At 43.1% G+C, this 144179-nt stretch overlaps 3 protein-coding genes across 3 annotated transcripts; 1 reads left to right on the top strand and 2 right to left on the bottom strand.

Annotated features, from left to right (window-relative positions):
- Positions 1 to 42428: 42428 nt before the first annotated feature.
- LOC141924014 (tyrosine 3-monooxygenase-like) lies at positions 42429 to 75485 on the bottom strand. Its single transcript, XM_074825822.1, has 12 exons — positions 75288 to 75485; positions 74191 to 74365; positions 70669 to 70757; positions 67358 to 67425; positions 66160 to 66210; positions 62326 to 62471; positions 55426 to 55561; positions 54712 to 54781; positions 52971 to 53027; positions 49859 to 49954; positions 44190 to 44323; positions 42429 to 42588 (listed from the first exon to the last, which is right to left on the bottom strand). The coding sequence occupies exons 1-12, from the start codon at positions 75483 to 75485 to the stop codon at positions 42429 to 42431; spliced, it is 1380 nt and encodes a 459-aa protein (XP_074681923.1).
- A 2307-nt stretch (positions 75486 to 77792) lies between these two features.
- PAH (phenylalanine hydroxylase) lies at positions 77793 to 119234 on the bottom strand. The gene is made up of 14 exons (XM_074825935.1): positions 119135 to 119234; positions 118884 to 119010; positions 114630 to 114737; positions 104103 to 104286; positions 95315 to 95403; positions 93155 to 93222; positions 90170 to 90366; positions 89665 to 89800; positions 88295 to 88364; positions 86506 to 86562; positions 85397 to 85492; positions 84931 to 85064; positions 81804 to 81919; positions 77793 to 81196 (listed from the first exon to the last, which is right to left on the bottom strand). Exons 1-14 carry the CDS (start codon positions 119143 to 119145, stop codon positions 81153 to 81155), a joined length of 1437 nt encoding a protein of 478 aa, XP_074682036.1. The 5' UTR covers positions 119146 to 119234; the 3' UTR covers positions 77793 to 81152.
- Positions 119235 to 127754: 8520 nt separating this feature from the next.
- ASCL1 (achaete-scute family bHLH transcription factor 1) lies at positions 127755 to 130478 on the top strand. The gene is made up of 2 exons (XM_074825328.1): positions 127755 to 128880; positions 129113 to 130478. The coding sequence occupies exon 1, from the start codon at positions 128195 to 128197 to the stop codon at positions 128855 to 128857; it is 663 nt and encodes a 220-aa protein (XP_074681429.1). The 5' UTR covers positions 127755 to 128194; the 3' UTR covers positions 128858 to 128880; positions 129113 to 130478.
- Positions 130479 to 144179: the final 13701 nt, after the last annotated feature.

Raw genomic sequence — 144179 nt, 5'->3', positions numbered from 1 at the left:
GAACCTCCAGCAGTGCTTCCACTTTCAGAGTTGGTTAGGCAGCCTTATGAGCTTCAGAGTACATAGTGACACTGTGATGGTAAACCATGGAGAATCAGAGGTGATTATTGCTAACAGAGATCCAAAAGGCATCAGTACAGTCTGCTTATGGGTGTGGGGGATTCTGAGAGTTTACCCTGTCTTCTATAGCTACTGATTTGTGCTTTACTAATTGCTTGAATTCATCTGAGGTAGTTGTTGATTTTGGTTGAAACATTTGCTTATCTAATTTTCCAAGATTATAGAGTATCTGGAGGGCAAGGGGATATAATTTGGCTACTAAATCCAGTGGTTGGGTCTTTTATGACCCAAGCCATATCCTATGGTCAATGCCAGGAAATACCAGCACTCCTTTGTGTTACATTACAGTGTGTAATATGCTGAAAGAATATTGTTTCTCACTAATGAAACAATCTTTCAGCAGCTCCTCAAATAAGTCATATAACCAGTAATTCTTTTATTCTGCAGTGAAGGCTGAGAGGCTCACTTTGCGATTGAGAATCGTCACCCAGCTTCTAAGCCATAATAGTAGGGCTCTTTTTTTAATGGGTAATCTATTGTTGATCCAGTATTACTGGTGTCCACTGGCAGAGGACTACCAATGTCATGTAACCATAAGTGTTCACGTGAATGAACTCTAAATTGTTAGTAGCTACTCTGGCACCACACCCATTTTTAATGAAGCAATGTACCTATTTGGAAAAAAAAAACCCAACCAGTTTTAACTTATCAGTGGTTTTCTGTCTATGCTGCTTCTCCAGTTCAAGTAACTTTGCCTAGAAATATTTTCAAATATTTTTCAAGATGTATTAGGATGTAATTATGCTCAGATCATGTATTCCTGCATTACTGATCAGTATTTTTAATGTTATGAGACAGCTGAAGTCTTTTCTGATAAACTTATTCTTTATAGTGCATCTACATGGTCTATGCAGAACACTGAACTTCCATTCTTTCTGCATGTGTATGTATTCATCCTTGATGAAAACCTTTAATATTAAATAAAGTATAAGACCAACATTCTAGTAAAGAACAGTAGTAATTGTATTCCTAGGAAGAAAAAAAAAAAAAAAAGGAAAGAAAGTTCAGAAGGTATTTTCTGCTTGTAAATAAAAATAACAGAAACAGTTTCTCCTGTGCCAACATAGGAAAGAAAAGTAATTTCAGGTCCTGATGGATTCAGAAAGTTTTAAGTGCAGTAATTTACCTTTATGAACAATGTAGCAGTATCTATAACAATTAATGCTGAAAACAGTGTCTTTAACAGGGACAATAAGCTTTCTGAGGGAAGGTTAATTTAGTTTTTCCTATAAATGGGAAAGCAGTATAAATTAAACTAATATGTTGCATGCTACAGCAACATAGATTTCAGCCTTCACTCACCAATGGAAACTTTCTTATCCCAGTTAAGAAATAAAGGTAAACCAAAACACTCAGTTGTCTGCCAGTTCCGAGATTTTTAGGGAAATAGTGAAAATTCTGCATGCAATTTAAGAGATGAAGGATGTAAGTTATTTTGGGAGCTGGTGAGATAAACTGGGCAGTATTTTGCAAGTACTGTGTATGAGGTCAGATCTGTCCCAGTCTTCTGTCTCTGGCTGATGGCACATACTTAAGGAAAGAATGAAAAAGTAGCATACAGATACTTCCACTGCTATAATCCCCTGATATAGAAGCTCACAAGCCCAGACACTGCATCTCTGTATCTAATGGCATTTGATTTGCCTCTTATAAAAATATATCAAAACACTTCATGAGCTCATCTATGCAATTATTTTTTCCAGATCCTGCACCAAGGAGTTCCATAGTTAAATTACACCTTATTAATTAGAATACTTTTTTCATTTACTTCAGTTAGTTACATAACACTCTACTTTGATGACCCCTGGTTTTTTATTATGAACAGTGACAATCGTGACTTTATAGAAGGTCTTACCTGTCTTTACCTCTCATTTGTCTCTTGTTTTCCAGGCTGAAGAGCTCTAGACTGATTTCTTCTCAAACATAGACTGCCCCACACTTTTGATCCATCTTGTCATCCTTTTTTGTACTGTTTATAGTTCTGACATATTCTTTTTGAGAAGTTACCAGAACCACTCACATCGTGGCTTCATGATGTTTTCTGTTTCAGTTTTGACAGCAGATGCTTGGCAGAGTACATTAAAGAAGGTTATCATACAGAATCACTCTATTCTCCCAGTGCCTAGAGATTAGCTAGTAGCAGAATGGCTCTTTTTTCAGTTAGAAATGTCTCCACAGCAAAGACTAACCCCAGTTCTCCTATCTGATTTACTGTGTGGGCCTGCATTTTTCAGGGCAAAAATGGTTGGGTATAGAAAGGAAGAAAGGATCGGGAACCCCTTAATTTAGGTGGAGGAAGCAGTGTGACACTCTGGCCTAAGAAATACAGTCTGCATTAGAATTGTAGAATTTGTTGTGTTTCTTTTTTTAATAGTTACTTGGGGCTGGAGAGGGGGGGTTCAGTGGTTGAACCCAAAATAAATAAGTACTTGCGGTCAGCCCAAAATCAAATTTTTGTGTGAATTGAAACAAATAGTTATTGCCAGTAGGAATGTTCAAGCCCATATGGAGAAAATGCTGTTTCTAGGGTCTGATCTCAACAGTAGAGGTTCTCAACAAATATTCACCTTTTGCACCATATGCTTTCATGACCCATTGTAACCCCACATCCTGTTCCTGTGAAGAGGAATAAAAGCTTTCCTATACATGTTTTCACTTTTCCTGTTTCTGAAAGAAATGAGACGTTGTTTAACAGCAAATCTAATTTGGATGTGATTATTACTGTTGAGAGAATAAGTGCTGGCTGGCTGGGTAGGGAGCCAAGAAAGGTTTCTAGCCACAAGTGGAGAAAACAGCAAGATGGGACTTAGCAACTCCATGCCCTTGCCAAAAGGGTAACACCAAGTTTGAGGAAGGTTTCTCTCATAGACATAAAGGAAAGTCCTTTGCATATTGGGTACTGGAGTATGCCAATGATTAGTTACAGTCCCAAAAGATCTGTAAGCAAGTGAGAGGAGATCATAAACATTTGTAATGAGAAGATAGACAGGAAAGGCACAGGACTGTTGTTATTTCTTTAAACTTTTGTCTATCTGCAAAAGAAACAGGAATTCACAAATTTTGCTGAGGGGGAAGACTTGGATGCTTTGCTCTATTCACTAGTACCTTCCTGGCTGTGGTTGGTTTAAAGTAACTGGGAAGAAGGGTTGAGCCACTGTATTTCCCCCACCCCCAGTGGTATTACAGGGGTATCTAAATCTGGGCAAAGATATCCTAGTATGAGGAAAAGTCAATAATCATAGAATAACAGGAAGAGGGAAGAGAGTAAGGAAATCAGGATTTAGGTTTGCCTCCCTCCCTCCCGCCCCACCCCCTCCCCCCATCCTGATAGAGGATCACATCTATAAAAGCAGTCAGCAACCTATAAGATCTTAGGCCCTGATAAGTAAGATATTTAACTCCACCCTGAAATTCCTCAGATTGCACGCTGTCCCCAGATTCCCAGGTTCCTTGGGAATTTTCTTTGGCAAAAATTTTAATGACAGTGGAGAAAAAGTACAAGGCAAAGTGAACATGACAGAAGACTGCCAAAAATTAGTGCCTAGCATATGCAGTCAATAGGTTGTATAATCTGCATGATTCCAGAAGTTGTTTTATTTTAGATACAGTGGGCTTGCTCTGAGTTGGTTATAATCTCTTCTGTACTGCTTACACCTTCTTTGCATGCTTGTATCACTACAGTTGCAGAGAAACTACAGTTTGTGCTAAGCCAGTAGCTATTGCTCTACATGCCTGGAGTAATAGCATGACTGAGAACTGTCCCCCGGTTAAGTTGAAATGGAGACTGTTCAGTAGCTCACTGCAGGACTGTTACTTACAAAAATAGAAAGCATTACTTACAACAAAAATTGTGATTGCCTATACACATCCATTAACTTATAAAGGTTATGAAGAACTCACCATCAAAACTATTTAAATAGTTCAGTTGGAAATATTTTTCCTTTAGAAATTTCAGCCAGAAGTGAAAACTGGATGTATTTTTTTAATATTTTTAAGAAAATGTTAAAAAAAATCCCCTACAGAAAGCAAGTATCCTTGCAAAATGTTGTTGGTCTGGGGTGTTTTTTCTTGCCAAATCCCCAATTTTCTATCGCATAGTTTCAACAAAAATTTTTCAGGCAGCCCAAAGAACAAGAAAGATCAAATGAAATCTGTGAAGTGCTCTTAAAATTGAAAGGAGGGGTAAAATCCTGCAAAGAAAAAAAGTTAAGCTTTTTGGACCACAAAGGAATATTTGGGGAGTGTACTAAGACTTGTCTATGTCTTGATTTGCCCTGAAACTGCTGAACAGCTAATGAAGCAAAAGTTCAACTTGAACAATTTAATATAAAGCTGACTGAAAAATACTTGGAATAAAACATTTCAATATAAAATGGCTTTTTCCCAAAACCAGAACTTTCAGGAAAAGCTTTCAGTTCCTTCTAAATTTCCATTTTTTTATTGGAACCAAGTATTTTGGTTTTCTGTTCCTCTCTTCTTTTTCCTTCCTCTCTGCACCCTACTTTACTTTGCCACTGAATACAATGTAAAGACTAATGTCTAAGGACTATTCACCCCCAAAATTTAAGTTTTTTTTGTGGGGGGCTTTTTTGTTTCCTTCCAAAACACTTTCAACTTTGGGAATGTTGGGGAGTAACAAAATGGAGGAAAAAATATATATTTATTTGTAACCATGTAACATTTTCAAAGTAGAGAAAGCTTTGAAAAGTTGCAGAATGGCAATTGTTGAATAAAACTAATGACATTCACAGAAAAGGAATGGGCTCAAAATAGAAATTTAATTTAAAATTTGACTAAAACCTCATACTTCAATAGACATATGAAATAGCAATATCAATATCTTCTGTAAAAATGTTTTTTCCAGAGTGAGATCTCGGTGTCAGGAAGGACCATAAAATTATCCAGTTTTTGTGTAGATTGCAGGCCATAGCATATCAGCAGTTATTCCTGTTTGAGCTTAGTAACTGTACCCAATTAATGTGGGAATTATGGGATTGCTAGTGGACCTGCAATTTGTTCATAAGCTTTCCAAGGTTGGCAGGGGTTGTTGACCACCACTTGAAACTTGCCTAATAATCTTGCCATTGGCCAGCAAAGAGTGGAGAGCTATAGGCATGCTATATATTTCCCTCAAATCTTACAATGCATTCACAGTAATGGCTGAATTTCAGTGCCTGGTCTCCTTCAGAAACACCTAGTTTTGATACATGCAAAACAAATCCAAGGACCTGGATGAATGCTTGGGCATTTGGTATCCACTGAACTCCAGCCTTCTGCAGATGAACTCCTGCCTGAAATGCCTTGGGTCTTTCTGTACTGCCATTCTTACTGCTGAATAGAGGTATCTTAAATATTTTACTGAATCTAGACCTTAGTTAATGTAAAATGTCAGTCAGAGGAGTAGTTAGGATTCTGGGAAAACAATAAACTGGCATACTTTATGGACTGAATGCAAATGAAACATGGATGCTAATAGCAAGGTCACACTGATGGAAATGTCTGAAACAGACCCCCCAAAAAAGGACAGTAAATTATTGCTGGAGCTTCTGGAGTGAAAGCAGGTGTCAGGCTGTGAATGTTCCACACTCTCACTGAAGTCTCACTACAAATGTCAAGGTTTTACAAGTTTTCCAACCTGCCAGTTAGCAAGCAACAACTGTATGGCACCATTGCCATGGTCCCACCATGATGAAACCCCCTGACATTGATGGAAATACACTCTTCTACTTCACTTGGCTATGAACAACTTTGGTGTTCAACTTTACTCTTGTTTTTATTTGAGAATGGACAATGGAGAGTCTGGGAGAAGAGACAAGGGGCACAGAGACAAGAGGCAATGGAATGGGGTTATAGTTATGAAACAAACAGGAAAGATTTTTTTTGTCTAGAAGACAACAAGTAATTAAGACTAGGAAGAAGTCTGAGAATGATTATAGATTTTGAACAATATATGATCAAGATTAAAGGCTAAAGGAAGAAAACAATTCAAAGGAGTAAGAGAATCAAGCAGAAGAGCTTTTTGTAGTTATGAGGAAGGAGGAAAAATATGTAGGAGAGGAGAATTTGAAGTAGAGAAACATAACATAGGAAAGAAAAGTAATGATTTGAGAAATGTGTGTCAAAGTTGATTCAGAAATAATAGCTTTGAGTAGGTGTGAGGGAAGAAAAAAGATCACAGAGGAAGTGGCAAGGAATACAGAAAACACATGGGGATGAGAAAAGAGTCAGGAGCTCAGAGAAATATAACAAAGAATTGTGAGGAGGAATATTCTGGGGTAAAAGGCAGGCTGATGTAGGCATGTAAAGAAGCCTTCCCCCCCCTTCTTATTTTTTCCCTGCTGTTTGCTCTTATCTCACTGAGGACAGCGGGACCTTTCTATCTCTGTCAATGCTGTTGAAACCCTAGCTTTGCTAGTTTTAGCCATAACTATCACTGGAGAATTTGGTAGATTGCAGAAACTAGAAGAATATGACTGTACATACTGTCAACCATGTGTGCTTAGCTAACAGCACAGGAATCAAGCCTAGACTGACTAGCAAATTAAGCAATGCCAGGGAACATTTCTGAGAGCTGAAGACCACTTTTCTCTATTAAATTGTTAGCATGGATGCTGGCAACACTCTGACCCAGGTCAGATAGCACTCTCCTAGACAATTCCCAAGTAAGGCTCGGAGTTACTGCATGCCGAGGGCAGTTCCCAGTAGGCAGTTTGGATGCAATCACCCCAGTTTGGCGGGTAAAGGAAGTGAATGGGATTGAGGCAGCCTGTTCTGTGCCAGATGTGCTGTGGGCCAGGGAACATTCCTTAGCACAGTTAGTTTACTAGCATGGATGCAGCCAAAGAGTGCATTGTTTTCTCTCTTTAAATGAGAGGATGCAGTTACTCCTTAGCTTAGAACAAGGACAGCTTCCTTTAGATAGGAAAAGGTAGAGTTAGAAAGCTGCTGGAAGAACAGCCCTGAGCCTCTGAAGGGAAAGAGGCAAGATACACACAGAACAGCAGAAGCCCCTTCAGGCAATGGAAGAATGGTGGACTGTGAAATTAGAAGTGCCTGTATAAATCTGAGGGTGGGGGTGGGGTGGCAGCAGCAAACTAAACTGAAGATAGACCTGTATCTGGATAAGCTGAAACCATTGCCTGCCATGCTGAAAAGTATTAGTGCTGCATTTGTACAGGTGATTAGCATACGATTAACATTGTCCATGACCATGCTTATAGGCACTAGGGCAGAATATTATACATGGGAGTGGGCAGTGTTACTTGTTTAGTATCTTCTCTAATGGCTATGCTCATGAAAGTACATGTAGTGAATTGTGGTGCTGTAGGCAGGACATGCGGTCTAGAAGCATGTGAAATGTGCAAATGCTGAACCTGCAAATTGGCAGGTAATCTCATTTTGAGACCTAGAGGTTAGGTACAACTAGATCTGGAAGTGAATATACAGCTTTCAGGTCTCTCTTCACCTCCTGTTAGCATTAGTTAATGTCCACAACATACTGATGATGAAATATGATCTATAAACTTATAATAAATATATTTTTTAAATTATTTTGTTTTACTGGCTTATGTCATTTGTGCCTTTGTACCTAGATCCAACCAGTCAGCTGAAATAAAATATTGAGTAAAACCAACTTTTAATGTGAATACTGTGTCAATAAATACAGCCTTCTATAGTGCCAGAAGTGTTGCTCTTCTGTGTTAGCAAGCAGATTCTACAGGAAGATTCTGCACTTTTGCAGGACATTGGAGAGATTAACAATAGAGCGCAGTGCTGTGATCTTGTCAAATGAAAATCTCTGGACTTGTATTCTCCATCTGTTTCCATTCAGGTCAAGTGCACGTGCTTCTCATTTATTATTGTCTGTCATCTGCATGACAGGAACACCTAGAGGCCCCACCTGTGATCAGTTCCTGCTGATCCTAGATACTGTACAGAGACTTATACTAAGACACAGCCCTTAGCTCAGAGTTTATAGTCCAAATTACCATGACAAAAAAGAATGAAATAAAATTACTTCAGGAAGAAGATCAAGAGCTACAACGCAAGCAGATTAAGATGAAATCCTGGCCTCATGTCAATAAGAGTTTTGTCATTCATTTCCATGTGACCTGAATTTCTTCCCTGGCTGACTTGCCCAAAACTGTAGGGGAAGTCTGCATCAGAGACAGGAATTGAACTCTGAGTCCCTGTTTGGTGACATCATCTCTCCTGCCAAAAGGGTAGGATGATTTAGATGTGCTCCATGCATGGCGCTCTCAACAAAATTAATGGAAGTTGCGTACGTTGAGGGCCTACAAGCTTGGGCTATTCATCCCTTGTATGTCCTTCCCCTTCACCTCTTTGTAGAATCTCTTAGTTCTGATTGTGAGAGATGAGTAAATGCAGCAGGTTCACAAAGAAGGCACATATGAACCTTTTGCAGCCTGAGCGTGAGCTTAAGGTTGGAAGGAATCCAAAACCTCAGAAGGAAACTCAGCTGAAAAGACCAAGTTTTTGCCTGGTTTGGGGTCAAAACCTAGTGAAAACACTTCAGATAATTTCTATATAAAAAACCATGAAGCCACCCAGGTTTATAGAAAACCACCTCAAATTTTCTTACTGTGCAGCCAGGTTCGGAAAGAAGGTATGGAAAATTGAGTAATACTGCTCAAGTTCCAAGCTGATGGCAAAGATTCAAAATATTTTAAACCTGCTCCACTCTAGGTTCATTTCACTTCTAAAACTTGACATAAATCCAGCAGCTACCTAAAATGGTATAGTATCAAGATATTTACCAGACATTTGTAGTCTCCTCTACCAATCCACTTGCTAAGATTTTTTTTTTTTTTTTGGGGGGGGGGGGGCGGGGAGGGAATGCATTTACATTTAAAACTCCTTCCTCAGGGACTCATGTTGATCTTGTCAGAAAACTCATAATTTCCAGCGTTTCTTGGAATTTTATTTTCAAGAATTTTAATTCCAGACAGGTCTACCCCAGCAAAGGAGATAAAATACTAAGGTCTAAATCATATATAGTCTAAGAGTTCTTAATGACAGGCCACCAGCCTGTGCCTCTAAAAAGACAAGGATATAGAAATGCAGCAAACCAGTTTTTTTGGTAGAGCTAGAGCTCATGAAGTCTTGTTCCTGCAACAGTTGACAGCTGTCAGATTCAGTATTCTATGAGGCCGTTATTTTCTTGGTGGAATGTGAGACAGCAGTCCTTCCTGTGGACTAAAAATGTGTTTGCTGAAACTTCATGGTGTTAGCTAAAGATCTGCAAGCAATGATATATTGGCCATTTAAACACAGCAAGAGCCCTGGAAGAGAACAAACTTGCTTCTTAAGAGAAAACAGTCCTGGTTCAAATCTCACTGAAAACGTGTGTTGCTTTCTCCACAGAATGCGAGTACTCTGCTTAAGTCCGAACTAGACAGTCACTAGCTTGTAATCAAGTGAAAAAAATCACTATGATTTCTATAAAGTCTTTCTTCTTGCGAAACTCTACTAATGGTGGCACTCTAATGAAGCCTTCATAAAAGTAAGAATTTGAATTCGCTAACTGTGGTTAAAAACTCTTTTCTGAATGAAAGGTTTTCCTAGGAAAACCAACATTGTGTTTTCAGTTTTACTGAATTTAAAGCCTGCTAAAGTTAACAGTAGCAGTCATGTTACATGTATACCCTTCCTTATGTTAGCCTCTCTTATAATGATGGGAAACAAAATTAAGATGGAGGAGAAAGAAATAAGTAGGATATAAATTGCAAGTGATCTAAGTGACACCTAAGCCAAGAAAGAGGAGGTCCCATCTTAGACTGTATTATGTTTGCTGTCAGATAATACAGTAGCTGTTAAGATACAGGTCACCTAGGGAATTACCTGTAATTTGATCCTACAAATATTACAGAGGAAGAATTTTGTCCAACCTATGAGAGTGATAAGTGCTTTGATAAGAAAACTTCTGATTTCATTTCAGTGCTACCATCTGGTGGGCAAAATGCAGACAGCAAAAAATGACATTGTTATAACACTGGAACATTCTGATACAGTGAGTTTTTGTTTTATTTTGTGAAGGAAACATAAGATATTATTAAAACAACTTGAACATCTGGTTTGGGGATAAAGTCATTTTGCAGTGTTGCTGCCAAGCCTCAGGGCCAAGCGCAAAGAGAACAACCTTCCCTTCCAGCCTCTCCATAATGCATAACACCAAACTGTAAAATTTCATGTCCAACACAAATGAAGAACAAAATATACTGGAGCTATAGCTGTACACATCTAGAGAAATTCACCTGATAGCTTGAAAGCCAGGGAACTGTATGAAATTAAAGCTGCAGAATTTTAATAGCCAACAGCAGGGAAGGGGAATCGTGTTTATTTTAGTACGGGTAAGTTAAAGACAGTTACATCAAGCATTCTGAGGAAAAGTAGTGGAAAGGAAAATCACTAGGAAATCTTTGTAATTAGTTATTGAAAGGCTCTGTTAAGATGCCATAATGAAGAGCAGTGCTGTTTTCTTTGGTACACTTAGAACTTACAATGTGAAGGTGGAAACAAGGGTCAGATCTGATCTTCTCCAACTACTGCCTGAACTTTTGGGATCTGGAAGAAAAGGGACTAATTGTTCCAATTTTGTATTACTTACTTTCAAATGAAACTGGCCCCAAACCTCAAACATTTATGCAAACTTCTTGCCTGTTAAAATGTACGTAACTGTTATAACCACATGACTTTAATTTTTACAAAACCTTGGGAGATATTTTACTGAAAACACTTCTTCAGGGTTGAAGTTCTGGTGTCATTAACCTTAGTGTGGCTGAGATTTTACCTCTGGCATTCTTTATCTTTCTTATACTGTCATTTTCTCAGATGTAAATAAGAACGAGCCACTTATGTTTCACATGCTTCCAGTCTCTACTTGAATGCTCTCCTTGGCCATCTGCCTGCACCCAAAAATGAACTGTCTTTTTAAAAGTGATTGAAGTAGTATTATACCATCTGGGATCACTGTGACCTTTAACCTGGCATAAATCTATGAAAATGAAACCCAGCTTAGCAAAATTTAACCAATAATGGGTTTTTTGGAGCAGGTGTGAATACACCATTACTGGTCTCTGAGACTGATACACTAAATCCTTTGATTTAACTCAGCAGACTTTATATAATAATCTTCTGTGTTTAAGTGCTGATATTGGTATTTTTTGAGTCTTGGGTAATGTAAATCTACTACTCCAGAAGGTCAGCCAGTAGGTGACTTAATGTCTCTAAGAAATTCCACTAATGAGTACAACAGTAATTCATGATAATTTCAACCTTGGTAATAAGGTTCACAGAGATCTGGTCAAGCATTCCAAAACTCCAGCTTCATCAGGAAATTTATACTGCGGTTGAACGAGAATAAATAACCGTTTTCTGAGATTTGTCTCATATATTGCTCTTCTGAGTTCTTGCCAGCCTGTCGACTGGAACAAATATCCATTCTTCCAGTGTAGATTAAAGTGATTCTATTTTTCCTATTACAGTCTTGGCCCTTGACTTACAAGTGATAGTGATCAGATGCAAGAAAGACCAAGATGAGTTACTGTGTTATATGTAAAGAAATGGAAACCATTTTTTGACTCTTGATAAAATATGTTCCTGAGGTTTCTGAGGTTTGAGCCCCTCTACACATTTTATGTTGAAAAGGTGAACAGATATTAGAAATTCTCAGATTTTAATGCCAGAAGACCAGATAGAACGACTACTGTTCATTTAATCTGATTTCCTACAAGTAGTTCAAGGGCATATGGAAGTTTGGGGTGTGTTTTGGATTGTTTTGTTTTTCTTTAATGAAAATGTATTATTATTATTTGTAGAAAGATCTCTTTTTGCATTAGTCCAGAAATTCAGTGATTGCTCCTATTAAGACCTTCTATACAAAGGAAATGACACATGCTGGCTCAGAGATGCTGCTTCTCTCATATACAGTGTTCTGAATTTTTTGAGGGGTAATGATGATTGGAAAAACTTTTGCCAAATGCTGAGCTCGGAAGTACCTCACCATCTACCTGGGAGTTTGATACTGTGTGTTTTCCCTGGGCTTAAAAGGTTAACTAGGTATCTCTTGTCAGAGACAAGCTACTGGGCTAGTCAGAGCTTAGGTGTTCTTGTGTTTCTTAACATGCTTATGGGAGACCCAGTTACATAGGAGGCAATATTTTTCCTTTCCTTTATGGCAAAATCACTCCAAAACCCCTGAGACCCAAAGGGGAGCTGCTTCAAACTATTATGGCATGGTCCTCCCATTGTGGGAAGCAGTTGGCTGTCTCTCTGGACAGAGACCTAAGAGGAATCTGGGGGCCAGGAGCAGCTGCCTCATGCCAAAGGTCGTATCCTGATTCCATGGTATTGGCTATTGGTTCCAGCTGAATTCAAAGGTTATCATATGCCCTAACTCCCAGAGGGATGGAGTCTTGTCTGTGTGAGAGGCAAATGATTTGGCTCCCCCTTATACTGAACTATACTGAATTCCTATCTTTCCCCCTTTGTTTCAAGCCCTTCCTGCATAACAGCAGCCATAAACTATTCCCTAGAAATTCCTTTATTTAACATATTTCTTCTTTTTGATTACTATGGTATCTTTTAGAAGGAGATCCAGTTCTAATTTGAAGACTTGATCTGATAAATTTTTCTTCCCCTCCTCAACATTCAGTGACCCTACTACATGTGTGTGTATGCATTTATTTATTCCTTGGCTATGAGATAGGATATTACATGGCCAAGGAAAAGATGTAAAAAATATGCCCAAAAGAAAAGGATGAAAAGAAAACTGTAAGGATTCCTTACTTGGGTTTCAGTGCTTTTTGAAGAAAAATTGGTTTTGACATTTTTCACAATTTTTGGCTTGTTCTTTGTGGTAGTTTACAATCACCATTTTGAGCTAAGTATTCCTTATAGAGCAGGACTGGAAACAACATCTCTGTGTCAGGATAAGGTGCTGGTAGTGCTATAGGAACAATATTCCTTCGAGATGATCAGGACATCTGCTAGGTTTTCCCTTTCATCATAACATTTTTTCTGATGACCCACACAGATGGGTACATGAATGTTGTCTTGGGCTCTGGTCTTCCATAGGCAGCATGATTGTTACCATCGGAATGACCTGCTCGTTTATGAGGTTATTCTGACCTTCGTAATTTTCTTCATCACAGACCACAGCAATATCGTTCTTGCTGCTAGTGTCCGTGTCATTAAGCGTACTCACAGATATTCCAAAAATAAGCAAATAGAGTTGCTTGGTCCCTCCCCAGGGAGTCCAAGTTGATTTTTAAACTGAGAGTAGCAAAGATGGAGTCCTGTGAGGACTGTATATTTTTTGATATGTCTAGCAATACTAGATTTGAGAGAGGCAATTTCCTGTATTTAATGTTTTAGCATGCTGAGTGGTGAAGTAATGACTATTTTCAAAAAGAGCACTTTTTTTTCCAGTGGAAGCTCATTCTCTTTTCATACAGCAGCTGCTTCCTACAGGACGACTTTAAGGCTGCACACATTACAAAGAGGTATTGAAAGCGACAATGGCTGGACATGCTTCAAGTATGTTGGAAGAGAACACTACTGGCCCTCAAAGTGCCTGGGATGGGTGGCATGGGATCAGAAGGTGCAGAATGGAAGTCCTATTGGATCTGAAGCTGCAAGAGTCTATCTGCTCCAGGCTTTTGTTATTAATCTGTGCATTAGCAATAATTTCACATATATTCTGCCAATTCCCTAGGCTTGCCTGGTTGTAGGGTTCCTTCCGCCAGACTTTTCGGCCTGTCTTCTGGAGCCCTTCTCCGGGGGATCACTCCCACCTCCTTTATGTCAGAATGGATAACAAGGCACTTACCTCAGTAAGCCAGCAGAGTTTATACAACATTTCCCAGCAGGCTTCACTTTGGATAACAAGGACGGTTGTCTCTGGCAAGGACTAATGGCTTGTGATACAGTCCTTTCTAAAAGCTATGGTAAAATAAGGTTTACAGTGATACTGACTATTGAGAAATTGATTTCTCTGGTGCTTTTAATAGAGTTTTTTCTCCTTCAGCTTTTTGTCTCTTAGCAATAGTATCCATTCATTTTATGAACTTATGAATGCTCGTATGATCCTTTTGTGGCCAGCAATGATGTTTGGCACTAGAACATTTGATTATGGACAGCATAAGAGAAAGTGAAAATGTAACCTCCCTATAGAAATTCTAGAGATTTCAGGGGAGAAGGTGTATTGAATATACGTATTACAGAAGAACCTTCCTGTGTAACTGGCTGGCTTCCCAGGCTTTTGCTATTGGTGCAGTATATAATAAATGGCACTCTATCATGATTTATGTTCTTTCTGCTGATTTTTTTGAACAGTACCACAGCATGATGAGTGAAATTCTTGGATTCTTGCACTAGCTTTTTCAGGATCCAGTAGACTCTAATGAAATTACTTTTTTTTTTTTCTTTTCTATAGCATCAAGATATAGACACAATCATTTCACCAGACCTATGGAACACATTCCAATGACTTTCTTGAGTTTGCCATTACACTTCCAACTCTATAGATGAGGGGGAAAAAAGGGCATTTTTTAAAATACCGTGTCCACTAATCCCAGTTTTGGGGCAGAACTGCTTATGACTGTTGACACTTTCAACTGTGGCATTCCCCAGATTCTAACAGTTGCTCCCTGTCCTGCTATCTGTGATAGGATGAGGCAAAGAGTATCATACTCATTTCATTAAAACATCATTCCTATAAGTCTGTCAGTGGTATACAGCCTCAGTATATTTCTATGGAAATAGGTGATTATGTCTGCATGTTGTCAGTAGGAACCAAACCATGGCATTTTACAAGCTTCTAACTAGATACCCTTTTACAGCAAGAGGAAAAAGTTCAGGTTTTTGATTCGTGGGAAAGGTATTCAATAATTTGGGGCAAAGATTAAAAGAGTGCCCTGAGATTAAGCTAATCTTGTGCTTTGGAAGATTTAAAATCTAATCTCCACTGATCAAATCTGTGTTTAAGGGGTAGCATGATAACAAATTTTCCCAGTAACACTTCCTGATAATGATCAAGATTGGAGAAAATTTCCCATCTTTCTTAACTTATTTAGAAGTTGAAAAGATAAACCCAGTGAAATCAGAGGGTCTTCTGGCCTTCTTAACCATGTATGCAGGAGCAGGGCCTTGTGCATTAAAATCCAGTTGAAACACAGAAGATTACATTATGTAAAGGACTAAAGAAGACCAAATGATATCATGTCCAAAAAGAAAGTTATTTTCATGGACCTCTCAAAAAGTTTCACTGGCATTTAAGTCAACTCTTGCCACTCAAGGATCCTGAGAGAGAACACCCGCATGTTATATTTATATGGGCTTCTGTTAAAGACTAATAATTACACAGAAGACTCCTGGCACTGTATTTGCAATACATGTACCCTTCCCTGTGCCTCTGTGTTGAAACCAGTTAAAGTCTGAATCTGGGACAGAATCATTGCCTTTCTTTAAATGTCAACACAATAGTTTGATTATTCATTTTTCACTACTAATTTATTCAGAACAGTGGACATCTCATTTTTTTCATTAGAAGTTCCTAATCTGGAATAAAAAGAAGGAATTATGTTACATATGATCTTGTATATTTGGCAGTGTTTCCTCAGTTGCAGCACCATTCTTTGCTCCGTAGGTAGTGAGTGGCCTAAATGAAGCCTTCAAATCAGAACCCCTACAGACGAAAAACTTCTGGTCTGTGCTTCGTGCCTCAGGCTGATCTGTTTTAGAAGGCTTAATTAAAAATACAGTGGGTAGAAGCTGCTTCTGCCTTCACTGGACTTGGGATCAGAATGATGAGTATATAACATTTCCAGTGTAAATCCTTGCATATACCTATGTTTGTAGATAGTGTCTTCATTTGTGACATAGGAATGCTCAACAAGTCACAGACATCTAACAGAGACACCAGACAAAACTGCAAGCAAACAAGCAACTAAACTACAAAAAAAAAAAAAAAAAAAAAAGGCAACATAGACAATACATTTCTATAAAGGCAAGATAAAGTTCAAAGAGAAAGCTAGGCTCAGACATTCAGTTATAAGAGAGATTTATGACTGTACTGGAGAAATATTTAAATATGACAGTTCCCATGTTTATGAGCAAAATAGCAAGTTCCCATGCAGATAAATAAAATACGTTTCATTATTCTTATGCTAGTCTCTGTTTATATGAGTTTATGCCAGAATTCAGACTAACAATAAGCATTTGCTACTGCGAATAACTAAAGATTAATCCAGATGTTGGTGTTGGTTCTTAGGGGAGTAGAAAGCAGATGTATTGAAAGCAGTGAAGCTGCTGTTGATGGTTTCTTATCTTTAGTATTACATTTTGTAATGTGTGGTAGGGATGAAAGCAGTGTGCAGAATGGATGAATATTTCAGTAGCTGGTATGGAGCAGTTAGTGGAAAACAAATTTTGCACTGGGTAGTGGATAATCTTAAAGCATCCAGCCTGTCTTCAGTACTTATGTAGAATTCTATGTCTTTATTAAAAATCTGATTCTCCTTATGTCTTTTTTGTTGTTGTTATAGGGGAAAACAGTGGCTTTGCATTAAGACTTGCTTTTTTACCATATCTGGGGGAAAAAAAAAAGTGTTGTTTTGTTTTGTGAACCTAAATGTCTTGTTAGAGAATAGGGTGGAATGTGATCCCTTTGACTCTACTATGGATTACAGAATAGTGTAGGGCAAAAACTGCTCACTCCTAGTGCACAGAAGGACAGCTACTTCTCATGGAGTATAATTTCCTGGGAACCATGGAAGCTGGGGGCACCATGGGATAACCAGTTTGTGCTGCTGGATCAGATTTGTATGGGAGAAGTAACAATCGCAACTAGAGGAGACCATAATGGACAGAGAGTACGGAATGCAGGAAGAGGAGCATCAATTCTCCACCCATTCTTCTAGAAATTTGAAACCACCTAGTTATGAGCCTAAATTTAGTCCTAGTGAATTTACAACCACTGACACTGTTATTGTCTTTAGATTTTCAAATTTCTTCTCTGTACCTACTTTAATACTTTCCCTTATGTCTGCTGAACTTACAATCATTGGGACATCTGGCAGCTTTTGTTTTGCTATGTGGAACCACCTGTTGGTATAGGTCCTCTTCTATGAGTCAGGCTCTGATAAGCTGTGTGGCCATTCTCTGTACCTGCTTCATTTTCAATGTATCTTTGCTGCACATGGGTGGTCAGAATTGTATTGTATTCATAATGGAGGCTTGCCAAAGCTTTTTGCAATGACATTAATACTTCCCTTTCTTTAGCAAGACATGCTAGGGTCTTAGCTGTCGTCTTCTTTGTGGCTGCATCTTGTTAAGGACCAATCATCAACCCTTCCCCTCTTCTGTGCTGTTAGATCTGTCCTAATAAAATCTGTAGCTGTACACTGTAACTAATAAGATGGATTTTGTTGCAAAGTTATGCTTTGATATTGCCATAAAAGTTTCAAATTAGAAGTTTCTTCTGTTTGCATTTTTCAGGCAAAATTCACTGCTCACTCTGACCTCAGTAGCCAAAATATTATTTTAATAGGTGTGGTATTTACGGGTAAGGAGTCAAACAAGTGAGGTTGATTTTGTGGTGGTTTTTTCCCTCTTTTTTCATCCTTTTCTGTGATTATGACAAAAGATGCAGAGAGTAAGATGAGTAGAGTCAGCCTATGCCAGATGATTCCACTTCCACTTGATTTGGAGAGCAGAAAGGATTCACCAGCTGAGTAGCTGGACCACATTATTTAGGTGATCTACATCCTCATCACAATTACTTGACTCAGTCACCAGCAAACTACAGAATGCTCTGGTGGCAGGTCCTCACCGAGTGCCATGGTGCCACTTGTCAGCTGTGCACACAGTCATAGCTGGTGCCTGCTCAGCCCTACCTGCCTTCCCTTTCACCTACTTGCAGAAGCTGCCTGGGCCAGGCATCAGTGCTGTTCTTAAGGAATACATAAAACTCACAGACATGGTGGAATAGAAAAGCAGAACTACAGTGGGCATCTCCTCATTCTCTCACCAGCATGCACCTTGATGTCCCCTGCTATCCCAAATCACCATCTGCTCCCTAATGGGCCTTAATGCCCATCTCTCAATTTTACAGCTCTAGAATGCCTATGCAACTAGAGAGATCATAGAAGCACAGAATGGTTTGGATTGGAAGGGACCTTTAAAGGTCATCTAGTCCAACGCCTCTAATGTGGACCATGTGTTGATTCATCTCATATCTGGGAAACACATTTAAAACAGTCTATGTTGTTCTGTATGTTGCAGTCATGACTACCACCATAAGCTAGAATTTGGGACATTTGAGTAATTGCTGCAAACTTTTACCAATAGTGCCATTAAAATGGTGCCACCAGTATCTGGTTCCTGGTTGATATAATGCCCTGAGAATGTTTCCCTATATCTGCAGACAAGTGTCTATGTCTATGTTCCTTGCAAGGATTCTGGAGACACTGATCCTTCATAAGGAAAGCAGAGTCAGTGGAAAAACAGACTGGATCTTTTGTTAGTCTCTAAAAACACCCTCCTCTCTCCCTTAATCTCAGAACAACTGCAGGTGTTTCCAAAGTGCATCCCAGTCTGCTTGTGTGTATCCTTCTCTAATGAAAGTGGAAGAAAGCAAGAGGAAACATTAGGCCAGAATATCTAACAGCCCACTAAGCCAGCCCTGAGGATAGCAGAGGACAGACAACAACAGCACCTACTTCACCCTGCCTTTGCCTAACTCTTCACTGGTTAGAGGATTTTAAGAAACCTGGATAATCCTCCACCTCTACTTCCAGTGTTAGGAGCTTAAAATCCAGACAAAATAAACCCTAGTTAATGTCCTCAGAATGGATTAGGTGGAATCCATTAGGATTCACTAGAACTCCATTAGGAAATCATTAGGAATTGTGTTTATCTTTTCAGACCCTATTGATATATTAATGTTGCTACTATTACTACTATAAACACCAATAATTATAAATATCGCAGCTTATACAATATCTGAAGGATACCTAAGGCTGACATAAAATATCATGTATATTTTGGATAACACTTCAATATTTAATCTACTGCATGTCCACTTTTCTTGGGCATTTGTTGTTGACGTTGGTTATCTTGTCACTGTAGCCCAAGCTGTTCTTCGATACATGATTCTCTGCCTTTCTCTCACGGTTAATTTGTTTTGCTTTCCAGCTTTTTTTCCCTGTGGGTGGAAAATTCAGCCATCAGCAACAACTGACTCTTGTGTTTAAAACACAGGGCTCTCTTTTATGGTAAGACCACTGTGTTTGTTCAAAAGTAGTGTCACTGCTATGCTCGCACTCCCATGATCCTAAAACATTTGATCCGGTCCCTCAGTGGTTTCTCTGCCACCAGAAGGTCCCTGTATTACACTGCTCATGGCTCCCAAGGGGCCATTTCTCTAGCTGAGGAGCACTATGAATCTAAGGTCTTCCCAGTTACAATGTCATTATCTTACTACCCTACCCAAGGCAGGGAGGTGAGCAGAGTGCTACAATATTCCCAAATTGCCATTCTCTATATTGGAGAAATCTTCCCAAAGGCTATGAAGCCAGGTGTGAGGCGTGTTTATGTCACTGGCCTGCTGCACAGTAGTCTTGCTGGAGCTGGCAGGCTGGCCTGGACTGTAAATGTGTTCTGAGAGGCAGGCAATTCAGAAACTCAGGAGCCACTTCTCTGTGCTGGCCACAATTCGTGCTTCCCCTGCCAATATGCTTATGGTTTGGCATTTGTAGACACACCGCAGCTGTCCAGTTGATAAACTGACACACTCTGGGTGGCCCTCATCTCTTGAGATTTTACAACTGCTGTTTGCTCCACCAGGCATGAATTGAAGTCTTCCAAACTCTCCCACAGAGACTTTCCTGGTACTCTGATGTCAAGTTCAGAACAAGAATCCAGATCAGACATTTTATTCCTAGTAACACTGTTTTCCTAAACTGCTGCTCTCCTTCAGCTAACTGGTGCCTGTGATGAACCCACATTTTGTTCACTGGTTTGTCCTGCTCAGCAGTAGTCAGGAGTTATTTACAGTACCCTCCACTCAAGTAGCCCTCTGCCCTCAAAGGAAAAAGGACTGTGTATGTTCTACAGTAAAACCCAGAATTACAGATCAAATGTATTTTTGTGCATGCACATTTATATGATCCTTGGGCCTCTTCCTGGTGTTTCCTGCATGTTCATTGTCCAGGTTAAATAACCAGCTGTCACCCACTTATGTACAGTAAAACAATACTGAAAAATACAATGTCCCTAGCAGAGAGCTTGAGAAATACAACTGCTGGATTGTCTACATTTAAGGTAAATTTTGTAGTAGCTTACAGTGACTGATACATGTCTTGGATCTCTCGTGCAGTTCTTGCTTTACTCACACATTAGTCCTGGAATATGTAGCTACTTCATCTAGTAGAAAAGGAGAAAAAAAATTAACACCCATAGGAGGTGATGGTTTAAGCACAAGGAACTGAAATAGCTTCAGTCTTTAGTGGCCACCATCAAAATCTTGTCAGCATTGTTCTTTTCTAGCTCCCTTATCATGGCATTCAGGTAACAGTGAAAATAGATTTACAGATAACTCTAATTTCATGCCAAATTGATACCATAGTAGAGCAACTGTTGGATTCCGGACAGAAGAAGAGGTATTCATTTCCGTTTGCTTCTGCAGTAGATTCATTGAAATGTGTTAGCTCAGCTGTGTGCATATATGCTGATGTAATCAAGCCAGGTGCATGCACAGGATTTTCTAACAGGAGGTGGAGATGAGTCTGGATCACTTAAAGAGGAGATGGAGAGCTGTGCAGGATGTTTAAAGGTCACAAGGATGCTTAACATTTTGTACCAGACATGTGAGGAGGGAAAATAGCACAGGGGCATAGAGTGGTTAATACACTGAATGGCAAGAGGGGTACAAGTTAGGCAAGGAGAGGGGAGGGAACTCTGCCACTTTTGAGTTTAGAAAGAAAAGATTAGGGAACTGGGCTACTTGTAGGAAAGGCAGTAGAGTAGAGGTTAATAGAGTAAGGGTTAGCTAGGGAACATTTTACTATGACACTTGAACCCAAGCAGACTTTAGTAGGCAAATGTTTGTTTCCAGCAAAACAGACCCAGAAACAGTTTTCTTCAAATGTATGGTTTTTTTCAGTCATTCAAATACTGCATTCCAGTTCAGTCTGTCATTTTTCAAGGGAATGTGGTTTTTCTTTGCCTTCTAAGGAGCAGAGAAAGATGTGGAACAGGGGTGTTCAGGAGGACACACGGATAAACAAGGCTGAGCTTGTAGAGAAAACTCTCCAGCTTGATTCTTGCCACCAGAGACTTGTATACCGTTAAACTTCCTAGATAGCCTCTCAGATTGTATAAGTGAAAAAGACATTACATAAACTGCCAGCATTTTTCTCTTTTTTACTTTGAGAACCACCCTTGTGGGACAGTTGTAAGGAATTTAATAGGGTTGGCTCTAATAAGTTTCTGGGGATAGTACTCTAAAAATACAGACAAAAGAGGAAGCAGTTCTTTTTTTCTGTTTTTGTTTTTAAACAGTTATAGAATTCTAAAAAAGGGATAAAATTCTTTTAAATTTTTTATAGGATGCTGTGGGAAACCTTTCCATTTTCATTGTGTTCTATTACACTTTCAGTATAGAGGATGTGCCATCAGGTATTTTCATTGGAAGTGGGTATGTGCTTTCAGGTCTCACCAAAAGCTAGTTGGATTATGTTCTTAATTCCCAGACTTCCTGTGACCTGATAACTACAGGCTGTTTCAGTTTTGCATTCTTAACAACAGTCTACCACTTTGACAGGGACTGTTATTCAATCTCTAAAAAAATGACATATTGCTGCAGCCCCAGGAAGCCTGTTTGTCCAACTACAAGTTCACTGATAGAGTAGTTGAATGAGGAAGTCAGTCATGTGCCTCCATGCTAGTCACCAGCAGTGGCTGTCACAAATTAATATCACCTTTGACCACTCCAAGCAATAAGTCCCTATGTTCACCCTTTCTTCTAGATCACAACTGCAGTCTCTTAATATTGACATCTCATGAATGACTTCAGTCCGGATCCCAACGGCAATAGTCTGGGATAGCATAAATCCTTTTTTTCTAGTTTCAGTAAAAGTTTCATGACCCATGAATACTTGCATGAAATCCAAGTCCAGTTAATTTAGTTTTCAGGTTATATGGAGGTCTGAGATCAGTTTCTCCCAAAGAAGTGGAGTTTTAACATACTAAGCAATGGGCAAGAAAAACCACTTTCATTTGTTTCAGCCTAGAAGCTGCAACACTAGTGCCTGCCACTGACTTCCATGGAGGATGCGGAGCAATGCATGGCCTCCCACAGAGCTCTTCCACCAGGTCACATAGGAAAACCCTGGCTCTTACCTGTCTAACATCAGCTGTCTCTCTTGTTCTCCCATGGGGTTGCTCAAAATCAACTGAATTATGCAATGAAACTTGATCCAGATCTCTACTGGTAAATCCAGTGTTACAGGCCTTTGCATAATAATTCCAGGACCAGTGTTTCTCTCCATCTTCCAAGAAATTTGATAGCTGGAGATTATGACACCTCTGCAGAGTGACGTTTCCAGATCAGTGACCATTCCTCCTGAAGGTTTCATCTGTCACTGAATGTTTGCAGTAACTTCAGAAACAACTTCTTCTGTCCCTTTTTATTTACACCAGTTTAGTATTACCAATGTGGTTTCCAAGGTCAAATCTATACCAGCGTTCATTTTCATGAGAATCACTAGTAACCTCTTAAACAAAATGACCTCATAAATTACAATCTTTGTAAAAGGCGTTTAGAGGCGAACAGTACCATAGACATATACACACACACTGCAGCTGGGGAAAAAAGGCTCTTCTCAGCACTCTTCTTCGTGTATGTTTTTTGTAGCCAAAAACTAGAGTGGGAAAGGAAAAGATAACATCTGAGTTGAGATGACCAAAGTACATAGAGAGAACAATTTAGTCTCTTAAAACAATGCAAGAAGTTAGATTCCAGTAGTAATTCAAGAGAAGGCAGGGGGTTGGGCCACATCCAAACATCTATGCAGTCCCAGTGACCCAAGCTATCATATGTGATATACCTCACTTCTTTATTTGCTTGTTTGTTCTGAATGACTACAAGGGAACTTGATGTGATAAAACATGGACAATGTCCTGAGTTCAGCTGGAGAGAGTTAGGATATTATCTTTCTGGAGCTTCTCCCTGCAGTAATGATGATACCCGTTTTGGGGTTAATTTTCTGTTGAATAAGCACGTCAGGTTTTAAGGCACTGGTCCAGACTGTAAACAAGTCAGTCTCTTTGGAGCCTGCTTTGGCAGCTCAGCTGAGGTTACTATTTGTATTAAAATATTTGCTAACCTATTCTTCATAAAGCCAGGTATGTTTCTGTGAAGAGGAGAGACAATGTTGACATCTGTCATCTTGCCAGCAGCAGCAATCACTACCTTGCTATCTCAGCTAGCCCTCCCCCATGCTGATGCACTAAATAAGGGACTGCCGGCCTGGGGTTGATTACATTTCTGCTCTACACACGACTCTGAGTATCTGTGCAAATGACAGGAGCAGCTCGGTCCCATCGTTCCAGTGGCACTGAGATCAGAAGAAACCTTACTGCTGAAAGAAATCAGTGATAGAAGGCTCTGGAATGTAAATTTTACATGAGGTAGAGATTTTTCACATGTGGCTGACAAGCAATTTAAAGCACTAAGGAGAGTTCAAGAGGGAGTTAAGTGGTCCACGTAGATATACAGATACTAGAATAATTTGGATGAATTTAGGATGCCGGATAGACAAAGAATTCATCTCATCCCCAAGCTGTTTGGAGCTGTGACTACATTTTGGTTCTCAGCTTGTACAGGGTTTTCTATAGTGAGACTAGCCCCAACTATAATAGATCATTGTAATAGCTCTGTTCATATTACAAGGCTGGGGAGTGGAAAGCAAGCAATCTAAACAATGTAAGACCGCCACAATTACTTCAATTGTTTTTATAGGTTACCCATAAAATTGTGGGCACTTTCCAGGCATAGAAAAAGGCATAGACTTGGACTTAGATCTTATAGCCCAAGGCTCTAGCCCAGTGCATGCTCCTTGCACTTTCAAAACTCTCATTGACTGAAGTAGTAGATCTAGGATAAAATGCAGGAAGTTCAGGATTATTATTTATGCTCAAAGATTAATGAGGTGTTTGAATGAAAAAAAAAAAAAAAAAAGCCTAGCTTCTGGGGGACAGAAGGTTACTGTCCCTTTTGTACAAATGTGCAATCTGAAGGCATAGGAGGTTTTATCTGGTTGGGGTTTTTTGCCTTTTGATCCTTCCATTTGCCACTGGTAGAGTACTTAGTGATAACTTTACTGTGCTTAGAGTTCCTGTTCTCCATTTCTTTGCATCTGATATGCAGTTCAAAGTCTAATGAAGAAATATTAGAAATAATCAATGTGGTACCCACAAACAAGGAGTTAAATCAGGCACTCTATTTTCTGATTTTTAAATGATGGGACATTTACACCTATAAGGCAGAGAATTTTTTCTTTGAAATGCTTCAAAGCACCTGGGGCTGGCCTTATCCTGCTCCCACCAAAGTGAAAGGTTAATGCTTCCACTCACTTCAATAAGAACAAAGGTAGATAAATGATGAGCACATTTGAGAGCATTCCCTGTCAAGCAATTAGGACTAAATATGCTGCTGGCCAGATCCTGAAGTCATTTGTCAGCTAATGAAAATTGATATGCATTCACTTTACTCAGTGTAGCTGGATCAATTTATATCTGATCCTCTGTTCTGGAAATTCCTAGTGACGGTATTGATATAGCTATGATGAGCTAAGTACACAGGCAAAATCAGTTTCATGGGAAGAGGTGATATGTTTGTTACTCTAGCTTATATTTTTGGAAAATCAGACAACCTTCAGGGCATACAAAACCCTTTTTCCTTTTCATACCTGAAGCTTGGCCCATATTTCTGAAGGCATGATTGTTTTTTTCTAATGTATTAGTTGGACTGATGGGAGATACTCTGCCAACTTAGATATGGACATTTCTGACATGACTGTCTGTTTCAGTTCTTTTTCAGGTATCTGTCTAGCACAAGCCAGACTTTTTTTTTTCACTCACTATTCACTGCTGTTAATTTCTGCCCTTTTTCTTCTCTTCTTCCCACTTCTGCCCATTCCCATCCATTATGGTTCCCTTCTTGTAATCATCATGCTGAACTCCTATTTAACTTTTTCCCTTATTTGGTGGTATGGATGGGCTTGCTCCACAAAAGACAAAGCACTCCACAGTATCTTTATTATTGTGTTTTGACATTTTTTGATTCTCATGTAATTATAGGCTGAGTTACTTTGATATGGATCTGATCCAACATCTGAATATTTTATTGGTTTGCATACTGTCAGTGTTAACAAATACTTTTTTCTTTTAAAGTGACAAACTTTTCTTATTTTTCCCATCTTGTTTTCATTAGCTTTTCTTGATGGTAGGTCAGGTTAGGTGCTTTGCCATCTCTGCTGCTTCTGTCATCTCCTAATGTCGAAACTGACTTTTACAGAGGCTGTTGCTCTTATCTTTGAGCTTTCAGAGAAATGTTTGTATGTGGGGTAGATTTTTTTTTTCTCTCTCTCTCTGTCTTCTTTGCTGTCTCTGCTTCTTGTCTTTTTGGTTTGTCTTTGGCTTTTGTCTTTCTGTTTTTTTGGCTCGGCTGTTCAGTAGCAGAGGCAAAGTTATTGTTAGCTCTGGCTGAGAGAAAATACAAGATGGAGAGATGCTTCTTCCTTGCACAGCTTAGTTTGATGCAAGATCTTCCATTATGAGCCTGATTTTGAATCCCACCCTGACTTTTTCAAGCTGAAATTAATCTACGTGAAATTGTACAGGCAAATATCTATGTCAGACTACAATTTTTTCAGGAAAACTTGACTGATACTAGGCAAAACATTGGGAGATAGGAAGATATTTTTAAAAGTGGGGTGATCTCACTTTTTGGATAATTTCCTAATGTTTATTTTAAAGAAATGTCATGACTCAAAGCTATCTTGACTGAGAAACTCCAAATTTGGGTTACTTTGTTGTCCCTGACAAGGATAGGTGCTTTGGACTGAGTTTGGAAGGTATAGGGGGGTTATAATTTAGATGTTAACAACAATGTCTACATACATTACAAACGCATCAGTTTTCTGAATACCACATTCTGGCTTGTGCATTGTTTATAAACCACATACCAAAAGCCTTTGTGCTCTTTAAGCAGTATGCAGTACTATACACTCTTTAGGAAGCACATAGCCAAAGGCTACCAGATGCCTGAGCAGTTGCTATTATATCCATCAGGCAGGATGTAAGAAGCACTCAGTTTGAAGCATCTTCTGATCTCCACAGGAGTTTCTACAGAGTCTGTCAACTTCATGGGCATTCTCAGGATTGTGCTGGCTGAGAAGACCCCTCAGTGCCTCTGTGGGCATATCCCAAAAGTGAGGTCTCAATGCACCCTGCTCGTAGCCTACTGCTTGACTGTGAGTAGCTCCCTGCATTAACTATGGCTTTTAGGGAAGCACTTACACATTTCTCTTAAGCCCCAGAATGCTGAAATGTGGAAGTTCCCTAATCTCGAATTAAGTCCAAGGAAAAAACAGTAGTTAAAAGGGCAGGTGGGGATGTGGAAGTGCTTGTGGATAAAAGGGTAATCGTAAAATGTCATTACCTGAACTCCTCAGTTACTGGCAACTAAACATACAGAAAGTACAGAATTAGGGTAAACTGCCCCTAAGCCTCTTGGTAGAGAAAATTACTTCATTATACCTGAATCTTAGTACATTCAAAGTCAACTTGGTCTGCTGTGTAAATTCTGCACAGCCTCTAGATATTGTGGTCTGTAATTCCAAGTCTGGTTTTTTGGGGTATTCTGCTCTATGTAGGTCAGGCAGGTATTTTATTAACTGATATTACTGGTATTACTATGGCACTTACTAACAGATTTTAAGAGTGAGTTTTGAGTGAGCTTTGATTCCACCGAAATGTCAAGGCGGCAAACTTGGCCTTCAGCTGCAGATGAGTGCCAGCAGGGAAAGTCTGGTTATGGGAGTAGGGAGTTCAGCAGAGGCTGCAAAACTCTCCCAAGATGGGCAAAGTAGCCCTTACTAAGCTCCTTGCTGTCACAGTAAGACAGCTACCAGTGCTTAAGCAAGGCAGCTTAGGTTAGGTAGGTTTACATTACAAAATCATTCTGTCTGCCACGTAGACAAATGATGAAACATTTGAAATTCCTCTAATAGCAGTACCTTTATTCATAATGAGTCTGGGATATTGTACCACCTAGTAAAACCATAGTGAAAACATATTCAGAGTTTAAATATTCACAGTAATTAAATCAAATTAGTGAAATCAAATCCACTTTCAAAAAAGGAGACCAACACACCTCCAAGATACCACTTTGAATGCTTCTCTTTTGAACATTCCAGTTGTCATGGGGAAAGTAGTGAAACTGGATATGAAATGGTGTTTCTTAAATCTTCTGCAGAGCAGTGAACTGTTGAGGAAGATAAGTCTTCTTATTGTGAAATGCTATTTTCAATATGCGTATTGTGAATTTTGCTATTTTAGACTCGAGACTTCTGTTCCACTCTAGAGGAATGAGAAACAAATTTATTAGACTAATGAAATGGGCAATGGGTACCTCTTCAGCAGAGATCTTGTGTTCTTCAGATTTGGGATAAGTTGTCCAGGCAAAAGGTAAATGAAACTAATAAATTTAAGTGCATCTTCTGAGAAACACTAACTACCTTTTACCTTTGGAAGGGTGAATTTTTTGACAGGTTAAGATTTTCTAGAAGACAGAATATATCCTTCTTCCAAAATCACTCAGCTATGTTTGCTGTCTCTTTCAAGTAACATCAGAAGCACTTTGGGGATAAGGGATCATTTTCTAGAGAATACTTTGGTAAGATGAGGTGTCTCTAGCCAAATATGACAATAGTCAACATAGTTCCTTGTGTACTTCACAGTTAAGAAATCTTATTGAAAGTTCAAAGGATTGGATTAAATTCCTCTTGGATTTCCTGTGATAATCTCAGTTGGATCATCTGTTCTTACATGTTAGAGCTCAACAATGTCTGACTCTGTAAAGGAAAAATGACATTTATTAGACACAACTTTCCTTTAAAACCTTCCTCATCTGACTGGGACAACACATGGTATTTAAAGGGCTGTCTTGCAGCTAATGAGAATTTCGTATAGAGAACCAAAAAATAATATCAGATGGGAAAGAATGAACTGCATTAACCCTTTACCTTAAAAAACATGGTGATTTTGGACCTAGCTTCTCTCTCTCTCCATATGTTAAGTCTGTTTAATGTATACTGCAATTTCAGTTTTTGCTAACAAAGGTTAAATTCATCCTGCTTTGCATTGCTGCAGGACCTGGTTTGAAACACTCATACATTATCCAAATTCTTTACCAGCATGCTCACAAGTAGTTGCACAGAACTATAATTTTCAGCACCTGTGTGTCAGTCTGAAGGTCCAAAAGGAGGTTCATGACAAATAATTTGGTGAAGATTAAGGGTCGGAGTCCTTGGCTATAGACTCGTATTTCAGGAGATTTTGGTTTATGGGTATTGAAGGATAGAACATCAATCAAATAGGCTGATACTTCTTTTGGATAGAAGAGCTATTCTTTGCATTTTCTCTTCATATCTTTATTGGCATCCCCCATTAGATATTTTTAAGGGCATCTATTTGGGAAGGATGCTTATATGTTTGTTGTGTTAAAATCTAAGTAGGCAAGTACTAAATGTTCAGCTAATAGAAGTCCTCCTAGCACCACTGGTATTAAATTTACTCAGCTAAGCATCTGTTCTGATCTATGTGAACTCATTGGAAGTTTTGCTGTTGACTTTAGGGGACCAGATTTCACTCATTCTTTTAAATATTTGAACAATTATATTTAGGAATCGTGACTCTGGTGGGTGCTTTGAATAAACCTGATAAAGGAAATAAGTTTGTGATGTGTTATACCATGTGGTAAGAATGCATACATTGTTATTTTGCTTGGTTTAGTCTATTTTTATAGAGTACTTGAGAAGAAATCCATACATTTGAGTAGTTTAGTCTAGTGGTTAAGCAAGTGCAGTAATCTCTTGTGGGCCAGAGCTTCTCATTTCCTCTATTTCTAATGCAGAAGTTCTCTTGTAAAGATTTACCTGTATGACAGAGGCAAGGTTGTTAATTCTGTCTATTAGTGGATGTGGATTTTTCTTGAGCAAGTTTAAGTGACTGATAGTGATCTATGTCATGACTCAAATGCAAGTATGGAAGAAAGTTTGTGCTGGCTTCCCTGAAAGAATGCTTTGCTGATTTTTATAGGCTTCATCCAAAACCCAATAAGAGAACTCTTCAGTGCCATTAGAGAGGCAGAAGCATTTCCAAGAAAAAGGAAAATTTGAAAATCCGCATTTTCAGCAGTGACTAGTATTGGTTATTCTTCAGTTTCAAAGTTCACAAGCAGAGAATTCAAAGGAAAATTTGGAAGGAAATCCAAATGAAAAGGGGCCCCAGTTTCAGGTTGTTGGTACTTTCTGCTTTTAAGACTCTTTTTCTGAAGTGTCTCCAGTCAGGCAACTGAATCGTTAATCATTTTAGAACTCTCAGGCTCATTCTTTTCTTTTTTCCTCATCTTTTTCTCTTTTCCTCTTCTCTTTTCTATTAAGGTCAAATCCTGCTTCTCCTGATGCCAATAATAAAACTCCCATTGATTTCAACATGAGCAGGAAATATGCAGTTTGCTATTTACCACAACCACCACAATGAATCTCTGGGAAGAATTCATTTATATTCAATCCAACGATGCCATGAAAAATGGGCTCTTGCTATTTTATCACATCCAAACTGTTGCTCTAACTCTAACATCCTAGCTGTTGCTAACAAGTCAGTGATGATTTGTAAACCAACAATTTATGGTAACCACATTCCATCCCCATTATGATGTGTGGTTTGGAAATGGAAAAGTAATCAAGACCTCCTGTTAAGAGACTTTATTTCAGTTGAACGTTTCTGTAAATAAAAGCATTTTGAAAGGATCATTGCTATATGTTTCTAACTCCAAATTGTTTATTTGATCTAGGCCCCATCTATGCTCCAAATTCCTGCCAGGCTCTATCTGTCAGGAGTATGAGGTCCCCAACAGTGGCATGAGCATACTGGCAAAACTGTTTCCATCAGTATAAGTGTTTTCACTCCACTGGATAGTTTCACTAGACTGGAACAGCAGTTCCATTTCTTGGAGACAGCTATGTCTATTCCTTGGAATACTTCATAATACTTTATCAGCACACTATAAGGGTACTGTGACATAAATAAAGGCCTCCTACTACAGTTACAGTAACAGATGAAGAATTATAGTCAGACCCATGGTATGTAGTAATGCCCCCGGGAACTAAGAGCCTGCATAGTTTGTGCAACACTTTGCCTTGGTTGTAAGGATTGTGGCCAGTCACTATGACACTAAGGAGGACTTTCCAGCCCTTTGATGGGAGACCACCTAGAATTACTGGTAAATAGACTCAAACAAGGGAATTTTGTTCCAGTACTAGGTTCTGATACCAACTAGGTTGAAAATCCTATTTTGATCTCTTTGACGCTAATACACTCTGTCCTTTCAACCCTGTGTAAGAAGCCTAGCAGTCTGGGTTTGAGGTTAGAGCCACTTTGTTTGGTAACCTGCTAAAGGAGATATCAAATTAGGCAGTCTAGAGAGTGCCCTAGTTAATCAGCACCAACTATGATGTGATATGAAGATAGAGGCCACACTAATTAAGTGATAAAGCTCTCTTCCTACCCCTTCCTCTCCAGCAAAAATCACTACTTGATTAGTTTACATACCCCAGGATTCAGCACAATTCACTGCGGGTAGGATGTCAGCTCAAAGGGTATATATGAATGTTCTGATTTTCTGTTGAACAAAAACTGACTACTAAAAATCACTCAAACTGACTTTTATTTTATGACCTAAGAGTATGAAGAGGTTTTGACCATGTATGAATCTTCATGAGGTGTTCATTAACTTGGCTATACTGTAATAATGGTAGGAAAAAAAACCTAGATATTTTGTTATTAAGTAACTTTCTATGTTGCTTCCATAACATTAATGTGAAATACATATTTGAAAGGACATTTTACCTCATTTGGTACAATAGACTGAAAAATAAGACACAAATCCTGGCAAGAGACATCATTCACTATGGGGTGACAGATGCATGATAAAAAGTGTTCATGGGCTTAACTCCAGTTTAATGTGTTCCTTCCCACTCCTGACCCTCTGCTGCAAGGCACAATGCCTTCTCGTTAACGTCAGCACAACCGTTCATGAACGTGTGTTGTGAACCAGAGCTCTGAAATTTGTTTGAAAAAAGCAGTATGTGTAAGAGAGAGAACAATAATGTTGGAGTAGTTTCCTGATCCGTCATAGTCATGTTACCAGGTGTGACAGACAGCAATGAGCAGTGGAAAGTGGGAGGAGGTTGCAGATTGGACCATCTGAAGCCAGTAGTAGTGTTGCCAAAGGCAAAATTGCAACCTAAACTAGCTTTAGAAAAGAGCCTAAATATTTCACTAAAGAGATGACCAACATACAGTCCTGCAAACTGCTAGATATGGGTTCTAGTGGGCCTTGAAAGGACAAGTTCTACCACACCGCACTCTGCAGCCAGAGCCTCTCAGGTGTGATGTTAGGGGCCACTGCAGCCCAGCCAGCTTCGTCCCCCTTGAGCAGCATTTGATAATATGTGGCCTCACCAGTTCTGGAAACAAGTCAAAATCTCAAAGCTGGGTTACATGATTTTATCCCTACCACTCATTCTTTCCAATTATTTCCCCTTTTGGACATGGAACAGATTTCTGGATCTCTTCTTTATTTCCACAAATATTTACCATCCTAGTGTATATGTCTTTGGCCTAACATGTCACGCTGTTCTTTAATTAGAAAGTTAACAAAAGGAAGAAGATTGTCAACATTTGTCCAGTAGTGGGAGTCTGTCAGGTAACTGGGCAAAAGTTAAGCGAGCCACCATGTTTACATTAATGCTAATACTGCGCTACCACCTTGTGGACAAAAGGTAAATAACACCGAGCTGTTCGACACGCAGGTACACTTGTCCGTATGAAATAGATACAGCACTGGCTGGGGAGGTGACTGTGGGCAGTCTAGCTGACAAGGACAGTATAGTCTCAATCCTCCATATTGAGCCAGTTCAGAATCTGAGCAGTCAACAGAAGCCAAACAGATTGTGAAAATCTGCTGGAGCTCTGAAGTGTGATTGCAGGTGAAGGGTACCCCTCGAAGGGATATGACAGCCTGATTCTCCTCTAAGATATAGAAAGAAGCAAGCAGGAATTAAATCATGTTCCTATGATACTAGAGTCCTAATGCCTTTATATAGGCAGCTCCTCTGATCTGCCTGCCCTCAACCGCAATCCTCAGAGCTACTCGCAGCTTCCTTGACTGTCTTCTACCTGCTAGCTCAACTGACAAGTCCTTTGGCAGGGACTCCTTTACCTTGGAGTCCCAACTCCTCCATGGTCTTCTCTCCATATGCTGGGGTTACAACAGTTCTCTTGCATTTCAATGCTGTGCTTCAGGGAAGAATAGAAATCAGAATACCATCTAAAAGTTCAGTTACTGAACATGATATTAATAAGAATATTATTGGTAGCCTTTTCATCCCATCAGTATGCAGTGCCCTATGGCACTTCATGGATTTCAAGAGAAGAAAGTGTAGTCAAAACCTTATCTTTCTTTTCCCTAAAACTGAAGAAATCCCCCTGCAGGTCTGAAACTCTGCACGATCAGGAGGAGATTTGCTCTCTGAGGTGCCTCCTCACACATGAACTACAGAGGGATTTGAAAACAAGCATTACTCAGACATCTCAATTACATGTCAAAGATGATTGGCATGGTCTGATTTGGGTCTTATATGGCTGAAGACAAAAGCTTTTGGGGGACTGAGCCTCCTGTTAGTCAATAGGCTAGAGATCCAGATTTATATTGATGCTAAGTTCTCTCTGTGGTCTGATGTGACACAAAATCAAACTGATGCATTCCACATCCAGAGAACATGTCCAAAAAAACCCATTTTATTTGATATAGAACAAGCCTTCCTCAATTGCTCTTCTATTAGTTTTCTTAGTGTTAAATTAGGTGTCCACCAGAGCAAGCACATGAACTTGAGTCTCTAACACGTCTACAGATTACCTTAATGGTAGGCAGTAGAATTCTTTCTGCTTTCCTTCCATCTGACCTCCCCTATCCTTTACATTTTCATAAAACAGTTTGAGCATTTTTAGCATGATCTTCCAAGCTCAAGAATTGGCCATCCTGACACAGGAAGCCAAGGAAAGACAACAAGGAGGCCTGCATAGATGAAACAAGGGGCTCCAGACAAACCTCAAACATAAAAAACAAATGTGCAAGAGGTGAATTCAGTTCAGATCTCCCATAAGGAATATAGACACATTATATCATGCAGGGATGAGATTAGGAAAACTAAAACCCAGCTGAAGTTGAATATGGTGAGGGATGTAAAGGGCAACAGGAAGGGCTTCTACAAGTATATCTGTGGGAAAAAAAATGGGGGAAATGTAGGCATGCTGATGAATGGGGTCATGGAAAAGGCTGAGGAACTCACTGACTTTTTGGATGAAGAAATGGGACAATAGGAATCTCAGCAAACTGCAAAATCCTGTACCTGAGGATGATTAGTCCTATGCACCAGTGCAGGCTGAGGGGATCCACCAACTGAAAAGCATCTTGGCAGAAAAGGTCTGCTGGTGGACAAGTTGACTATAAGCCAGGAATCTGCCCTTGAGGCAAAGGTGGCTAAAAGCATCCTGGGCTGCATTAAGAAGACCATTGCAGGCTCATCACTGATGAAACCACATTTGGAGTGCTACAGCCAGCGCTGGGCTCCCCAGTAAAGGGACATGGACATACCTGAGCAAAGTTTAATGATGGACCATGAATATGATTTAGGGATTGAAGCATGTGACATATAGGAAGATGATGAGCAAGCTGGGACTGTTCAGTCTGGAAAAGAAAAGGCTCAGTGGGATCTTATCAATGTGTATAAATACCTGATGGTGAGAGTAAAGAACGTAGAGACAGACTTCTCAGCAGTATCTTGTGAAAGGACAAGTGACAATGAGCACAAATTCAAATACAAGAAATTCCATTTAAAAGTAAAAAGCTTTTTTTACTGTGAGAGTGGTCAAACACTAGAACAGGCTGCTCAGAGAGTTTGTGGAGTCTCTGTCCTTGAAGATATTCAAAGCCTGACTGGACACAATACTAAGCAACCTGCTCTAGTTGACTCTGCTCTGAGTAGGGTGTTGGACTAGACAATCTCCAGAGGTCCCTTCCAAATCTGTGGTTCTGCTCAGTAACATGTTCATTATTCCAGACACAGTTCTGATAAGTGCAATGCTCCTGTGTACAACTTCTTGTTTCATTTTTGGCAGTGAGAGGAAAAACATTTCTATCTTTTGATTCTGCTCTCAGGATAACATTCATTCCACAGGTACTGAGGGACATGAGTGAGCCCTTGTGCTTTCTTCAGCACTTTTCCCGGCTCTTATCCTGTAGCCCAAAGAAACTTATTGAAGCACCATACCTCCCTTCTGGCCCCACATTCTGTCTTACAAGGAGATGGGAAAGACCAAAATGTATGTATTATTTTCAGGTGTGGCAGAAGCACAGGATAAGCTTAGGGCAGAAGGGGCAATAAACGCACTGCAGATACTCTTCCACTCCAGCTCTATGGAAGAGGCATCCTTTAACTCAGGATTAGATCCCTCACCCCTTCCTCTGCCTCAAGCACAGCAAAACTGCTACACAGGACTACCATGAATCAAGGACTTTCTCCCATTTATGCTCACCTACTGTCCTTTTACTCCTCTCTTCTACTGGCTAATACTGTGAAAGAGCAAATGTGCCATGGAGAAATGGGTTGTGCACCAAAGACCTTAATCTTAAAGATGTGTTAATTTCATCTACTGAGATCTTGCTGGTGAAAGATTTTCTTGTCATGCCAAAAATAACAACTTCTTTAGTGAGGGTGGAAGTCTGGTAATGTGTCAAACGCTGAATCTGTTTCTCTGGAGAGAAATTGCTAGCAGAAGACTCTGTGATGGTTTTGTAGGAGGAATTCAGAGCAAAACAGTTCTTGCTAGGTTTTGTTGGTACCCTCAGCTATGGGAGTAATTTCTTCCTGACTTCTATGAGTTGGGTTCCTTATGTAAAAAATTATTTCTTATTGCTCCATGTTTCCTAAATAACAAAACTGATCTTCCTCTGTCTTGCACACAAATATAAACAGGATTCCATAATCTCAAAACTGATGTATTAGAAAGTGAAAAACATTAACTTCCTTTCCTGAATTCTCAGGCAACATTGTGAGACATGTAGCATAGCCTAAGACCGCTCTTCTGAAACTGGTGATGTAATAGCATTTTATATCATCTTAGGATACAGAACTAAGACATCAGTGAGAATCACAATGGGCCCAGCAGTCCTCTGTAATAACATTATTTTCTTCAGCTGTTAGTCAGCACCTAAAGGCTTTAGCAAACTGCTGGAATGTGAAGAGCAATTTGCAGAAATTAATCAGGAAAGTTTTTGTACAGTCCATCTTTGTCATTTAAGTAGTAAAGAGTGAGGTGGTCTCTAGTTTTCTGCATAATTACATCATTGCTTCTTTGCTTCATGTTTTCAGTCTGGTTCCTGGACAAATAGAGATGTCAAGGCAATAGGAAAGTCAATTTTCTTCACCCAAATTTGGGTTTTTATTTCTCTTCAACTTCATTTAACCAAGTAAGATAGCAATGCAGAAACTAATAATGTATCACAAAGTACTGAGAAAATGTGCTTGAATGGTTTGCCCACAACTCAGGCAATATCATCATAAAGTCATTACCACATTAATGATCGGGTAGAATTATTACCAAACTGTGTATGCACTTGATAGCACTATTGGATAATACATTTGTAATAGAAAGCCCATTCTGGTAACATTTGACTTGTTTCCTGCCGAGGGATAAAGATCGGTAGTTGGAAGAAAGTTACAACAAGCAACAGTGACTAGCAAGTTTCATTTACAAAACTCCTTCCTCCTCAAGCTCTCTGTAGCTAACACAGTGTTTCAGAAAGAGGTCTAAAATTCAGATTCAGTTACAAAGCCTGCCTTTGTAGGACACTAGAGACACAAGAATTGAGTGAAATAATTTTGTTTACTCAGATTTAAACCAAGAAATATGAACTAATGCAAGAGTGAGAACCAAATTGAAATGTCTGAAGTACAAAACTTAAACACTGTATGAAATTCATATCATCATCCAACACACATTCCATTTCTAACCCATCAGTTTTGGGATTTATTCAGGAAATACTTAAAACCAGGCCTTTTTTTCTTTTTTTTATGGCTTCTATTGAGAATGTTTCTAACACTCTTGTACAAAACATAATGACGATCATCTGTGTCATCTTGTGAGATGTTCTTGAAAGACAGCATTTGTTAATTAACAAATTAATAGATATTTTCCTTCTACGAGTTCATTTTAATTGTCTATTTATGTCAGAGTATTTAAAGTGTGCCAGTCTACCACTTCAAGGAATATTTCTATAATACTGATAGTTGGGGTTTTTTTCTCTGTCAGTAAATATAAAAGTACTAAATGCTGCACAGTGATATGACTGTAAATGGTTTTAGCTATTAGCCTGCTCAACAGAAATTTTGCTGTTGATTCAGAGCCTGTAAGTGGGATCAGTCAAACTGGCTTCTCTAAAGTCAACAGTGTATCCTGCTTTATTGCATGCCATGCTCAAAGTCCACAACTTCGGTGACAGCTGAAATAAGTCACACAATTGTAAACGGTATCCAAAATTGTTGCAAAGCAGCCAGTTCAGATATTGAACCTCCAAACTGGAGGATTTTTCTAGTTACTGTACCTGACAGGTGTTACGTGCTATGTTGTATATTTAATAGTTTATACTTAAATCTCTTATGGGTAATTTTGTGAAAGACATACCTTGAAGACTAACACTACTGGTTGTGAATGGGAGTAGAGATTTGGTTTGGATACATCAAGTGATAGCTGTCACATCTATTATCCAAACGTACCCATTTTCCCAGGTCTCAATTACCTTTGGCAAGGGCCAGCTTTAAGTTTAACAAGGTTGATTTGTTGCTCAAGTTCCACTCAAAACCCTGGGAAAATAATATTGAACTTTCTCATGTTCAGTGAGCTAACTTTCCCCAGTTGCAAACACAAGTCGGAGGGATCAAAAAATAACATTTTAAGTAAAGAGAAAAAAGAAAACTCTTGACAAAATAGTTAAGCAGGGTAAAAGACAACACCTAGCATACAGCTATAGCAATAACAATTTTACAGTCTTCTGCTGGAGGGGCAGTGCTTGGCCAGCTGCTCGCTTTCCTCTGCTAAGGTAGCCTTCACTCAAAATTTAGGAGTCTTGGGTCCTGCAGGGCAGCAAGGCCTGGTCAGCTTCAGCTTTCCCACATACCATGTAAAAAGCTCTTTCTCAAAGACCCCTTTTCTACTTTCTAACATTTGAACCCCATGCTGAAAGTAAATGCCTTAGATAAGGCTAACACTCCTCAGGCACAGTTAAAATGTCTTAACTGACCTCAATTCCTCTACACTCTTACAGGTATGACATTTCCACCTTTATGCTAAAAATCTCCCTTTCAAACAGAAATGTTTCTCAAATATAAAGTGAAACAGCTTATGCAAAACAAACATGTTGTAGGCCTATCTACCAGTCCTTTCCATTCCTTGTCACTTCGCTTTGCCAGTTGTCAGCCAGACTCCTTTTCTAGTCTGACTTTCTTTCCCCTGAGGAATTCTTGTGGTAGGAGAGAGTGCCAGAGATTTGCTTTCACTTTGGGCCTCAGCCACCAGTGTTACCCAAAGTTAATGTATATTTAATATGATACAGCCAGTAACCCTTTCTGCCAACCTCTGATCATGCGCCAGCTGAAGAACACTGCAAAGTAATGTCCTCTAACCAAATCTCAAAGCCCACGTATAAACTCCTGATTAGTGGTGGTGAGATTACTAGGGATGTATGTATATACCCCTCTGTTTCTTTGCCAGCTGGAATTTCTCCATGCTGTAGGATATCAACGGAAGCAGGCTACAGAGAACCTTCTGTTTTTGCAGCACATGCATAAGTCAAAGCTACTGGAGGGTTTTTCCTGGTAGCTTCATTTCCTGCCTCAAGCAGTCATGTAACACTTCTGTGTGTGGTTAACTGATGGTCATGATTTACTGGGTAAGTTATGGCATTTCGGTGATGGGTGTAAGGTGATCTTCATGTGTGTAGTTGTACATGAAACAATTTCATGGTTTAGGTTTCTTCAGGAATGCACTATCATTTCCATGGAAGTTTACTTTTTTGTTGTTGTTTGCTTCATGGATCAACAGAGACAAGGAAGACCGAGTGTAATGAAGTTGCCTTTCTTGGAAGGTCTTTTTTTGTATTTTTTTTTTCCCTGTCTGGTATTTCTTTAATTAGTTAAGTAAGGTTTACGTTCACCAGGTAGTATAAAGATTGAAATGTAAAGGGAACCGGAGGGAAGTGATTGAGAAAGTCTTTCTGAGGATGACAGCTCTGCCTTGTAATACAATACTATTTCTCATGGGAGTGGGTGGGAGGCCTGCCTAAATTTCCTCTTCCTGTCCTGCCAAATTCCCCAAATTGCATAACTGTGTATTCTCCTTACACAGTGGTACCCTTGGCATCCCTAGTAAATCTGCAGGGAAGCAGTGAAGCAGCTGGAGGCTTGAAGGTGGACCAAAATTGGTAGAAGACAGACTTGGTTAGCCAAAAAACAAAACAAACCCAAACCCACGAACTGAATTTACTAACTCTCCCATGTATAACAGAACAACACAATACAGATTTAATAACATACACTATTTTGTTCTAAATGCACTCCATCTAGGAAAAATAAGTTTATCGGGATAAGCAAAGGACCCATGGGGAGTTCATCAGTTCAGTTTCAAGTCACAAGATGTGTTTTACTTGGCTTTGGAGCCTTCTTGTGCAAGATTAATGTGAAACTGCTGAAATGCAAACTGACAAAAAGACATATTTTTACTGGTTGGTGCTTTTTCCTCTGTGCCATTATTTTCATCAGGAGGCCCCATCACTGCCTTCTCCGTCACCCCTGCCCTAGACTGACAGGAATATGAGGTACTTCTTGGCTTCTGTGAGGATATGAAAGAATAAATATTGGAAGAGCAATATGACCAGTGTACCTCATAAGGATGTAACCCTGAAGGCTTTTGCTTTGTCATTAAACTGAATCAGGAGTGAAGAATTTGGACGTCCTCAGAGGGGAGTGTCAGACATGGCTATCCTGAGGTAGGTTTTGCCTGAGTAAGGAGGGAAAGATTTGCCTCTTTGGAAAAATATTTATCCTTCTTAAAAGTTCAAGTAGCCAAATTCATTACTTTTGAAGCTTTGCTAAACTTCACTGGAGCCTACCCTAACCATGTATGTTGGCTGATTGTCACTAAGACAATAAAAATGCAAGTATACCCACAGAGATTTTGATACTCCTGCTCTTATTGTCTGCGTACAGCACCTTAAATAGGCTCAATACTGTGGCTGGGATTGCTTGAGAGATCAGGTACTACTCAGCGTGTGTAAGGGTGGGAGAATCTGGCTCCAAATGGTTTCTTTTTCTCTCCTTGCTACAGGAACTGGAAAAGACAAGGGTGTGTGGGCGAGCCTGGAGTTCCTCCAAGGAAAGTGTGAGGCCTTGGGCAAAACAAATCCATCAGGTCTCTCATTTCTTCCAAATATAGGTCTGTTCTGAGCGATAGCCAAACTCAAGTCTAAACTCCACATTCAACTGTTTCAGAGGGAATACATGAAAAAGACCCTATGGCCTACAGAGTCCATCTATAGAAAATATTTTGATAGCTCTTCCGCTCTGGCATTATCTTCCACTTAAAAAGAAAGAAAAAGAAATCACACAAAACTGGAGCACATGGTCCAATTTTCACTGTAAAACAACTGATTGATGAAAATAATACTTCTGAAAACAATCTGTTGTGAGCTATCAAGCATTTTTGCCTATGCACCAATTGGCAGGAAGTAGACAGATAAATTATTACAATATGTAACAAAACAAATTACTCTGAAGAGAAATGGGGGGTGGGGTGGGGGGTGTATGAGCAGGGTAGTAGAATTAAATCCATAAAAGTATGCTGAGAGATCATCCTCCATCACAGCAGAGATACTGGAAGTGAAGGAACTCACTTTAGCTCTGTCCCTGTCTGAATCTCTAGTAAACAGGGTTTATGAGATACAAATATTCTCCTGGAGTAGAATAGAAGAATCCTGAACTTCAATGAAAAAAAAAAAAAAATATAGAACTTGGGATGTTCCTGCTGTTGAGATGAAGGGATCTCATAGCTATTTTTGCCAAGATACTTCCAAATTTTTCAGGCATCACCACATTTTAATAAAATGGAGCACTTGCAGCAGCTCCCAGATCTTATATACTCTATTACTGCCCATGGGAAAATTTTCTGAAGTGCTTATAGACATGAAGATTTAAGAGACAAAATCCCATTAACTCTCAAGAAGACAGTTTCTTTAGAGCCTGGCACATGGACAAATTACAGTGAGATAAGCTCTGTATGAACAGCACATCAGTTGCTCTGTTATGGTTTTCTGTGTACATGCTCCTATCCCACAGTGACCAGTTAAGGCAGAGATGATGAGTCTTTTTCCATCAAAAGCCAAACTACCTCACATTTACCTCAGAGTTGAGACCACGTACACTGGAAGTTAGTGGATAGCAGTGAATGAGCTTGATGTCTGCCACGTGCTAAATATACTTTTGAAAAAAAAATAAGTAGAGCTTCTAAGCTGTGCAGGATAAATCTACCTTGACATTTGTAGATCGCTGTCCCTCAACTTGAGCCATGAGATCCACATTGCCTCTGCTATGCCATACCTGTACCTTACATCAACCTTGTCTCTTTGCACTGCTGCTAAGAGAAGAGAGAATCCTTCTAGGCATAAGTCTCATCTTTTTTTCCTGAACTAGTCTCTACTTGTAGATAGTAAATGAAGGGGGTACAATGAGCATGACATTCTGAAAAAGGAAATTATGGGATTGATTCTGGGAAACATGACCTGCAGAGTATAGATAAATTTCAAACACATCTCAGAGAGGGATGGGAGAGGGAGGCAAGATGATTTGGAACACATACCTGATATTGTTCCCATAGCAAGGCTATATGGCTGCTAGTGGTTGATCTCAGGTTTTACACTAGATGTTCTGTAGATTTGGTCTTTCGGTTATTACTACAATTACTAAAATTACTATGATTACTACAATAAGAAACAAACATTTTAAAAAGTCTCCAGGAGTATCTGAATCCCATGAAAAACCAATGGGAGTCTATTTCTTAAAGGCTTCTTTGAAAATCCTTTCTTACACCCAAATTTCCTTCCCAGAATCCAAATTTCCCTTTCAAATCCTTGTGTGTGACAGAGCCAGAGTCTCATGGGCCTATTATTTTCTGCTTTTTTTTAGCCAAGGGACAAATATTCTGCAATCTCAAATATGACAGGAAATTATTTTGCCATATTTGAAGGCTACTGAATGAGATGAGTGTCTAAAAATTAAATAGTGAGCAGAAGTAAAGGGTTCCTCTTACGAACTCTTGCATTTGCACATTGTGAGGGAACCATTCATAGTTTGTGAGCACAATAGCTAATAGTAATTGCTAGCAGAAATGAGCTGGCTGCAAGGACTTCTAACTGTAGGCATGTAGCCAACCTAAAAGATTGTGATCATGTCACTTAAGCAGCAAGTAAAAGACTGTGTGGCTGAAGAGTTACTGTGCTGTTTTGTGACAGATAACTTGAAAAGGTAGCAGGTGAATAAAAAAAGCCTGTAAGAGTCCAATAATAACAGATAAATACACTCCAAACAGCTGTAGCTCATATCACCTACCAAAAATTGGAGTAATTTGGTCTTGTTTGTCATTGAAACATACTCAATAGGAAGTCATTAATGTGGCTAAGTCATCAGCCTAAATTACAGTGATTAGCTTGACGGACCTGTTTTGTGGGTTAAAGATTTTTGCATGCAACTACAAGTTCATCACTAAATCTTTAAGTGCTGGAACCGTCTACAAGAATCTCAGTGCCAGGTAAGATGTACACTGTAGTTTTAAGAGAGGTTTTCAAGGGCCAAGCAGAGGTTTTTCAGCTCTTCTTCCATTTGACAGAGTGTCCTCTTGACTTTCTGAGGTGTGTTCATAACCTCTATGCTGCTGGTGAATGGGTCATAGTGCAGAGAAAAAGGCTTCTTGATCTTCATCGCATAATTTCTGTGGGGGAAGAAGACAGAGCTGCTAGTTCAGAAGCCTTTTCCTGAAGTGTAAAACCTCCAGGATCTGTTTTTTCATTATGTAGGCATGGACTTATTGAAGAGCAGAGGCTGCTGTGACACCTCCTCGCTGTTACTCCTTAACGTTGTCTGGTGCAGTACATCCTCCCCACGGCTGAACTACTTGTAGCCCAAAAGATCTGCAATGCCTCCTTTTCAGTGTGGTTGGCTCAGACCCGTCTGTGCTCTTACAGCTCTACGTTAACACAATTCAGAGTTATTACAACCACAAGCTGAGGAATGCAGGAACACAGCATGTCTGCCGCCTTCACTTCCAAGAAATAACCTGGAGTAGCTCTTTCTGCGTAAAATTCTAAAACCCTGTTGATACTAGGCATCGTGGGCTATTTTGCTGTCTCTATTAAAAGAAAAAACATGATTGCTTGCCATTTTGACAATGTTTCCATTAAGTACATGCTGGTAGGAACCCCCTGTACTGATGTTGCCTTAAGTTTTCCATTCTGACAGATTCTTCTGCCTTCAGTTATTTTGAGCAGCTTGGCTGCACAACTATCCTGAAAAAATGTATGAAAAACTTCAAGTCTGAGAATGGTGTATTCCTTGTCCTTCTAAATTCTTTTCAGGTTTGCCTGAGTCAAATGCTCTTGAAAGTCCTCTCTCTTCTGCCAGTGAGTTCTCAGCCACGTTTTTACACACATTAATAATTTAATGTGAACCTTCAGATTTAAGATGAGGGGCCTAATTTGCCATTGATATAAGCCCAGCAGACAGTGCTTCTGGGGAAGAGGTGAGGGGAGTAGGGAAGAAGTCTGGCCCAGGTTCTCTTTCTTTAACAAATTCCTCATTTCAGCTCCTACATGCTCCCCAGTAGCTCTACAACCAGCCTCCTGCCTCCAGCCAGAATTGGTCATGTTGTTCTAACTGTTAGAGATGAAGGTCAGAGTTTAAAGCCTGCTAACTTTAAAAAAAATATATATATATAAATCCTTACTGTATAACATACACAGTCAAAGAAATGCATTCAGAAACATCTCAGGCTAATTTGGAATAACGTTATTTAGGTTGCAGTCAGCTACTTTGTAGAAATTAGATTGCCTGTGACTGCTGATTCTGCATTCTTGTGCAGATATAATCAGAGGAGAAAGGCAATCTTGTTTTTAAGCCCCCTGCTGATCCATGTTAATTCCTGAGTCTGCTATAAAATTTCCATGTGACCTTGGGTAAATCAGTTCTTCACAACCTTCTGTTTGTATGGACTAGAACAGAGGCACCCCAACTGTGGGATTGCACTCTAATCTCACTATTCAGTTACAGAATTTACTTCAGAAGTTGCTAAAACGAGGCATTGCTAAAATGAAACATGGGACAGGGAGTAACAATATACAGTTATGATTTTGTATTAAGTTTTTCTGAGATAAACAATCTCATGTTTACCTTTGTTGTAAAAAAAAGCACTGTGCAGATGAAGCACGTACTGAGATAGCCTGGCATGGTTATTGAACTAGTGGTAGGTGTATCTGAGATTACTATTCAAGCTGGTGTGCCCCCCTCAATGAAAATACCCACAAACATTTTACTTACTGAAGTTTGGCCTTGGCATCTTCCAAATTTTCTGCTATGAAATAGACAGGCTGGAAGGCTTGATCCTGATAGGGGTGAACTGCAGTCACTTCTGGATCAAAAGGCTTGTACTCTGGCTTGTTTGATAAAGCGTACTTTGTAACAGGAACAACACAGGTTAGAGCAGGTGAATGAACATAGCAAGAATTAGTGCCTACTGGGCTGTGAAATGCTCTTTGTGGAATAGTTAAAGGTAATATCAAATCTTGTTCTTTCACAGGTTAAAGCTGCTTTTCATAATTAGCAGTTAATAAACCCACTAATAATTAATTTTTCAAAAGAAAAATGACCAAAAGAAAAAGAAATATATATTTCCTGTACTACAGTGATGTATGATTGGATGCCATGGCCACATTTGCAGACAGGGAGTGGAGAGTCTGTGCCACCCCCCAAAATCTGAATATCTAGAAGAAAAAATAATATCATGCTGCTTTTTTCAACTAACATCACAGAACATTCACAGTCCTGTGCAGCACTATTTCAAAGGCCCCAGCCTGTGTCACAAATCTCACATTTCCTGCTGCACTGAAGAAGAGACAGAATGCTCCTGGTGTTTTCTGCACAGCTCCCATGCCAGTTAAGCAGCCTAAAAGCTTCCCTGAAACCCAAGATACAAATATGCACTATACTCTGTGTGTGCGTGTTTGTGTTTTGGGCCTGCAGAGGTTCTTCTGTATGTTCTTCTCAGGTTCTCCTACATTGTCCCCTAGGCAGACAGGAGGATTATGGAAGTCACTTATGTCCACACTGCAGTCCATAAAGCATATTTATCATTTGTTTACACATACTGGAGATACCTTTAAACCATCCAGCAGCAGAGTTGGTGAGTGTGATCGCATACATACTGGTATTCGTTGTTTAGTACTTTCACAGGGTCCTGGGAAAGCAGCGCAGCTCAGGCTTAAAGTGAGTTCCTGCACAGTTTGTCTGCCCCTGAAACCCAGGTGAGATAGTTTATAGCTAGCTCAGCTCCAGCGACATTCGAACAGCACCGTAGATGTGCCTGAAAGCTGTTCTGGCCTCAAACTGGCCAGATTGGTGAGTGCCATGGCCAGTTTGGTGAAGTGTCCTGGGTACTAACAAAAAGGAAAAAGGCAACTCATCCCAGTCAATGTCAAGACCTTTCTTTCCACCTTCAGCCTGGATAGTGGGCCCCATCTACCTAGGGAAACTTTTTTAGTACCCACCCCTTCTTTGAGATCGGCCTTTCTTGCTTCTTCCCTGACCCTCAGAAGGCTCCCTTCACTATTTTATGATCCAAACATCAACTCCCATGGTACTTGTAAATAACTGGTAAGAGTGAGTGACACTGCACAAGACTTTCAGCTTAATCTGTTAACGGGAAAAATTCAGACAGTACCCTTAAGCACATTTTTAGATATTTCACTGAACTGAGCCTGAACTCTCCCTCACTAGAGGCCTGCCTTAACCAGTAGGCCAATTTGCTGCAGAACTGGTGCAGAAAGTAATACATGGGGGTTTTTTTAAAAAAAGAACAAGAATATAAAATGCTAAAAGATGGTGTTTTTCCTGTTCTTCATTTGCAGTGTGTAATTGAAGAATAAACCTTGGAGAGCACTCATACAATCTAAGATGGATGGTATACACAAACATGAGGCTGCTCTTATAATCTTAGAAGCTCTGGGGACTAATGGGAAAAGATTTCAGAAACTCAAAACCTGACAGGGGTCCCGCTATGTTGTCAGTGTTGAAGCAGAACTGAAATCCCATTGATTTCAGTGGAAGTTCAGCTTGAAACCGGATGGCCTTAAAGGCCTCTACAAGTTAAGTACTTGTTGTGCTGCAAGAAAAGCATATGTAGCACTGAGTGCTGCCAGAAGTGTGGTATGAGCCATAAGATTTTACAGTATGTAGGACAGAGTCCAGCTGAGTGTTAACAGGAGAAGCATTTTGGATAATGTAGAACAGCTGACAGAACATAGTGAAATAAACAGTGCAATACTGAGAGCTGTTGGGGAGGAATTCTTACAGTTCAGAGGAGGCAAGGTTGGCCAGCAGTCAGACCCATTACAACTGTTCAGTTTAGACTTGGGTATGGTTATCCTGTCCCTTCTGATACCTGGCTGCTGTCACTAAATGATTTGTTAGATAACATGGATTCAAGTACAAGTCTCATGCAGAGGGCGTCTAGCTCTACCTCTCATCCTCTGCCTTTCTCTCAAGTTATGCCCTGAGTTTGGGCAGGATCAGCTCATCCACAGAAAATAACTACCTGAAGCTGAGTTTAAACTGGTCAGAGTGGGTGCTGTGGAGAAGAGGAAAACATTTTGAAGATTTCACGGTCAGGATGTGGTTCCCCAGGTTAGAGACACATCCACAGAGAGTCAGTCCAGGCTGCGGTTCAGGGATGTTCCCAGGCTCCTTGCTGATGCTAAGTTCTCACATAACATTAGCTGGACATACTGTTGCTCACCCTCTGCAGCTGGTTAGATGTTGTCTTCTTGTAGCTAACCACCTAGCCTTAGTAACTCATGCCTTTATTGCCTCCTCAGTGATGAAATCATCCTGCCATTCCTGGTTCAGAAGCCTTCAGTGATGAGGAAACCCCTCCTTTGCGCAGGTTGCGGTAGTGTGTCTCCTCCATCACATGAGCTGCAGTGAGTCCACCTGTGCTAAATATGTGAATCAGCTAAATGATACGGAATCGAGTTTGGGGCCTCCATGCAAAAGCCCACGTCTGGGCCCATACTGAGAAGACTGTCAAATAATTATCAGGATGGACAATGGCTTTCTCCAAGCAGCAGCAAAACTTATCTAGAGATTTCTCAAGAGCCAGTCTAAGACTGCAAAATAAGCTTTGCAAGAAACTGAAGGCTATCTTCCTTACTATCTTCCAGTCTTCATCTTCTCTAACAAAGCTACCTAGCCACTGCTGTATTTCTAAACAAAATCTATGAAATAGACACGGCATTACACATATTTCCTCTCTTCAGTTGTAAAAGAAACAGTATACATTTTCAAGTTGCTAGCAGGTGCTTAGGCATAGGACCTCAGCACTTTACTCACACTGCCACTGTCTATACTGAAGTTAAAATCAGATGCTTATGCAGACTGGAATGATTAAATGGAAATATTTTTGTATTTCAGTTTTGTTCCAAATAAAAATCTGTGAAATGAATCAGTCAGCAGTAAAAGGAAACTTCAGCACTTAAAGCCATGGATATAATTAATTTGTGTACAGGAAGTTTCAGATGCTGAAGGTGAAGTCCACAGAACCCATTAAGCTGCTGTCCCAAAAATTACACAGTGATGAGCTTGCAGAGCTCATATAGGGGTTGCACAGGGCACATAGCAGCATTGCTGGTGAACTACTTGTCCATCTTCAGACTGTCTTAGGTGTTACATGCAAGATGGACACACTCTTGGAAGCATGGTAATCCTTCTTCATTAACTGTTGAATATAAATGCTATCACATCTGTATGTAGCATTTCAGTAATATAATGGATGAAGACCTAGGTGGATCCAGCTGTATCAAAATTTTATCCAGCAGCGTTACCCTACAAGCACTGATGATAATAGCATTGACAAGAATCTGCCATTTATCCGCTCAAGGACAGTTACTACTTCCATTGTCAACCTCAGAGGCAGGGAATTTGAGATGCAGTTATACGCACAGTTTTGTGAACGAGCAATTCTTGTCTACTACTTTGATCAGAAGCAGAAGAGTTTGTTGGTGTCTGGTGAAGAAAAGCATAGAAAGAGAGGAGAGAGAGCACAAGTCTGGTACATTCAAATCCAGCCACCAAAAGTGACCATTTCTGATGCGACCTTTACCTTCATCTGTGTCAAAATTAAACAGAAAAAGGAAGTAACATCATGCAGATAGATTCTGTGATGAATATTACTATGAAAGGTACATAAGTATTGGAGACATGATTACCTCTTCCCTTTAGCACCTTGTTTAACATGTAAATGCATCTGATTTAAAACTATAAAGCATTGAGGCAGTCACAGTAGAATAAATGTTGCCTTGAACTGTGCTTTGATATTAGACCTTTTTGAATTTACCAGGTGAATCAAAGCAAGCCTAGGTTTCCTGTTTGCTGGCTGTGAATAGAGCAAGTACTGAAGGATTCTCAGAAAAACAGTAACTTCAGCTACAGATAGACATGTAAACCAAATGCATTGTGCTGGAGACTAATTTGTAAGGGAGCTCATTGATCTGTTGTTTCGAAACAATATGTTTCACTGTTCTACAGATGAGCACTAACACACTTCTCCTCACGTTCATGAGCACAAGATCAGGTTGCTATGTAGAAAGAAAGGCACGTTTCTTTCTCTAGAAGGCTAATGAGCATGCAGATCTCTCAGCTTATCAAAGAGACAAAGCTCTACAAATCATATATCACAGAGTTTGCTCACAAAAGTCTCCAAATCACAAGTGTTGGGAGAAAACCAGTGCTAAACGCGGCAGGTGGTAAAATGAAGGCTGATGTCTGGGAGGGCTCCCCTTTCTATATGTTAACTTTTGACTGCCCCTTTGTTGGGATTCCTATTATAAATGTCTTGAGATACATTAACATGTTGTTTCTTCCTTCTGTCAATTGACTGGGAATCAGGTTGACCTGTATACCATTATGAGAGTTTTGTAATACGTTTATTGTCGTAACAATCCAACTACCTCCAGTTACAGGAGTCCAAGCAGTGTTTCTCCAGCTATGGTTCCACAAGAATGCATTATGTAGCTGGCTGTTAGGCTGTTGTGTCTACGTGTTAAGCTTAAAATATATCTCCCATGAAAAAAACTGATTTCTGGTTTATAAAAATGCTTGAAAAGTGTGCTTTTTATTTTCCTTTGGCTCTTACTAATTCCAAAAAATCATTTAGTATCTGTACAACATGAAGCAATTGAGACCTACTGACACTAGTTTACAGCTTTTGCACTCAGAAACCGATCATCTGCTTCAGTGCTCTGCGAAACTGAGAAGAAACTAATATCTCCCCTATTAGCTCTTTGTCTAAAGGAGGGGAAGCCCATAAGCTTTCTGCAACAGTGTACAGTCATCCCTCTTTCCACAGTTAATCTGTCCAGGCAGGGCAGTATCAAATCCGTGTACGCAAATTTTCCCCTACATAAAACTCCAGCTGGGATTAGTTTTGAAATGTATTTAGGAGCGTAAAATGCTAAAGCATTTTCTTTTTGTCAGTGTCCATGCTATTTACAGTTGCTTCACACTTTATACGGTCCAGTCAGTCAATGCCTTTATGATTCATATGCACATGACTGTCAATGGTATGGACAAAGTAGCAGAGTTCATAATAGGCATAATATTGCCCTCTAGCGAGTAATTCAGAAAGGTACATGAGTTTTATGTTAAAAGTCAACTGTATTACTACTGGCTAGGAGCAGTAAGAAGCAAATCTAATATTTTATAGGATGGTTGCTTTCGTTGCATTTCATCTCTGTAGGTGGAAGACAGGTACAATCCTATAGTAGTTTTTCCCTTACTCAGTAACTTCTGGGAAGGGAGAATTAATTTCTTTGCAAAACAAAAACCAGTATTTTAAATCATATTGTTTTATGTGAAGAAACAATGATTTGCTTTTACCAGAGAGTTCAGAAAACTGAATTATAGAAATCTTACAATACCATATGTCTGACACATACCATAAGCTCCCCATAAGATGAAAGCAGTCCTGCCCCGTAAGCTTTGATTGATCCATTTTGCTTGCAGAGACCAAACTCCACAGTGAACCAATAAAGCTGGTAATAAGAACAACTTGTGAAGAACAGTATCAACAGGCAATTCATTTTTAAGCTTCTCATTTTTCCTTTAATTTTCTTTTATCCTCATTCCTTAATGTCTTTATCTCTTCAAATTTTATAGTTGTATATTTTAAGAAAATTATTTTTTCTCTCAACATATATATCACACACAAATTATAACACATATTTTTTCAAAACTTGCCATCCTTTCCAACCTCACTCCCAAAAAAAAAGGAAAAAAAATTACTAATGATAATTACATGGGTAAATAAATTCATGAATTCCTATCCCCTTCTTTCTTTGGAATATGTTACAAATTAACCTGCAACCTCTTAGCCCTGAGCTTCATTATAGTCAGTGGAAGCTGACAGATTTCAACCCATATTCCCCAGAAGGACAGGTAGACACACACAGAGGGTTCAAGACCCTGGGAAAGGTACTTGAAAGAACAGTTTCCCTCCTCCTTTGTCTGTGTAACAGAATTCAGAAGAATTGAAGAATGGCATATCCCTTAGCAGCAATGTATCCCTTAAGATTACACCAATTACAACTTTATCATGCTCCAGTAGAAAACAAAGATACATCTCTCCGGGTTTTTCTTTCCATAAAATGTGCTGAGGACTATACTTTACCTGCTGGACAGTAGTGGGATAAAAGCAACTCTTGGCTCTGCCAACCTGTTAGCCCTTCCTTTATCATAGCATCTAAGGAAATGGACAGTGGAGGACCAGTTCTGGACACAGCCTGGCCCCTGAGCAGCCAGATAGGTGTTGTGTAAAAGAAAAACATGGAAAACATGAGGCATTTCAAGAATATGGCTTTGTGTCACAACTCTACCAGGTGCCTTTAGGGACATGTATCTCTCTGCTGCCTTATACACAGGACTGGACCTTGGCTTCAGTTTAGCCCTAAGTATTGCATTCTCAGCACCCTTCCCAAAGAACTGCAGGCAGTATGTAAAATAATGTGAATCTCTATGTTATTCTGTCTACTTTGCCTCTTTCTTTCTTTTTTTCTTTCTTTCTCCCACCTTCTTTCACATGTCTTACAATTTAGATGACTTGGTTTTAGCCTGCAAATTTACCACTAAAGAAACAGCATGCCAGGATCTTTCTTTCTTCAGAATCCTAAACTGCTTTCTCTTACAGTTCAGCTAATAATTCTGCATTCTTATTGTGTTAATAATCTTGATTCTTATTATTTCACAGTGAAAAGTCTTTCGAGTATCTCCTCATTTTGCAGAAGGTCTGTTTGATGAGAATGAGACATGGGAGGAGGAGGAATTCTTTTTAGTGTTTCCTTAGATATCCTGTATTTGGCTTTTGTTAGTGAAGTTCTTTTGGCTCTCACTTTTAACAGGGTACAAGACATGGCACTAGTGGCACTCTGTGGATGACATGAACACTGACAATTTGCCATCTCTTGTGCATGGATCCACCTGCTTAGAGAAGTCCAGGACCTGAATGAAATAATGGCATTTCAAAGTTTGTCTTACAAATGTAAGCCATAGTAACAAGCAAAGTTGAGGTTCTGTAAATAAACTTCTAGTTAGCTTAAATGTTGTCATATCATCTAAACTAGTTACCTACATTCTCTTTATAATTAACAGAGAATGACAGGGACTTCCAGAGAGAAAAAAGTGTTTATGTTAGACATCTGTGTCAGGGGAGCTAATATGTTACAGGTTCTTCTCTGTCTTCACTTTCTAGTGAAGGAACTTAAACAATAAACCTAGATTAGAAGTCTAACTTTCAATCAGTTGAAGATTGAGGTGTTAATCCAGAATGTTTACTGTTCAGAATACTTGGATGGTGCTTACAAAATTGTATTTTCACAGATCCTGAACTGCAGGTAGCCCTTTCAAAAAGGTGCCCTTATTCTACCTATCCAAACCTTAGCTGATACTGTGACAATTTCAAATATGGGACCTATCATTCTTCTAACCTTAACCCTATCTCTAATCTAGTTCTAGACAGTCCAAGGACAGGGAGGGGTGCTTGCAGAGGAAGCCACTGGCCACTGGCCTTCACCCAATCTTACCAAGACCTAGGTAACGATGCAAAATGGCTCTCTGGGACTCATAGTTCTTTTAACCCTAGCAAAGACATGGATCTTAATCTTACTCTAGTCTCTCTAGACCCTGAGAAGGGAAACTGTAGAGGAAATGTGGACATGTCACTGCCTCTTCCCACATAGTCTCCCCATATCACCAGCCCAGGACCTGGATGATGCTACAAAAAATTCAACACTTGTACCTGTTGCTCTCCAGACTCTAAAAATACTGCTAGTTTTACCTAGTCCTGACACAAGGATGGATACGCACAGATAGATTTTAGCTGAGCCATAATCTCCTTCACACAGTGCCTCATTCTACTTCACCATGAGTAGGGCTGTGGGCTGGGTGAGGAATTTTAGGAGTGACAATTTCCTCCCTTTCCTGAATGAACTCCTCTCTTCCCCAGAAAAAATCATCAGGACTGGGAAACGGCTGCCATTCAGAACAAGTTAAGATGGAAGCAAGGGGCTGAATGAGTTGTTTTGTCAAATGTATACAGCCTAGTGACTCAGAATGAAATGATAGTACCTACTCTCAAATTGCTTTTAAGTGCTCACCTATTTTGTGAGATTAATGAATACAGGGTGAATCAAATTCTGATGGCTCCCTGCACCTCACATTGCATATCCAGACTATTAAGCAAATCTGTAAAGCGAGCTGGGACCCTCCTGTGGCTGAAATTGTAGAAACTCAGCTTCATCAATACATTCTTATAGAAGCAAAAAATATAAGCATTTCCTCAGGTGGAATCACATGCTTCTGGACTCCCCCAGAGGGACCCCAGCCCCTGCTCCAGCACCTGCCTAACCTGCGGATGAGGAGAAGAGACAATCCTGTTGATGCTCCCATATTTGTAGCTAATCGTAGCACTGGTGAGGAGCCTTCCCTGCGCAGTAAGGGATATGCAGTGAATCACTTGGGTTTTGCCTCTGATATTAAACTGCCATCTGTACTTACTGTGGCCAGTTTCTCAATCTCCGCTTCAGATGATCCAAGAGAAGCCAGTCCAATATCCTAAAGCAAGTAAGCAAGCAGGCAGTGTTACACTAGTGTGATTATTCAGCCCAAGGGAGAGAAAGAGGGGAAGGGGGAGGACCACATCATTTCTAGCATGAATAGCATGAACTATTCATTGTTTTTGTCACCCAAAATGACCTTCCATGGCTTCCAGGATGCCTACCTCTCCCTGGCCCCCAGCTACATACCACTGGGAGCCACATTAGATAAGTGTTTAATCCTCAGCGTTCTCTGTGTAAAGTTAACCATCTCTTGACTTAATGCTGGACTATCCCTGGCAAAGATTTATAGGGAGGCATGAGAAGGAAGGACAGCAAGGTGGGGTTTATCTTTGTTGTTACCTTTCTGTCTTTCTGACAGCCCTTATGAGTGGGTCAGATCCTTGCAGGGAGGATTCTGTTTACTCTCATTTGCACTCCCTGTTAAGTATTATTCTCACAACAGGAGGAATCTGTAGATGTCTCTTCTCAGCTATCCCAGGAGCCATATCATGCAGCAAACAAACAAAATTAGGGCATTTTCACCATTCATCTCATGATGAATGGAACAAAAAAGAATTTTCATAGGGTGAATTTTAACTGTGAAAATACTTTGTGAAAAAAAAAAAAGTAAATGTGAAAATTCATTTAATGTGATCCCATGTTGTATAGGCTATGTTATAGATGGGAAAAGAGGAAATATGAAACTTTTGAAATTGCTATAATCTCTTATTTTTATTGTGTCTTCAATTCTGGTATTGAACTGAACTGAAGAGATTTCTTCCAGAATAAATTATAGACCACTATGATATTTTAAGTACTGCTCATCTGAATCTGATAATAACCAATATTTATGACCAAAATAGAAACTGACATGCATCCAAGTCGATACAACTAGAAACCACATTAAATGAGGTGAACTGGCTTTCTCTTCAAGATATTCTGACAGGGACCTACATCATGTAACCCCTCTGCTCTCATTGCCAGGTTCCACACTGGCCACTGGTTGATAATACTAGAATATGAGTTATCTTCTTCCCTCTGCTATGGTTTTGAGGCACATTTACAGTTCTGAAGTCTTTAATTATATGAGGTCATTGAGTTCACTTGGGTCTGACACTGACTGCTCATACTAAATAGCCCCTTATTCTACAAAGAAGCCCTGTTTTCTTCTTGGAGCCTCCTCACTACTGTGAGCAATGCTGTGAGAATCTGGTGAGTTGTAAAAGGAAAAACAACTCTAATGAATGACATGGTGATGGACACAATTAAAGTATCATGTGAGATAAAAATGTACATCCAGAGACAGAACCAGCCTGGGGGCTCAATGGCTGTTGCTGGTTAGGTTCATGTGGTGTAGGACAGGGAGCCAGGGGAACAGCATAGTCAGTACAACTCAAACACACAGCACCGCAGAGGCTCCACTGGCATCCTTCTGCAGACTGACACAGCCCTCCCACAGAGAAGTCCCACAAACACTGCCTGCCCTTCCTTTTACACGATGTCCACAGGGAGCAGTGCTACCACTCCCTTGGAGTAAATGTCTCCCTGGGCATTGCTAGCCCACCACCCATGGAGGTTGTGACTTGGGCACAATCGTCTTAAAATAGCATTTCAAGCACCATGAGCTGCATGCCTTTGAGGCATGTCTGGCCTGCTATCCAGAGCAATTGGTTTAACAACCAGCAGAACAAGCTTCTTACCTGTGAGAACTGGGCGAACTCCTTGTCAGCTAACATGGGAACATGACCCAACAACTCATGGCAGCAGTCTCTGGAAAACAAGTGACCTTAATAAAGTTTTCTTTTCCTGCCCTACATGAACTTCCCATGAAGGACTTTAGCCAATAGACTCCCAAAGGGAGCTAGTGTGAGGGCTGCTCTGCAGCAGCTGCCTCCATACCTGGCCTGGCTCTGCAGGGAGTGTGACAGAGCATTCCTATCTGCCATGGGGAGCCAGCTGCCCCCCACTACCTTGGCTATTGCCTCACTTGGCATGGCATGGGCACTAGTCTCCTATGTCACAATATCTTTGAAAGGTCCCTGTTTTGTCCCAGCATACAACAAAAGCGGCTGTGCAAACTTGTCATTTCTCATGAAATGTAATTGCTGTTGTCTGGCCAGCACTTACTGGGAGAGTTTCACAGCAGGGAATCAAACCCCAGCAGATGGTAACTGAAAGCAGGATGAAAAGATTAAACCAGATATTCTCCAGTCTTTTTCTTCCCCAGACAACTTTGCAAGAGAGACAGAGACCCACACCCTCTCATGCATGACTTCCTCTTCTAACTCTCCCGCTACCAGTTTCTCAAATTGTTTCATTCTGTGGACTACTGGATAGAGCTCCAGAGCTGTTCCCAAGAGAATCATCCCCAACACATTCAGAAGGATGGGATTGTGCCAGAGCATCAAACTTACGGTTCCGGGGAATGCATAGGAGAAGAAAAATGCCTTATATACTGTGTGCTCTGGAAGACACGAAATGCCAGGCTGGCAAGGAAGTCACGAGCAGACAGCAGTCCTGCAGCTGGTCTCAGCTGGAAACCTGTTCTCTCTGCAAAGGGAAGTGAGACCGAATTTAGGTGCTTCTAGGGTTAACTACATGGCACACTTACTTCAGGTAAGCAGTTTCAGCGGACCTTTGTGCTCTGTTGCAGTAGCTCCCTCTACCTAATCATAGTAGGAACATCCTGACTTATCATTATCGACATGCCCCTGTACTGCTATGGGTACAATTACTGCAACATCAAGCCACCTAGCCATCCATCCTACACGTATTCACACAGCAATGATAGGAGGTATGGGAGTACTGCCTACCCCAGATTACATTTTCAGCACATTTGCACACCTTTGTCCCACATGTCCCACATGTCAGTGATGTGTCTGAGGTCACATATGATCATTATGATCAAGCAGGGGACAGAAGTTGCATTTTCAGTCCTGGCTAGTCTATTAATTCTTGGATTATCTCTCTTGCTTCCTGTATAGCATATGTAAAAGAAAAACGGGAGTTAGATAAAGGACACACCCCACCCTTACCCTTGTCTGAGAGCACCTGGGTCTTCCCTGATGCTGGGTTATTGTTCAGCCCCCTCCTGCAGACTCTCTTATTCCCTGTACTGAAGCCTCTGGTACCTTGCACTGTTGAAAACAGAAGTACATGGACCATGGGTCTGCTCCAGTCTGGGCAATTCTTCTGTTCCACATTGGGCCTAGCTCAACATACCCCAGAGGTAGAATTGGAGCATGACAGTCAACTTAATTTCACTTTGTCAGTGCATGCTCCACATGTATAAACTAGCCCAGGACTGGCAAAACTTGTTATCAATTTTATCTTTCTGTCTGGACTTTGTTAGAATGGGAACACACAGGAGAAAGAGCAAACAGGTCCTCGTCAGAGATAAGGGTGCTGGAATTTGGCCCTTAACCATTCAACATCAGTTTCCATCAGTGCTCTCACCTATCTTTTCCCTCTGTTTTTTTTCACAATTATGTTTGTCTAGAACGGACTACACAGCTTCCTAGTGATATGAACATATGTGTTTTGCTTTGCATGTGTCCATAGAACAGAACAGAAGAATGCAATACTTTTGCACGGTGATTTCAGCTTGTGCTATCAGTGTTACCCCAGGACACCCTCCATTACTACAAAAGGTCTGTGAGAGACGACTAACAAAATAATCAGTCCTATAATCAGCAGAATACAAAATCTACATTTCCATGGGAAACATGTTGGTGGTCTGCAAAGTTAAGAAAATTGAAAATCATTGCTTTAAAAGAGAGCCAATGCTAATCTTTTTGAAATCCTATATTCAAAATCTGTGTTGTATTCTCAGCTCCCATAAATGACATTTCATATTCTTTAAAGCATAAAAGTACATTTAAAAAAAAATCAGAAATGGCTTTATTCTCCGTTCTCTATCCATATTCTATTGTGTCATGAAGCCTGGAACCTAATTTATTTTATGTAAACAAACAAAAAAATCCCACCCAGAAACCAAGCCATTTACAAGATTTGTTTTGGTTTGGTTTTTAATGTTTCTTCCAGCATTTCTTGTCTTGCTCTGTCTGGCTATTAGCACTTCTCTCATTTAAAAAAAAAAAAAATAGAGAGAGAAGAAAAGGAAAAAAAAAAGCTTCACTGAAAGAATTAGAAGTGACAAAACATCTGAAGCTATACAGGACAAAAGAAAGAGTGAACTGCAAGGAATGCTTCTAGCTGACAATGTGAGGGACTAGATGATTAGCATTTGCCATGGTTATCTTCTATCGCTCCACTGAATTCAAAGGTAATGGGTACAGAACTGCCTCAAAACTGAACAACAGCGAAAAACATCTATGGAGATTATGTCTTTGTCTATATGCTGAGTAAAGGCATCAGAGTTAACTAGGGAATCAGAAGTGGTTGTAAAATGACTTACTATTCTCCCCCCTCCCCAGTTAAGAAAGCAGGGTGTTTGGGGGAATAGAGAGACCATCAGTTACGCCTCCTTAGGCACTGGAAAGGAGCTGCTGATGCCATACTAAGCCAATCCAGAGCAGTGTGAAAATCTCAGCATCAAGTCATCTTTGGGCTAAATTCTGAGTCTGAGTGAAGTGAAAACTGCACCAGCTGAAAAATGTATCAGATGAGAACCAAGCCTTAAGTAACTGAGTTTTGGAAGGGCTATGAAAGAGTCTAGGGAAATTTATATTGCTTTAGCATCCATGTTGGAGGAGCAGGAGGGAAAATGAAAATTGCAGCTTATGTTCCCTGAGATGCCCTTTTAAATATAGGCCAGTGAATCAGACAGTCTGCTGATGGAACAGACTTGGCCAGTTGCCTTGAAAAGCCAGAGGAAAAAGTTATCTGCTGAAGGTAATAGCTGCAAAATCTGAACTTCTATTTCATTACTGCACAATAAAACCAGCAATCAGTAGAGAATTGGGGGTGTGGCTGATTGGATCTGCTGCCAAGAGATCTCTGAAATCAAAATGAGTTGAAGAGAAGGTCCTGAGCAGTTCACCTAAAGTGATCTGTAAGGCTTAATTCTTGGATGAAAAACTTATGTATACAGGCCCCTGCATTGAAGTGTGAGCTTGCTTGAGTTCACTGGCTGTAATTTCTTCCAGCTGTGGAGGACAATGAATGCCTAAATCCAAACATCTTTCCTAGAAAGAAAGATGTGCCTAGGTTCATCTAGTTAACCCTTTAGAAAAACACTTGCCATGTTAAACAGTCACAAGGTTAATTATTTAAATTCCCTTTAAGTAATTATGAAATACTTACAATGTAAAGTTCATTTTTGTTCAAACCAGCCTCACTAGCAGGCCAGGTAACATTAGACAGATCTTGTAGTTCAGATTGTATTGAAGCCAAAAGAAATTGCTTGCTTGAGTTTACAGATACTGCTGAGTAAAAGGGAAGGTGAAAGTTTATCTCGCTGTGTGGGCTGGTTATAACATGATCACTTTCTCTCCAGGATATCCCTGTCTCTTTCTCTGCATCCCTATAGTTTATTATATTCAAAGCTGTGCCAGGACAGTTTTTTCAAAGCTGCACCAGAGGAGGTTTATACTCAACGTTAGGAAGCATTTCTTTATGGAGAGGATGGTCAAACACTGGAACAGGCTTCCTAGAGAGGTGGTCAATGCCCCAAGCCTGTCAGTGTTTAAGAGGCATTTGGACAATGACCTTAACAAGAAGCTTTAACTTTTGGTCAGCCCTGAATTGATCAGGCAGTTGGACTAGTTTGGGGCCACTCCTCTTTAATATCTTTATTGATGATCTAGATGAGGGGATCGAATGCACCGTTAGTAAGTTTGCAGATGACACCAAGTTGGGTGGGAGTGTTGATCTGCTCGAGGGTAGGGAGGCTCTGCAGAGATCTGGACAGGCTGGAGCGGTGGGCTAAGGCCAACTGTAGGAGTTTTAATAAGGCCAAATACTGGGTGCTGCACTTCAGCCACAACAACCCCCAGCAGTGCTACAGGCTTGGGGAGGAGTGGCTGGAGAGCTGCCAGTCAGAGAGGGACCTGGGGGTGTTGATTGACAGCCGGCTGAACAGGAGCCAGCAGTGTGCTCAGGTGGCCAAGAAGGCCAATGGTATCCTGGCTTGTATCAGAAATAGTGTGGCCAGCAGGGACAGGGAAGTGATCTTACCCCTGTACTCGGCACTGGTGAGGCCGCACCTCGATTCCTGTGTTCAGTTTTGGGCCCCTCACTACAAAAAGGACATTGAATGACTCGAGCGTGTCCAGAGAAGGGCAACGAAGCTGGTGCAGGGTCTGGAGCACATTTATGAGGAGCGGCTGAGGGAACTGGGGGGGTTTAGTCTGGAGAAGAGGAGTCTGAGGGGAGACCTCATCGCCCTCTACAACTCCCTGAAAGGAGGTTGCAGAGAGCTGGGGATGAGCCTCTTTAACCAAGTAACAAGCGATAGGACAAGAGGGAATGGTCTCAAATTGTGCCAGGGAAGGTTTAGACTGGATATTAGGGAGCATTTCTTTACAGAACAGGTTGTTAGTCGTTGGAATAGGCTGCCCAGGGAGGTGGTGGAGTCCCCATCCCTGGAGGTGTTTAAGAGTAAAGTTGACTTAGCGCTTAGAGATATGCTGTAGTTGGGAACTGTAAGTGTTAGGTCAATGGTTGGACTGGATGATCTTCTGGGTCTTTTCCAACCTAGACAATTCTGTGATTCTGTGATTCTGTGATTCTGTGATAGTTGTAGGTTCCTCCCAACCAAAATATTCTATTCTATTCTATTCTATTCTATTCTATTCTATTCTATTCTATTCTATTCTATTCTATTCTATTCTATTCTATTCTATTCTATTCTATTCTATTCTATTCTATTCATCATACATGCTAAAGAATGGTCCAGTGTTTAGAGGCAGTATTTAGCAAAGATACATGCTGGCATTTACATCCTAAATGGGCAAGTGAGACAGTCTGGGGCTCACCCAGAGCTAACCAGTGACAGGAGGAACTGCACTATTCATCTCCACATAGGCTGTAGTTGAAATACATCCACTGTACGCCAAGGAACTTGGGGAGATACTTTACAGCCTATAGTTTTATTTAAGTTTGGTTGGTTGAGCACTGCACACCTACGACACAGGAAAGAGACCAAGCACACAGTTGATTAATGAGTTGTAAGGAGCAAAAATTCTGGCCTTGCTGACACGGGTGGTAAAAGCCACCCAAATAAGTAATAAATTAGAAGAACTCCTTATAAATCATACCCCTCACCCAGTGGCTGCTTGACATGAGGCTGTTTTTTACACAGATTTTTACAGACCTTGCTGATGCTTCTGCCTCAGACTGAGTTGGTTGCAAAAGGACCTTGCAATAATGTCAATCTTCATGCTATTCTAGAAAGTATTCTGCATAGTGAAATGACCTTATTAGAGGGAATCACTGAAGATAAGTAAGATATCTGTTCAAAGCCCCATATAATGGGACTAAAATAGCTTACTCTTAATGGTGTCTAGCTGTAAACACAGTTCTTTGGAATAAACTTTGTTCCATCTATGCATAATCTTTTACAAAGCCTGTAGGCTATATTAATCCAGGTTTTACCTACAGTTTAAGGAGGGTAGGACCAATGCTCCTGAGAGCCATTCTTTCCATTTTCCTTAGACAACCATTCCAGGATGGAATAAAATGCCTCTGAAGTGCCTGGTTCTCATTCCCAGTCAGAATAGTTTGGATAATTAGATTACACTAGACACCCTATGTTTATAGTAAATAAGTTGAAACTTACCATGAACATCTTCCTAACTGTTATTAGCAGAATTTTCAGAATTACTGTTTTTACTGAATTTTTTTTTGCTTAGGACAATTTTTATGGCATAGAGAAAATTCAGAACCAGAGCCTACAAAAGCAGTGAGCAGGACTAGGCTCCAGGCAACCAAATCCTGTCAACCAACATAAGAAATACAAATAATATTATGACAGGATATTCTTACATTTTCCTAAATTCTCCCACTTTGAAATCACCTGATTCACTTAAAGAATGTGAATATCTGTAGTAGTGAAATCAGCATCACATGATTTCTGGACCTCCCTGCTGTCAGCTACTGTGTAAATGAAATAAGATGAGATCATGAGAAAAATATTTATCAGCCTAGTTACTATAGGAGGGAAGTAAGATGGATAGCTGAATAGAAGGGAAAATACATGAGAAAGTACATAATGCATACACAGAAAAATTCCTGCAGCTGGATGTGATGGTGCTCATGAGAGATACTTTTCATATGTCAACCCTCCATTCCCTTATACTGAAGGTGCAATAAAAACTTTGTCATCAAACAGCTTAATCTTCCCAAAAAATGGCAATGTCTTAGAAAACTCTGCAACAAGAAAAAGCTTATTCAAGCTTACTAGTATGTTACATGGAGCTTACTGTTACATGGAGCAGGTTACTTGATTTCCCAAAATTTTGAATTTAAATTTAATTTCTTTAAAGCTAATCCATACTTTTTATGTCCTTCTCTCTGGCACATCTCCTTGTGAATTAGAAGGAACAAGGAGGCTTTAAAGACTGTCTTTATTCATTCTTGAAAATGGTAGGAAAACAGCTGGTTGACACAAAGCACCTGGCCTTGTGAATCCAAGCAGCCTCATAAAAATAATGCAGGCTCCCTTCCTTTACTGCCCCTCGCTAGTCAGCCTCCATCTAACAGCAGGTAGGTTAGCCTAGCAATCTTATGCATCCTTTCAAGGCCACATATTCATGTATTAACAGACTAGCACCACAACCTTTCTGCTCTCATCTGCCACACAGTAGGTACCAAAGAGTTTAGTGTGGCAGGTGGGTCCACAGAGACAGAATGAAGCAGTGTTGTTTCAAGGCAGCTGTTGACTGACTAGCAGGACCTCCTGGAAATCATTTCCTCTAGGGCATATTGACATCTTGTCTCATGCAACAGAAAAAATTATACTTGAGAGGTATGTACCTGTACTTGTGTTTGGGTCTTACTAGCAGCGTAGCTATAGCAGCAAAAAGTACAGCCAAACCCATAGAAAACCTGTGTGTGGAAGTCATGCTGAACAGTGTTCTGCTGTGGCTGTACTGCTGCTAATACTGGAATTAGCTGGTTAGTGCTACACCAGCTGCAGCTGCTCACAGAGCAAACACAAATTTACTGACAGCTTGATCCCTAGACATGCCTGGTATTAATGCCCTGTGCTACAGCTCATCTTGCACAAGGGAACTCTACAGCTAATCATCTCTGCTCACCAGCTTTGGTCCTAACACATGGTTTGTGTGTGTATGCAATGTACAAACATATCCAGCAAACCCTAGAATAAACCATAGTTCATAATGACTGACCTTTTAAAAATCTGGAGACGTCCCGAAGTTGAGGTATGTTATCCTCTTGGTAGCCACAGTATTTCTCCAGCTGCTGGAAAGCATCCAGGTACTGCATACAGGCATGAGTAGGGTAAAGGCTGCTCAGCTTCCTGTAGACTTCTCTCCTGAAAAGCAAAAGCGTGACCCACCTCAACAAACCAGTACTTACATGACCTATCTACAGATCCACAGAGAGGCATAAAACCCCAGCATAGGCAACAGTCTAAAAATCTCAACTCAGGACAGCTGGTGCTTGAAAGCTGATGTTTGGGTGGATGTAGCAAAGCATAAGGGGTTTGTTTCACTTTTCCTTCAGAAGGTGGGTTCTGTTCAGCAAGTCTGTTTTATCCCTTCCTACACTCTCCTTTAATGTAACAGGACTATAATCCTGATTCAGAAGTGTTTCTTGATTAGGTATAAGGGTGTTGGAAGTACCAGGGAAATCCCAAGGAGAAAGCTGAGGCTGTGGCCCTCTTTATATTCTGCGGTTTAGGGATGGAATAAGTCAGGTATTCCCTCCCTCCCTACACTGGGGTGCAACTTGAAACGCCAGTCCCTCCATCTCCATGCTAAAGCCTAGCCTATATTTGAGTCTTATAAACCTCCCCTTAAAAAAGCACATTTTCTGATACTGAAGAGTAACATCTGGACAGCCAAAGAGGTTCACATTTTTGCAGTTCAAAATGCCTGGCATGGGCTATGTATTTGAAAGACATGCCAACTTCTTGAAGCATTTAGCCCATTATACAAAAAGAGACCAGCTGAAGAAAAATATATATAACCAGGTTTGGACACAGGCTTCAAGCTTCTCCCAAAGTTGATGGTGCTCAGATTTAGAGCTGTGGTTTGGAATATATTTAGCTGTTGCAAAATAAAACAGGAGTAATAAGATGGCAAAGAACCTTATAGAAATGGTTATTTTTGTTCAGACATGGCCCTAGGGTGTTAACAATTTTATAAACATTGTTTTATGAAAATTGAGATCATTCTTGGAAATGCTGGCTACGGAAAATGACCTTTTGTTGTTTTTGTATTGTATTTTTTTTGTGATGCTATTGTTGCTATGGAGGTGATAGCCAGTCCCTGGTAATGGCTCTCTTCATTTGTACAAATGTCTTACACGATGTGGGAGTAATGAGCCAGAATGAGGGGGGGTGAGGAAAACCTTAGGAGGAAAAAAAAATAAAAGAACAGAGGGAAACAGTGGCTGCTGTCACTATTGCAAAAGCCGCAGGAGACTGGGCCATTTCCATAGAAGAATTAGGAAAAAATGAGGAGGACTAGAGTTCCAGTGTTGCCCCGACTTATTTCCCCATAGAATACTACTGACTTCAGTGGGATTGCATAGGATCTGAACCAGTACACAGTTCATCCCCAGACTGGAGACTAGAGAGATCAGGCTTGTTCACACTTCTGCACATATGGTCTTTTTCATAAATGTATCATTCTACTGCGTGTCCAAACATTGACTTCCACAGAAATGTAGGCAGTCTCAGAGAATAGTGATGAATTACCCAAAGCTGTGTCCCTCCTCTCTAAGTACCTCTAAGGAAATCATCTAAGTTCACTCCAGAGTTAATGGAGTAACAGATATTTTCAGACAGCAATCTAGCTTGCCCTAATGTACTGTCTCAGATAGGTGTAACGCCTCACCGTATGGAGGTGCTATCATGCAAAGCACCATTAAGCTGCTACTTGATGTTATTCCAGTCCAGAAAGAGAAACTGCTGAAAGCAGAAGCTATGAAATACTCTAGAAAGGAGCCTCATAATGAAGGATGGAGCTAGCCACTTGAAAGACTTTAAAAGCAATGAGCATATTTTACATAAATTTCCTTATTCTTTTAGAAAAAAGTGGCACTCTTCACCTTTCTTATGAAGATGTGACAGGTGCATCCCCATAATTTTGTCCTAGATTCTCCTTTTTTCTTATATAGCTTTTACCCATAAGATGTCTTTTATGACTATTTGGTTTCAGGGTCTTCCAAGAAGCTTGTTTGAAAACAGAAACTCAGATCATCAGTACCCTCTGTTTTCTGAAAGTCAGATTTCTTCACTTGCTTAGTTTTCATTTTTATAACCATGTTGCTACAAACTGAAGGCATCCAAAAACTCTTCAGAGTGAATACCAAGGGAATTTAGTCTGTGCTACAAACTTCCCGTGCACAGTGCTCAATTAAGTTGTGCTGTAATGCAGCTGACCTCAGGGCACAGCCCCAGGGAGCTGTGACAACCATTGGGGGGTCTAATTTTGGAAACATCTTTACATAACAAGACAACCTGGGTTGCTGGGCCTGGCTCTTTGGGGAAATGGGCAGATACTCCTTTAAAGGTCTATCCCGTTACCACAGTGGGACTAATTCTAGGTGGAGAAGGGCTAGAATGACGGAGGTTGGCAACAAGAGACGAAAACAGGAAAGAACACAAAATTAAATTTTCTTAAATATGACATTCCCACACACCACCCCATGCCAAGATTGTTGGCTGGTGGTAGAAATCATGAGCATGACACCGACCATCAATCTTTGACAATTGAAAGATGCTATAAAAACCTATTTGAGCTTAATAAAAATGTGACCGCCTGGATGAGTTGGATGCAAGATTTCTATGTGATTGTGGGCAACACCCTGCAAGCTTTCTATGGCACAGTAGATATTAGTCAAAATAAAATAATCACTGAAAAACATCAGATGGCCCTGTGGTTGAGGTTCTGGCATAAGACATCTAGTGTATGGATTTAATTCCTGGCATTGACATAAATTTTGTATATAACTTTGGGCAAATCATTTAAACTCTAGTTTTTTCAGTTCCACAGTTATAAAATGTGGGCATCATTCTTCCTTTTTCCCACCTTTAGGCTGTCTTTGCATTTAAATCATAAACTTTTCTGAACAAAGACTCTCATTACATGCACACGTGGCACCTTGCACAATCTTGGAACTCTGCTTTTAGTTAGGACATTTGGACATATTTATGTTTGTATTATCATACAAATGTGTAATTATTGCTGCTTACTGAGGTTTGCTAAAGTTAGTGGGAGAAAGTGGAAACAGAGATATATGAAATAAGAACTCTGCTTTCTTTCAAATCTGCCACATACTTCACATAAAGTCTGCAAACATACTTTGAATTGAATTAATTTTGTTTATTTGTTTGGGGTTTGGGTTTCTCTGAGTGGCAAATTTTCAGGAGAAACAAAGCCCCAGTGAAAAAATCCTGCACCCATGTAAAAGTAGCTTGCTATCATTTCATATGACATCAAAGGCCTTTTTACAGTGTAAATAATGTATTCTGGAAGTGCACTCCAAAATTTCCTTTACCTTCCTTTTGAGAGAATGTTACCTATTCATGTTAACAGCAATGAATACTTGCAGGAGAACAAGCAAGGCTGGTCTTTCCTATGAACATTGGATTAGCCACATCTTGTGAGTGAACTTCCATCCTGTGAGTGGGCATTTTCTCCTGGTAACAGTTTTAGAAAGTTGATATTTCTGTCACCACCATAGTTATGGTTAATTAGAGGTCAATTAGAAGAAGTTATACTATAGGCTACAGGTGTTTTCTGGCTTCTGATATCTTGATGGGATTGGCAGACAGGGAGATGGTCAGGAAAATGTATTTTGCTCTAGAAAGCGAATAGTTAAGACCAGTCCTGAGAATGGCTTTCTGCAAAACAAATGACCAAAAGGTAATACTTAACCAAGGAGTAAAATCTGAGATGAATAAATGTGGTTTTAAATGTTATAACACTGCCAATCTTCCCCGGTACTGCTGTGGAATGGCCCAGACGTTGAAGTATAAGTAACAAACTCACCAAGTTGCAGTCTCCTGTGCTGTGTACTCGATGTGAGGCAAAGGGTCTCCTCTGTAATGGAGAGAGGAAATAATGCATGTGTCTAAAGCAGGTTTCAAGTTCAGTTTCCAAGCATTATTTTTGCCTGCACCATGAATATTTGCTGTAATGAAGCTCAAAACTGCAAAATAGTACATAATTAACAATTTATTTGTCCTGGTGGACTCTAATGTGTGCATTTTCTCCTCTGTTCCAATGTGGGGAGGAAACAGAGGAATATGGTAAAAAAGCGAGCTATGTTCTGCTTTACAGAAGAAAAAAGAGGCCTTCAGGCTTACCCTTACCTCTGCTGAAGGTCATCTAGCAACCAAAATGCAGTGTGTGCCTGGGGGATGTGATCAGCACAGTATCGTTGCAGAGAAGCATTCACAAACTCATCAGCAGAGAGCTGCCCAGGCATACACTGTGGCGATCACTAACTTCTCTGACGGGCGGTTTTCTCTCCTCTTCCTCACTGTTGCTTCTTCAGTAGCTCTGAGTCAGTTCAGTGTGTGCCATTGTGCTGGTTTTTACTGCGCTAGCTCTGATATATGGTGGCATTGAGAGAACTGCACTCAAATAGAAGTCTCTCAAGACTTGGGAGTTTTCACCAGTTCTTGGACACCATGAGGCTGATAATCCTCAACATCTCATCAACTCTGTTAGACATCAGTGTGATTCTGGTGAAGTTTTACACATAAAGACAGAAATATTTTCAATCACCCATACAAGACTTGAGAGGTTTTTAGGTAATTAATGTACATGGCTAGAGCCATTTTGTCATACAAATACCAAAAATAGTAAATTGCTTTTCTTTGACAAAAATATGCTCCTAAAAAACTTCTCCCTACAGTTCCTTTCAAAAGATTAACTTCAGTTCAGGAGCTAGTCCTAAAAGGAACTGCAAAATTTAAATGAGAGTCATATTGAGAAATCGCCTCTGCTAAGACAAAATATAACACTGAAGGAGATGTGAATGCAATCCTAAGATTTTATCTTAAGGTATATTTGCTGTATTGTGGGAAAAGACTATTTCGTATGGAGTGATTGAATTCTGTTTTCTAAAAGATAGCCTCACTGATACATTGACAAAAGATTAAGTCTGCTATTTCTTGCACAGTAAGATGTCTGAAAGTGCATGTAGACTGCTGAAGTCTCTCTTCAGCAGCCTTGTACTTACGCTCTGTAATTAAAGGCAAGGTCAGCAAAGAATGCCCTCCTTTTCTTATACTCCAGGTCACCGTATCCCTGAGTTAGAAAATAATTCAAAAAATGTTTTACATTAAGAGAGATTTGTGGGCATAAATAAATTTGCTAACAGAAGCATTGAGTAAACCTAGGCCTCAAATAGGTGGTTTTCTCCGAGGCAATGAATCCTGAGCCTTACAAATGGGGTAAACCAAAGACTACAATCAGTTATATCCATGACATTTTGATGAAAATTTGGGGCCTGTGACCAGAAAGGAAAGTAACATGGCTTTGGTGGGAAGGTTTGGAGTTGTTCATAAACACAACGTCACAGACCATTATACTTACAGTCAAATTTAAATGCAAATCACATTAAAAATTGGATTGAAATTGCAGTGTTACTTCTGCTGGGGAAGAACTGAATCTCTGAATTGTTTCTTTTCTGCCCCAAGCATGAAGATTGTAACATAGGGCTGTGATGGACATGATGGTACCAAGCCTAGTACCACCTCGCCAGAAAAAGTAAATTGTGCCTGCACAATATCCTGCACTTTGGGCGAAGAAGGAGTCCTCACTGGCTAGAAATCATAAGAGCCACCACTGAATCTGTAGAAAGTACAAGCTTTCAGCTCAAACCCCCGTTGCTCATTTATTACCATGTTATGATAACGACAGATGCAGTGGTATCTGTTTAAAGGGACAGTTTACTTATTAAATACCAGAGTTTTCTTTTTGCCCCCTCAATGTTTACTAGAAGTTGAGATTCAAGCAGGCTTCTCCAGCTATTAAGTATGAATAGAGATGTGGAATCAAATTCCTTTGAATTTTACATAATTCATAATAGGAATAAAATCTGAAATCTGGCACTGTGTAACTAATATAACTCATAAAGCAGTGTTGATCAGCATCACTGTACAAATATTTATTATTCTAAAATATTCTGAATTTACTGGAACAACTTTGCATACTACAAGCCAAATTTCTCCCTTAGGTTTATTCACATAATTTTCAGTGTAGCAATAATACCAGTAATACTGCACTTAATGAGTATTGTGTGCGTGAATTTGAGGAAAGAGCTGGATCCCAAGAGCATGTTTATTTTTGTCATGTGTTATGGATAATATGTTCATTCAGATGCCACCCTTGCTTGTCAGTAGCTCTAACAAGTCCAGGCAAAACATGTGGAAAAGCCATCAGGCCAGGCTAGCGTTGATGCTGTGACCTCTCAGCTTTGTCCCTGCTGTTCCCAGGGCTCTGTGCCCTCACTCTGGGCAGCAGGAGCCTCCCTGGGAGACCACTACAACCAGTGTTAGGGTGCCCCAGAGACTGGTGTCACAGTGCCATTGGTTTGCTTTTCTGGCCATTAAAGAGACAATAAAGAACAAAGTGAAACTGATGAGATGAACAGTCCAAATTACCTATTTGGTACCAAATGTATATGCAAAATCTCTGCTGAGCCACCATCAACGTATTTGGTACTTTCCTCCAACCTGTCCATTTTTGAGCCATGCTTAGCAGCACTATAAATGAACCCACACTGTGCTCTCTCTTACCACAGACAAATGATTTTCAGTGTCTGAGCTAACTTGTTTCAAGCTAGTTTAAGTATTTATACATTGCACTTAATTCTGCAGTGTAGATTTATCCCTACTCAATACTTTGGTAACTCTGAACCGTTGGTGCTTTCTCTCATCCTCTTCAGTGCTCATACCTCCTATTTGGCAAAGTAGGAGGGGAACTTAGTCCAATTCAGAAAATTCCCAATGTGAATTCATTTATCTCATGAGAAACAGCCTCAGAGCTAGCTCGGAAAAATGACAAATACTTGGGTTGTTTCTATCAGAAAGATGTGAGGCAGAATGAAAGATGCCCTGGTTAAGGAGGATATGAAGCTCTCCCTAGAGCATTATAGTGATTCTTAAAAATAGAAGACAGACTTGGAAAGTTTGTCTTTCCAAGACAGAACTGCACATAGCTAATAACATTAACATTGTATGGGTTAATCAAAGGGTCTAAACAGAATTCAGACATTTAGAAAAGGGAATGACAAAATCTTGTCCTTACATTTTTCAGTGCAAAGTCTGTGCTTCTTTCCCTTTTCATGCATCGCTTCTTTGTGATGTTTGGCAGAACACTTCATAATTCTGTGACCTGCCTTGCTGATCAGCAAATGGCCCTTTGGAGTCCCTTATTCGTCTGTACCTAACTCATACGTCATCACACTAAAGCTGGAAAACTTTGATGAGAAACAAGTGTTTGGATTTTTTGTTCCCAGTACTTTGCCTTACTATTATCATCACTGTAGAAGGACTCTACAGTGCATTTTTCCTCTTCCTTCTATTAGAGTTTCTGCTTATGGCAAGGCTAAGAGTACACACACAAAACTGTTATGAGTAAAGCCCTTCTTGCAGCCCACTCATAACCAAGACATACTGCCTGAATCCAAGGAAAAGCCAATCACAAACATTCTAACAGTATTTTGCAGAGTAATATCAATAAATACTGTCAAAATCCTGGCTCCAAAGACCTTGTGAAAAGTCAGATGTAAATTAGGATTATAATCTTTCTAATTTGCTTCCTATTTAAACTTTAGATACTTACCTCAACTGAAATCACTAGACCTTTTGAGCTTCGTCAGTCACATTTAAATCTCAGTTCAAGTATTATATTCATTAATCAGTGCTGCCATGTATTTATCTTATTTTCTGTCTAGACGACCTTTGCAAGTTTAAGCATAATACTCCCCTCTGTGGGATCTGAGGATCTGGTATTTATTAGTCACTAGTTCTTTGCCACTTGTCCTCATTACCGTCCTCTTTACATCTGCACTTGAATGAGATTCCTGGTATACGCAAATTTAAAAATGTGGGTAGAATATCTGAAAGGTCAAAACATAGAAAACACAAAAAGCAGAAATCTGGGGAACTTGGTTGTTATGTGGACCAGCTAGTAAAAACTGGACATACTTCAAATATATCAGGGGTGAAATAATAAACAAGAGGTCTTTTTAAACTAAACAATTAAATGTAAACTCATGCTAAAGGATATGTTGAATAGAAATTACTTCAGCATGTGTCTTATGTTAATCATATGTACCTTGATGAATCAGGACCCATAAGTTTTTCTCATTATTAAGTTATTCATTCTATACTCCCTAATTCCAGTGAAGATCATCCTTTATCTGATCCTTCATTTTCTCTGTCCTTTCATGAGTATTTCTTTTCTCCTGAAATTTTCCTTACAGAAGTTTCCCTACAGAGAGTTTCTTTTTTTAAAATGAAATAACAGTGATGTCAAACTTACAGGGTGACCATGGTCCAAACTGGGATCATACTTAGTGATCAGATGGTGACACTTGTCCAGATCTTCAATTTTTCTGGGGAACCAGGGCACTGAAGAGAAATCAGCAAGAGTTAAATGAGATAGGATCAAATAATTTTTAAAAGACACAAAAAAATAAAGGTTGTGCTAAAGGTTACAAGCTTTCTTTTCATCAATATCTAAGAATATTCATATCTACGTGTCACCATATGTCAGTAGTTGAATTCATTTGCCAACCAAACTGGCAGGCTGGATGAAAAATGATCTGAAATTAACTTGCAATGATAATCTCTCAGTTTTAATTAGTAGAAACAATTTTTAAAGGCAAAATCATTTCCTTTTAGGCCAAATGAGATGTTCTGTTTGACATAGCACAACAAATTTATTTCTACATTTTGGATTTAAGAAATTTTCTAAAAAGTAGTATAAATTTTCATACCTTTAAAAGTGAAAACATTTTAAAAGGAAAACATGAAATTTCTAGAAACAAAACAAGCCGAGAAGTATCTTAAGTTTTTTCCTTCTGACTCATTTTTCTATTTTTTTCATCAACATTATTATATCATTAGCTGAATTTCCAGTTTCCTTCCCCTGAAGTGGGGACCTTTTCTGGTGACTAAAATAAAAGTAAACTGTGCTCATTATAATTTAAGTGCCAGCATTTATAACAAATGATTTAAAAGAATACTGAAAAAAGACAAAGTTGATATTGCTTTCTTGAGGTCAGACCGATGCTGTGATCAGACTTAGTGTATTACAGATCAGAAAAGGTCCGTTTGTCATCACCTTAATCTCATACTTGACAAGAGATCAAGCATCTCTGTACTGAATGGCAGATTTAGCTTTAACCCTATAATATTATATCCAGGCACATACAGTTCACAAAAGTATAGGGCTACAAATACACACTGATGTTGGGAAATTCCAGTTCTTTCATGCAGTTATGGCCAATTCTGAGGTAAGAAGGAAGAAATACTAGTCTGACAGATGTCTTATATCACTCCAGAATTTTTTTTCTGAGCCTTTGTCTTTGGCTATACCAATGGTTCTGCATGCAAGATACCTGTCCTGCCATCTATGGCCATATCTCCTCAAAGCCTGTACTTGGTCATGAGTCCTCCAGCGTATGTCCCCATACACATCTTGCCTATCCCTTACTGAGTCCTGGGAGAGAGCAGACAGGCTGAAGGAGATGGGAGGAAGGACCATGGCAGAACCCTTGGACTGGTCACAGAAATGGATGTAGCCAATAAAACAGGGATAGTGCTGGCAGATGCCAGTTTGGCTGCATCTGTCTCTGCTTCATGGAAGCAGAGATAACCACTGCTTTTCTCAACTGAATACCAAATTAATTTGGGTTAAAGCCACTATGGGCAGGGCATTGTATTGTCACTGTCCTTCAGCAAACTGCCTGGGAAGACCTGTCTGGCTCACCTAAAAACTCTGAGGGAAAGAATAAAATGTCCATGTGGGAAAAAAAAAATGATCAATCCAGGAGCTGGAGCCTCAGATGATGGGGATAGCCAGAACATACATATTTACATCTTCTCAGAAAAATAATTGTTGACAAGTAAGCGTGAAGCGTGTTTATACAACTTAGATATCTCCTAGTTACCAATATGCTCTCACAGGCATCTGCAAATCCCACTAGAAAGTGAAGATGCAGCTAGCCTCTTTCAATAAGAGGCACTGTCACTTTCAATAAGATATACCAGGAAAATGGGCCACTAGCCAATCTTAAACCTAGGGGCTAGCGGAGCTGAAAGTCCTCTGACACTTTAGCACCCCTGAATTCACCTCAATAGGTCCAAAACCACAAAGAGCTTTAAAACCAAAACCTAAGGTGTCTCTCTGGGCCACAGATACCAACTGTCTGACCCATTCATCTGGAAATCAAATGAACTACTTAGGACAGTACTGAATTCTGGGGCCTGAAACACCCAGAAAAGACTATTTACAAACTAAGGAGTGCTCTGCATACATCTGAGCTAACTTAGAAACAGACTCTGACCATTTGCATGCCAAGTATATTAATTCTGGCATCATTACATCCCAAATCAGCCTGATTATTTTTGCGATTGCTGTTCAAAACCGTAAGAAAAAGGAAAATGTTAAGAAAATTATGTCCCTAATATTCCTCTGCTTTAATGATAAGCACACCCTCTTTTAAGAGTCCTTTGATTTTAGTGTAGATCCCAGTCCAAGCACACCTGAAACTAACTGCTATTTCTGAACACAAACCTCTCAACTCCCGAGGAAATCCTAAATAAATGCTTCTCAGCTCCAAAATTTTCTTTGGATCTCCAGTTTCCCTGATGAGAATGATACCCTTTTGATATCCCCAAAGTCCCTGAGAACAGCTTGACATGGACTGTTTCTCATCACTACCCTGAAGGTGAATTTTAAGCAACACCCAAAGGTGTCCAGACAGGACTGTATTATCTAAAAGGGTCCTGAGGATATCTGCCTGGCCTCATCAAGGGTGGGAAACCTCATGGCAATTCTATATTCAGAGAATGCAACCTATGAGCTGGATCCTCAGCCTTCTCATTTATCTGGTGTAACTCTGGCATCCTCAGGATTGTATTAAAGGTCTTTAACAGCTTGTTGTACTCACCAATCCTCTACCTGCAAACAGGAAAAATACCGGTCTACCTCTGGCAAACTCACTTTTCATCCTGATGTCTGGTAGGGATGGTGACTCAAATACAGCACAGGCAGTGGAGTAGCCACTCGCAGCACTTTGCCAGGTGAAATACTGTTCCTAAAGTGCAACCTTTGAAGCTGCACAACCTCCAGACAAGCTTTTCAGATACCTGGGAAAATGCCTGATGCTCTGTTACTCCAGAGTTGGCAGAGGTTCTGTTCTCTACAGGAAGGTCATCCCCTGGTTCTCTCAACCTGCCCAGTACCTGCAGATTTTCTGCTGACCCTCTCTTCCTCTTGCACTTTGGAAGCTTCTTACAGCGTGTTGTATTTAGCCTTTTTCAGTGAAGGAGCAATCTACCTCCAGAGAGTCCTACTGGACCCAGATGACAGTAGCCAGGACACGATAAACAGACAGCTACTGCTTCTTTTAACAAAACCAATGCAATACACTACAAACAAATGAAACATTCAGACCCTCTGCTATATCATTATGTTCCCATCAAGTGTATGCGTTCACCTCAGAGCAGTCAGTTCTCTGCACAGCTCTCAGCACACAATCTTCCTGTCATTTAAGAGTTTTCAGTTTCTCCTCAGATTCTTGTTTTGCTGATCTATCCTTCTCATCTCCCTTTTTGCTGGAATGCTTTTTCTTACCTCAGTTCCACTGGCTGTGATGAGGTGCCTCTCTTTCCACACCAAGGGGAATGGACCCAGTTCAGGAAAACAGTCATGCAGTGAAGAAAAATGAAATGCACGCCTACTTTCCAGACAAATTAAAGTCCTATTATGAAGCTAAAGCTAAAAAAGTTACTCCAAAAAGAAACAGAACAGCACTAACAGGTGCATGTTTCTTACCTTTGTATTCTCTGCTAGTTTTCACATCCTCTGCTGCTCTCTTTAAGGAGGTGATAAGGACACTAACATCAGCACTGTGAACTTCACATTCAACAAAAATGTCAAGATCATCAGCAGAGTTCTTGGGCTTTTTGGCTTGTCTGGTTTCAAAGTGATGGATCTGAATTTCAAGCATCTGCAAGAGCCAGACGTTCATATGATGAAGTTTCTCCAAAGACTGAAAATCCAGGTAAGTCTAGATACACTTCTACAATGTGTTTAAAAGGGGACTAAAAGAGGTATTAACATGAAGTACATGTTAAGCAATGAAGCCTAATAATGCCCGGTTTAGAAAGAGCTAAAGTACAGGCAGAGATGAAGATTAAACACTGTAGAATTAGGTAGAGATAGATGGAGATGAAAGATGAGATACTGTTGACTGTAGCATTTTATCTGTGCAGAAAGAACAAATTAGTGGCTTGGTAACTCTTAAAACCTTGGCAGAATGAAAGCAGATCTATTGATGTATAATAACACCATAATCATTAAATAATTGCTAACAATTAAAAATAAGTAACAAATACAACACTTTTCTTTTGAGTTATTCATTTTCACAGATGAGAGTGAGCACCTGGTAGGGATATTTCAAGTGCCCAGAATATATAATGCCTGTATGATTTACAGCTCTTGTATTCTCTGTATCTCCTGCCTAATATGCAGAGAAAATTCATTGGCTTCTAACAGCCCCACAACCTGAGTGCTTGAAATGCTGGCTTGTTATTTAGTTGTGGCTGGATACCACAACTGCTAGAAAGAAATAATAGATTACTATCTGCTCTAAACAGCCCTTACATAAAATGATGATTCTTCTAAATGACTGTGTCCAGCTGCTCCCTCCCTCCAGACCACTCTCCTTCTTCAACTGGAGAGGCCAGCCAACCTCTCTGAACAGCTGTAGCAAAACAGGGACAATGAGAAAGGAGGAAGGCAGGTGGAGGTGTAAGTCAGGCAGGGAGCAGAAGAAGGGTGAGAAAGGGTGAGATGCAGAGCGGGAAAGGTGGAGGCAATAGATACAGAAGAGAGGGCTCAGTGGAGGAAGGGAATAGTGAGGTCTGTACCTCGAAGACTCTGACTGCCTTAGAGAGTTCAATCTTCCTCACGTTGCAGAGGGTGAGGGTCAGGATGACAGTGGCTCTGCTATCCTCGCTATTGGATTCCAGGCTGCCTTGCCTGTTCAGTGACTCTATGCCATGCATCTCTTTCTCCTTGCTGGCCTCTTCCTTTTGGCCTGAGATCCCCACCAAGTCAGCCTTCATTGGGAGACAAGGGAGTGGATTGCAATTGCCAGGTGTTGAGTGGAAACTGCCTGAGGATGTGAGTGCTTCTCCCAGAGCAGTGGCCAGGGGATGTGGTGGGAGTGGAGATGCAGTGCGTCTATGTGGGTGGTGAGATCAGAGCTGCCAGACAGCAGTTGAAGCAAGCCGGTTTCTACTGTGTTCGGTGTAGGAACATTTATGTTGGCCATGCCAGACACATCAAGGGAAACCGCCTGCGTAGGATATGCGCAAGAGCACAAGATAACCCTCCTCCTCTGAGTAACTTCAAAGCGCAGCCCTCCTGCTCTGTTTGAAGGTGCCTGCAAGCTGTTCAACCCTGGAGATGGGCTCCTTTGTGGGAAGGCAATTAGCCTGAACCCCATTTACATCTCTCAGTCTGGGTTGCCCTGCACAATGCCCTTCCTCCCCACCCTTTCTTACCTCACTGGGGCCCTCTCTGCATTGACCATGCCCCCAGGGAACCAAAGGGGTCTTCCCCCAAACCCTATCCAGAGACCTGATCCAGAGTCAAAGTTCATTGACTGCTTCTGAGCTTTTACTGCCCACAGGATCTGACCGAGCTGAGTGCTGCCCCCAGGCTAAATTCCTCTGCTGGAACTTGTTTCTGTCATGAATTTATTTCCAGTGAAGTAGACTCCCAAAAAACCTGAGTCACACCTTTCTCACCTCTGGCAGAGCAAGTTCAAGGGGGATTCAGCTCTGGTCCTGCCAGAGCATGGCATCCCTTGACATCCACCGACATGTTCCAGCTACAGTGTGCTGGAGCCCCTGTGAAGTCATCCTGCAGGCTCACAGAGAAGATCACCTCTCCATCCTCCCTTTGCAGATGGAGCCATCTCTGATGCACCCTTTAGCTGATCCTGCCTGGGTCACAAACCCCAGTGACATATTGCTCTTGTCTCCTCCCTGGCCGGAGAAGATAAAGACAGCACAAACAAATTTTGTTCTCCAGAGACCATGACAACACCCTGTTTCCCCTCGGCCCAAGACTGGGAAGGTCTCGCTTTCCCCCTCTATTGCCTGGCGGAGACAGACAAACCCCGGGTGAATTTTGGATCACGGTGCCCAGGAGGCAGGTCTCAGCGTCCTGAGGAGCACGGGCGCACCCAGACCTCGGGCGCTGGGGGCTTTGCCGGGGGCGGCGAGCGCTGGCCCGGAAGGGGCCGCCCCGGCCGGGCCCGGCGCCGCCCGCGGGCAGGGCAGGGCGGGGCGCTGTCCGCGGTGCTGAACCCGGCCCCCTCCGCGCCGCGGGCCCCTCCGCTCCGCGGGCGGCCGCGGGCCCCCCACCCCCGCCCAGGGGGCTCCGGGAGGGCAAGGGGGCACTTCAGAGGCAGCTGAACTGCAGCTGAAAACGGAACGGGGCGGAGGAGAAGAAGTGGGATTTAAGGGGGGCAAAGGCTCTTCCCACTCCCACCTTCCCTCAGCAGTGGCGGCAAGGCTGGGCGCAGGAGAATAAACCGAGCTGGGTCTGACTATCTGAGTCCAAACTGGGCCTCTCCCATGAAGGGTGGGTGCATGCATCCCCACATCCAGGCCACAGGCATGGCACAAACAACAAATGGCACAAGGTCTCCTAGTCCAGCTACATGTGGACATGTAGGTGAAAGCCTAAGGGTTCAAGATGCATGATTAAGGCACTGGTCACAAATACTGGCAGAGCAGGGACGTCAGGGCCCTATGGCTGTCTTTATGCTCTAGTGTCAGAGTCCCATCTCTATACATTTGTACATGGTTCTGTGTATAAACTGAGGTTTCGCTATAGAGCCAGATTGGACTCACCAGCCAGTGTGATAGTTGGAGCAGCATAGGCAGAGCTTACAGCACAGCTTTGCAGCCCACTGCAGAACCAGCACAGAGAGCCCTGGTTCTCAAGGTGGTGAAATATCCTTGCCCAGCCAGTGGGCACTCCAATAACACCTTTAATCCATGGACAAGCCCAGGAAGGCCTCTGCTGAGACATCCCAGAGTCCTGCTTTCAGCACTTTTTGGAACCTCTAGCAGTGCAGAAGCAGAGGTCTCAGGCTGGGTGCTGCAGTTTAAAGGTCTATCCAAGGACCGGAGCACATTGTGTTATCCTTTCCCAAGGGGACAGGCAGCTTCTCCTTGCAGAAGGTGGGACTCTCCTACCCCAAGAGTAGAAACCCTGTCTCATGCAGCTCCCAGGGATGGGTGTTTTAAAAGGCTGTGGCTAATCACCACAAACAAAACAACCTGCCTGTTTTTGATCTGTTACCATCACAGATATCTCCACCCTGTATGAGCACACTGCAATTCATCTGAGATGGATACAGCATTAATATTTCTGTTTATTTAGGTTATTTTAAATGGTTACATTTGAACATCAAAAAAGTCTTCTCTGCCAACTGCCAGCATGGTTTGAAGCAGTAAATATACAGATTTTAAAAGAATGCATTCCTGTGGATTCTCCCTGTGCTAAATAATCCTCTTTCAATAATTTCTGCATCCTTTGGGGAATAAAGTGTCCCTTCTCCGAGTCTGCTGTCAGATCTAGGCATCTTAAGACACTCAGAGGAGACCACCTCCCTGTGTAAACTGTGCTGGGAAGCCCTCCTTCCATCACCATCACTGACCTTGGCCAAGGTCACTGAAAAGGAAAAGGGCCTCATGAAAGGGCTTCTCTGATACCTGAAACAGAGCTGGAAATAGGGACATTAAGAAATGTGATCATAGTGGGATAGAAGAGAGGAAGATTACTTAAAAGATAAACTTGGGATAGGTTAGTCAAAGTAGCATACAAAGATGTACAAAGTATGCAAAGGTAGGACAGTCAAAGCTTTGCTCTATTTCTAGGTAATTACACACAGCAAGAGATTTTTTTTAACATTAGTTTCATGAACTTTTCTGGATGAGTTGTAGTCAACCAGTGCAAGACAGCCTTTTTTTGAGTTGGAGCACACCTCAAATGGGCATTCTCCCCTAGCTGGGTATTTAATTCTGATTGACCTGTGTGGTTACCTTACAGAGAGGAGTTGCACTAGACAGAATGCAAAAAGCATTTTGCTACACAACTTTAGTTTTCTTTAAGTATGGAAATAAGAAGTACTATTTAAAATGCAACTTATTTGTACTATTTAAAGCACATATGCACAAGCTAATTTGTTCTGCAAGAAAATCTGCTTTCAGTATATTCCCTCTGCTTTTAAAATACTGAGCATTGAACTTTGTCTCATCTATCAGTCTTGCTGAACAGCTATGTTATGCTGCTTTGGCTGGAGTTATTGCTCATTTAAACCTGCATTAAGGGACACAGAATCAGACATGTGGCATCAATACTCTTTGACCATTCCACTTGCACATAAAAGACAACCATGAATCCTGGGTTCTCAATATCACTATAGATTTACTGCTGTTGTCACTCATAACAACAGCCAGAAGCAGAGGAGCTTGGAAAGCTGTCTGAGGATTAGTCTGAAAGACTTCACCCTTGGGATGAAATTGTCTCTTTGTGCTACACAGTTACTTTATGGGTCCTATTATATTAAGAGAGAAAAATATGGGCTACTTTCACACTGAAAATACATGCCAAGCGGGATTGAAAGATCTACGCAGACATTGTCATGAGAAAAAAAAAAAAAAAAAAGGGAAGAAAAAAGATACAGAGATAAAAAAGCTTACTTCAAAGCACCAAAATGATACCATTTTGCATAAGTATATGTCTATTGAAAAGGGTTCCAGCTGGTATCCTTAGATTAATGTTATTACCCACCATAAATATAATGGAAACAGCTGTACTTTCTATCTTCCTAAAGGATGATGTTACATTAAAGCTCCATTGATTTTCAAACTATAAATACAAGAGTAGATAGTAGGTATGAGACTCATGAACTTTCAAATCCCTCTCCATCTTTGGATCTTCTAACAGAAATGTGACTCCTGAATCATGTTAGTATCATGATGCATAATTATTTCAAACTGGAAATACTGTTCTGGTTTGCTTTGCTCCATTCTGTTCCAATGTACAAGCGCTGATCTCCTTCTTCCTTCAACTAGGCAGCTACAGGGAGGCATTATACAATGTGGACCAGTCCAGAAGGGCATTTAGCTGATTTGAGTGAAAGTTATTGGATAAAATACAGAAATAACTTCCTGAACAGCAAAGCTCTTCTCTCTCCATGGCTCAGCCATTGGGTTAAGCTGGAATCACCCTTGCTTCCATTTGCTGTCTCAGTTGAGCTATACTCCAGGAAGAATAAAACTGCTTTCACCAAAAAAAGGGAGATTAAGGTTCAAGTGGGAGAAGGAAGGAGTCTCTAAAAAGTATCATGATTTAGGAGCTGTCTTGTAAGACATCATGTTTGGGTTTGAATGCACTCAGACTGGGACACAGCTAACACAGGTCTTCCACAGCTTTGGTGGCGGGGTCTAGCCACAGATACAGTGAGTTAGGAGTTGGAAGACTCTGATGTCTTCAACTGCATTTTAAGAACCACTTCCTCATTTCCAAGGTGCTGGTATCCACCTTCTGGACTGTGAGTCCAGAAAGTTAGGAAACACCTTGTAGCAGTGCTGAATAAAACACTCTCAGAGAAGGACACACACAACACAAGGTAGCCTTCCCACATGAGCCTTCCACAGTGAGTAGCTGTGGAGCTATTGAGAGAGGTGTCCCTTTTCCATAAGCTGTCAGGTCCTCAATCAGCTCTGAATCCATGGCATTACACAACATCACAGACAGCACAGCTCTGAGACTGGACTAATAAGGCCTTGATGCCCTGCTAAAACATCTGCATGGCTTCTTGTTTGCACAAATCATTGACAAACTGACCTCACATCCAACTGCAAAAAGTCACACAGACTTGCCTTTAGGTAACTCTCCTCTGAAGGGGCTTTTTTGTGGGTACTGTACTGAGGCAGAGACTCCATGCTCTGGATAAGCAGTCTCAGTGCCTTGCTGAGGGACTCTGCAACCCAATGACATATCACAACATACAGCGTTCTTGACTTGCACAAACCTTTTTGGGATCAGTGCTTGTGCAAATACAGTGTATTTATACATGGTGATCAATCTTTGTTAATGAGGCTGCAGCATACTTGCTGTCCTTTCTGCTAATGGCAGCATCACATTTTTAGGAAAAAAAATAGTATTTCAGGATAGAGGTGCTTGTGTGTAAAAGTAGAGGTACAGAGGGCCAAACAGTATATGTATACCCCCTGAAAGGTGTAGAGTTTGGGACTCCATGGGAACCTTACACAAATGTGTGGGACCGAGGGGAGAATGACTGTGGGAGAAAGCAAGGTGGATTAGTCTGTTAGTCATTGATATCCTGTCCCTGGGCCCAGGGTGGTAATGCAACCTCACAGCTGCAGCAGAATATAGCACTGCATGGCAGAGATCTCCTTCTGCTAACCTTGGGCACAAGAGTTATGGAGGCTTTCCCCAGATTCCCAGAACTAAGGTCATATTTATGCATTAGTGAGAGAAAATGGATTAGTGTCTGAAGGCCAAAAGAGTCAAGTGTCACCTGCAGATGTCTATTTCTCTCCTAATCTATAGTAATTAAGATATATAACATATGCATTCATGCAGTACACAGGAAGATAATAGACTGAGGCTAGTTGAAGACTGGTATTTGCACATGGCAGCTTCTATTCAGTAGCCAGTGATTAGCAAGTTACAGCAAATCTTCATTTTATCTTCTGGAGGGCATTGCAAAGGATCCCCATCTCACCTGCAAAGGAAACAATCAGAGAAGTTAATTCTACATCTAGCTCATGTCTAACACTCCTGTATGTATTCACCCTTTATATTTATGCCCTGAAAGAATAAGGTGAGCAAAGAAGTGCTGGATTGGACACGTTTATTAGGGTCTTACTGGAGTAACATCTGCAGAGTCAGCCCTTTGCCTTCATCAGCCATACAAGGATGGCTCACAGGATCAGGGGTGCTGGCTTTCAGCAGTGGTAGGGGGGGGAAAGTATCAGGAAGAAGGCTAGAATGGCAAAAGGAAATGTAATTAAAGCCAAGCTTTTCCTTTTCTTCCTTACTGAGAACAGCTAGAGCCACACATCAGAATCCATCACAAGGCCTTCTGGCCTTTCCTAGCACCTCCACTAAAACTAGGTATTTCAGAGGTAGCAAACTCCAGTCAAGTGGAAATGCTATTTTCAAACTTGACTAGAATTAAGAAGCAGTTTTTGCACCAGAAAGGAGATGTGTGCTGCTTTATCTTTGTCAGGCTCAGCACATTAAATGCAACCAGATGAAATCTGCTTTGTGGTTGATATTTCTGATCCAAGTTTTAAGGAATTCAAGGTAACAAATCTGTAGTTCCTTACTATTGATAGTGTCAGCTAAGTTCTTCAGCTGCTTTGCATTGTCCAAGACTTCAATCCTCTGGGTGTAGGGGTTGTACCGAACAGAGAAAGGACGAGGGATCGTTTGAGCAAATTTCCTGAGGCAAAAATACAAAAACACATACAAACTTGAAAAGATCCTTTTTTCAGTAACTCACTCTTTTCCTAGTGTGTACATTTGTTGGTGAGGGGAATAAGAAAATCTACAAGAGGAAATAACTGAAATTCCTGCCAAGTAATCTGAGACCTACAGCATTCTGTAACATGCTTGAAGCTGCATTTGTCCTTACCACCTTTGTTTTTTTCTGAACAGGACTAATTATGCTATTGGCATGGGAACACTGCTCCTGGTATAGGTCAACTATGTAGCTATTGAGATCTGCCAAACTTCAAAACCTCATTTTCCTTTCAGTAATGCAAAATATAGGAATTCTGATCCAAGTCTGCAATTTATGGAAAATAAAGTCAAGTACCTATGCCATCCTGGCATACCAAGGAACAAACAGAGTGTTAACTTCTGGCCTGGTTGGTAGTGGCTTCTAAATCATTGTAAAGATAGGAGATAGTCAGTGGAGTGAAGCAGAATTCTTGCCACCCCTTATTTGCAGCCTTCCCTTCTGCAAAATAGTTAATTCTGTGGCAGAAGCATTAAGGTTTTGGTATCTTGGGAAAACATTAATTTGCATAACCACAGAACTGTGGAAAGGAGGACTCTGAATGGGATGAGATGGTCAGAGCTATTGTTCCAGGCTCCTTGTAGACCCCAGCAGGATACTGGTTTATATATCTGCTTTGGATTACTGAAGTTATTGCTGAAAAAGGAAGGGAAGCACGCAGGAGTTGATTATGGAGCCCCACTATACAGACTGTGACTCAGCATGGTAAATCCCATATGCCCAGAACAGTGGAATATGCTGGATGCCACCTCCACATTGCTCCCTCAGTTTAGTCCTAATTATTATCAGCTAAGGCCATTGTCTCAAATCGAGTTCAGTGTGAGCATGCCACAAGGTGGGACAGTGGAAAAAATTATGTTGGCTATGATGAAAATGCTTAGTGGCATCAGTCCAGTTTTGGTAAGAGGAGAGATCCACATTAGAAGACAGTCTTCCTAAATCTCAGCTGAAGGTAAGATCTTAGGAGATGAGTGCCTTAAGCTGAAATATTTTAGGTCAACCTCAGAATAATTTTTAAGGGAGATTTTCTAGTGCACACAAATACACATGTCCAGGTGCAAGCCACGAACACAGGCACTGGGCCAACACCCAGACGTTTATTTCAGTTTAACCACTTTTCCAATTTGGTCATTGAAACAAAAAAAAGAAGCTCCAAGATAGTTTGTATAGAGTAAGACAGCATCTTCCACTTTCTCAAGGAACTTGCTGCTCAGTTAGCGAAGTATACAGAGAAGATAGAAACTGTGTGCAGGATATTAGTAACACAAACCAGAAGAGAAGGCCATCTTTCTCAGGTGTTAGCCCAGAGAAAAGGCCAGAAGGAGATGCTGCAGGCTTATGATGACTGAGGAAGCAGCAGGGGAGGTAGCTAGGAAGATCTTGGAGCTGGGGAGCCTGGGACTGCAGAATATCTTGGGTGTCAGTATGTGTTTATCTGTGAATCAGGGAGAGAGAGAGAGAGAGAGAGAGAGAGAAGAGACTGCAGGTCTGAGACAAGTCCCTGTGTGGCATCTCTAAATGAAAAATTTGTTGAGCGTGAACCAAGGCTAACCCCCAGTGGCTTGGCTAACATCCAGAAATATGGTGGTGGTTTTTTTAAACAGAAATAGAAATATTGTTGTGAGGTGGAACCCAAGCTGAACCCCAAACACAGTCTGAGCCATTCCTGTTTCAAGAACCAGAACTGAACTTGGACCATTATTTCAAAGTCTTGTTGAACTGGAACTGAATCTGTATTTGAGTCACAGATGACTGAAAGATTTACTGTGTACCCCTGTAGTCTTGTAAACACACTGCTGGTAACAAGCTTGAGGCTCTGTATTAAGCTAACCACACAGGCCTCGGGATTGGGGTTATTAGTCTTGCTTGGAGTTTTGTTTAGCTGTAATAACAATTGTCTAATGACCATGTAACTATTACCTAATTTGTTTTAGCTTTGCTTAATTCTGAATAATTGTGTGCTATAATGCCTGTCGTTAATAATTTTTATATAGGCAGGAAAAGCAAGTAGTTACGCTGTACATAGCGAACTAAGTCTGATCCTAAAGTAATGCAGCATAAAGGAGTACCAGCATGGACTGATAACAGAGGTCTTAAAGGCGTGAGCATAGGATGATGCTGGTGGTCCCTAGGCTATCAATATCTCCCCGCTGATCAAATATTCACAGTAAAGTAAACTTAGGAGCTGAGAAAAAAAGAGTTTTAGAGGAAACAAAAGGGACAAAGAAAAGATATTTAATATAAATAGTAAAGTCAGAAGTAACACAGATTTGCAGACCAATGTAGGAAGAGCAAGATGTAAAACACATTAGGAAACATAAAAATGGCCCTGAGGAAACCTGGGCCTTAGGAGGAAGAAAGAAAACATCAACACCATCCACCTCCTCACAAAAGAGAGAAAGAAACTCCATTCATTAACATCACAGCCCTGCTCTGAAGACCTCAGGATGCAGATTACTTGACTACTGCACCCCCCACCACCAGACTGAAACTGATTTAAGACACAAAAGAATCTGTAAGGGTGAGCATAACTTCAGAGGAAAAGGAGTAGATATAGGAAAAAATTTTGTACAAGAATTTTTAACTATAGTTAAAACAAGAGACTTGCTTTGTACTAGTTAGCTAGCTTTGACCCTAGTGTTAATAACATTGCAATTGGACTAATAATTTTTTTTTTGTTGCATTTTGGTTATACAGATGAAACACTTGATTAGACTAATCACAAATTCTTGGCTTCATGTATAAGGTATGTTCCCCTTATTAACCATCATAAGATTTTAAGTGTAACAACTGCTTAGTCTCTTTAAGCATTGCACAATTTTTTCTAGTGCCTCTCAAAACATTACTGTCAACCCAAGACCTCTTATGGCAATGGGATCCACTGTATTGGCAATGGACAAGAAATTGGGTCTTCTGTGAAATGACTGGATTACCTTAGCTTTTCTTTTGCATCTTTAAAACTTTCAGCAACATAATAAACAGGCTGGAACTCAGTAACAGGGTACTTCTGCACAGCAGTCTTCTCCAGGACAAGAGGCTGAATCTCAGGCTTACTTGATAAACAATACTATGAGCAAAAAATATAAGAAATTTATTTCAGTTAAAAAGTGCTTGAATTTGCTGTGAAAGAAATATAAAGCTACTGAATGCAACCCAGTTTCAGACAGGAAAGAGTTGCTCCTGTGGAATACAATGACAATGTCACTTACTCGGAAAGAGGAGGTATGAGTCCCCTGTGTGTGTATACACTGACACATTTATTAGAGCTCCTCAATGAAGTATGACATTTCATGCTACTTCTATGAATAAAGTACAAAGCAAAATAAGGATCTGAAGACATTCAGAAGATAAATTTGAGCTATTATAAACATCTTTGAAATGTTGTTTTATAGGACACACCTGCAGCTCCCCAAATGAAGACAGCAGCCCCGCACCATATGCCTTGAGTGAATCACCTTCCTTACATAGTCCAAACTCCACCGTAAACCAATAAACCTGGCAAGAAAAGTAGACAGAAGCATATGATTCCTTGATCAAAAAGAGTAGGTGCACATTATTGATTTGGATACATTTGGAGTTTACATTTCTGTTTAAAATGTTGCCGTGTGTCAAATATCAACTGTATAAATACAATAAATGACCTCACAGACTGAAATTCTTCTCCTGGAAGGACACAGTGCTAGACTCAGTGTGCCTGCAAATCAGTTCAGTTCCCTGACAAACACAGTTGTGTTTTACTGTGCTTACATTTGTCAGCAGAGCAGAGACAATGAAACTATAGCAATAAAATTTCCTTTTGGCTGGCCAACCCAGCCGAAGTTTGAACCTTAGTTGATAGAAGTTTGTGTCCTGCTTCACACAGAGGGTGTCTAGCTGCAGCAGCAGGAGAGCGAATGGGCTGTTAGTGCAATATTGAAGGAAGATGGTGTGTGGCCTAACCTGATTTCTTGGTCTGTCATTCTGAAGGGACTCCTGCTCTGGCTCAAAGAACTACCTCATCTATCAGAAGCAGCAAAGATGGTGCAATGCTTTGCCCAGGTGAGTTGATGCTCAGGACACTAATCTCATAGGGGTATCTTTGTTTTTGTTTGAAGTTTGCAACTCAGAAGTCTCAGAGTAGGATTCAGCTGAGCCACATGGACTGCAGAGGACATTATCTGCCTGACAGGGTGGAAGAGAAGAGACACTTGCAGGTAGAACAGCTACTGAAGCTGCTTCCTGAAATTTCCTGTGGGGATGTAGTAACATGTAATCTCTTCTTGCTCAATATGTTTGTGCTGGAGGAAATCTTGTCTGGGCTTCTGTGTTTAATCACAACTGTCACTTTGAATAAGGGGTGCCAAAGCTATTTTCCTTTAATGCAACTGTTTCAGGGTGGGGTTTTCCAACCATGAACTTCAGTCTGTTCCCATTCAACTCTATGGGAGTTCTATCAGTGACTTCAGTGGCAGCAGAATTAAGACAACACAGGGCGCTTTGGAAAACTGAGCCCTCATTTATTAAATTACCGTAGCAAGTTTCTCGATGAAATCATCCGGAGCTCCCAGAGATGCCAGTCCAATTTCCTGTAACAATAAACCATTATTCTTCAAGCTGTTTATTGCAAACATTCTTCCTGTCTCTTCTTATGTAATTTTTCGCATTTTAAATGTTACCATCGCTTACTACCACACACAAATGTTTACAGAACATGTTCCTATCGTGCAACATCAATTTTAAACCAGAAATCTCTCCAGAAATGAACAAAGGGTCTTGTCCAAATGTCATTTACAAGGCATGATCCTTTGTGCCTGTTACAAAGCCCATTGAGGTCAAATAAAATTTTCCTCTCTATTTGACAGGCTTTTGGTCAAGTCTACAATACACATCTGAGAGAATGATACGGTCAAAAGGAGGTAAATCAATCACACCCACACATCTCAAATATTCCTCTTTGTTTTGATGGGCCCTGATTGCAGAAGTTTTCCTGGAGCCTTGAATGAGTTATATTTTTTGAATGACAGGGCACGATTTGAAAGAGCTTATTCATACCTTGGGAGCTAATGGAGACTTTCCCAAAGGCATGCAATAGCTGGATTCAGAGGACAACCACACAAGACTGTATATAACCAGGTTCCTTTCGCAGTTTGCTCCAGTGAGGACTGCACAGTAGAAAAATCAGAGCACCCCACACACACGTACCAAAAGCATGGAAGCAGCCATGACCATGTCAAATCCTAATAAGCCAAGGTGCAGTAGGGCTTATCTTGAAGGAAACCCCAGTTCTCTGAAAGGGCAGAGCCTGAAGGCAATACTGAGTGGTTACAAACTACATCAGGCTGACTTTCATCTTTTGAGCAGGATGTTACATCAAGTCCATTTCCTCCCTTCCTTCCTTCCTTCCTTCCTTCCTTCCTTCCTTCCTTCCTTCCTTCCTTCCTTCCTTCCTTCCTTCCTTCCTTCCTTCCTTCCTTCCTTCCTTCCTTCCTTCCTTCCTTCCATCATTCTTTCTGTCTCTCTTTTTCTTTCCCTTCTTGTCTTGATTTTTCTTTCTTTTCTTTTTTCCCTTTTTTCCCTTTTTTCCTTTTTTGCTTCTTGTCTGTTCTTTCTTTCTTTCTTTCTTTCTTTCTTTCTTTCTTTCTTTCTTTCTTTCTTTCTTTCTTTCTTTCTTTCTTTCTTTCTTTCTTTCTTTCTTTCTTTCTTTCTTTCTTTCTTTCTTTCTTTCTTTCTTTCTTTCTTTCTTTCTTTCTTTCTGACTTTTCTGTCTTTGTCTTTCCATGTTTTCTGGTAAGATGCAGCCAAAAGTTTACTCCTTCACTGAGGTTTGGCTTCTTTTCAGAGACGTTAACACTACTAAAGAGAAAGCTCCTCTCCAGCCTTCTCCCATGCTTGCAGCTGGGACAGTTCCTCACTTTACTCAGCCTCCTCTGTGGCTTCAATAGAAAACAAAAAAAATCTCCACTTTCCCTAACATTTGGACTGCATGGTCGGGCAATAATTCATCTGACTCATGAGCCATTTAATTTAGCTCAGAAGGATCAACATCTTCAAAAAGGTTTTTAGATGATGGCTTTGAAAAGGGTTTGCCTGTAAAAAAACAACTCACACAAGACAGACATTTGGAGTTTGAGTGTATGAGTTCACCTAAGTGATTTGTGTCAAGATTTCAAGCAACAAATAAATCAGCCTCAGCCACTCTTAAACAGTATGCTTAAAGGTGAATCCACCCCACCCCTCATAGCTCTTGGTTCATCCTCTGAATTACTTAGTCTCTGGTGTGTTCAATTATATAAATAGTATAACCACTGAGTAACTTACCTGGGAAAACTGAGCAAAACTGGGATCAGCAAAAAGAGGCACATGTCCTAGCAGCTCATGGCAAATATCACTGCAGGAAAACATGACATCTGAATAACTTTAATTCAGGAAAAGTCCAGCAATGCTGGATGAATGCCATAGAGTCAGCACATGGTCAAGAGTGCAGTGCATCTGCTCCTGCCAGCAAATAATGCTCAAGTCTCACAGGAAAATATTTTGCTCTAAAATTATTCTTGTGATGGAAACTCTTGCACACTCCAGAGTTTTCAGTGCTTTTACCATCATACATCCCTCAGAGGAAGGCTGATATATTATTTGTTTTTCCTTATGGAAGAAAACCATCCATTCAACTGTCTGCCCCACTCAGGAAGGCCAGAAAGAAATCACCCCACCAAAGAGAACATGGACTTTTCAGTCTCAAGGACAAGAAACCTCTTTAGATGAAGTTCAGGCTACTACAACAATTCACCATGGTGTCAACATATAACTCAGATCTCAACTCTAGTCCCTGTTCATGTCCGCAGCCTCCCAGTATGAGGTGGAAACTCGCCCTTCCTCAGGTAGGATTATTTTCATCACAAGCTGAAGTTGGCAGCTGGACAGGCATGTTTGGGAAAGAACTCACCTAGGGACTGCTAGATTTTTCAAAGACAGAGAAGTGATTTGTTAAGATGGAAAGGGGAGAAGAATAAGATGGTCCCAGGAGGGCCAGGTCTGTGGAAGACATTTCAGTCTGGCTTTGTGCAAGATGAGAATGGGGTGAGCAGGGAGGAAAAACAGAATAATGAGGGGTAGAAAAATGGAGGGGAAAAGGAGGATGTGGGAAGAAGTAAGACCAAAAAAATGGTATGGGAGAAGAAGAAGAATTGCAAAAATATAAAGTAGAGGAAGAAAACTGTTTTGAAAACAAGTGGAAAACCACATTGGACAGGGACAGAGAGAAACATTACAGCATAAAACTGAAACAGAGAAGGGATCAATGATCTGGTCTTCCTCTATCTTGCTGCCAGAAGCTTGCTTGAAACATGTTGAGTCATTGCTGCACTAAATTTCACACCACTGTTTGGGTGCTAATAGCTAAGCTAAATGCCTTTGTACACTGCTCTCTCATGTCCCAGCCACCATGCAAGCATGCCTTCAGTAGCAAAACTGTCTCATCTGTCCCATAAGAACTTGCAGAAGAGGATGCAGCTTGTTAAAAAGACTAGAAATCTTCTGAAAGAGTTTTCAGAGGAGAGCAGTCGCTTGGCTGCTCTTCATTAGCTCTGTTCCCAGGAGTGCTTCAGAATCCCACATGGTTATTATCAGTTGGGCTGACCCTGCTGTTAGTCTACTGCAACTTTACACATTTTCTGTGCCAGAGTACTTACGGCTCTGGTGTGTACATTGGTTTGGATGCATGGCGAATATACTGCGTAGAGTGGAATACTCGGAAAGCCAGCCCAGCCAAGAAATCCCGAGAGGAGAGCAAGCCTGCAACAGGACGCAGGCGAAATCCAGTGCAGGCTGAAGGGACAAAAAAATGGCATCTTAAAAACAGCTAGTATGTTTGATTTATCCTTATCCAGGCTCTTCACAGTGGAAAAAGGTTGTTAACTGATTTCTTTGCTCTTCTTATGTTAAACAGAGTTTAACTGTGAAAGAGGAGGGAATTTTCTACCCATGCATACCACCATCACCGTATCTGAGCATCTGTACTATTGTACCCCTGAAAGTTTTAGAGAGGGACCTGGGACACAGGCTAAGTGATGTGCCCAAGTACCATAGGGAGCCTGTGATAAAGCAGGGACTGCTTTTCCATCTCTGGAAGCACCACCCCCACTGAGAGCTGAAGTCTTTCATTTGATTTGGTTCTTTTATATGCTTCAAACTTACTCTGCAAAAATTTTGAAATATCTTCAAGCTGGGGAATGTTGTCCTCCTGGTAGCCACAGTACTTCTCCAGCAGAGGGAATACATGGTTGTGTTCATAACAAGCATGAGTTGGATAGAGACTCTTCAGCTCCCTGAAGACAGTGCCCCATGTTTTCTTTTCTTCTTCCGTGTAGGTGACTCGAGGAATAGGTTGGCCACTGGAAAGAGAATGGACACCCTCCATAGGAGTGACAGAGAAAATGTCCCATGCCACCAGCACCATACTCAGGAGCTTTACATTGGCTGGCCAGGAGCACTGGTGCAGGAGGGCAGATGCCTTTGATCTGACATGCAGGTGCAAAAGAAGCCTCACTTGCTCCTAGGCACAGGCTGAAAAGGACTCTACTGACCTCATGAGATACTGGCCTTTGGACAACTCTTTGCATTATTGTGGTAAAAATAAATCAGTGCTCTTTTGTCTTATCAAAATGTTATTCTAAAAAATATCTGCTGCCTCTTGGTTTCAAGTTATTTTCTTTTCTAGATATGGAGCAGCTGTTGTATTTCTTGCTCTAATACACTATACATTAATTGTTTTGGTTACAACAGGGAAACCATCAGCTCCAGAAAACTCTGTTTGTTGAAGGGGCAGAGAAATTCTGATCTGTGCTTTATGTTGTAACAGATGCAGACTCCAGCCAGTTTGACTTTTTATAATTGTAATGAGTAATTTTGAGTCAAATCCCACCCTCAGGCCTCCATGTGCTTAGCTCATGTTGAAGCTAGCAGGAATTAGACAATCACAAGCAATGTACTTTGGCCTCCTGTGAATAGTCAATTCCTTAGCAATAATGATAGGGCCATAGGTGAATCCAGCAGCTTTGAAAAATCAAAGGGTTTTAAGTAACTTAATAGGGTTAACATCACTGCTGGAATAATGCTGGAGCTTTCCAAGCCCCAGAGACCCATTGTTAAACTCCTGATGACACCCCGCCATCTCCCACTCCCTCATTTTTTCCTTGAGCCTCAGGGCAGCTCCTCTGGAGCACCATCATTTTCTGTCTCTCTGTATCAGCCCTCCTTAATCTGTGGAGCTTTAAACAGCATGTTGAATTATGAGGATTGCTGCGGGATTGTTGTTCCTATAGCACTCCTAAGTAATCCTCGACCGCCTTCCAAGGCTACAGGGAAAAGCTATGGCTTAAAAACCTTTCAAATTTCAATTAAAAATATTTAGGGATCAACAGAGCCAGAAGCAAAGGAAAACAGAGGGAAGAGGCAAAATAAAGCAAAGAAAAGAGAAATTAGGGAAATTAGGCATTCAACAAAAGCAATGGGTAAATGTATTGGGAAAGAAGGCAAAAGAGCAAAGGCAGAATAGAGAGGCAAACAACAGGAGGAAAAAGGACAAAATAGGTGCAAAAGAAGGGACACAGAAGAGGATGGAATTGATGCTGGGGAGAAGAGCACAAGACAAAACACCACAGACCCACCTCACCTTTGTAGCTGGGTAGCACCTTCACAAGCTAAGCACATTTGCCTTTTCAGATACTTCCCATGAAGCCAGATAACTTTGTCGCCCTCCTCCTGCCTAATTCTCTGCATCTCTGTCCCTTCATGCTAGAGACAACCCCTTGAGCTCTCCTTCCCATTGTAGACCCCGAAAGGCATGTCCACCAGGTGTAACACCCAGGGCAAAACCATGGATCCATCCAGGCCTTCCTGAATCAACACCCAAAGTCACAAAAAACACATGCTTCCTTACCACAGGTCCCAGAAGCCCAGACATGGGCTTTCACACCCTTTTTACTGCTCTGTTACCGAAAGGCCTAATTGGAAAGTCCAAGAACTTTACATAAAAGGTGCTTTTGGGACACAGGTCCAGGTCTGTATAGACTCTGTTTCCAATGTGTCTGAGGATCTGGATAACCGACTAAATATTAATTAGTCAAATCTCGGAATATAATAGTTTCATCATCCTAAGATGGTTTCAGTTTGAATCTTGGGGGACGGGGTGGTTAACATGTTTTTTATCTCATTTCTAGGTAGGATTTGGTGAAAGCCTGCAAACTAGAGACCAGAATTTGCTATCCATTATGCAGGAAAGGTAAATCTTCTGTGGGATACCTATAAACAGGCATCACATTCATCCACATCTGGCCACAAAGTCTTATCCAAATATTCTAGTTACAAACTGGGCTCCTGACTTTTTTCACCTGACTTTTTGTCTCTCATTTTGTGATTAGATTATTAGCTTTTTGGCTCAGGGGCTATCTTTTCATCGCAGTCCTGTATAAAGTGGAGCCCTAAATGTACAACATATGTTACTTTATCCTTTGCAATCACAATTTTTACCAGTCTCAGCAAGAATCAGGCCCACTAGGACTGATATAGATGTGTGAGGGGCTCTGGGAACAGAATTTTATCTCTTCCAGATCTGATCACTGAAAGCAATCAAGCAAGCCTGTTCTAACTGAATTTATCATCTCCATTTATTTTTCTTGGGAAATGAGAGCCCAAATTGCAGACTGCAGCTGGGTCAGACATGATAAAAGTAGAGTATCAGGCGCTGGATTAGCATCAGAACCATAAGTTATTCATTATTTTAATAGTGTGTGCAGCTCCAGCTTTAATGTAAATGATAGGCACTCCTCCCCCAGCCCTGGTTTAATGGGAAGAATACCAGAAGCGGCTTTATTCAATGCTCAGGTCTTTGTAGTAGCAACGGAGTCTGCTGCTCAATTAGACAACAAAGCCAGGGAAGAGGGGTGTTGTGGGGAAAGAAGGGAGGCAACGTCCTCTTCTGAACGTGTGCCTGGAACAATTTAGTTTTGTTTTACTGCAATTTGGGGATAAATGCATGAACAGGAAGATTTAAACACATGGCAGAGAAAAGCCAACAGCAGGAGGATGCTTGTGGAGGAATAGGCTTTGCCATCAGGGTGAGAGCCTTAGGAGAGAGCAGGAGATGCAGGCTTGCTTTCTGTTAATGCACTGAGCACTCACTGTCTGTAGTTGTAGGCAATATCTGCAAACTCCTTCCTCCGGGCACGGTACACAGGATCTTTGAACCCCTAAAGAAAAACAGCGATGGTCAGTGGAAGGGCAGCTGGTGAACAGCCCTGAGCACCCTCGGGCATGGCTGGTCCAGTCCAAAAAGTGCAGGAGGGTGACTGGGGAAGCTGCCTCCGTCCTGCCTGGCTCCGCTCACACAGGGCACCACTCCTTCCCAGTCTGCAGGGCCACCAGAGCAGCCATTCAGTCACAGCCTCCCAGCAGGTCCTGCCCCCACAAGTCCTTTCTTTTTCTCATTTCCACTTGCTACAAAAAGAGGGAAACATGCTCCTTTACAGCACCAACAAGGTGCTCCCACAAGAGCAATACACTGAATTAATGGCAGATAACCATGTCCTTCTGGTTTCTCATGAAGCTTGTTGCAGTCCCTGGCTGGGATGATCTAGAGGAGCAGAGTTAAAACACATTAGAAACATACTCATCAACTCAGTCAGACTTTTTAGGCGGATTTTCAGCATGAGCCACGCTTAAAGCTGCTCATTTTCAAACAGTTAGAAGAACAGTAGGCACTTACCAGGCCAAAAAGCCCTAATTGCACTACAAATTCAACCATTTCAAGGGATTTAATTACTACAGAGAATGTCTAATAGGCCTTGTGGTTGGGAGCTTGACCTTTGCAGCTAATTACCAATAAAAATAGGGATAAGAAATATAATACCTAAACCTTCATCTAGGATAACCATTCTCCTATCCCAGTGTGCCTGCTATTTAGACTAAAAGTTCCTCAGGGCTAGGAGTGTCTTCACCAGCTAAAGTGGAGAAGCCTCCTTCCAAGCTAGGACACACTTCTTTAGGGCAAATAGCAACAACTGGACTGAGGGACTATGAAACACAACCAAGTACAGGAAACAGCTGAAGCAGAGTGGAGATCTAAGACTGTGAGTCAAAAAGAGGCAGAAAATGGCCTTAAAAATGAACTGTCGAAGATTAACCTGGCATAGAGGTATTTGTGATTAAGTCCCATATCACTTTACTAAAATCACAGGCTCCTTTAATTCCCTTTTCTTTCTGCACTCTGTATACTGTAACACCTATTTACCCCAGAAGCTGGGTTTCTTTTTAAGGCATAAACTGTTCACTAACTAATTCTAGGAACTGGAGCAGAGATGCTTCATTCCTTTTAATATCTTTTTTTTTGGTTTCTTTTTTCAAATACAATCTTGGTCTATTCCCGCATGACACACAAGGGGGCCATTGACTCACTGTATCTCCTTTCTTTCTGCCTTTCACATGACCACACTGAACATCATGAATCATTGTACATGATACATAACACATCTCAAATTAAGCAATAGGTAGTGAATGACTAATCACCCCATCTCAATTAAACTAATAGCAGCAATTTTTGTTGCGCTGCATGTAATTTATTTATAATCACCCTATCTCAATTAAACTAATAGCAGCAATTTCTGTTTCACTGCATGAAACTCAGCGTGTTTTGACAAATGAAAATAAGTTGTTGTTTGCTTGGAGAGGGAATAGAAGCAGAAAATATTCGTGTATCTGGAAGAGCTGAAAAACTGCTGAATAAATTTTTTTATCAGCTGTGCCAATGAACAAAACTTTCTGACCCTACGATTTAAATCACAAACTTTTTGAAACAAGGACCTTTCCTCTTCTTGTGTCTCACCATAAAAGAATTACGTCAGATTTAACAACCACATAACAAGGCACTAAGCTCAATCGTGTGTATGTAATCAAGGATGAAAAAAGCAGTCTTCCTATCTCTGGGCTATGATGTGTTGCTTCTGAAGTTTTTGTTGCTAGTGATTCACAAAATGAGTCTGAAGTCACCACATCAGAGCCACCTGGGAAAACTAGAGGTGTTCTTTTGGTGGCCCTGTGCTCTGATGACCACTATGACTTTTAAGGTCCCCTAGTATTTGCTCAAATTAAACAAACCTTTGGTTGATTTTCTTCATAACCAGGGTTTGGGCTGATTCTAACTGTAGAAATGTGGTACCCTTCTTGTCCTATACCATGTGAGACTTAGTCTACTAGTTCTGTCTTAAAGCAGAGCAAATCTAAATGAGAGAAACATCTGTCCCAATAACTAGAAACATGTTAAAAAAATAAAGGTCTGTTTCTTACAGGATGATCAGCATCCAATTCTGCTCCATAGCTGAGGATCTGATTGGCAAACCTGTCCAGCTCCTGGATACTTCTTGGGAACCATGGCACTACAAAACAGAAAAGAAATAGAGACTGGTATGTTTCTTCATTACTTGGTTTGGGGCCTTCTTATGGTCTTTCCATATTTTCATCATGAATATAAAGAAATATATGTAAGGGGCTAAATTCTTCAGGCAGCAATGGCCTTTCCCTGTAGTCAGAGGCAAGAGTAAACCCTGCAAATTGTCTTGAATGTGTGGCTGTTTTGCACTATTGGAAGAATACAGAACATCAGGAATGTCTAGCCCTTGGCACAGAGCTGGCTTGTATGTTTATGATTTTCTGTTTATTATTCTGGTCTCCTGGCTTACCAAAATGTAGGAATCTGTCCAGATTATCCTTCCTTTCACAGTAGCTAGAATCAGCCATTTCAAAGGAACAGTGAGAAACCCCCCAACAAGAAGGATACAGGATTATTTCACCCTCTGAAAATCTCTTTCTAAGACCTAGGATGCTGAAATAAAATTATAAATGGCACCCTGATACCTCAGACTATCATTGTATTACTGTAGTCATTATACAATAATGCATTAATTTAATTAACTTTCTGGGCCTGGTTCTCTATTGCCTTGTAACTCACATACTATACACATTGCCTACGGCACAGGCAGGATGTGAAATGCGATCACACTGACTACACAGCATGTAATGCCCATGTGGCTCTCCCTTTACAGAAGGACATAAGGTAGAGGGCAAGGAAGAATCACAGGGTTTTCCAGATATGGTCTGTTCAGACAGAGGAAAGCAGAAGGCAAGTGTCTTCGTGGCAATTGCACTACAAGGAGAAGCTCTTTGCAGCTCGTGAAGTACATGGAGCCGTCATGCCAGGTAAAACCTCCTTCCTGGAGCCATGAGTGTATTCATCCAGCGGTCCAGGCAGTCCCCTGCCACATGTCCCCTCCACAGCAAGAGGCTTGGCACACACATGCAGTGGCTGTACCAGGATGCGGCTCCCTCTTCCATCTCCTCCAGGAGGATCCAGCTGCATACCAAGCCAGAGACCCCCTTGTCAGCCACCACCAGGCCTGGCCACCCCAGCCCTCTGCAACATTGAGACAAAGAAACAATGCAGGGAGCGCAGAGACTGTGGGCCCTTTCCCCTCCCTTGCCCCATCATCGCTTCAGGAAGTGCATCAGTAGGTACCACCACTAAGTACCACTGGCAGCTGAGCACATCTTGGGAGCTGCCAGTGCTGTTGGGTTCGGCTTGCTTGGTTTTCCCTTCTGCTGCCCCATTCTTACATTTTTGTCCCTTTGACCCTAGCTGACTACTTCTTTTCATTGACCCTTCCCTTACCTTCTGCCGAAGTCAGAGGCTGTAGCTATTCCTGAATTTAATAGCCTGTGATGACCTTCTCACAAATACAACTAATTGCTTTTTGAGCCCATGTATACATCTGACTCCAGGAAACTCTGCAGCACTGAGTTCTATCATTTCTTTACATGTGATATGAAAAATTACTCCCTTTTGTTTTAAACTTGATTATTTCATTTGATGTTAATTAGTTCCTGCATACAAACATCATTTGTTGTTATTCACCTTCTCCAGGCCACCTAGGATTTTATAGTTCCCTGTCAGATCCTCCATCTACCATCCATCTTCCTGTCTGAGACTTTGCCTCTGTATTTCAGGCACAGAAATCATGGGCTGTCTTTGAGCACTCTCATCACTTCTCTCTGCACCACTTCCAGTTCTACCATACTTTTTCTAAGGAAAGGGCACAAGATCTCCATCTAAGGATATACCCCGTGCTCACGCTCTTCAATCATGTCCCATATGCTTCACACACTCAAGTCAGCAACACAGACTTCAAGGCCAATATCACCCCAAATTCTGCTGGTCCAAGCAGTCTCTCCATCAATAAAATGTTTGAAGTTTGTTTAGTGATTTTCTTGCACAAATGGGCGTCACTTGCTCAGTCAGTGCTTGGAAAACAGCTCATTCCCCTGTGTGGCTCTGCTCAGACGGGAGCACTGCCACTCAGCCATACCTCCCCGCCTGATTTTGGGTTTTGTGCCAAGTGAATCTGATCCCCAGCCGGCAGCTGCTGCATGAGCTCCCTGCCGTGTCTTGCTGATGAAGCTCATCCCAGACCTGATGGACCACCTACGGGATAAGAAGATCACTCTGTCTCCAGGACTATTCAGCTTTGCTTTCTGCTGAGCCTGACAACACGGAGGGCACTTGTGGCGCTGGCTTTCTGCGAGGCACCTGCATGGAGGGGCCGGAGCAATAACAGCAGATTTACGGGGCAAACTTTGGGCGGCCGCAGCTCAGCCCCACGCAGGGTGCTCGCTCCCCCTGACCCACCACCAGCCTGGCTCCATCCAACACTCCCGCTGGGAGCCCTCAGTTTTCAGGCAGGCCAGGGAGAGCAGGCAGCTGGTGGCTGCCAGCCGGGGGCGGTCCTGGGCTGCCCGGGCTCCCCGGGCTGCAGAGACCCGGCTGGGCAGAGCTCCCGGCTGTGCCTCCCCTTCTCCCGCCCAGCACTAGTGGGTTTTGGTCCCCCGCTTTCCGAACGGCACCACCCTTCTGCTTTGCCCTAAAAACCAGACCCGAACAAGTCACTAGATGGCAGCAGCAGCCCCAGGAAGATCTTCCCAAAAGACTTCATATGCTGCGGGGTGTACCACTACCTTTCTAGTTTCTCCAGAAATACTCTCTCACCTTGCTGTTAGCAACCTTCCTGCACCTCCAACCCCTTGAGTTAAACTAGTCAGAGGGGTTGAGTGGAAAAAGGTGTGTTTGGGTGCTAGAGACAAGTCACTACTCACTCACACCAGGTGAAGGCTGAGCACACCCAGCCACCCTGCCCATATATTCTATATGAGCTACTAGGCACTGGGTTTATATTCTAGCTCTGCCACTGAGCTTTGTGTGATGGTGGGAGAATCACTTCACTGTTTTGTGTTTCAGACTCCCCACTATCAGGCTGGGGTGAGGCACACTGATAAATGTTTTGGGATTAGACATGATAAAAAGCTGTCTGGCAGCCCCACAGCAAAGAATTTGCCAGTGTTAGAGTGAATAACCACCATTCTCAGAGATGCACCATGACTTGAAGTCTCCAGGCTGTGCAGACAAATTGGCGGGGGCTGAAGTCTGCAGTGGATTTCAGCAGTGATGTCTGTACAGTTTTGCTGCCCTGAATAAGAAAAGTCTAGCTGGGCAACGTTTGAATCCTTGCAACTCCAAGAAGGGATAAAATGAATATATAATAGTGACTTACTTTCATTAAATACACTTTATTCTCAAGATGCCCAGAGTACTTGGTGCAGAGCTCATGATAAACTTTGGGAAAGACTGACTCCCGGGCTGATGCGGTGTCAGTACTGGGCATGGGGAAGAGTGGCTTTTTTTTCCCCTACACAGGAGCAGCACCTTATTCTCTAGGCATGCAGACCCTATTTCCAGCAGATCTCTGCCCTCCTCCCAGGTCCCCTCACACATCAGCGGTAGCTGAGAGAGAGCAGCTCTGAGCTTGGAGATCTGGATGAAAGGGGCAGGCTGTGAAAGGGAAATCCTGAGGATGCTTAGTGCTATTTGCTACAGCATGGCTAATGTTGTCAGGTCCTGGAAAGTCCTGAGCCTTCTCAGTTCTTGTGGAAACAAGGATCGAAGGTCCTGAGCACAGCCCCATGGCAGGCACTGCACCAAGTCCATACGGTCCCTGCATCAGGGACCAAGGTGCAAAAGAGCTACTGGGTCTCCTGCCTAGCTGTGGTGTGCCAGGAGGCTGTCCCCAGCCCTCCCAGCAACTATTTAAAAGATCAAATCAAATTACGCCCTGGCTGATTCTATCCCGTATTTTGTTTGCAACATCCTCCTCCAGCTAGTCCGCCAGACTCGCTGTCTGTCTGCACCACCATTAATGAATTGCCAGGGCAAGCTGTTGCAACACTGGGCCTCTGTGAAGGTCTGAAGAGCAAACGTGGGCTGATCAGTAATAAATATTGATTTGTCTGTAAGTGAAACAGCAGCATTTATGGGATCATGCTGGACACCCAAGTGGTGACCAAATTACCATGGGGTCAAATGCTTAGCAGAATGCTAATAAGCCATTTATATGAGAGGCAGCAAAGCAGGGGCAGTGATGACTTCTGCAGAACTCCTCCATTCGGACCATTGTGAGGAGGGTCAAAGACAGGTCTATGCAATTTATAGCAGTTCAAGGCCCAGGTTTAGACCTTTTTTAAGCAGTCCCGAATGCTTTGGCCAGCCTCAGGGTTTAGCAAACAAGGCCCCTACAGAACCTCAGCTCCCAGACTGTCTCAGAAATGCAATAAATTGTCTGCATTTCCCTAATGTTGCAAAAGAATAATATTTAATTCTGTTTATTCATGGGCTCCAAGTGGACTGCAGATATCCAGCTTGTTTCCAAAAAGAGCCATGAAGAGATGCACTGTGTTTTCACAACAAATCTTCCCATCTTTACAAAGTGTTTTTGGCCCAGTGACTGTTAGCCCATCTCATCTGAAGCTCTAAAACTACCTTTGGATTTAGAGCATTTTGCTGGCCTGCTCTTAGCTAAAATTACATTGTTGATCCAAATCTGGTATTTGTAACTATTTGGGTTTGTCAAAGGGAAACCAAAATTACATTTTGCATTTCATTGAGAAAAGACTCTAAAAGCAGTTAAATTGACCAGACAAAAAAAAAAAAAAAGAAAAAGCCATTAATTTATCCTTTTGCCCAATAAAGCCCTTACACGTGTTTAACACTGAACTACACAGAAGGGGCAGAATACAGAAATTTCCTCTGACTGTCCACAAAGCAGTGCCCTAAGAATGGCACGGTGTGCTTCCTACAGGAAACTGAGCAAAATAGGGTTGGTTCTTTTTTCTCAAGTCATGAGCATGAGCAAAATTAATCCTTAGCAAGGAAGAACTGAGAGCATCTTTAGACAGCAGTGAACGAATTAGTCACATGGGACCCCAGACCGCCTCCAGGAAAAAACCTTCCCAGCCTTTACCTGCCCACTGAGAAGAGTGTGACAATAGCCCCATAAACCATATCTCTGAGGTTTTGCTCCCTGGAAACATATTGCTCTCTTTCTGTGTTTTAGGAATAAAATTTCACACGAGGGCATCTGTGGATTATGACCAGATTTGCCAGGAGGATACATTTGAAAGGCAAGCTGACCTAAAAGGCACCACAAGGCCTGTTATTTGTTAATGCCATCACTGATAAAGGACAGCATCTTACCACACTTTCTACAGCTCAGGCTGTTCCCATCTCACTCTGCTCTTGTAGCTGCCTCAGCCCAGAATTTGCCACCCACAGTTCATCCCCTAAGCAGGGCTTGTTTGACCTTTCAAAATATGGCTCTTTGGGGATTTCAGTTTGACTGGACCCTTACTGCTCATGAGAGAAGTTGAAATTGAAAAAAAATAAAAGAAAAAGACAAAGGGCAAAAAGAAATATCAATCTTCCTCTCTTTCCTTGGCAATAAATTTCTCCCACTTTATACTATTTCTGAATTACTGAAACTAGCAAACAAACACAAGTTATCCTCTCAGACAGAAGGGGATCAACTCCCTTTCTGCAGCACTGACAGGATAATCTAGCTCAAAAAACCTTTGATCAACACAGTAACATGCAGTGAAATCCTAATCCTACAGCTAACCACAGGAGTTTTGACTTCTGTGAGGTCAGAATTTCACTCACAAGCCTTTCATGGCTGATATTTAGAGCTGTATCTCTAGCTGACTCTGGCCTATGCTTGTACACAACTTTATTATTTAATAAAGTTTATTATTAACTTCTTAATGATAATTAGAAAAACAGAAGTAATGGCAAGCCCTTCTAAGCCTGTAGCTTTCTTCTGGGAATAAAAAAGCCCCCAAAAGAGAACCTCTTTGATTTGACGTGATCATAAATCACCTAATCAACCTTTTGTGCCTTCATCTCATGAATGGAGAAAACTGACTCCGAAGAGTAGCTGCCTTCTTCTTTTTCATCTTCAAATGTAATGTCATGGATAAGACACAAAGGAAATGGTAAAAGGATTACCAGCACTGATCTCAAGAAGGTATTAATGTCCTTTCATGTTGTTCCTAGGAAGGAAGAGGAAGATCCAGACCTAAAGTATTTAAAGTCTGAAATCCTATTAAAATCACATCTGTTATCTGAAGAGGCATTTAAGTATGTCTCAGACTGGATGCTGGACAGCCACCACTGTACTGAGCAGCCTCAACTCCAGCAAATGTCTGAGAATTAGGAGCATGGACAACTCACAAAATCTTTCCTTATTTCTCACTGAAGGCAGAATTACAACTGACCTCCAATGAACTTCTTAGAGGAACAGAGAGTTATTCCTGCTCCCATCCAAGTGGGTAGCAGAACTTCCCTAGTTTCAATAGCAGGAGTGAGGGACATCCACAAGCCCAAAAAGTGGGGAGACAGATGGATGGTGTTGCACTCACATGTACCTGTGTGAGGCAGAGCAGGGAGTGGGGGGGATGGTCACCCCATGGGGACTTTTCCTCCCCTCCTCTCATCTCAGCCCAGAGGTGCAAGGGTCCCACAAGGATGGGGCTGCAGCAGTCAGCAGCCAGGGTCCACGAGACCAAAACTGGAAAGTAAATCGAGGTGTTCGAAGGGACATACCAGCCCCGAGAAGTGCAGAAGAGCAATTCCTCCCTCTGCCCCATGAGGATGGCATCACTCCATACCAGGCCTTGCACAGGACTGGGTTCTTGTTGCCTCTGCTGCACTACAAGGTTTGTGCCAGCATGATTTGTGAGGTTCCAGAGATATCCAGTGTGGGGGAAAGCACTGAGACAGCACTTCATTGTCACTTTTTGTTTTGTTATGTTGCCCTTTACCGTCAGTTCCTACCTGAATAAGGAGAACCTGGAAGGCAGCTGGACTTTTGTGAAGGATCTATCTAATAAACAACAAATGAGCAAGCACTGGTTTAATAAACGGTTAATGAATTGCTTACCAGAGCAATAGAGTCCTTATAGCCCATAGTTATATCTAGGTTTTATCTAACCTACTGGAGACACTCCAGAGAAGACCAACAAGAGCAAGGAGCTCAGAAATCAGGTGTCCCAAGAAGGGAGGGCTGAGGTTGAGCAGGATATTGTCACCTGAGACCGAAATGGCTGGTCTGAAGAGGAAGAGTATCTTCTGTCCCCCGTGTCCAAGGCAGGCAGGGGGAGAAGTCATCAGCTCTCAGTGCAGCAAGGAAGACTGGTCAGAGCAGGGCAGCCCCGCAGCACAGAGCCGTGCAGCCCAGGACATCTCCACTGTTCAGGGCAGACAGTGGTTTAGCTGGTCCTGCCTTTTGCCAGGGAACAGACCACATAACCCCTTGCAGCACTTTCGTCCCCATCTTCTGATTTTAAAATTTATGTTTATTTTTAAGACAGTTTATCACAATCATAACGTACTCCCCTGCCAGTGCTTGCTGTATGTGGACTGACTCTGAATGGACTCACTATACAAAATGACAAAGTCTGACAGGATTCACAGGGTCTGTGTATCACTTAGAAGTTAAAATACATCTTTTCATGTAAGTGCTCTCTGGGATAAATGTTCAAGATAGGACAGTCCCCCAGCTGGGATGCACAATGCACAGGCATTGTAAATGTCTCCAGGGCACCCTCTTAGTGACCTCCCTGGGGACTCCAGGGAGTCATCCTTCCTTAGGAAGGTAAAAGGCAGTCTTCAATAGGTGACATTTTTCCACAAAATGGCACTATAGGGGCTTGAGTCTGCTGGGTACTGAACAGACACAGATTTGTTATGGGGATAGGGTGTGAGGGAATAAGAGGCAGATCAAGGCCTGGATTTCTCAGGGGAATTGATCTACCATCTGTAAGTCAAGTCCATGCACGCAGCTGCAGATTTTGCTGGAACTGTTTGCCCTTTTAGATTGTGATTGAGTTCATGTGGGTTTTTTGAATCAGGGCAGACAGTAACTAGACAGATGTGGTACACCCCACATGGAGATCCTTGTTGTCTCTCTTCTAAGTTCTTGTGTGGGCAAAGAACATAGAAAAAGGCTAAAAGTGTACAAACCCTGCAACGGCTTTCAGTCCTCAGTGATCCAAAGGCTATGGGGTGGTAGTCAGAGATTCAGGGGACATGTCCTTGGGCTTGATAAGCTAACCTATCTGCATTAAACATGGTGGTATAGGTCTCACTTGCACCCCTGTTATACCTTCACATTACAAATGTGCATCAAGAACAAAAGTTGCCAGCCTGTGTGACTTGCCAAAAGCTGTGTATATAAATGCTGTCCATTTTAAAATAGGGCAGAGGCTGGGAGCAGAAAATAGATGTACCTACAACTTCCTGCACCACTGCTTAGGTATTTACAAGTTGAGCCCTTAGTCTGTGACTCCAATCATCCTTTGATCCCTGTTAACTTCTGCAGGTAGTGTAACAAGCTACCACAACAAGGCTGGCTAAGAGACTGTGAGTGCTGCTAACCAACCAGACAGATGACAACATAACACCATAACACCAGTTCCCAAGAGACCTACTCAGAAACATGGCAAAATGTGGAGCATGGCAGTTTACACTGAGAGAAAATCTCCAAATGAAAAAGCTTATAACACAGACAAAATAGGCAGAGGGAGGGAAATGCAGCCATACAGATCCAAGAGTACCTCCTTTGCTGCAGGAAAAAGAAGTCATTTAAGTATGTGACATAAATATGCCTTGTCGATGTTATCCTTGTCAGTGTATCCTTACCGGTGTCCTTCTTCTTTGTTCGTGAAAGCTCATGGACTGTTGCTCCGATATCGTTTCTCAAGGACTTGATGATCTTGTCCAGTGCTGGCACATTCTTGCCTTCCAAGTTAATGAAAAATTCATACTCGTCTTTGTTGAGACGGGAAGGTCGGGACTCAATGTGGGTCAGGTTTATACCTTTTTCCTGTGAGAAAGAGAGATTTTCATCCCACAGGGTTTGGGGGAAGAAATATGCCATAAAGACTAGCTAAAATTCATGTGTCAGTCAGCAACCCACACTATACAATCCAAATAACTCAAAAATAGAGACTTGCCTCTGGTGGCCACTGGACTGAGGACTTTCACAACAGGGAGAGAGACAAAAAGGAAGAATGAGAAGGATGCAAGATTCACCCTTGTGAAGAGCACCAACATAAAGATTGTGCACTACATAAACCTTTGAAAAAGATGGAAGCAGGATACACGTTGTAAACAGGGGCTTTATTGTAATTAGTGACTCCAGTACTGCAAGTACATAATGGAAGCTTGTCTGTGTGGACAAGAATATTTCCCCAGGATCAACATGGGAATTAGGCGTTCCACCTGTAGGGGCCCCTGTCATGAGAAAGTGAATGCTGTATTTACAAGCATCTTGAAAGGAGGTTGGCAAAGCAAGCAGCTGGGCACCCTGTGCGATAAGCTTCTGCCAAGACACTGCACAGTCACCTGCAAAGCCACCTGCACAGTTTCCAGGGCTGTGAGCAGGTGTTGGGCAGACATCCAAAGGGAAATGTGGATCTGCACTAAAAAGGCAGCCCAGGTTTGTACAAATAAAAACGTGGTTGTTCTAAATCACGGAATCATAAAATCGCAAAATCTCAGAGTTGTTGAGGTTGGGCAGGGCCTCTGGAGATCATCTAGTTCAGCAGTCTGCTCAGGCAGGGTCTGCTAGTGCAGATCGCTCAGGACTGTGTCCAGTCGAGTTTTGAGTATCTCCACAGACGGAGACTCCACAACCTCTCTGGGCAATTGCTCCAGAGTCTGATCACTCTCACAGAAATTCAATTCCATCTCACCAGATACCTTCACTGATCAGCAGCAGTGCCTCCTAGGTCTGAAGAAAGGGATCACTGGCAACTGTAGTCTTGATGACTGTGGCCAGTGGGTACCTGACCTCAGACATGCCATCATGTCAATGTGTAACAAGTAGCTAAAAATCCTATTTTTCCAGTCACTTAAACACAAATCCAAGAAAATCTACCTCAGTTTAGTTGAACTCAAATGTTTTCCTGAACACTATAATTTGAATATGAAAATATTACTTTATTTTCTTTGAGAAAAACCTTTTAGATTTAAGTTGGTGCTGGTTTTACCACCTAACCTTTCTGTTAGGCTCACACTAGAGCCATGGCCACAGCACACTGAGGTCAGGTCTTGGCTTCTGTCCCCTGGAAGGATTAGACAAACCCCTTGAGGAAATTTGGGCCTGAAAATCAACTGCAGAAGACTCAGAGGAGCTGACACACAGTGCTCAGCAGCCCTGGAGAAGCTTTTTTTTGCTACTTTCAGTCTTAAGAAGACCCCATACTACATAGAGTGAAAAGATGGCCCCACTGGTGTCAGTGTCAAACCCCCTGCTGCAGTGGGGTCAGGATTTCATCCATGAAGAAACGTTGCAAGGATCTACTTGTGACCTACAGGGAAGAAAGAGCAAAGCTTTTTTTCTGTACCTCCCTCTAGTTTGAGCTTCTCAAGGCCTTTAAGATTTTCTTTGCTCCTCACAGTGCTTGCACAGCACAGGGGGGCATCTGGCCATCAGCGGCAAAGCCCTCATTCACTCCATCACAAAAGGCAGTTTATTACTTGGTAGGAAACAGCATGCATGTCATTCCTCTGTTTCCTGAGTGTCGCACGCTACAGATGAACTTAAATTGTTTGGCTAGATACCAATACAATAAGTTGAAAAGGTCAAAAGCGCATTCACCAACTGCTGCTCTTGAGAGATGCTGTCCTCACGGGGCCGTCTCGGGGAGAGAATGACCACCACTGTCCTGGGCCCCAGGGACAATTTGTTTTAGGCCTCCAGAGCCCCATTTCACAAACAGACCGTACATTGTACCCTCCGCCTGATGAGGCACTGGGATGTGGGGCTGCCCGGAGCTGGAAGTTCAGAGGACTCGGGGCTGGAAAGCTTTTGACAGAGATCAGGCACAGGGGGCTGCCAGCCCCTTTACCACAGTTACTCCATGGAGAGTGCTGTGGCAATGTGGGGCTGGCATCTGGAGCCCTGGGTCATTTGGCCACTCTGCATAGCCACTCACAAAGGTGGAGAGTGGGTGTAAAGCCTCCCCCTGTTAAAGGCTCGGCTCAGGCACGCTGAGGTGCTGACTTACCTTCATCTTGTACTGATGTGTCAGGGTGTTGTTTTCTGCCTCTGTGTAGATTCACAGGGCAATGGGATCCAGGGCCCTGACTGGGCTTTCTACATCTTGCAGAGGCTATGATAACATGGACCTACCTCCCTTTGGTGGCCATTATCCCCTGCTTCCCTCCCATACCCACAAGTGTTCATCCCTGCCTCAGCATCCCTCCCCTGGAGATAGCAGAACTGTTTGAGAGATCACACGGGTACCTCAACTATATCTTTTTTTTTTTTTTTGGACAGGTGACTTTTCCATTGTACCAGATCTCCCACCTGGCTTAGAGAGCAGCTGCACAAACAGCGGTGCCCACAAAGTGGAGGGAATGATGCAGGGGTTGGGAATGAAGAGACAAGCTGCAGGGTGGCCACAAGGCATGCTTAAGGCAGCAGGAGCATCAATGCCTCTCAAAGTATCGCCACAAGCTAAGAGTAGGAAAAAGAAAAAAAAAAAAAAAATGAAGACAGGGAGGAAGGAGGTTCTTTCTTACACCTGAGACAGCAGAACAGCTTCCTGCAGAGTGTGAAGCTGGTTTGCTGTTTATTTGAGAGGTGCCTGCAGCTCAGCAATGTTCAGAGCCAGCCCGTTACCTCTGTGACAAGGCTTCAGGACCTCACAGCAGAGAAGCTGAAGGGAGAACCCTTCTGGTGGCTGTTTTCACAGCAAGAATTCAGCAGCATATGTCCGACTCCCTGAACTGGTGCTCCTGGAGAAACATGCTCTCATATGCTGTGCCTTGCTACTAAGTCCCTGATTTCAAAATATTTACAGTGGGTCTGTTACTAGAGTTGCTTTACAAATCTCAATCTCATTCTAGTCCAACTACTCCATCTAGCGTTTAATCTTCATAGTTTCACATTGTTCAAAACTTTTTTGTATCTTCAGTATTGCCAGATATTGCCATTGCATCAAGTTTCTCTTCTGGAGACAAATTGTTACCTGAAATAGGAGAATAGGGGCATTTTTTGGTTTAGTTGTTTATTTTGAGCAGTTTTTCAATTTGTGTTTTTTAGAGCTTGAAATTTTGATAATATATGTTCTCAAAAGACAGCTAATAGGAATTCTGTACTTATTTTATGAGACTTCATGATTTCTGAGCTATTTTTTGTTGATGGAACCTAATTCCTAACCTAACTGGTTCTGGAAGATCTGGGCCATCACATGTTTAAGACTGGATTCACACCTGAACTATTAACATTGGTCTCTTCTGTCTTTCTTATTTTAGAGCTGGTAGAAATGAGATGAGTCCATGGCTAGAGATTAGACATGCATTTGCTGAATTCACCTCATCATCCACTTGCAGCTGCAAAGCCCTTGCAGCAGGTTAGTGCTTCTCTGCTTCTTCTCAAGTTTATGACCAGCATAGAGGTTGAGTCTTTCCTACATGGACGCATCCTGTCATACAACCACATATCTGCTGGAGTTCTTCTGTGCTGGTAGAGGAGGGGTAGCTGTTCACTTTGCGTTTATTTCAAAGCAGTGTACTAGGCCATTTCTAATACACTTTTTAGCAAGTATTAAAAACTCAGAACAGATTTTGCCTTGATGACTGAGGGTAGCATTAGGTGTAACACCTAATAGAAATTACAGGAGTACAGTATTGCCAGATCCCTTGAAATTAGCAGAAGTCACTCCAAATTTCTTGCTTTTTTTCTCCTCCACTCCTGGGGGTGAAAGATCTCAGCTTTCATTATTTGAATCTCTAAGTTAACAGTATCTCTATCACTCCCCGTTAGAGAAAGAAGTCTCAAGATATGTTCTCAGAGCTCAAAAATCAAGTTAGAACTAAGTCCATTTTGTGTAAGTCATCATTTTTGAATGACAGGGGTTAGTAATACAGATATCAATTTACAACAGAGGCAATGATGGACGCAGGAGGAGATTGCCCATCTCCCTGCCTGCCTTACCCCACAGTGCTGGATCTCAGCCTTGGGTCCCTCTCAGAGGCCATGAAGCAGCTCCAGTCCCTTCCCCAAGTTATTCCAGTTATGCCATCCTGACCAAACACCTCCCGTGCTCCAGCTGCCCCACACTGGTGAGATCAAACCAGCCTGGTGTTATACTACATCGGCAGTCTTGCAGAGGTCACTGCCAAGAGAATTTAGTCCCACCCTCAGAGTTTAATGGCCTGATCATTGGAAAAGAAAAATTGTGTTTTCATAGCTACATGGGGAAGCTTCCAGTGGGGATGGATACGTTCTGGGAGTGTTATGGGCTACTGCGTCCCATGGCATTCATATGTCCTTCTGTTTACGCATTACTAAATGCTCCTGTATATCGTTGCTAAAACTGAGTACAGCTGTGAAATCCATCTGCAGCTTGTTTTCATGACTGTTGTCATTAAGTTTGGCTTCATCAGGAGACCCCACGTTGTTACCAGATGCAGAACCGTTGACAGCGCTATGGTGCCGCTAATCAACATTCACTGAGAACTTGGGCGAAATCTCCCAAAACAAGTATTTACTTGCACTTTGCACCAAAAAAAAAAAAAAAAAAAAAAGTGATATGTTCTTTTAACCCTTGTCACAGGCTAGTTCAGGGCTTCCTGATGGGACACTTTTGGAAGCACAAGTAGAAACTCAGTGCCTAATTTTCACAGGAATTAGGAAGTTGCAGCAATGCCTTCAGCCATGGTTTCCCAAAGTGAAGGCAAACGCAGACAACTGGTTCAGCTTTACTGTCCAAGGGTCTGCTTCTCATCTGAAGAAAGTACTTCCCCATCTTCTCCTTCACATCTGCTAGGGTCTTCCTCACATGACAAACTCACAGAGGCAAAGGGACCCAGATCTGACCGGTGCCAGCAAACAGCTCCAAAGGACAGTCAGCCCTGGAGCAGCCCTGGTGTCCATCACACGGCACTTCTGTTCCAACCCTAAAGTTTGGTATGAGGCATTCAGCATAATCTAGTCACAAAACACGTGGAGTGGGACAAACCAAAAAGTATATGTGACACTGCGCAAGCACCTTACAAGAGGGCACTCCTCTCTTTAAACTCATGTCGGTTTACTAGATCAAGGAGCCCTGCTCTCCTGTCCCTGGAAAGAGGAGAGCTCAGACTGAGGACACAGATTTGGAGCAGTGAGTTCAGGTGTAATAAAATGATTGTAGCCGTTCATATGCATGCTATGATGAAAAAACAAGTCTCTGGGTAGAGTCATGCCTGGCCTGTTCGCCTGTCCCTGCAGACGGCACGCCTGGCCTGTTCACCTATCACTGCAGACATCTCCAACACACCCCCTGGCCAAAGTGACTGCTCTCTTCTCCTGATTTGGAAACAACCCAAAACACTACAAAGCCAGTACCTTCCTGAGGGACAAAGAGATAACAGTCACTTTGGACTTTCTGTTGAATAAAGTAACCTCCTAAACAGAAAAAGAGCACAGTCATTTTTGCTGGCTCTGAACAGCACAGGTTCTCATTTAATATAGCCCGTTACTCTCATCCAGTCTTCCCACAGAGCACTAACTTACTCCAGGAGCAGGAGTACTACTCGGTGCAAATCTATGAGTCTGCTTTTGAGCTAGAGCCTTACTCATTTTAAGTAACACCACTGACAGCCAGACCTTGTACAGAGGTCTTGCTCTGTATTTGGGAAGTCACGTCAGTGAAAAGAAGATAGAAGGCTCCTCTATGAGAATGGGTTGACCAAACTTGTAATATATTCCAACCCAATGTTTGCTACATGCTACAGCTGACACGTCTCCTTCTACTTGTAAATCCATCAGGAAATGAACTTCTGAGGAGGTTAATGTCAAATTCATGTGGAAAAATGTCAATTAAAACTGAGGGCAATCCTTTTTACATATTGAAATGTTTAGTTCTGATATTTTTTAATGTTGAATTTAACTCTGGAAATGCCAATCTTTGAGGGGGGACAATTTCTTTCTTTTTTTTCTTTCAGAATGGGCTTTGTTGCTGTTTAAAAAAGAGATCTCAATTTCAATAGGTTTTCATCACTACAGAGAAAAATAAACATTCCCATCAAGTGTAACACTTGAGTTAACTCAAAATGCTCTGCTTTGTTTTTTCAGTTTTGATAAGAAACATTTCATTTTCTGACCTGAACTTATACTTTGTAACTTCTTGATGTGCCCAGTGAATCAAAAAAGAAATATAATTCCACAATGACTATTCTGTCTTCCTGATTTTAAGCATGATATTTTACTTATGTCTAATGTTTTGTTTCAAACAAGTATTTATTTGAGTATTGTCTTCCTAGCTACCATCTTCTAGAACAGCATGAACCAGATAAACAGCATATGGCTGCACCAAGCACTGCCCTAGTGTACTGCATGTCCTATCAAAATTAAATTGGCGTAAAGACTGGGTTTATGCTGTCACTACAGCCATCCTCAAGTTTGCAATAAGGGCAGAGGTGTTGCCCAAGCAGAACTAAAAGGAAGTTGCATGAACACTAGAACAGATAAAGATTAAAGCTTTTCAGCTTAAAAAGCCATATAGTCTTTCTTCAAATGTGTGCCTGCTCTTCTGAGGGTCCAGCCCTTCCTCCATAGACTGCTTGCTCTTTTTGGACATTGTGCATTGGCCCAACAACTGAAACACATTAGAGAGAATGTGAATCAAGAGTAAATGTAAGAAAAAAGTGGATATAATCAAGTATATTTTGGACATGAAACCAGGAGACATAAGGAGCTGAGTACATAGAGGATATTTCTCAGAAGAAAAGTCTTCAAGCTACATCAGAAAAACAACAGTTGTCACTGTAGCCACATACTTGTCTGCAACTGGGACCTGAACAGAAAGCAAGAGTTTGGGTCTTTGAGCAAAAATACAAATGTGAGAGCATGCAGCACTCTGTCAACTGCATGATCAACCCTGAGATGGAGTAGGACAAACATTAATGTTTCCCCAAAACACATTGAAAGTCTCTTAAACTTGGTGTCTCAGTTACAAGATGTAATTCTGTGCTGTGAGCACTCTCTCTGGCGCAAGCCGCTGGCCTTGTGCCTTCCCCTACCTGGATATAAGGCTCCCCTACCTTCAGTCCATCCTGGCCCACAATGAGGGCTCATCACCTGGGCTGTGTTTGGACATTGCGTCCTTCCCTGGGAGGTTTTCCTTCCTGGTGAGTACAGATTACATCTGTACTGGGGAGCAGCCATGGTGCTTGGTGAGCCAGAAGTCCTGGACCTCCCGTTATCCAGGTGCAGGGCCAGGCTGGAGCACAGCGCAGCTCTCTTTGGGCTCTTGCTCCCCATGGAGTCAAGCTGTGGTGGAGGCTAATGCCTGGACAAGTTTCACCCCAGCACAGAAGTAGGACATGGGCAGGATGTGAACCTGGGAGTGAGGAGGTGCTCCTGCATCCCGGGCAGGGACACAAGAGTGACTGAACAGCCCTCGCAGAGTAACAGAAATTTTTCCTCCAGCTCTTAAACCAAGGAGAGGATAGACCTCCACAGGTCCACACAGACACCTCCTTTACAGAAAGACATCCTAGCTGCTGATGGCACCATGAGATCTCTCCTTTCTTTAGGTATCCCCCTCTATTCCCTGTGTCTTCATCTGGATATTGCTTCTAGGCTTTCTTCTCTGTCTTGAGAGAGGATTTATTTTTAAGACATGCATATTCACAGCTCACTTAACCCTCCTCCTCCCCCCTTCACTTCCCAGAGTAGTTTTATAGATTGGCTAGAGAAGAGGCAAAATCCTCAAAGCCAGTGCTGGAGGCACTGTCCCTTAATCACTCCCAAGAGCAAGCTGGGAGGAGGAGAGGGTTGAGCTGTGCTCTCTGCCTGCATTCCCACGGCGAGTGCCCAGAGACACCCCTGGTCAGCCCCCAGCCTCAGCAAGGATCAGAGAGGCTCCAAACATGCCACGCACGGCCATCAGCACCAGAGGCCACACGAGGTCTGGCCCTTTGTGGGGGTCAACGGCTGCAGTGCCGTGTCCGCGCCAGGGAACAGTGTGATCATATTTTGTGGCTTTTGTGTTTTTATTTTTCCTACTTCATGTGGTTGCGTGAGGCAATGACAGCCAGAGCAGCCGTTTCCACATTTCCTCCCTGCGCCGCCCGTCTGAGACAAACCCACTGCATCTCCCTGGGCTGGCGCCCAGCCGACGACAGAAACCCTGGGGACAAGGCAAGAGGTCTCCCTGCCCAGAGGAGCCCACCAACAGAGTCTGAACTAACTCTTGTAGCTAACTTGCATCTCACAGTTGATTTTATTAAGCAGGGAAGGGGTACAGAGGAAAAAGTCCTCTCGAGGTCTTCCTCCTGTCCCCACCCTTCACCTGCATATCACCACCTTCCCCTTCTCCGCTGCGGATGTCACTGAGCACAGTCTGTATCTCTGAGGCACCATGGTTATGGCCCAGGTAGGAAAGGGTGGAGGTTATCTCAGCCATGCATGCACACTGCTGCACACAGGGTGAGGTCCTTCACACTGAGTTAGAATTGCCCAAGGGCTGCCCTGGTTTAGACACCCCAGCGCTCATAAATTCACCAGTGACAGACCTGAGGAGCTACAGCTGCAGGTCAGGCTTGTGCCATTAAATCCCTTTCCTCCAGCCGTCCATCTGTTTCCCTACTACATTGCCAACAGCATGCAAAACTGCTATAAGAGCACCTATGCCAAGTCTCTTGACAAGCTTTGGTGGCTGAGACACTGAAGGTTTGCACAGAAAGAATTGGCTTTGTTGGGCTGGGAAACCACCCAGCCATCAGAGCATACGTCTTTGGCTGAGACCCAACCCTGCAGTTGCCATCAGGGCCACTGGGGAAAACCATGACTCATCCAGTCTGGTTTAGGTACCTGCTTTGGGGCAAGAAGAATCACATCCAATAAGTGGCTACTTCTCTCTTTCCTATACTAGTTCCCCTGCAGATTTTCCTTTAGAGATTACAACAATTTGGTTAGTAGGCAGCAGTGCATTTAACCAGAGAATATCAACAGCCTCCTTAATTCACTTACAGACATGCATGCCACTGACATATGGACATTTTGCAGAACTGTATTACAGTGGTCAGTTCACAGATTTAGATGAGCTCTGCTGACATTGGTATGAATTTCCCTTCATCTTAATGAATCAAATATGTCCTATAAGTCATAACTATTTTTCATTTGTACTAATACCACACAAACCTTTCATTTCCTAGTCAATTATGTTTATGAATGGAAAGTATGCAGGCCACAACTTTTTACAGTGTTCTATAGAAAGAACTGCTTTCGGGCACAACTATTACATGATGATGTTCTAAAAAAAAAAAAAAACAAGTCACTAAACCAATAGAACAGTGTATTTGCGTGCGAGTGCAGAGTACACAGCTCTGTGTGTTGCAACACAACCACCCGGAATTACAAGGATTTTGTGCTTTTTAAACAGCATCCATGACATCTGGGAAATATTTCTGCAAGAATAAATAGGCACACAGTGTCCTGAAAGGTAAATGGCTTCTTGTTTCCTCAAAAACGTTCCAAATCAGCCAGTACAAGTTGCTGAGTCCCTTTGGCATAAACAAAGTGCTGTCATTTTGTTGCTGTTTTGTAGCTACCCTCTACCGCCTCTGTAGAAGTACCACTGGTGGGAGATGTGGGCTTATTTATATTAGATTTACTGTGGTGGACAAGGGCTAAGAGGATGGTAGCTGTCGCCAGCAGAAATACTTCATGCAACCTGTGCACTGTGAGTCACAGGGCTCACATGCATGTTATATTTGCCTTTCTATACATCTACATATACATACACATATACATGTACATGTACATGTACATGTACATAAGTGTACGTGTTCCTGTACATATACGTATAAATATATATACTCAGATGTCCATCTCAGGTTATGGCCCAGTTCACTTCTGCCTCTTACTCAAGCAGTTACAGTGGAATATTTTCTTCTCAAATGGAGAATATGCATTTTTTTCCACCCTCATATCTGTTAAAAGTAGAGGTTTTAATTTAAAAGTTTGAAATCAAATTTTAACTTAAAAAGGCTACTTCTGCTCCAAGACTTTAAGGGATTTTAACCCCTGAAAATAAATGTGTGCTGCTTTCCCCCATTATGGCAATGAAATGGAATCATAAACATGACCACAAATACCCTGAACAAATGTTGTTGCAATGCAAAAATTTAAAGATCCGGTCAGGTCTCCTGAAGGAAAATATTTACCTCAAATGTGCGGAGAACTTTAGCCAATGCCCCAACTTCTTCTTTCAGAGAGAAAATCAAAGAAATCACACCATTTTTATTTGAGGACTCTTCAATGTACATAGATTCCTGAAAGAAAAGAAAACAAACAAACAAAAATATTTACATTCACCCTAGGAGTCAGTTTTGGTTTGCTCCATTTTGCATGGCATCAGCAATGTAAAGAGGGTATAAAGTTGCCTCAAGTGGAAATCAAGGCAACTGTTGCTGCCAGAAGAAGTAGAGCAGCTCCGGGGCTGCTCTGATTTTTGATGGCAGAGACAAATCCCTTCTCCCCCACAGGGCCCATGTGGGAGCGAGGTAGTCAAAAAGGACGTGAAAATAGTCTATTACCATCTCTGCCTTGCTTCACCTCTCAAGTATATCAAGCTTAGGGATGACTGGAAACATTACTGCACTTCAGTTCCAGCTACAGCGCAAAGCCCTTCCCTCAGGCATTCTTTTCATTAACACGCAGGATTAAGCAGAGCAACGTAGATGAGCTCTGTGCAGAGATGTAGTCCGTGATCTATGTTTCCCTTCAGTTCTGCTTGTACCTTCCAAGTAGCCCCAGGAGAGGTGGTATTCACTAGAGGGATATGGAAGGTAGTTTAAAAAAAAAAATAACAACAACAGACAAAAAAATAAAGGGGAAAATGTTGGATCAAACACTTAGATCTTCCCTAAATCCCACAGTGAGTAAAGACCCAGTTAGGGCAAGATATGTTTTCATTTATGTTTGTTCCATTTCTCTTATTTATTTTCTCCTCTGCAAATTCCAAAAGGCAATTTCCAGTATTCCCAAGCAAGAAGAAGGTTTACTTTAATTATTTTCATGGTTCTCATTACCAGAATGTCTTAGTGCATCTCAGTACATGGGAAGAGCTACTTCACCACTTCAGAAACAGGAAACTGAGTCCTGAATGGGGCCAGATTTTCAAAATTATCTGGATACCTGACATGGCAGGTAAGTGCTTGATGAGATTTCCAGAATCACTTAATTTTTCTGATGTCAGAGTAAATTTGATGCACAACCATTACAAACTTTTGGAAGTCACATTAATGCCTTATTTGTCGGGGGTTTTTTAACATCTACTGGTCGTGGACAAATTGCCCCTGGTTGGTATTTCAAAGATCACACCAGACATCTGCAACACAGATGGGCACAGATGTAACAAGTCCTGAGTCAAAACTTGACTTGAGGTATCCATTCAATTTTTCTTTATGAAGATCTCTATTTTCAGTCAGAGCGTGTCCTCATTATAGCTATTGTTTAATTTAACATATAAATCAGAGTATAAAGAGTCTCGGTTCCCAAATATTGTACTTAGAAAAGACAGTTTTTCTAGCAGACAAATTAATAATCATATCCAGTTACCCTGAAGCCATAAAGTTCTTGGTGGGGGCTACATTTTCTGAAGCAGTGTTATAAGGAACTGCCTTCTTTTGTAAAGTAAATAACTGCTGATTCTTCAGGCTGTCTCTGAGGCTGCCTAAGAATTCATTGCCAGAGACCGGCAACAGATTTTTCTATCCGGCTTTATTTCCAGAGGTTGCAAAGGTTATCCAAATGTTTTCCATTTCTATGGGGAACCTCTAGTGGGAACTGTAGTAGAAATATTGGTTTTATGCAGCAGAGGGAAGATTGTCACCTGTTCAACTGTGACACTTCCCACAGCATCTCAGTGTCTCCTGAGTCCTCACCCAGCCAGGGAGCTGGCCCAGCTCTTACATGGTAGGGACCAAGAGAAAAAGCAGTCAGGAGTGATGTGGCAACTGGCTAATGAAACCCATTTACACCTCAAGCAACCACAAGGGAAAATGATGGAGTCTGTCAAAAGACAAACCAAATGGCAGTAGTCCAGAAATTTTATGATAGTGTAACCAAAACTGTCCTGTGAAATACTGTCCATGCATTGCTTTGCGCTTCTGTTTTCTCTCACCACAACCAAAACTGATCTTAGTTCAGGACAGAACTGTGCTACACCAGTGTCTATCCAATGGACTGAGAATTTCATTTTAATGGTCTGCACTGGAAATGTTTTAGAAGCCATGCAGTTATGTATTTTAAATACTCTTCCCAAGGCATGCCATGAGGATCTTCTATGGTGGGTCGACTTGAATCTGTGTGACAAAGGGAGAATTTGTTGTTTGGACACTGCAGGGGATACAGTGCAAGGTTCAAGTCCTGTAAGGTAATTCTGATGTTAATTGGTCTCTTTGTAGCATGAGATTACCCAAAAATGCCTTAAAAAACATCTTTCCAACCCAGGTAGATTCTCACTGGTCACTAGCCTTGATGTGTTGAGATCAGCCACTTTCAATCTGTCCTCACTCATTTTCCCACTCTTGTAAATCGATTTATGTTGGTGCTTAAAAGTAAGACATACTTTAGGGAGTAGGCACTAATCTTGCAAACAGTGATACTTGCTTAACTTCTTGCACATCTGCATATACCCTCAGTTCACTGGAAGATCTTTGTACAAACATTAGTTCATTCCTGAATCTGTCCACAGAGATGACAGCTTTCATTGTAAGGAGAAAGAAGAGTAAAATGATTGTTTTCCCAGTACCCAGTTCTTAGCAATATATACGGAGGCAATACACATCAATACACACTGGAGACAATATACATCAATATATATGCTGGAGGTAATATACATCAACATACACACAGGCAGCCACATTTATTGCTGAGCTTTTTGTAGTACCTATGCATAGTTTTCACTGTTGATCACAGTTTATCTGTGCTCAATTCTAATTTCTTGTTTTGCAACATACAGAGAGGAATTGCAACTTTTGGGTAGTTCTAGTGTTCCATTACTACTGTCATTATGATTAAGAGTTGAACAAATTGTTTCATTTTCATCGAAATATTGCTTATATGACATGTATATATGATTTATAAACATAGTGTGGAATAAATTAAGCTCTAATTTTCTTCCAGCTCCTTTTTTTTCAGGAAGTAAAATAAGAACCAGATGATGAACATCCATTCTTGGACTTAATACAATCTCTAAGGTAGGTGATGTGTAGATGCAAGGATGGGTTTTCCTGAGCACAATGCAAATCTGCATTTTTAATTGACCACTTTGCACATAGATTGATATTGCCTTCCTGACACATGTGGCAGCATTTTAGGTCAATAACACAGACCTGTCAGCCTTCTAATCCTTTTCTGAGCTGGTTAGATAAAGCCCTTCAGAATGAATTCCAACACTGTTAAATCCAGAGGAAATTTTGCTTGCAGTTTCAGTGAGAAAAATTTCACCTCTGTGTGGTAAATACCAGACTTACTAGATATAAAAAACAGTAGAAAAAGAAATGCAAAAAAATATTTCAAAGGAAATAAAATTCCTAAGTTACTTCTGAAAATGGACCTAGTTTCCAAGTCAGATTTCTCAAGGCATTTAGATGCTCAGCTCCCATAGATGTCATTGGGACCAAGCAATTATACAACTTGGAAAAGAGGCAAGGTGAGACCCCAGAGAATTGTAGGAGTTCAACCTCAGCACACAAAGCAGTAGGAAACCAGGATTCCTTGGCTGCTCCACTCCTAAAAAGGCTTGTAGAAATTGAAGCCCTTTTTTGCACATATTCTGCAGCTTGTCTCTGCCTTCAGAGCATGGCATAGGATACATACATGCAGAATGTGATCCTAATAATTAACCATGCTGGCCTCAGGTTACATCACTTGCCCCTGCAGTAACTATAGTGCCTGAAATGGAAAGGCATGGGCTTCAGGACCTCCCTGTATTTCCCAAAGCAAAGGGTTCAGAGTAAAGTCAGTAAACATTAAAAAAGGGGATGTCAGAGTCCCAAAATTTAACTAATAGCTCAACCAGAAGAGCACATAACTTCAGCTGCTTTCCTTTAACAGAAGACAGCTTTCTTTCATCACACAGGTTTAAGACCTCTAATTAGCTGCTGCTCTTTTCTGCTTCTTCTTCTCTTTGCCATATATGCAACGATACTGTTGAAATGTTCATTCCCATTCCCCCTGTACTTTTGCAAGCACAATTAACAACAGACAAGTGTGTCGGCTGCCAAAAGGGAGAACGGTGGCAACCAGGCACTGCAAAGCATTGAGACAGGAGCATTGTTTCCTCCTATCTTGGGTCCCACTGCCTCTCAGAGAGCAGGGGACAAGATTTGGAAAAGGGGGGGGGGGGGCGCAGAAGGGAGGCAGCCACAGCCCCCCCTGTGAAAAGCAGGCACACAGACCCCATTGCTTACCTGGAAAGGGTCACCATTCAGCTTGCAGTGCTGTGCATCCATGTTGCAGAGACAGCGATGCCCACGCAGAGAGGCCCCTTCACCACTGCAGGTGAAGCCTTCTGACCTTATTACAGTGGCCAAAGCTCTGTGCAAAGGTATTTAAAGTGGAGTGAGTGAGGCAAAGCCATCCCCTTCCCCCCCCTTCCCCAGCTCCCTCCCCTGAACAACATGCCAAGGGGGCGTTCTCCCTACACGCCCCCCCCACCCACCCCTGGCACATGGACAAGCTGCTCCATGCCAGCCGGCCCCTGTGAGTCCCACCCCGGTGCGTAGCGGTTCTCCAGCATATTGTTTCTATCTGCGCCCAATGTGGACAAGCAGCATGCTTTGAATTAACAGCCTTCCTCCTCCTGATCGGCCGCTGCTCTCATTTTTCCACGTCAACGTGTCATCTTCAGTTCATCCTCCCCCCCATCTACTCCCACCACTGCATGTGTGTTCAGCCTCAGATGGGTTTCTCATTAGGGCTCGCTCCACGTGACCAGAGATCAGATGTCCTCCAGGATCTAGTTTTTGGATGCCAGACTTGGGGCCAGAGAGGGCTGTGGCACAAGGAAGCAGCTGGGGCACTTGTCCTTTTGGAATGCATCCAAGAGGTCAGAGATCAGGAGACATCACTCCACACACCAGACATTGGAGAGAGAAATACCCTGTGCAAAGGAAGCATGAAACACAAGTTGGGTGCATGAACCTCACACTGGGATATGAGTTTGGATATGGAGAAAGGGAAGAAGGTAAAGGAAGAAAAGGAGCAGGGAAGATCAGGTCAGAGCTAGAGGGAGGATGCAGAACTGCAGATGTATGTATGCTTGTATACAGTGTCAGCCATGAAGAGCTACAAGGGGAATGGGAATGGGGGACATAAATTATTTCAGAAAAAGTTGGTAAAGAATTGGTATAAAAGAGCCCAGATTTGGTTTAGAAAGAGTCACCAAAGGGTCTGAGGGAATAATGGAAAATTGTAGCCCAATACCAGAGGGCAGGTGAACAAAAACAGCTAACTGGTCATGTATCTGTCTTGTTATTGGGAAAGATGAAGTCTGTACCAAGACAAACTATGTCAAGGCAGGTAATCTTGCTATACTTTTGTGATGAAAATAAATTCTGTGGAATAGAGAAATCATCTCTTTACAGTTATTTTAGCCTTGAGGGAAGCTCTACTACATGCACCAGTGAAAACGCAGATTGGTGAATACTAATACTTACCATGAATTATTGGTACTTACAAAATCCAATAGCTGCTAAATCCTATCAGCCTTCTAGCAGGAAAACTGAGTGCAGCCACTTTCAGGGATTTCAGTCCGACCTCATGTTGAACCCCATGACTGTGGAGTCAGAATCCAGCCCATTGAAATCATCAACTGTACAATGTGCATCTGAAGTAACTCAGTGCTTTGGGTGTGAACACATACCTTTTTCAAAAGAGCTGCTTGTTTGTGCATCCTGTGGCTGCACACAGCAGTAGAAAGTGACTTTCTGAAGTGATCAGCAAGCCTGTGGCATGGGGCTGGCAGGTCAAGGTAGGCAGCCAAACGCGATGCACATATAACACTGTGGGCCCTGCTGACACCATGGGGAGAGATGGGGCAGTAGGAGAAAGGAAGGTTAATCTTGGTAATTGCCAGCAGTATAAAACTACTTTTTTTTAACTGCTCAGCCAGTAAGTTCACTACAGGAGGGAGTATTTTGTGTCCTGTGTTCGTGCAGCAACTGACAGTCCTATCCATGATAGGGACATTGAAGGCCACCTTGCAAAAAAAAAGAAAAAAAAAAAAAGGCAGTGAGATAAGGGTAATGACAACACTGGTTATAGTAGTCCCTGTGCAGGGCAGGACAGCCACCTGCAACTGGTCTTGTTTACTTTCCCCACACATCATGCCTCGCTACCTGGTATATTTTTCAACTAGATTTTAAAAAACTTAAATGCATGTCCTAGGCTGGCCAAAATAACTGTGGCATCCGAAGTCAAAAGCTATTTTTTTCTGTCACTTGTTTATGTCTGTCTTTTTCTTTCTTTTTTCCTTCTCTTTTCACCAGCCTTTGATCAATCTTTTTTTTTTCTTCTCTGTGGATTTTACATGTATTTAATCTTTTTTTTTCCTTTCTTCCATCCCTTTTCCTACGTATTACACCCTCTGTTCACTCTACCTTGACAGGAATGGCAAGGTAAAGTGAAATATCAGGCATGCAAAATACTGCTCATGACCAATCCTTGTAATTATCTATTTTGCCTTCTCCTACCCCCTGCTTTTTCTATTTATGTTGCAGCTTCTCTCTTACTCTTATTGCTACATAATCATAATAATATCACCAGTGTAATACCACCAGTTTACTGTTTAATCAGCCTGAACTGTCAGGGGTTGCCTGGTAGCAAAAGGTACTGGCTGGAGGAAGCAAAGCTCCTTCTTTCCAGGAGGAACTCCCAAATTTTCGTGTTCTGGAGCAAAGGGGTGGGGGTGGGGGTGAAGGTGGGTGTGTCCAGTGTCATTACAGTATGAACACACAATTGCATCAGTAGTGTTACCTTGGACCATTTCAGAGTCCAAATTGCCTGAGCCTCTCTGTCTTCTTTGAAGTACTAGTTCAGCATACCAAGCATGGGTTCGTCCCCCTGCAGTGACATTGCTAACTTGGGTTTCAAGTTGCCCCATGAGTCTGGTTCCCTGGCTCCTGAGTGAGCACCTGAGCTTTCAGTCTACCACCCAAAGCCCTGCTCTGGGCTCTCGCTGCAGCACCGTGCAACCCCACTCCTTTCAACCACATGCAGCACTGATGTCCCACGTTGCCTCCAGCTAAAAACACCTTTTCGCCCTCGGAAACACACTTTCTTGGGACACGCGCAGACACACACGTGCGCGCGTGTGCATCCATTCCTGGCTGTGCTGCTCAGCCACAACTGAGAGGGCTCTTTGCACTGAGAGTTGGCAGGTTCCCCTGGCTGGCATGATGCAAGTTCAAAGGGCCACGGACTTTGGCTGCTTTTCAGACTGCTCTTTCCCGCCTCTGCCTTTAGCCAGTATTTGCTGAGCGGTGGCTTCCCTGGATCTGTGTGTTTTCCAGTTGGGGCAGGGATGCCCCTTGCTGTGCGAGGACACTGGGACTATCCTTGGCCTGCAGCTCCCTGCCTGCCCTGCTGCTGCACGATGACACGGGCGATTTGAAGGAGCAGTGAGCAATGGAGAGAAGCTTTTCTAGCAAAACCAGAAGCTCCTGAAAAAATCCCAAATGAGGATTCAGTGAGTATCTCAGGCGGTGTGTGTGATGGCAGCCCCCCCCCCCCCGCCGTGTAGCACTACTGTGTACGCATTTACCAGAGGTCTCTGGGGGCTGCAGCTCTCCGTTAGGTGCCAGCCAGGCTGCATTTCCTCACACCCCGGTCTACACTGCGATTGTAAAACCGCCCAGCCACATGCCCCCTCCCTGCAGAGCCGGGCCCCCCGACATCTCCTGCAGCCGCTGCTAAATGCGTTTTGGCCGCACCACATCCCCTCCCCAGAGGATTTCCCCCGGCTCCTTCCCTCCGGAGCGCGGCGTGGCCGGGAGGTGGCACTGTGTCCTCACGGCAGCGACAGCCCGGGCCGGGAGCGGGCTGGGGGACTGGGGGGGACACCCGGCTGTCCCCGCCGCCTGCCTCCGGGGGGGGTGTCCGCCTCCCAGGCTGCGGCAGGCATCACCCAAAGCCCCCTCCCACCCCTCCTGCCAGGGCACCGCCGCCTCGGAGGCGCCGGGCAAAACACCCCCCGGCCTCCAAAATTTAGTTCTCCAAAAAGTGGCGATGAGGGGGAGGCGGGGGATGGGATGGGGGGGGGGCAGCCCGGTGTGATTTATCCCCCGGGGCTGTGATGGACGCGGGACGCGTGGCCGCACAATGGGGCCACCCGGCGGGGCCGGCGGGAGAAGGGCCCCTCTCCGCGGGCGCGGAGGAGCCGGGGGCACAGCGCACCCCGGCGGCGGCGGGGGGCAGCGCCCGGCGGAACCCGCGGGAGCAGCGGAGGGGCGAACGGGCCGGGGCCGGGGCGGGGGGGACGGGATGGGACGGGACTGTCGCGGCTGCTGCTTTTTTTTTTTTTTTTTTCTTTTTTTTGCAGCCCTATATGCAAACTGTCACTTCAGGTTAGCACAAGGCCTGATGTAGCTCATTAGCATGAGCTGTATCTAATATGCTTAAAACCTCTAATTATTTATTATGCCCTAATTGGCAGCCCAAGAAATGTCTGCAAAGTGATGAGTGCTCATCCCAAGACGCCTTTCGAGAAGAATTCAGCAGTGTCCCTGATCAAACGCCATTTTTAATTCTTCATTGGGGCACAAGCTTTATACCTCCTATAGACGATACAACGCTGAGAAAACTCGTACAACTCGCTATCCCGAGGACTAGCCTCCCTTCACCCTGGGCAGGAACGGGCAACGATTACTCACAAACACGGTTTAATGCTCAAAGTCCTTCTTTCTGTAAAGGGACGCTTAGGAAGAGACGTTAAAGTTTATCAAGTATGGAAAAGTGTAGGCAGATGCTCCTTGGAAATTACTTACCCGAAGGAACAGCCGTCGGGAAAAAATCGCTTTCCCGCTTTCTGAAAGTACCAAAGTTTTGAAAATTATATTCACATAGAAACTGTTTCAAAATGAGTTTACCTCTCTGGGGTCGCCCCCCCTCCCTCCTAATTGCCTTTTTTTTTTTTCCTTCCAAGTCTGTATTACGTTTCTTCTGGCTGTGCCAACTATTTATTTATCTTTATTCTTTCTCTCTTTCTTTTCATTCATTATTCTCTCTCCCTCTCTTTTTTTTTTTTTTTTTTTTTTTTCCCTTCCTTGTGTGTGTGGCTTCTCGGTCTGATCTGTAGCTTGTTACCACCCACTGCACGCTCTCTCCTGCAGCCGAGGTGTTTCTATACAAACTTCAGCGTCCAGTTGTCATATTAATTATTACACTGAGTAATGACTGAAATAGTCAAAATAAGGGGAGACTCAAGAGAGCTTTTTCTTGCTGCTCAAAGATTCAGCAAAGAAGCCTTGCAACAAAGCACTAATTGGTCCCCAGAAATACTCTGACAAGGCATGGAAGATAGGTTTCATAAAGCCCAGCAATTGTGAAGGGGGAAAAGATCCTTGAATAGACCCCACGCTTCTTTTCTAAACTCTCTTGCTGAGCAAAAAATGGACTGCTTCTTGAATACTGGACTGATCTTGAATGCTATACCCAGCAGAGAAAAAAATGCACCATTTATTGTAAGTTTTTTTTCCAGCTATTCATGTGTTCTATGTGGAGAATAAGCTGGTTTTGTTTACCATGAAAGACCTTTTACTTTATTTTCACTCTTGGGGGGGAAGCTGGAAAGGGGAGGGGGAGGGCGAAGGGAGGGAGAGAAACACATGTGCCCAAATCCAGACGAGCTGCCTACTGTAACAAAATGGAGTGTAACAAATCCTACAGAAGTCCCGAATGTATCGATTCTTTGAAGATCTATATAGATTAACGACTTTCGTTCTGCTTTTCCAAGACGGCATTTAATCATAACGTAAATGGCCTTTAAAAAAGAAAAGGGACCAAAAAAAAAAAAAAAAAAAGGCATACCAAAGTTTTTTTTAAAAAAAAAAAAAAAAAAAAAAGACGGCAAGGACTTCAAAAGACCTCATGAGTGTGGCTACAATTTAGGTGCACAAAAAACCCCACTATAAAATAATGACAGTTCAAGATTAAAAAAAAAAAAAGGGGGGGGGGGGAAGCCCAATGAAAAGGGCAAGGGCTATTTATCATTATGTTAGAATTAAGAATTTCCAAGTGCAGGTGCAGGACTGCGCATACAAGTGGGTGTAGGCGAGGGACCTTGAAACAATATTTATTATCTATAAATCTGGCAGCCCCCGACCCCTTCCTCTGCGCAGCGAGCAGCCAGGGGAGCTGGCAAGCCTGGCATCACTTCGGACAACGCGAGGGGTGCGTTTGCTCCCCGGCGGCAGCGGATGGCGAGGGACGTGCTGGGCGGCGGGAGGAAAAGGCTCTGCCCTCCCCCTTCAACCCCCCCCCAGGCCCCGGAGCCGGGGGAGCCGAGCGGGGACAGACCCAGGGAGGCAAAATTACATGCGAGTTACACTCCGTGACCTCTGGGACTCGCGTCTTTTGCTTTTTTAAGAGCCCTCAGAGGCTCGAGAAGGAGGATCTCAGAAACTCCGGCCTCATTCTGCCATTTCAAGGAAAAGGGGCAAGAATTTCCCTATGTGGTGTTTCCACGCCAGTTCTGGGAGCGGGCTGCTCCAGAAGAATTACTCTGTTTAAATATGCATATAGTTTACAGGGCTACAATTATTTTGATGTTTCTGTTTCCGCTTCCCAGAGCACTGGGATGCGAATCCCAGGGCTGGTTCATTACTGTTCTCTCACTGCAGTGATGTCACAGCACGGAGGTGATAACGCAACAGCTATTTCCAGTGCAGAGAATTCTGGTGTCAGCCAAGGGATGTTGAACAAACCATCCAGAAGACTTGGAGCTGAAGAGAGAGCGCTCCCTATACAGAAAATGAAAATGAATGTTTTATCTTGCTTAGGTCTGGCTGTCCTGCCCAAGAGAGAATAAAATCATTTAATATGCATGTTTCACATGCGATGAGACAGGAGGCTAAAAATCAGACAGAAACTCAGAGACCAGTGAAGAGGGCCCTGAAATAAAGATGATAGAGGTTAGACCAGACAGGACTACTTCACCTTCTTCATCATACAGGTGCATTAAAAGCTACCACGTTAAAAATTACTGAAAGAGTGGTTAGCAGGTGCACATTAAGGTTCTGCCATACCACGTTGCTGTTTATCACTGTTTAAACTCGCATGCCCAGCCAGGGTCAGGGATCCAGTGGCAGACGAGAAGAAGTGATCTCTACAGCTCCAGGCTGCCACAATTGAGGCCAGCAGCAGAGCAGGGCTTATTTTTGCTTTCATTTCCACTGAAACCTCAACAGGGACTGTGCAGACCCCCTCCTTCCAGGCTTTAGGGCTAGTGTGAGCACCGGAGATGAAAGACACTTGCCAGGGACTTCCAGAGCCATAATCTCACCCATGGCAAGACTGTCATACCATGGCTCTGCTTTTTTTAGTAAGCACACACAGCTGAGCTTTCAGAGCGGAGGTGAGGCACAACTGAAGGCAGAAAATGTGTTAAAGCTTGCACAGGTCGTGGATATGCGGAAGGCAGGAGGGCAGGGAGAGGCCATGCCGGGGTCCTCACCGCTGCTCGTGCCAAGAGCAGGGCCACCAGCGTGCCCTGATGCTAAGCCTGGCCGTGTCTCCCAAGGCTGCCCACACCCCCCCAGCCCCAAGAGCCGGTGTGACCCCCAAGTCATGCCAGCCTCACGCTCCCAGCGCCTCAGCACCGCTTTTCCACATTTGGTCCTGAGCCAGAAGGGAGACTTCACCCATCAGCAGGCAGAGTTTCCCCTGCATAGGCCAGGTCGAGTCTGACTCCCCAGTTACAAGCAAATGCCATCACCCGCTTGGAAAGGTGGTGACCTGCTCCCACGCTGCAGGGCGCCGTGGAAGGCAGCAGGGGCTCGGGGAGCTGCATAACCTGGGAAATGGGCTCTGGCAGCGAAGGGAGAGCTGACTCCACGCCCGCTTGCTTCGCTTAGCCAATCTGTCTCCCTCCGAGACGAACCTCCTCTCCCCGTGCCGGTGACAGCTCTGTGGCACGGGTAACCGTCCGCTTCGGACGCACCCAAGGAGGGGGTTATTCTTTCTCTCCAGACAGGCACTCGCCCCTTGGCACTCAGCGTGTCACGGGGGTAACTCAGGGTGGCTTCGCCCGAGGCTGTGCACGTTCCTGCTCCTCCCAACACCCGCACCGGTTCGCCCGCCGCTCTGGGAAGCCAATGGAGCCGTCCGGGCACACGCGGCTCCGAGCGGGCCCCGGGCGGCGGGTCGCGGACGCCCCCAAAACTCAGGCTGGCAGTGAGCGGAGGGAGCGGTACCGGTGCTTCCCAGGGACAAGGACAAAACGGCCCTTTCGCGGTCGCGCACACGAAGTTTCCCCTCCCGGCTGCCTGCGCACATACACACGCCGCGCCCCGGCGCTGGCGAGGACGCTTCTCCCGTGGGCACGCACCGGGCCTCCCCGTCCGCGCCACGGGACGCCTCCGTGCCAGCACTGCCCGCCCCGCGGCTCTCCCCGCCAAACCCCGGCAGGTGCCGCCGACGTGTCCCCTCCGCAGCCCCCGGGCGCCCCGGCGGCAGCCGGGAGCAGAGGCCGCCCCGCACCTCCCGGGGCTGCCCGCACCCCCCCCCCCCCCCCGGCGTGGAGCGGGAGGACGCGGCGGCAAACGGCGGCTCCCCGGGCAGGGCTCCCCCCTTTCCCCCTGCGCCTGCACCCCGCAGCCGCGGCTCCCGCCCCCCCCGCGGCGGCCCACGCGCGCCGCCTCCCGCCGCCGCCGCCCCGGCGCGGGTGTTTGCTCAGGGCCGGGAGCGCGGCACGCGCCGGGCGCACGCACTTGCAACAACAAACCCGCGAGGGGTGGGGGGCGGCGGGGCGGGGCGGGGGAGCGGGCGCCGGGGGGCGGGGGGAGGCGGGGCCCGGCGGCGGCCAGCGCGTGTGCGCCGGGAGGCGCGGGGGGCGGGGGGGGGGGGGCGTAAGGGGGATGGTGGAGGGGGGGGGGGTGAGTGGGTGGGTGTGCGCCCCCCCCCCCCCTTTTCCCCCCCCCCCGCGCTGAAAAGGCGGCGCCGCTCCGCGACTCGCGGCCGGCAAAGCCGGGGAGCGTGGAAGGCGCAAGGTGCAAAGTGTGTGTGTGTGTGTGTGTGTGTGAGCGCGGGGGGGGCGGCGGGGGGAGAGTGCGTGTGTGTGTGCGTGTGCGTGTCTGTGTGTGTGTGTGTGTGTGTGTGTAGGAGGGGGGGGCCGAGCCCCGTCCGCCCCTTATAAGAGACACAATCCCCAGCCACTTTTCTGCAAAAGGGGCTTTGCAAAGCAGCGTGCGCACACGCGAGCGCCACGAGCCTCCCCGCGGCCGCCGCACGGAGGGCGAGAGGGAGGGAGGGGGGCGGGCATTGCCGCCCGCCAGCCCCGGCCGCCCGCCCGCCCGGCTCCGCCGCCCGCGCCCTTTGGTCGCCGCTGCCCCTTTCCCCTGCACTCCGTCGCCTCTTTTTTTTTTTTTTGTTTTTAAGCGAGCGCCGCAAATTCTGATTTTTTTTCCCCCCCCTCCCCCTCTTTTTAAATTTTTTGGGGGGCGGTGGGGCGACGGGGACCGGCCGCCGCTCGGGCGCCCCCGCCTCGCAGGACGCCCCCGCGCCCATGGCCAGCGGCAGCCCCGCCAGGATGGCCAGCGGCGCCGGGCAGCCGCCCTTCCTGCAGCCGGCCTGCTTCTTCGCCGCGGCGGTGGCCGCCGCCGCCGCCGCCGCCCCGCCGGGGCCGCCACCGCCGCCGCCGCCGCCGCCGCCGCAGCTGAGCCCGGCGGGCGGGCAGCCCTCCCCGGGCGGCAAGCCCTCGGGGCCGCGGGCCGCCAAGCGGCAACGCTCGGCCTCGCCGGAGCTGATGCGCTGCAAGCGGCGGCTCAACTTCAGCGGCTTCGGGTACAGCCTCCCGCAGCAGCAGCCGGCGGCCGTGGCGCGGCGCAACGAGCGGGAGCGCAACCGGGTGAAGCTGGTGAACCTGGGCTTCGCCACCCTGCGGGAGCACGTCCCCAACGGCGCCGCCAACAAGAAGATGAGCAAAGTGGAGACGCTCCGCTCCGCCGTCGAGTACATCCGCGCCCTGCAGCAGCTCCTCGACGAGCACGACGCCGTCAGCGCCGCCTTCCAGGCCGGCGTCCTCTCGCCCACCATCTCGCCCAGCTACTCCCACGACATGAACTCCATGGCGGGCTCCCCCGTCTCCTCCTACTCCTCCGACGAGGGCTCCTACGACCCGCTCAGCCCCGAGGAGCAGGAGCTGCTCGACTTCACCAGCTGGTTCTGAGCGCCGGCGGCCCCCCGCGGCAGGTGGGTACGCGCCCGCGGAGGGCCGGGGCGCCGCGGGCCGGGGGAGGCCGGGGGGGGGAACATCGACACGCGGGGCGGCGGGGGGGTGTGCAGCCGCCGGGGGAGGGGGCGCAGCCGGGGTGCCCCCCAGGCGGGCGCCGCGCCTCCCGCGGTACTTACGAGCGGCTCCGGCCGCCGGGCGCTGCGCAGGTCCCGGCGCGGCTCTGATCTGCTCTCTCTTTTATTGTTACAGGACAGTTGCAAAAGGGAAAAACAAACAAACAAAAAATAGATCACACACAGAAAGACAGACAGAAATCCACCCAGAAAAAGAACCTGTTGCATTTCCCGCTCCCCCGCCGTCGGAGGGCGGTGCGGGCACGTCTCTCGGCGGGCGGGCACAGCGCTGCGCGCCGCGGGGGCGGTCGGGGCGGCCGCCCCCAGCGCCGGAGCCCGGTCGGCCTTTGCATGCCGTCGCGCCGCCACGGACTGCGCGCCGGCGGAGCGGGTGTCCCGCGGGGGGGGAGCCGCGGAGGCTCCGGCCGGGCCGCCCCCGCCCCGGGCCGCGGGGAAGGGCGCTGCGCTCCTCGGCCTGCGGAGGAGCTCTTCCTCCTCCCCAGCAGAAAGCCACCCCCCCCACCCAACCCCCGCGTCTCCTCCGCACCCCGCCGCCGCCGCGGCCCTTCAGAGACTGGCGTTCATCGCTCTGTGGACAAAGTTAGTTCCCCGATGTTTGTGGAGATGTTGAAATGAAGCTATGCTGTACTCAAAGAAGCCCCTGGAGCCCCGTCTCCCCCCCTGCCCGCGCCTCTCCCTCCCCTCGCTCCGCGCTTTTCCTCTCGTTTCCATCATAGAATGCTTCCAATCTTTTTTTGTGAATTTTTTTATTATAAGAAAATCTATTTGTATCTATCCTAACCAGTTTGGGGATATATTAAACTATTTTTGTACATAAGAGAGAGAGAGATTTATAGAGGTTTTGTACAAATGGTTTAAAATGTGTATATCTTGATACTTTTTTAATATGTAATGCTTATTACCTCTTCATGTTTAGACTTGTAGTCGACGTTACCTTACAACTCCCATTTTTGTATGTGGTTTTGTAAAGGACTTGGATTTCCTCCAGATGTACTTTAGCACCAACGTGTCTTACTTTATAGAAACTTTGTTAATGTATTAATAATGTTATTAAACAATGTTCAAAGTGAACAAAGTTTATGCAGCTATTGTCCAAACGCAAAATGGTAGCCATTTGTTTTTATATGCTGCCTTTTGAAAAAAAGAAAAAAACAAAACAAAACAACAAGAAACACAAGCAAACAAACAAACAAAACCCTATGCCACTGCCTTTTCTTACTGTTTTATTACAAACTTACAAAGGTCCTGTATAACCCTGTTTTATACAAACTAGTTTCGTAATAAAACTTTTTTTAATTAAAATGATCAGCTGCCTACTGCATGCAATTTTTTTTCTTTCTGCCATTGACAACGATGAATGTAAGGACAAAATGTTAAATGATGTTATGCCGGAGCTAAGTTGCATATGAAGTGTTTGTATCTGATGGATGTAACATATATATCTTTATCTATCTCTATATAAATATGCAAAGATCTAGCGGTATCACCATTGTTTTCTTGCCCTTCTGTGTTGCAAATGTGTATCCAAATCAAAAGGCGAGGGGATGATTAACGATTGCATTGTCCTTCCTGAAATCACGGCACATTAAAGAATTCTCCCCAAAGCCCAAGTCCTAAAAAAGAGGGCGCTCCATCCCGCATTTCGGCGGTGTGACCCTGTCTTCCGCGGCTCTGACCCAACGGGGCAGAAAAACACAGGGGGAGGCCCAGCCGCCGCCACCGAAAACACGGGCCACTGTGTTGCCTCTGCAAAGATAGTGGCTGGATAAATAAAACGGTCGGGGGAAGAAGGGAAGCAAGAGGCGAGGGGAGATAAAATTAAATAAATAAATAAAGTAGTAGAAATGGGTGGCAGCTTAGAGACACTGGTCTTTCTAAGCTTGTTATTCTACCCAAATAGCGTGATCTGCCTGTAAAAGTACCCAATTACCAAGACTCAAAAAGAAATTGGACTCTCCCCCCCCCGCCCCGCTTTTTTTTTTTTTTTTTTTTTTTTTTTTTGGCTAGCCTGCTTGTTGTCAGTTAGCAAGGACGTGACCAGAATTCGCCTTCTCCTTTTCGCCTGGCTCCTGCATCATTTGCAAATTCAGTTTGCGTGCACCAAGCCAAGCGGAAAGCAAAGCGCAAAATGCATCTTACAACAACAACCAAAAAAAAAAAAAAAAAAAAACCTACCCAAAAAACCAACAAAGACCGGGGGGAGAGTCAGTGTGTCCTACGGAGTTAAAAAAATCTAGTCCGCTCCGCTACAAATGTGCTGTCGAGTTGCGAGAGATGCGCTATTTTTAAAAAAGAGGAGGGAAAAACTTTGATGGAGCACCCCGGATTTTTTTTCTGTGTGTGCATGTATGTGTAACTATATATCTGCACGCACGCATATGCGTACACGGCCATACATGTGTGCGTACCAGTGTATAGTCCTTTCTGCATCGCTTTAAAAGTATACGCACATTTGCTTCTTCGCCTCCTCCCCCCACGCCCTGAAATGATCAATATGTGATTTAATCGGGGGGGGGGGGGGGCGACGGGGGACGGGGACGGGACACGCTGGGGTCACGAAATCCCTCATTACTTCAGCACAAACACTCATTGTTTTAACCGCTCGTGGAACTAATGTTTAGTTATGAAAATAATAACCGTTATATGTCTCCATCCGCTCTCCCTTTACGGCATCTCCTATTTTATTTACCCACTTTTGCAAGTGTACAGATAAGGTATGCAAAGAAAGTGTAGCGAGTAATTTATAGCTATGAATATAACATTAGGATAATGTTTCATTCTGTTACAAAGGCGAAATTTCTCTTCCTTGTGTAGACAGGTGTTCTTTTTTGCTCACTTCTGAATAGTAAATATCCAGACTCATTAAACTAAAGGCAAAGTTACGCTGTTGTTCGCTACAATGTATAAGGCAGGCTCAGAAATTCACCACCTCCTCCCTCCCTTTTCCCCTCAGCCCCCTCCCGAAAGAAAGAAAGAAAGAAAACACACACACACAATTTTACTGAAGATAGGGAAAGGGCAAAGCAGGATTGGGGTAAATCTCATTACATCTGCTCTAATCGCTTAGCAACACAAAGCCTTTTCTTGTATTAGCGCGGAGAGCCTTTCAGCGCTGCCTGACAGACAGTATTCAGTTAGCATTAGTAAACTCCATAAATCAGGGACTTCTTTGGGCGCAGTATAAGTTTTAGAGTTACTCAGGGCTGGGGGGGGGGGTGAGAGAAAAGCCGGGGGGGGGGGGGGGGGGGATGCAGATGGAGGTTGGAGGGCCACGGATTTATTAATTTATTTACCTATGTATTTATTTACCGTAATGCTGGAAAAGTGTCCCGTTAACAAATACCTCTCCCCTAGTCCTCCCCCCCTCCCCGCCCCCAAACCGAGGCCGTCGGGCAGCGACGCGGAAGCACGGCCAGACCCCCACTGCGGCCGCGCTGGGCCGCGGAGGTGGGCAGCGCCCCCCCCCCCCCCCCCCCCCCCCTCCCCGCGACGTGCGCGGCGGCCCCCGAGGTCCGCGCCCGCGGAGCCGGCGGGGAGCCGGGTGGAGGCTCCCCGCGGCGTGGGTTTTCCCCTCGCTCCCCATCCCTGCTCCCGCCGCTGTCCCCTCCCCACAGGCCCCTCCGCTGCCCAAACTTTTTTCCGCTCGCGGGACCAGCGCCGGCCCCGCCGAGCCTCCGCGCGGCCCCCCCCCGCGCCCAGTGCGCTCAGGTAAGAGCGGAGGGCGAAGCTCCCCCCGGCCCTGCTCCCGAAAAGGGGCGTAGGCACCCTGGAGAACCTCCCCTTACCCCCAGCCCGCCGCTCCCACCCTGCCCTAGGAGCGAGGCGCCGACCCGCACCCAGCCCCGCAAGCAGCGGGTTTTGGGGAGCCCGGGTCGCTTTCCCCCTTTTTAAAAACTTTTTTCCTTTTAAAATGTTTTATTTAATTTTTGTTTGTTTGTTTGTTCCCCATCTCTTTCCTTCTCCCCTCCCTTTTATTTTTTTTTTTTCTCTCCCCCTTCCCGCGGCGCAGGTCTCCTGCCTATTGTGTGCGGGCTCCCAGGGGCACCCGGGGGGGGCCGCGGGGGCCGGGCAGGCAGCGGGCAGCGCTGCCCCCGCGCGTGTCACGCCTCGGCCTTTATTCCGGCGGCGGCGGGGTCGGTGGAGGGGGGGGGGCGGGTGTCCCGGCCGGGCTCGGGGGCGTCGGCGGGGTCGGGAGGGGGGTGGGGGCCGTCCGGGCTCGGGGCCGTCGGGTCCCGTCCGGGCTCGGGGGCGGTGTCCGCCCGCCGCAGCTGCCGCCCACCCCGCTCCGCTCCGCTCCGCGCCCGACCTGCCCTGGCCGCGCTGCGGCCGCGGGGGAACGGGGGAGTGGGGGGGGCCACGGCACACAGGCAGCACGCGAGGAGAGCGGGCACCTGCCCAAGGCGAGGCGGGCGCGGCCGGGGGGGCCCTGGCTCGCCGCTGCGCGCAGCTCCATAACGCAGCGCGTATTACTCAGTGCATTCAGGGATTAGCTCGCCTTGAAGTGCAGGGGGGATTCTGAATCTCCCCCCCTCGCCGCCTCTTGGAAAGGGGAGCGGGGAGAAGCGTCCCCCCTGCCCCCCGGCCGCCACCCCGGTCCGTCCCAGCGCACAGCAACTTCTTGCTCCCAAGCGAGCTCGCTTTTAGCGTGTCAGCCCGCACAATGCAGGGCTAATTCCCGCTGCAAAAGGCAAGTGGTGAGGAATCAATCGCAGGCTTTATGCAGTCAGAAGGGATGATGGGTTTGGGGTTGGAATTTTTTTTTTTTTTTAAAGCTCCCTGCCCCAGACTGAATTTCTCCTGCTCCTTACCCCCGTCCTATTAATAATCCCACGCAGGCGATTGCAGACCGAGGAAAAGCTATCATTTGTATGCGCCTGAAGATTAATTTCCCCCATGTACCAACTCAACGGCATAGTTATCTCTTTAACAGGGAAAACAGTTTGGCTCCATTGTCGGGTTGCCAAGACCGCCTTTTGAGAAAGGGAGCCCGGCTAGCCTCTGATCAAACTCAAAGGTTAGTTAAAAGACAAAAACAGCTGAAAATCTTCATGAATAATGCTGTTTCCCCGAGCCCAGTGTAGTGCAAGCGCACATTTCAATGCCAGAGCATTTTGTTATGCTGCTCGCCTAAGTCAGAATTTCACAGAAAAGGCAGAGAAGAAAAGCTCCAACAATTAGAGGGGGCCTGTCAGAAAACATTAACGCCTTCCTCGCCCAGCCTGTCAAGCGTGCTGGAAATAAAAAACTGGCATAGCGAATCGCACCTCCACCCTCCGGAGCTGCGGGAGGGGAACGGAGGGGGGGTTAGAGACAGAGAAGTAGAGAGAGAGAGACAAATGGACAGGCCCAGGCAGTTAACAGTCCCCCTCGGCTTTGCAGTTCATCCAAAAGCAGGAAAAAGGGGAAAGGGCCTGCAGCTGGATGTTCTCTCTTAATATTCATCCCTCTGTTTCATGCTCCAGAATTATATTTTCTCTCGGGACTGTCATGCACACTCTCACTGCCTCTCCGCATCTTCAGCCCTTTCCTGCATCAGTCCTGCAAAGCACACATGAGGTGCCCAGAGAAACAGCAGCCTGGCAGAGTTGTTACCACCTTTTGCTCTCTGCTCCCTCCAAAGTCCCACTTCTAAGTCTCCGTGACTGTGGCCGTGTGGGTCTCCTCTGTGGTTGACCCACAGCTGGGCTGAAGCACCTCATGTCAAAGGAGCTGTGTGCATGTACAGCACCAGAGCTATCTTGCTCTTTAATTTTTTTTAGGGAAACATAGTTCAGATGTACAGCTTTAACTACCCAGACTACCCACATGCTTGAGCCCTTTTCCGTAGTGAAATACCTACTGAAAAGGACACCAAACTATTTAAAGTCTCCCTTGCACTGCCTGTAAGTGAACATCTAGGCTTTGACTTTCCTGGCCAATGCATGGATTTTTCCCAAGCATTTAAATTACAAGAGACCTCTGCTCCTTCTCTTACTGTAAGCAAAACCTTAGACGATCACTTAAATACTTTTTTTTTTTTTTTCCCTGTTTGCCTTTGTTGTCCCATTGCAAGTACATGTATATGTTAATATCTGATAAGGACCAGGTCAGTACTTTACAGCTTCTATAGCCAGCCTTTTGGTGGGGGGGAGAGAAAGAGCAGCGGAGAGCACTGCTGTGTATTGTAGTATTTGCATGTGGGTTGAAAAAAAATAAAATTCCAGCAAAAACATGAAGTGACTGAAGAAAAGCAGTATCTCTAAACCCCATCTGAGGTGTTCTAGAGGGTTATAGCAGCAAAGGGACATGGCAACACAGCTCAGATGACATGTGAAAGAAAGACAAGTCAGACTTGCCCATGGTTAAGGAGCTGTGTGATTCCTATATATCCTATGGGGAAGGAGCTCTGACCTCAGGCATGGGAGCTCCAGCCCTTCATCCCACACAGGCCCTGGAGCAGCACAGTGCATCCAAGCAGCATGGTGCTTGCCACACTCCTCCAGAGAAGGCGGGTGTCTCCTGCAGCTCTGGAGCCAGGTGTGTCCCCAGAAGGGTGTAAGCAAAGGAAGAGCCCCACTGAGCGCTGGTACTTGTGTGGGCACAGACCCTTCAGTCCTGTGCAAACACAAGCAACCAGAAGGAGAGGGGGGAAGTTTCATCAGGTCCCTTTTCTCCCTCTATCTGCCTACCTGGTACTTACTATACTAATTGCAGAGGGAGAGATTGGGTAAAAATGAACAGAAGGGCAAGTAAGGGAAAGCTACTTTTTTTGTGACAAGGCATTGATCTTGAACTGAAGCTATTCATGTTGTCTGTTGTTTGGTCCTGTCTCAAATCTCTTTTAGCTTGAGATCCAGAAATGCTGAACAGAGACCATGAGAAGTTCCCCACAGGTGCCTGGGGATGTGCAGCATTCAGAGAATGTGAGAAAGCTGGCAAGACAGAGAGGGTCACTGATCCAGGCTCTGCTCTTGTGCGAAGTGCCAGTGCATATTAATAGTCTGCATTATTTTTCTAGGGGGCAGACAACCCATGTTTCCTTTCAACCCACTGTGAACAGAATTCAATCCTGTTTATGTTCTTCACCAGTTACGTATTTTTCCCAGAAGAGCTACACTTCCCCCAAAATATCAGAGCAAACATCTATTTGTTGTCCTACATATCACCTGGAAGCTTCTTGGGAGCAAAATTCCTTTGAAAAAGTCACCCACCAGGCCATGTGTTTCAACCTTATCTTAGACCCTGTAAACAACCGCAGCAGTCAAGTTGCCCAAGTTTTCTGCTGGTCACTGCTTTGCAGCAACACATTGCTCTCTTGCTTTCTGCTTTTATAAACTCCCAATAGCACTGGGGAAGGAAAGGTTAAAATCACAAAGACCCCTATAATCAGCCCCAGTGGCGTAGTCCAGGCCTTTGAGGTCAGGGTGGGGAGCGTCTCATGAAATGGAGCCCAAGCTCATTTGGTCCAGTTTCACAGAAGCAGATCACAGAAAGAGCATGTATTCCCCTTCTGGGATGGGGTTCTCCTCCCTCCCCTCCTGCTGCTGGTTGGAGCTGTGAGCTATTTTAATTTGCACTTGCTGCATGGCAGGGCTATATTACTCTGGAACAGGAAAGGAAAAGCCCCATATTAGTAAAGTGTGAAATGCAGTTTTAACTGAAAAGGGAAGCCATTTCGACAGGATTATACCGTGACAGTGCAGATTAAAACCCTGCCATATGGCCTAAGATAGGCTTCCTTTTACTTTCAGGTAACAACGCATTGCTAATTAAGTGATGATGACATTTCTAAATGAAAAAAAAAAAAAAGAAAAAAGAAAAAAAAGCCACCTGTGTGTGAAATAAAGACAGTCAAGTGAAGGGAAGACATTAGTCGGTGCTAATAATACTGGAAATCAGCCCTCTTTTATCATTGCAGTTTGCTTTGAATAGGGGAGGGAATTTGTTTGATTTGTTATTGGGTAAACAATAATTCACGTGTGCCTTGGAGAAGTGCACGTGGTGCTCCTGAAAGACACCTGACTGACAGCATGGGAGAGCAAAGTCCTGCATCACATCCAGGACAAACACGGCCCAGGCAATCGCGTGGAGAGGTTCCCTGCCCTGCTTTACCAAGGGCCTACAAGGGGTGGTGGAGGGTTTCCCTGAGCAAGGCGGGATGCCAGCCCGTCTGCTTAAGTGTTGGTTACCTTTAAGCATGTGCTTAAATGCCTCACTGTACTGGATGGGAATCTTCGCTTTTGCATCTCTGAGGGCACACCAACGAACAATGGTATAACCAGTCGACACAAAACCTATAGTCCTTCCTACATCCACTACTGTGTCACTGTGGGACAGCAATAGCTTTAAGAGAATAAATAAGCTAATATCAGACTGTTGGTCTACAAGCAAAGAGTCACTGGTAATTAATAACCAACCCCTTGAGCCTTTCAGATGAAGGATGTTCTTCAAAGACCTGAGACGTTTACTTGAAGTTTCTAAGCAATGCCTGTGTATATTCCTCCACACCACACAAACTGCATTTGGAGCTGTTGACCCAAAAGGCTGAAGAACAGGCAGTGGGACACACTTTGCTTCATCCTGTTTTAACTTTTATAGCAAACCACATTTTAGGTTACTGTAATGCACATCGTGTTGGTCTGCCCAGCTACAGGCCCTGACCTAGCGAGGACACTGACAGTGTCATAACCTGTCAAACTTCAGGTACTACCAAAAACCAGAGAAGCACAACTGTATCTTTTCCACCTCACTGGCTGTGTTGCTGCTCAGATGAACTCCCATGTTTCACGTGGTTCTCACAGATTTTGCATGCTCAATGATTTGAAGTTGGAATTGAGCACCCAGGTAAGGTTCTAGACAGATGCCCTGGATGAGCTTGATAGCACTTTACACTTTCTGCTCTCAAATCTTTGCTTCCTTCTCCTCCACCTCTTTGGCCTCCTGCTTCTTATATCTGGGGCTGTGACAGCTCAAGATTTATGCCTTGAACCAGCTTCCAGGGTAAGTACCCATTTGCATACATCTTCATGCAGGCACTCTCACATCCCTCACCACCATGATGTATCAAGAACAAGTGTGGGGTGGAATGAGACCAGCAAACCAAGGTGAAAGCACAGACATAACTTTCAGAAGCATCTCATTGCAAATACTACACACCTGAATCCCAAATTCCCCTGGGCTTCACCAAAGGTTTGGGTTCTGCCTCTTAGGGACCTGCTGGTGAGGATGGTGGCCCACTTCTGCCTCTGAGGCCAGTGAGCCTGTAGGAAATGGGTAAAAATGCTGACACTTGCCCCCACCTGTGCAGAAAGGGGGATGGCATGGACCTGCAGTATCACAGGATGCAGTACAAGATGCTGTGGCAGAAGGTCACAGTAATCATGGAAGGGAGAGAGGCTCCCTACCAAACAGCAGTGCCAGATACTGCTGGGCAGGGTGTCAGCACAGAGCAGGGTTGCTAATGAGCACAATGGGAACATGTAGAAAGAGCAACACTGGACAGAGACCCCTGAGACTCAGGCACTGCCAGTCACAGGAGATGATCCTGTAGCAGCAAGCAGCACCCTGGGGCTCCCACAGCTCCCTCTCCTCGTGTTCATGCGTATGTTAGAAGAGAGGTGTGTTCATGCAAGTGACTTGTAGAGGAGTCTGGGGGGAGTGTAAGACAAGCACAGAAGGGTGGTGGCTTTATCCTCCATTTATCTACCTGGTCTCTTTCTGAACCCAGATATATTTTTGTGTTCTACAACACCCCGTGACAATCACCGTGAAGGGATTATGATGTACAGACAACAGAAATAAAATAGCTGCTGGAAGAAGCAGTGAGCAAACCTCCTTCCCTCCTCTGCTCCAAAGTTGCTTGTCAGAAGACCACTGTGGCCACGATGAGGACAATGATGGGTCCATGAGGGGCACTCTGCTCAGTCTGGGTTGTCCCTTGGCTTCTCTGCATGGCCAGACCCTGTCTTCTTGGCACATCACTTTTAGTTACCACTGCTCCTTCTCGCTTTCTGTGTGGGGAACTGCTACTGACCAATGGAGCATTTATAAGTAGAACAATGTTTAATTAACACAACAGTAGGACAGACTTGTTGAAATACTTCCCAGACAGCAGGCAAGAGTCCTGACAAGGAGACTATTATGGGAATTTTAATGAATCCTTCCAGAGTGGGACAGCTTCCATACACCTACATTGCAATGACTAATTTTGTTTGTGAAAATTGTATTGGTAAATGATGCAGAGTAACAATAACATTGGGGACCAGCGAATTCAATAAAGTCACTGAGTGACTATGTGAAATACTGCCTACAGGACAGAGCAGAGTGCTTACTAAATGCAGTGCAGTCATGGGTCCGAGTGCCCAGAAGCCCACGTCAGACCCAGCTACAAATGTAGTTTGCATAAGGCAGGCAAAGAAGCAATTAAATAACCCAAACAAGGGTCTAGCTGTGCCAGATGCCACCACAGCATGAAAAGAAGCAAGGGCTGCACAACTACTTCTGTGAGACACGACCAGGAGCATGTGCCTTATTAACACCACTGCTAAATGCCTGCCTGCTAGCTGCTACTGCTGTAATTGAGACAACACACACATATCCTTGCCATCTCACTATCTAAGAGAACAGGAAATTAAAATTGGCTACCTCAGTGATGGACCCGTGTAGGGTTCCCACCTACCATACAACAGCCCACTTCTTCTGACAGGAATGTGTGAAATGTGAATCAAGGGACACTGAAAGGACAAGGTTTACAATGTCAGTGCATTCCCTTGAGTCCATCTCCTCCTTGTTCTGTAAACTATTCTTATCCTCTAGCAGAGACATTGTACACCATCGGTAACCCAGCGGCCATAACCAACAAGTACCAGTGAGCTCAGAAGTTCAGAAACAGCTTCTTATCCTTCAAGATTTTTAAGCAACGAAGCTCCCAGGAAGACAGTCTGCAATGACAAATGGATTATTCTCAAATTTGCCAGTTCAGCTGTCCACTGCTGTACTGTATGGACAGTAGCTAGCAAGGGACTCTGCAGACCCTGTTCTTCTGACTTCATCATGATTATACATCTGAGGTTCTTTTTCCCAAAAGATCTAGATATTAATGGACAGATTCAAGAGATGCATTATCTAGGCAGGGACCCTGGGCACAGCCAGTTTTCTTCTCTAGTTTTGCCATTTTCTGTCCCTTACAGGCATGTGACATTTTTTTCTGGGGCATGGTGAATTAGGTGAAGGCACATTGATTATTGAAATATGTTGCACTACAGTCCAAAATGGTGTTGCAATGTTAGCTTTGCATGGAAGTGTGTGCTAGAATACTAATAAGCATAGTCAAATACAGGTTTTGGAGCATTACTTCACACTTTCAGGAGCAAAATCATCTCTGATTTCTTGGGCTAGACAATGGCATGCACAGAGCTGACTAAGAAAGCCAACAAAAATTATGGCTGAAAACTTCGGTAACATAAGTATTTCACTGAACTGGAGTGAAACTTTGCAAACTGCTTGCCATAAGCCTTGGTTTGCTGAAGAAAAGAGATGAGGAAGGAGAGGATATGTCCTTTCTACTGCTACAGACGCTGCTGTGCTCAGAGGTGCAGGTTGTAAAAACATTGGTTATTTTTATCCACATGCATCTGTTTCCTGTTGAATTCTTCTTTTTGCATAATGTGGAGTCTTGCCTGTCAGATTAACGCAGTGCTTCACCCCCAAACAAAAGTGCTGGCCTCCAACAAATCCATCTACAGCACACCTAGCTCCATCGGTGGGCATATTATAAAAGGTAATGAGCTTGACACTCCCCTTAGCTCCAGCTGCTATAGCAGCGTGTAATGAGCCTTGCTCTATGGACTCCGTCTCTCACACTAAAACGCCATTGAGAAGTGAGACAGCATGCCACTGAATTTAATTTACTGCTTAGCATCAGCTGGCCCCAGATGATGGAAGGTCATCTGGATGGAGGGTCAAGTGGTATAAACAGCTCCAAATCTCCCTTCTGCCCAAGGGCTCAGAGCCGGTAAGCCCCACGGCAAGCAGGCGCAGACCCAATGGGGGCACATCAGCTAGGCAGCCTCCACAGGCAGATTCCATCGGAGCATCTGCTCTCCCAGATGAGGAACCCCTCCCACTGATTGTATTCCATCAGCATTTTCACAGCAATTTAGTGAAAATCCAATGAAATAGGCCAGGTTCCTTGGAGGAGTTAGTCTGCTATTGTAGTTACTTCTGGTGGAGTAACTTTTCTACCTCCATAACTGTATTTTGCTTGTAAGGTATCAAGGATTTTCAGATCACAAAGTGCCATCATTCTGTTTCAAGAAAGAGAAGCCAGAGGGAGGGTTTGAGTAATCCAGAAAGGGCTGATGCCAGAGGTCGAAGGGAAAAATTAAGAAAAGGAGAGCACGTGGTGATACCACCTTCAGTGACATACAGCTCAAGGATGTGCAGAGCCAAAGGCAGTGACATATTTAATTCCTCACAGAGACTGTTTTCTGCCATGGACTTGTATAAATATGTTGGATAAATATGTTGTAAATGGCACCAAGTGTGCATTTAAAACTAAGCCAAATAAATGAGCAATCTTAAAAGATTCATTTCTTATGTTCAACCTAAGGGTCAGACCTGCCTCTGCTGACAGAGACTAACTAGTCACGCTGTGGTCCAGAGGATTATCATCCTGGGAGAGCAGGACTGAGACACACTAGCCTGGCAGGGGAGGGGTACTCTTTCCCATTGGGAAGATGTGTAATGCTCTTAAAGGATGTCCCAGCCTTAAACCCAGAGATGTGATTGTCCATTAAGAAACAGCACAGCCAGATCCAGGCCCCTGAAAAATGGAAAGCTGCTAGTGGGGATGGGGGCCTGGGGCATGATGTGCTCCAGGCAATTTCTGCAGCTGCTCTTCAAAGACACAATCATTGAATCCAGTAAGACCACCTGAGGAGTAGGAAACCTTCTCGAGAGAGCAACACAGGCAGAATCAGACCCCCACGGAGTGAAATATGGGTCTTGAAAAATTTACCTCACTGTGTGGTGGCAGGTTTCTAACTGGTTTGTGCGCCTGGACGCTTGCTCGCCTGTCTCTACAGCACAATGTGTGTGCTTGGCTCAGTGCAGCCCATACATGCGCATGTTCCTTCCCCACTTACAGTGCACCAGGGGCTTTGTACAGACCAGGGACATGCATGTGGGGTTGCGGTGGCCCAAAGACAGAGCTGCACAGCTACGTCCATGCGGGCAGGCTGTGCAGCACAAAGCCAGGTACCATTGCTTTTCCCACATACTGGTACTGCATGGACTGAGCGCACGTTTATGCCCCAAATGTTTCTCTTTCTTTGGATATTGCCACCTCTTCCAGCACAGACAAAGACCTGTTTGTGAGGCTGCGCTCCTTTTCTGCGGGGATGACAGGTGGGAATGGAGGTCTGATATAAATATACCCTGATTTGAGAGGGTCGTGAGTGGGATCTAGTCTAATTTTCCACCCTGAACAAACAATTTTACTTTGCGCGAAACTTTCCCTAAAGAGAATGAGCTCAATTAAGAAAACCACAACAACACAACTTTTAAAAAATACCGTCGTATTGTCCGTGTGGGTTTTGGGTGGGCTGTGGAAATTGATTTACGAGTCAACCACTTTTCTCTTTTCTTGCCATCTCTCGCTTGAGTGGTTTGTAGGCCTTGGCCCTTTCTTTCACTCAAGGAGAATAAGGTTGTCTATGGAAGAGGTCAGCATTTCAAATTGGTGGAGTTCAACTGCACAAATGACATAGAACTGACAAGAAAAGACAGGGGGTTTGGAGGTCATAGACTGCATAGGTCCTGGTTAGGGTTTTCGCTTTGTGATGGGACCTGGCACCAAAATGAATTAAATAACAGGCTTAAGGACTATTGAGGGAGGGCTGAATGCAAATCAAAGATAAGTAGAAGTTTTCTTTCCTAAAAGGGGAATAATTTTTTTCCTTACCTCCCCCTTTCCATATCTGCACAGGCAAGGTCTGCATGTTAAACATGATTTAGCAGGCATTATTCTGGAGCCTTTTCATCAGGTTTCTGCAGTGATTGCCTATCTTGGCCTATGATTAATGATCTGCTGTGCAATTTGGAGGCTATAATGACTCAACAATCCACACACAAACTATATAGTCGCATTCCTTTTGCAGATTTGCCAAGCTGTTACCAAGGGGCCCACAACCAAGCAGGATTGTTAGAGAGATAGCTAAGCATTTCTGCAAATGCCATTCTGCCCTTATCTTGCTGAGAAGTGCGTTGGGCAGCAGGCTCATTTACAAAATTCAAAGCCTAGATTTCAGCGGTTCCTTTAAAAAAAAAAATCTGGACTGAAATAATCATTAAAAAGGCTGGTAAGAAAAGATCCTGGTATATGGCCTCTCAGTGATTATACAGACAAAATACTTTCTTTGTTTCCAAATTTTGAATCTGATTAATTGAGACCTAATGCTATTAATGCAGTTTGAAAGAGAAAAGTTAATCTTTGGAAACCCACGCCATAAATGAAATCTGAAAATCTAAGGAGATTTTGAAGTGAAAGCTTTGTCTTCATTTCAGTTTCTATATAGGAATAGGTTATGAGGATATATTTATAGATTTCAACTGGATCTGTATCTGGTTAAAAACTCTATAGAATAACCACTTTATAAACTTTTTGTGTTCAAAACATGGGTCCTGATGAGAGTCATCTTGGAAAATCCATAGTTCCTGTTTGTGAGGTTGTTTTCAATAAAAGTAAATGCAAACAGGAAAAGTGAGGACAGAGATACAGATGGACTCCATCTTTTACAAGGATGTCAGTTATTTTATGAAAAATAATTACAGAATCATCTATATATGTTCCTGTTGCAATGATTATTAATTGTTAGATGCAGCCCAAATAATTCAAAAGAAAGAGTTCTGATATTAGTTCACTGCAGTCACATTCACTTTAAGGATTCATCCAGTTTTAGCTTCCTTTTTGTCTCGCTTGAGGGCATGGCAACTAGAAAGGCGTATAGCAGATCCATCCTGTACATCATATTATTATCTTTATTATTATTATTATGGAAGTGCCTGGAAGCTTTAAAGAAGGATGGAACTTCACTGTGCTAACACTGAACCCTCATAATACATTGTAACCTCATGATGAAAGTTATTTATTTCTTAGTCCTGTACATAATGTACTGAGACCTTGATTTTGCAAAGCCTTTATG

Source organism: Strix aluco, chromosome 5, assembly GCF_031877795.1.
Source record: "Strix aluco isolate bStrAlu1 chromosome 5, bStrAlu1.hap1, whole genome shotgun sequence".
NCBI classification, from domain to species: domain Eukaryota; kingdom Metazoa; phylum Chordata; class Aves; order Strigiformes; family Strigidae; genus Strix; species Strix aluco.
This window is presented reverse-complemented; position numbering and strand designations above follow the sequence as displayed.

Bases quoted from the DNA above. Each gene is read 5' to 3' on its own strand.
- PAH (XM_074825935.1), bottom strand. The intron at 88,365-89,664 runs GTAAGTACTCTG...GTTTTCCTGCAG, and splicing joins CCAATGTACACACCAGAGCC to TGATATTTGCCATGAGCTGC. The intron at 81,197-81,803 runs GTAAGGAACTAC...TTTCCTTTGCAG, and splicing joins CTTAGCTGACACTATCAATA to GTGAGATGGGGATCCTTTGC.
- ASCL1 (XM_074825328.1), top strand. From the start codon at position 128,195: ATGGCCAGCGGCAGCCCCGCCAGGATGGCCAGCGGCGCCGGGCAGCCG.
- LOC141924014 (XM_074825822.1), bottom strand. From the start codon at position 75,485: ATGAAGGCTGACTTGGTGGGGATCTCAGGCCAAAAGGAAGAGGCCAGC. The intron at 67,426-70,668 runs GTAAGTTTGACA...TTTCTAACTCAG, and splicing joins GTTTGGACCATGGTCACCCT to GGATACGGTGACCTGGAGTA. The intron at 44,324-49,858 runs GTATGTGTCAGA...CCTGTTACAAAG, and splicing joins CATCTTATGGGGAGCTTATG to TACGCTTTATCAAACAAGCC.